Genomic DNA, 121,340 nt, shown 5'->3' on the forward strand with positions numbered 1-121,340 from the left:
CAAGAGCTCCCCATCTTTCTGCTCATTGTGCAGTTGCTTTGTAGCCATCAAGGGAAATAGAAACCATGTTGCCCTCATCGCCTTTAGTTCTATCCTCCAGTCCTCTGTTTTCTTCCATCTCTTAGTCTCCTCCTCCCTCTCATTATATTTATGGGAGATGAAGGAAGGAGAACTAGAAGCAGCTGAACAAGTATTTCTTCATCTCAGCAAAAAGAGAACAGGAGTTATAGGAAGAAACAGAGATGGGGAAAGGAAAACAGTAGAAATAGAAAAAAAATAAAGCTGGAAAACTGAGAAAGTAAAAGAAGGAATAGAAAAATTATTTTTTTATTATTTTTTATAATATAAGTTGTTTTAATTTCAGTCTAATCCCAAAGAAGTGAAATGAACTGGAAATTTTGAAGCATGGAACTGGGCAGGTAATAACGAAATCGAAAGGGAAGGCATGGAGACTGAATATAAGCCTCTCTCATAAGCTTTTACTGGGGTGCTTACACCGGTTGCTTATACTATAACAAAACATTTGCAGAAACATCAATAGGAATCACCACATGTGTTTGTGAGGTTCTGCCCTGTCCCTCAGCAGAGCAACAGAAGGCATACTGCTGCAGATCTACGGTAGTAAACAAATCCTGTTTTGTCTTGTTTTTAGAACAGCTTCTGAATGATTAGATGAGGAACAACAGTGCTGCGGGGAAAAGAGGGAGGGGTGGACCTTTTACTTTTCACAATTAGATGTGAGCTGTTGAAAGCTGCTTTCATGGATGAATGCATAGAGAACTAAAGATGTCTGGCAACTGATTTGTTTGATTAGTTTATTGTGTACCATAATTTTAACTCTTACTTACAGGCCTATCGCAGAAGTTGGACTTCATGGTTGTTTGAATTCTCTGCCAAAACTGCTTAGAACCTCAGAAGTCTGAAGAGGACCTCAAGTAGGGCACAGACAACGCTAGTGGGGCAGGACTAACTGAGCTAATCAGAAAATACCAATCTGTGCACTTCAGAGTTACATAGGGTCTGATTTTCAGGCTGCTTAGCATCTGAGGATTCCAGCGGGAGTCCTGAGTGCTCAGCTGTTGTGAAAATCAGGCCTATAGAGTTTAGCGGGTTCGGGGATGATTTCTTCATCATCCCACTGTTCTGACTGGCTTCTTGTGGTGCAACTATGACATCAAGTGGGGAAACTCGTGAATTACAGCAGTATTTTATACATTGAATGACCTGCTGTTGAGCCTCAAACTACAATCTGAAGGATAAAATCCTGAAAGAGAAAATATCTTTCTCTGGAAAGGTTCTGTGCTGTAGTGAATGGCTTACGACTAAGACCCTTGTTCTGTTCTCCTCTTGACTTCTGAAATACTAAAGGTGTTTTTAGGTGTCTCTTCTCACTAAGAAGAAAAAGACTTGCTCTTTGGAAAGTGTTGACAACAGCATCTCAGTGATTAATACTTACTCAAAATTCTCACTTCCATGAAAGGAATTGCTTTTGGTTTTGTTCTGTGACTCCCTGATCTCTTGGGATGTCTTAAGGCTTCCTAACATGCTTAACTTTCTACGAAATCCCAGTCATTTTAGTAGCTTCCCTCAGCTCTGTATTTGTGTCCCTTGCCCCTGTGTTTGGCACAGGCCTGGAGTGGGATAAATTATCTGAGGCTTAAACTGGATTAGATGTTTATGACATACATAATTGGAAGCACAGACAAAAAGAAGTAATACAGAAAGGACCATATAACCTCATAGAACTGAGGACACACACCTGTCTTTTATCATTTCATTTTGCAGCCAGAAGGTCTGGGATTCCAGCCACTGCTAGGTGACCACATACCTGCTGCTTCCGAAAACATTTTCTTTTTTCACCTCCAGCACCTCATCAGGAGACTGAGGGGATTTTCTTTCAGATGTGTGCTTTGATACTTTAATCCCTGTCTCATCATCAGCCCAGCACTAATTGTTTCAATACGCTTTACAAGGAGTTATACCTGACGTCAATCAAGAAAACAAATTTCATGCAGAGAACCAGGACATGCTTTAGTGGAGGACACAGGCCCCTCGCTGCTCTCCAGGCAGGGGCTGGGAGTCGGCTGCCCCCTGTATAGGTACAAGCTAGAGCCGCCTGGCAGCAGCTCCCCGGGGCGGCTGCAGACACAAATCCTCATGAGGTTTTTAAAACTGGCTTAATAAGACCCCACCGACGCTGAAGTGCCCTGACTGCACGTACTCATTGGATGATGCCAGCGACGACGCGTTTCTTTATATCACTGCATGTCTTTTACAGTTTTTGAAGCGCTGCGGTGTGAAATAACCCGCACCGGCTCGGTTTTTTCCTCAGTACCAGCACCGCCCGCCCGCCACCGCTGCCGCCGCCTCAGCGACCACCTCCCGCCAACGGCTCGGGACACGACGCTACGTGACGTCACGCCCCGCGCGGCGGGCCCGCCCTCTCCCGCGCTCGGGGCCGCCCTCTGGCCGCTGGGGCTCGTCCCGCCCCCGCCCTGCCTTGCCTTGAGTTCTGTTGCCCGCTTACCCCCGCCCCGCCTGCCGGCTTCTCCAATTGGAAGAGGGAGGCGTTGACCGACACGCCTGTCGCCCAATGAAATGCAGCATTAGCGGGGCGGGAGAGCCGGGCGGGCGCCTCCCTCGGCAGGCGGTGGCGGCGCTCCCTGGTTGAGGGGGCCGGGGGCTCCTCGTTCCCCCGCCCCACTGCGCCTCAGCGGTACCGGAGGCGGCCGCTGGCTGAACCCGGGCCGAGAGCTCGGGAGCGTCTTCCCGCCGCTCGCCGACCCCCCGGCGCCCCCTCGGCGCTCGAAGAGGAGCGGGGTGGCGGTGCCCCCTCCCCGGGCAGGGCCTGCGAGCCGCGCCCCGCCGCCGCCGCCACCCCTCCCCCCGGCCGGCTGGCCGCCCCCGGCCGCACCCCTCCTCCCCTCCCTCCGTAGCGTCGCTCAGCCGAGCCGGGAGAAGGGGAATGGGCGGTCCCGGCCCTTAGCCCCCGGCTGCGGCTGGTGCTCCTCCTCCTCCCGGGTCCCAGCGTCTCGGTGGCCTCCGCCCGATGCTGGCGGAGCTGGCTGGGGTCTCCGCGGCGTTGTGAGCGCTCCTGCCGTCCCGCAGCCGCCATGTCCGGCGTGGTGCGCACCCTGAGCCGCTGCCTGCTGCCGGCCGAGGCCACGGGCCGCGCCGGGGAGCAGCCGCGGCGGGAGGGCAAGGAGCGGAGCCGCGATGCGGAGCGGGAGGCGCGGCGGCGGAGCCGGGAGATCGACGCGATGCTGGCCCGGGAGCGGCGGGCCGTGCGCCGCCTGGTCAAGATCCTGTTGCTGGGCGCCGGTGAGAGCGGCAAGTCCACTTTCCTCAAGCAGATGCGGATCATCCACGGCCGCGAGTTCGACCAGAAGGCGCTGCTGGAGTTCCGGGCCACCATCTACGAGAACATCCTCAAGGTGAGGGGCGGTCGGGGGCCCGGGCCGGGAGTGGGGGGGAGCGGCGGTTACAGTCGCCTTCGCCCGCAGCAGCCGGGGCGGCCGGGGATGGAGGCCGGCGCCGACATAGCCCGCAGTTGTGGGAGTTTGGGCCGTGCCCAAAATCGCCGTCGGAAAAGGATGTGAGCTCGGCCGGGGCGGCGGCGGCCGCTCCCCCGGGCTTTCTGCGCCGCGCCTTGGATGCGCCGGCCGGTCGGGGCAGGGGGTTCCGCGGGGCAGGTGTTCGGGAAGGCGTGTACCTTTTGTGCGACAGCCTGGCGGGCCGCGGGAGGCCAGGCTCCCTGCCGTTCCAGCGCTGGCCGTCAGAAGGCCTGGCTGAAAAAAAAAAAGCTCAAAGGAAACTTCCCTGCGAAGGCGATTGAGAAGAGCTTTGTGGAAACTCAGAGGAAAGAGGATATAGGTGTGGCCTTCGTTCTGGAAAAAAAACATTACGAGAGCATCCTCAAAGTCGGAATGGGAGAAACTTCAAATTTGGAAGATACGCAGAGGGATTTCCTTGCCTCGGCCGTGTGCCTTTGATATAGGATGAGAAATTAATCTTCTTACAGATGTTGTGACTGCAAGTGGTTGTTACTTGTACATCTTTAGAAATGGAGGGGCATAGGCCCTTAGAGTTGAGTAGTGTGGGATGTTACCAAGAATAGCGCTGAAATGGTAATAACTTTGGTTTAGTGCCTTTGTAAGAAGTTTTTGTTGAATCTGTGTGCAGGCTTTATAGTGCTGGTAGTGTATTTCTCTAGTGATGGGAGAATCTAAAGGCTACTGGTAGAGCTCACAGTGCCTTTGGCCTACAGACAGTTAAAGAAAATCAGCCTTGACAAAAACTGTTTCTTTCTGGGAAAGAAGCTTTGATGCCCTGTGCAGGTAGAAGTGATTGTATTTCAGAAAATACCTGAAGATGCATAAAAAGCTTGCTTAAGAATATATATCTCTTCGTTTTCGTAATCGTGCTCTAAAAACCTGCTAGTTTCCCACCTATATTTTCCTGTAGGAATGTCTCTGTTCTTACGTGGGTGTGAATTTGTGAGGCGCCGTGAGATTTCATAGAAAATTAAAGGAAATGGAACTGCAAGTTAAGAATAACAAGTTACCTCTGAAATTTTAGATTTGTTTTTAAATAAAAGCTCTACATGCACTTTGTGCATATGCACGCTGTGTGCGTGCATACGGTGACCCTTGTCATTGGCTTGCAAGAATGCCAGTGTATCATGATGAGCTTTTGCTTCTGTTAGTGAACAGGAAAATTGTTGGCTAATTTTCTTTTTTTTCATCCATTTTCAGGTTTGCAGCATCCCATTTAACTGCAAGAAAGTTGAAGCTCAGAAACTTACCTTTCATTGTAGTTATGCAAGCAAAGAGAGTGTTACAAGTGGCTTTGCTTTTCTTGTTTTTTAAATATCTATACATCTAGAAATAAGAAGTCTTATTGTAGAGGTCTTAATGCTTATTTTAGTACTCTAGTGATTTATTTGTTACTGCTACTGATTTAAATAGTAGCAGAGGCTTTTAAGTAAGCAGTTTGTGAAAAAGGAAAAAAATCTGAGACTCCTCTTTAAGTTGTCTAAGCAATACTAGTTGTAGTAAAATGTTGTGATATTTTTATGTATGCAGCAGGTGTAAAACTTGTAGCAGTAGGACTTTAGTGTGCTTTGGAAAGGAAAGTGTCTCCATCTTGTAGTAGGGGAGGCTGAGTTATGCACTTGAAACACTTGTCTGCTGGATGGCTTTGGGCACATTTGTAGAACTTAGAGTGGAATCCAGGTCCTCAAGGTAGCAGTCAGTTCTGACTTCAAGACTGGTAGTTAACAACACTTCTTGGACTGTTGTCAGTTGAACACCTTTTTAAGCCTCCTAAACTAAAATTTGGAAGTATTTTTCAAATGAGTTAACATGGTTCAACAGATAGCCCTTTTGTCCTTGCAGATCATGTTTTGGGAGTGTTAGGTTAGGCTGCCCTTCTAGGTACTTGGACAGCATATGTGAGACTCTTCCTTCTTTTATTCCTCCGGATCGCAGAGATGGCTCTAGCATATAAGAATACAATTTACTGTTCACCTGTAGGTTTTGGGGAATGGCTTGAGAGTGGTTGCTGTGGGAAGAGTAGGCAGAAGGAGGGAAAGCAAACGAAGGGAACTAAATGAGTTTTCTGGTGGGAAGGAGGTCCGAGACTGGAGTGTAGGGAGAAGGCAGTAGATATTCTGTTTGCATGTTACTCATCTGAAAGAAACCTGATAACACCATGATACTCTGCCATAATCATCAGGAAGATGAAATCAAATACCAAGATAGAACTACAGGGCTTTCAAAACACAATGTTTCAGGTAAATTTATTTTGCTTCTTTAATGACGTAAATTGTCAAGTGAACCTTACTGCTGTTCTTTGTATAATAAAGTGTTTAGACTACAGGTGCTTTTTGCTTTTCAGGAAGTTCAGACTAGAGTGATCACCCATTAAGACTAAGTGGAGCAGAGATCACCATGCACATAACTTACAAGAAAAGATGAATAGGATGAATTTTTATAATAACGATATGTGGACATTGTGAAGTGATAATGATCCTATTGAATAGCATATAAATCTGTTTGACGTCGTAAAGTACAGCTGCAGCAACCTTAGCCCCTTTTACACACAGTTCTCAGCATGGTCAAACAATGGTTCTGTTAAGCTTCTACATCACTGAGATCTGAGTTAGAAATGCAGTGTAAATCTCTGGGATTAAATGGTCAATTTTCGTTTTCCAGCCATGACTAAACTTCGCTCTGCAGGAGGAGGTTTCCTACTCTCTCAATAGTGCTTGATATTTCTGAAGTACTTATTGCAGTAGTATTTAGGCAGTCTATACAGCTTACGGAGAAAGAACAAACAGATTCAGATAACAGAACCTGAAACCTCTTTGAAAATAACAGTGCTAAGTATGAATTAATGTTACTGTCAGCTTCCACTTTGAGTTTTCAGCTTCTCGTGTTTCTAATATCTTCTCAATGCTGAGTTCTTTCCTCACTCTGTTCTCTCCATTTCTCACCCCCACTTAGGGGAAATCCTGGTTAGAAACAAAATGCTGGAACGAAATAAATCTATGATACAGAATTTACTTTTCCATTTAGTACAGGTGATGGTTCAGGGCCTTGCTAGCTTTTTCTGGCATTTGTGGGACGGTCTTCAAATACATTAGTTTTGCTTTGGTTTAAGGTAAATAGTCATCGGTTAACTAGGGTTTTGCTTGTTAATCGAGGCTAAGTTTCAAAGTAACTTTTTGGAACTTCTTGGTGATTGAATTGAAAAGCAGTAGTGTTAATGTTCTGGTATGAGTACACAGGCTTCACGACTTTAGCACACCCACCTGGAAAAGGAAAGTGGATAGGACAGGGCTAGCTGCTGCAGCATGAATTTTAAGGTGACTCTTGGGATATACAGAGAAACTTGGAAAACTTCTGTGTACCTTGTTTCAAATCTAAGAAATGGCTGGTAGTGTTACATGAGCATTTTGATGCCTTCAAACTGTAGCTGAATGAATCTTGTTAATACCTTCCAAAACAGATTGGTTGGTCTTGCTACTCTACTTGCTTCCTTTGATAACAGTTAAAAGAGCTTAGATGCTTGATGAATTGTGGCTCTGATGTTCCTTGTCTAAATTTTTGTTGTTGTTGTTTCAACTATGAGAATACCATGGCTGCTTGAAAAAACCCAGTTTAGCTGCATAAGAAAATAACTAATGTACAAGCACCAGAGTTGTACTTGCACCAGCTTGTTTGGGAGATTTCAATCTGAAGAGAGGAAAAAATTGTCTTTTAAAAGCCTGAAGTATAATCTAATGAGTTTTTTGGTAATGTTAGTTTCTATGTTGAAAATTAGAAGGCCAGCTCAAGGTTTCAATACATCTGTGAGTGTTTTCTTGCGTGTGGCCTGAATTGTGATGGTTGACTAAGGAATTGAAAAGCCTGGAATTGCGAGGGAAAGGACAACTCAGGAAATGATGTGTAACTTCGTTTGTGGGCTCTAAGTGGGGGAAAAAAACCAAAGATTTTGGACATGAAAACTCCCTGAGGATATATCTTTTGGACTTTTGAGTGCAGTTGCAATACCCTTGAGCATATCCAAGAGCATTTCTCCTTGATGAGTTAAATATGAGTGACAGTGAAGTGGGCAAAATGAGTAGCCTGTGCTGAAGTCCCATTTTAAGAACAACTTCGGACTTCTGCAACCAATACTAAGCCTAGACTGCTGCTGCTTCGTTGTTACAGGTACTCTGTATACCCTGAAGGGGCTTATGTTGTGTTTATGGTCTCTGACTGTAAGGTAGTTGTATCCTGTATCGTTGAAAAACAAAACAAGAAAACTCATCTGCAACTTGCAGGTTTGAGTCAGGTACAGATACAATCTCTGGGAAGTGGGAAAAAAGACTATTCCTCAGTTTAGCTAGGAGCTATGCTTTAAGTGATCAAATTACCTAGTCATTTATAGTGCAAGCATAATTCCTTTAGTAGCCTGCAGATGAAGGGGGAATACGTCTTTCCGTTATGTAAACTCTAGAACGCTAGTTACTCTTTAAATTGATTTGACTCTACATTTCCTTGGGTTTACAGGCAAATGAATTTGGTAACCCATTAGGAGGTGACGATAGTGGCACTTAATCTGTTACTTCAGAGTTGGGGTCTAGCTGTACTGGAGTAGTTGGTCCCAGGACAGTGTCAATCTTATTTCCGCTGGGACAGCTTCTTTTGAAAGGAATGACAAGGAGAATACTCTGTAGGAACTGTGGCTAATAAGGCGATTTTTCTGTTAAATTTAGCATACAAGTGCTAAAGTTCTGTGATAGAACTGGTATTTAAATCTGACTATCTTTGCTCTGTGCTTTTATCATGTAGTGGTTATTTTAATATGAAAAATTATGTTCACAAAATTACGTAGAAAAAAAAATGCCCTTATGAGTCTTCTTGATCTTCCTGTTACAGGTTTGTTTAACCAATGAAACTCTTACTGACTTGCAGTTGATAATTTTCTGTGTCTTAAATATAAATTCCATCAGTTCTGGTGGTCTCTTTGAATTTGGGGTGTCATCTGGTTGGACCAGGAGAGAGCAATCTGCCTTCATAGTGGTGGATAGTGGAAGAGGAGTAATGGTCAATAGTAAGTGATAAATATTCCCTGTTGTTCCAAAATGGAGCTCACAGTGTTCTTGTGATGTAGTCATTAGTATTGCAGAACAAGTTTTAGTCCCTGGAGACTGTAGACACATACTTTGATGTGTTCCAGACAAAAGTTTAGTCACTTGAGTGACTAAATTTGGGAGCTTACGTTATATTCAGTGAGTTGAAAATACATAGATTTTCATAATTAACCTGGAAACAGTATTGGCAAAAAAATTAGCGAGTTGTGCTACTAACTGTTTACAAGAAAACTTCAGAGCAAAGGCAAACTAGTACACATTGTTTGAAAAAGTATGTTCAATACAAATGAAAACAAGAGAAGAAGGAATTGGAGACTGTAGAGTTTCCAAATGAGTTTCCTTCACTTGCATGGGTTTTCTTCACCCTTGCGGGGGTCAGGTTGAAGGCCCCTCCCTCTCTACCCTTCCCTTCTGTCTGAGCAGGTCTGCTGGGTACTGTGGCAGTGTGTTTGTGAGGGCAGCGTGACAGGGTCTTGCAAAGCCTGGTGGGGGTACTTCTGGAACTGCAGATCCTGCTTCTGTTCTATTGAAAGCATGAACTAATCATGAACTAAATACTAGTGTGATGGTCTCAGGAAAGGGAGAAACCAAGTAATGTAATTCTGAAAGCATTAACTTGGAACTTTTTTCAAAGTCCAGCACCAGTTCTCACCTTTTAAGGGCATCATCTCTACTTTGTGCCTAGTTGCAAGTAAAGCTTGCAGTGACAGTATTTTTCTTCTGCTGCATTTGTCGTTTTGCTGGATTCAGTCAAAAACAAGGATTCTCTTCAGAGTTTCCAGGCAAGCAGACATTGCTGCTGCTCCCAGTTCAGAGATTCAGTGGCTAATCCAAATGTTTCTTAATGTTTGTGATCGTGTGGACTAAGTAAATGACACTTCCCCTTTGTTCCCATTTTTATTTGTATGTTGGGCTGGAAGGTAGGTCATCTTTAGTGCTTACCGTGCTCTCACCTGGGTGGTACTGGAATATGTGAATGGTGAAAATATGTACATAACTGGTGAGGCTTTCTGTTGCCTGACTGGGCGAACTGGTGCTGCTCCCACCCCTACCCTTGTGTCTATCTCACCTTACAGCAAGCTAATATAGGTGGTGGAAACCACTTTTCATATAAATTATTTTGGTGACGTTTGCTCACTGGATCACATTGTGGGCTCAGACAAATGACAAACCTATCAGACAAGAGATTGTGAATCTACACTACCAGGACAGATGCCCCTTTTGATGGTGCGTAATTGTTAGGCTGATTGCTCTGTAATTCGAAACCTTATCCTTAATGACATTGGGTTCTTGGCTGCTGCTTGGCAATAACATTCCAAGGACATAAATCAAATAAAAACACCATTAATGCTTTTACAATAGTGCGCTCTAAAAATCTGATCATCTTGCTATTAGTTTGTTAGTAGTAGGTCACCTTCTTTCCAGTGTTCCAAACCAATTCAAAAAAAGTGCTTACAGCTATATTTGCAAACACTGACAGCTTTATTTTTAAAAATTGTATTTGAGAATGTTGTCTTTAGAAGGTTCAGATATTTTCTAAAAATACATGTAGGTTACATTTTATCATCTTTCTTTACTTGCCAGTAGGCTTTACTGCTGAGAAGTCCAGTCCTATCAATGGGATTCAGGTTTTTCTTGTATTGGCACCAGTGATCATGGAGATGTAGTTTTTTGGTACAGCTGTACCAGTGTTCATATAGTTGCATCACATTGTACTGTTCCACTGGCTCAAAGGGTGCATTAGAAATATCTTGCTAAGATGAGAATGTTCCTTTTGGCATTAGCTCAGGTTTATATTGGTCTTGCGAATTGTGATCCCCAGGCTTTGCCAGTTGCTTGTCAACAACAATGAGTTAAAACACACGGTAGGAAACACATTTGAATCTTCCTGTTGCCTGCAGTGTGCATGTTAGTTTACAGCCATAGGAGAAGACAGTATTGTCTATTAGCTGTGACTTGGAGTCCCCTGATCAAGTATTCATCAGTGATCAGCGCTTCTCCCACAGCAATGATTTCCGTAAGTGATATGTGGATGCTGGAGATCTAGGGCTTTTGTATGAGGTTGCACAGTGTATTAGTGGTAAAAGCTTATAAAGTAGCTGCTACAGTATTTCATTTCTAACAGTTACTTTGTCATCTGTGATCTCATACTAGTAGTTCCTTAAAATTATTCTTTCTTCCAAGAAAATGCACCAGATACTTTTTCTATTTGTATACAAACTCTAGATAGTTTTACAAGTTCTCTCTAGGCACTTGGCTAGAATAATCAAAACTTCTGATCGCTTGACTGTTGATTTGCATATGGAAGAACCTGTCCTTGCTCCTGAATGAGTGCCCCCCAATCCATTGTGTGTGTGGTGCTTAACTGTGGTGAGTTCACTTGGCCTCTTGAGTTGGTCCATCTGGCGAAAGGTGTGAGATTTTAAGGATAACTAATATTTCAAGCACTGGAGTACGTGAATAATTTAAAACATGAATGATTTTTTTTGTTGTTGTTATGTAGTAGTGTAACTGCTGATGTAAGATATTCTTAAATCAAGCTGCTTTTTAAATACTACAACACTTTTTTTCATGTACTGGCAAGCATCACTGGCTTCAAGTGACAGTAGCTGGTCATAACCTTTCTAATAATTCTCACAAAATCATTTAATTATTACTTAAAAATACAAGACAGTCTGAATTTTTTTAAAAGCTAGAACACTTTCAAAAGTAAAGGAGAAAAAATATATTTGAGCCAGTCCCAGTAATGAGCATTTGTGCAAATGCTCATAAAACCTTCATCCTGCTGGTGAGTAGCAAACAGTCTGCTTAGTACCTAACAGCTGGGCTCTGTCAGGCCAAGGATTTAGCGCTTTGTCTCTGACAAAAAAAAAATAAAATCCCACAACCAAAAACGGGTACAAGAACAGGCAATGTGATACTTTGGTATACTCTTCCAGTTATTGGCAGCCTTTGGTTTCGGAAACTTCTTGAGCCAGGAGTTGCATCTGGAATGTAATCGAATAGTCCTCTTTGAACCTCTCTTCCACCAATTTGTCTTAGTTGCTTTTTGAGTCCATGCTTTATACTTTTGGCCAACATCTGACGTAAATGAGTTTGTCTGACTGGGGGTGTATAGGAAAACCCCTTCTTTTAGTTTAATCTTCTGTTTAATAACTGTGCTGCTATACCACTTGTACTTGTGTAGCAAGGGGCAAGGAAAGAATAGTCTTTTGTCTACTCGCTTTCTGCAAGTGGTTTGTAGTTTTGCATATTTTGGGTATATCGTTACTTTATTTCAAAACTGTGGACTTCTAGATCCATATAGTGTTTTCTTCTGTGTGACCTATGGTCTTTCATGAGTTAGATCACACATGACACACTTGTAATGCCTTTTTTTGTTCTACCCTATTTCCATTCAGGTTTTGTGCATGCTGGGGTTTTATACAGTGACTTGATTATGTTAAAAATTATTAGGAAAGGAATGGAACAGAGAACTTGCTATTTTTTCCTCCCTGACTGGTGCTTCCAGTATGCTGCTGTTTTGCCATCTTCTAATGCCTGACACTACTGTTATCTGTGGAATTTAATTCTTTTCCTCTTCACTTATTCTGGGTACTGCTTTGCTTGCAGCACAAAAGATTTAGATCTGTTGAAATAAATTTCTGAACAGTTCATATCAAAAGTTGTTGTCACAGGGTTTTTTTGTATATGCCAAATTTGAAAACGGAATGGTAATTGACAGTATTCAGTCTTCTGAATGAAAGAGTGAATTGACTTTTTTTTTTATGGTAGTAGAAAAGCTGTCATATCACTGTTGGGAAGGTTTCCTGTGAAATGAGCACCACAATTGAAAGTCTGGTGTTAACTTCATAGTTAGTGCTTGGGAGGGACTGTTGTACCTGTAATAAGACTTGTTTGCTGTTTTTTTTTCTTATTGGTAGCAGTGGTGTCTGTATCCAAGTTCAGTTTTGATAAATGTGCTTTATTAAATATATTGAACTATTCCATTCATTCTATAATAAATGGAAATTCTAGGAATTTTAATTAAATTTAACCTTCTAAATGAAATATTTACTTCAGGGCTTCAACAGTATGTATAAACTTGCAAGCAGATTTAACTATATAGATAGATAAAAGTGACTGTGGCGTCTCACATGATGGTCTTTTTGGAGCAAAGAGGTATGGAAAGTGTTCTGAATGTCTTTCTGGAAAGAGAAGACCTTTCCTGTGGTAATTTGTTCTGCAGGTTAGTCGGGCAAGGATTATCAAATGTTCGTTGTGGCTGCAAAAAATTGTGTAACCAGTAACTCTGAAATGCGAGAATAGCAAAACATGGGATCTAAATTTGGCAAGTTCTCTGCTTATCCTCATCTTTCTGACATCTGCTTGTAGCATTTATGGAACTGTTTGGCAGAGATGGAGAAATGTTAAGTTTAGATTCACTTTACTGGACATCTTGCTGAGTCACAAAAACTTTTAACTGCTAAGACTTGGGTGGAAGAAATGCTAGCTGTTTTGCTTTTACTCCTCATGTATATCGCAAATCTGGTGTGTTCTACAGATTCTGATTTTGAGAGGTGCTGTTCCTGTGGGTCTGTTTAGGACAGCATTCTTGCTAACCCCTTTCTTATTTTTTGTGTTCTTCATTCAGTGTTTAAAATTGACCTTCTGTGTGTGTCTATAGACGTCTGTTCTGTCAGTGCTAGCACCACTGGTCTCTACATTGGAACCTGCCACTCAGTCCCAGATCAAGCTCTGTATGTGATTTGGTGGCAACCATTTCTGTTTCTTACACGGTCAGAGGAAGGTGCTGATGCTACAAGCTGCCCATGAGCCTGCGGTAGTTAATGCACTCACATAGGGTCTGTGAGGCCAGAGTTTGGTTCCCTGTCTTGCCCCAGGGACATTCAAACTCTCATTTCCAAGGAGCAGCAGCCAGCATATAAGTGACTATTCTGGGACTGGAGCAGTCTCTGCACCCTTGATTGAAACTCTGTTCTGTGGGTTTCTCCGAACAATTGATGAAACTTTCCTTAAGAACTGTCTCTCGGGATCTTCCGTATCTTCACTGGCAGCAGGAAAAGGCAGAGCAACAATGTGGGGAAAGGCACCGAGGCTGAGGTCCCAGTGCCACTGTCTCTGAACTGGAATTGTGTGATCTTATGGTCCTTCCTTTTGAGATGCCCTGAAGGGACTGCGATAGCTGTGAGATGGGTAAGAGTTAAATCAGTCCGAAAGCTGTAAGGTAGAAAAGCCAAGCTGAGCAGCTGGGGGAGATGGTTGCAGGGAGCTGGAGCCCAAGCAGGTGAAAGGTCAGAGCTGGCCTCTGTGGGCTGGGAGCTCTGTCAGTCGCTGTGGGAAGATGGTGATCAACCTCTGACATACAGCACTGCTTAACCATTTCTGTTCATAAACACTTTGTCTCACTGAACAGAAACAAACCTGGTGCTAAATGCCTAGAAATAGCAGTGTCCCACTGGTCTGGGTTACCACAATGCTTTGGAGAAATCTCCAAAGTTCTCATCTGGGGGTAGGGGGGAGCTGACACTGCCTTTGAATGGCGGCCAGGATGGTGTTTTGTGCAAGTGATGGGTTTGCAAAAGTGCCTGAGGTTGTGAGACGTCGTGCGGGCATCTGCAGTTCAGAGGCAGAACCTTGTAAGTGTTTTTTTTTCCTCCATGCTTACATTTGTTAACACTGTTCAAATAATGCAGATCTAAAGACTTCTGTTAATAAAGGGATAAACTCTGTAACTAGGAATTACAGTTGGCTTTTGGTCTATGTGACAGTTACTAAATAGTTATGTCTGGAATTAAAAGCAGCAGTTTGTACAGCTATATTTAATTTTAGTCTTGTCATGGTATTGTGGAGATATATTCTCTACTTTATAAAAAGAAAGTAACAATCACTAGAGAATCATAAATATTTACATTTTTGGAAACTGCACTTCAGGAACGCTGTTGCATAGTGACAACAGCAATGCTTCACTTTGAGTTCCTCTTCTGCAGCACTCGCACGAAGTTGCCTCTCACTTCCCTCTCCAATCTTAATTTCCATTGAGAAAGTTACTGTTCTTGTGTGGTGCTGTTAAATGTCTGGAGAGGTGAAAGGTTCAAGTGTTAAGAAAACATATGTGCAGTCTTGATAGCTTAAAAGTATGCAAAAAAAAAATCGGTGCAATAATGTTAAGGTTCATGTGAATAGCTATGGAAACAGAACTTCAATTTTTCTTTTTTCTATTAATTAGCTTAAACTGTAAAACTAAAAGATCAACACAATGAGAAGTAGTTTAATATGTCCCACAGATTTTACTTGTGAATTAGATGATACTTGAAGATACTAAGCCACCATTAACAGGTCTATCCATAATTATAATGGTACTTACTCTTGGGAAATAACTATTGGCCAGTTGAAATTATTTAATATAGGTATAGTTAGATTCAAGACTGAGGTTTCAGAGTTACTTAATCTCATGTGTTTGGCTTGTTGCCTGTGAAATTAAGTTTCCATAAAACCTGCAAAATGTGAAATTAAGCAGTGTCAGTAATCCTGAGTTAAATTTGAGAACTAGTTGACTTTACTTCCAGATTTTTTTTCTAGATATTGAGTACCAAAACCTACTTGTCGTGACTTCTTAGCAAATGTGTGGCTAGTTCAAAAAGTAAGCTGATGCTGATGGAAAACAGCACCTGCTTTACTGAGCTTAATAGCTTGAAATCTATGCAGTGCCTTCAGTCCTCTTGCCGCTGGGCTTTCCTGCTGGAGGTAACCATCTGAATGGAAATGTCTCAATGGAAGATGCTCATGTACAGCAAATTTTCAAGGAATCTATAAAGTTGGATAGCTGTGTTGTATAGCAGCCATGTATATTGTGTCAAAATCGTGCTTTACAGCAACATGTTTTTCGGATCTTACTGGTTTGTTATTGCTATCTTTTTTACCTAAACATTTAACTAATTGGTGGATGCATAGAGCACTGAAAGTTACCAAGTTTCCTCAGTTCTGGATGCTCAATGTAATTTGCTTCACCAGAATATATTCTTTCAATAGTATTTTTTATTTTATTTTTTTAGGGTGGGGTTTTTTTGGTTTTTTTTTTTTAGTGCTCTTCTGATCTAATGCTTGAGAAAGCTAGTATGTTCTTTTTGGTATCTAAAACACAAAGGGAACAAAAAAGATGGAAGAATACGGGTTTCAGGCATGGTGTTACTTTTAAAACTACAACTATGAGGATCATACATTATTTCTCAGATACTTTTCGTACACATTTGATGTTTACTTTGATTATCTGTTGGTAGTAGTGCTTGTCACAACTAGCTGTTGCTGCAAGAATTTTTTTCCACCTGGAGAAATATATTATGGCTAAGCTGCTTACACAAGCAAGCTGTTTCTATCTTATTTCTGCTGGAGATGTTACAATAAACAATGTTTATGTTTCTTTCCTGTCTCAGCAGAATATTATATATAAAAAAACCAACCAAACAAACAAACCAACACACACACACACCCCAAAAAAAAAAAAGAAGCTTCAAGTACCTCTGAGTCCTTGTTCTTTTACCTTTTACATTTTAATCTTTTTATCACTGACTTTCTTATCTGAATCATTCTTTAGGGCTGCAGGGTTCTGGTTGATGCACGGGACAAACTGGGGATCCCTTGGCAGTACACCGAGAATGAGAAACATGGGATGTTTTTGATGGCTTTTGAAAACAAAGCTGGAATGCCCATAGAGCCTGCCACCTTCCAGCTCTATGTACCAGCACTGGGTGCGCTGTGGAGGGATTCAGGAATCAAGGAAGCCTTCAGCCGTCGGAGCGAGTATCAGCTGGTGAGTACATCCATCTTCATGGTGGGAGGAGAAAAAGTTCCCTGCTGTATAAATCTCTCCTCAGTTGAAAGATTGCTTGCTGCGTGCAAGATTTAGCTATCATAGGAGCCGTTTGTTGTTAACGCTGTAAATCTGAGCACTTCAGCAGCAGAAACAAGTGGTAATTGGAGCCAAACTTGAAAAACTACATGGCAGTAAGAGGGAGTGGAAAAGTGCTCGACTGGATAAACTGGAAGAGCAAGAGGAACCAAAAAAGGCAGGAATTGGTTGAACTAAAAATATTTTAGCAGCTCAGTAGGTCTGTTCATAGTAGGTCACTGATGAAGGCACACTTAATTTGTAACTTTCCAGTCCTGCCAGCTTGCACTATATTGATACTGGCAAACTATTCCTGCATGCTGATCTTTTGAAGTGAATGCAACACCCATTCCGGCTGCTGCTATTTGACTGTTTCTTTTCATCCTGACATCTGCAAGTGAAACTTGGATAAGCAACTGAAAGATGACAGTGAGCGTAAAAATGTGCTATCTTCCTTGCTTTCTTGTTATTACATTTTCGTGCTCTTGTGCCAAAATAGCTGCACTTCTTGTATGGGATATGTTTCTAACAGCTGTTCATAATCCACTCCTTTTTCTTCCTGTGTACAAAATGGAGATGTTTTCTTTCTCTTTTTTCTTCTCTGTTCAGTGAAAGAAGGTACTGATCCATGCAATCTAGTACCATGGTTAGTAGTTCTTGTAAAATGACATGGGAAGATTTCCTAATTGTTCTAATAATATGTTAAAATCACAGAGATACGTTTAATTATGCTTAAGTCTGCAGGTAGAAGTCTGTTTTGCGTGTTCTGCCCCCAAACTGCATTTAGCTTTTCTTAAAAAACAAAAACAAACTCAAAAAAAAAGTTAAAATTCTTCATGCCTGGATATGTTACCAGTGTTTAATTGGAGGAGTTAGGTAGATGATATATCTATATATATCTGATATACGGCTTTGTATAGTCTCCCTTAGAACCTTACAGAGGAATGTAATACAGCTGAAGGAAAACTAGAGAAATTCAGTAGTGAAATTCGCGTTTGCTTCCTCATGCTGCTCCTCTGTGTGGGTTTCCCAGTGTCTAATACTAGTTAAACTCATGTTGCAGCCCGTAGATGCTCATCTGTCTCCACTGTTAAGATGCCTATTTGAGTCTTTTTGTTGCATATCTTTGAAATCTGTCTCTGAAGTATCTTGAGACTGGTAAATGACTAAAGAATAAATAAAATGGCTAGGTAAAACTGTCACAGGATGGTTGTATAAATCTCATTTCCTTAGGCTAAAAATGTAACGGTTTCTGTGTTAACAGCACTGAGGATTGGGGGGTGAGGAGGGTGATATACAGGGGGGAGAGAAGACAGGTTAATTGTTCCATAATTCCTAGCATCTGTAGGCACAGACTAAGACTTCGCTGTTCTAAGCACTGTTCAAATGTGGAATAAAAAGATGGCTGAGGCCACAGGGAACTTGAATTTAACATGAGACAACTACTAAGAGAATCCAGTATAATAAGCAATAATTGCATCGACAGCCTGTTAAGAATTTTTTTTTAGTTCTGGGAAATGCTATGATCAAGCATTGGTCTTGTTTCTAGGTGGAGATTCAGATTGGGATTATGTGGGAGGTTCATTCCTGTACTGGTTAGCAATGAAATTGCATCAAATGGGGGAAAAAAGAAGTCCATCTTGAATAAATAGCATTCCAAGACTGGTAGACCTACCTCTGCATTCTCTGGCTCTGAGGATTAAACAGGAAATACCAAAAAATAAAAAAGCCCCACAAAAACCGAGCCCACAGGCACGCAAGTGATCCTTAATATGCTGTCATCTTCAGCATCATGGTGTATGTCTGTCATGCGTCTTTTTGGATGGCATTCATACAACCTGTTCAGATGTTACTGGGGCAACTGGAACTGCTGCAGTCACCAGAACTGTTAATAGTAGTGCAGCGATGCGGTGTGTTATATAAGTACTATGTAACTTGGTCCCAGTTCATCTCTATCTGTGGCACTAACAACTTGAAAATCCTGGGTGCTGTTATTTTACTGTGTAGGCTGCATTACCAGGAGTTTACGAAGTACCTCAATTACAAACAAAAAGCGCTTGCTGCATAGAAGTTTTTTTTAAATGTAGTAGATTGTTCTCAAGCATACAAATGCTACTTCTGGATTGATCACTAAAGAAATTATTAACACATTAACCTGAACAAGTTCAAGTTTCCATGCCTTGTTTCTAGGTTCAGCAGAAGTCTGATTCTCTGAGTACACAGGGATTAGCAGCAGTATAATTCCTTGGTTGTTTTTTTTAAAAAAAAAAAAAAGTTAAAAACTGCAAAACTTGAAAGAAAGCAGGTAGTTTAAGGAGCTGCCTTATTTATAATTGCATATGATATGTATAAACCCATACCTTCATTTAGTTTAAACCCTTGCTGGATATAGATTAATGTAAATAAATAGAAGCCAGATATAGCAGACTCTGAGAAAATAAATCTTTTCTGAACTGATTTTAACTAAGGCTAAAGAAAACCTCTGCATCAGCACTCCCTTTCTTACTAAGTCAGTCAGCTATTAAATGGAATATGCTTGGTTTGAATACAATTTATAATCATTATAATAGTTTTTAAATCATCGCCAAAACTTTGAAGCTTTACATTACTATGATCTTTCTGAATACTTCTCAACAGTGTTTGAAATAAATACAAGTGCTGAGCAAGGGGTTTTTTTGGTCACCCTAGTCTTACAGTCAACTGAACACCACCTCTTTTTTTATTATTGTTATTATTTTGGCTTCTAAGCTGTAAGATTATATTGGTCTGCTTTTGACCTCTGTATATTTCTCCAGGAAGTTGTGTGACTTTGTTTAAAAATAAAAAATGTTGGTTAACTAGAGCTGAAAATTGCAGTGTACAGGTGTCTTCCTATGGCCTGTAATGCTAAGCTTAATGATTGACTCAGCAGTAACAAACTTGCTGAAAGAAAATGGCTCTGACCATAACCCTATACAATCTGAAAGCTGCTTCTCGGGACCACGGAAGCTGCCTCTGGGCATTTGAGTGTTTTCTGCTTCATGTTCAGGGCCTAGAAGTGCTGGTTGTAAATCCCTGTCTGGGTCTTTGAGCATTTCAGAAGTGAGGGGGTGGATTCTACAATAGCAGGGTGCTTTTTTTCTTCACTGTCTTTCTTAAAGCAGACTAACCAATTTCACTTTCTTTTCACAAACATCAGCCTCTCTCTCTTCCCCTGCCCCAGCCTGTTCCCACCGACCCAAGTTCCTCTGTTACTTGTATGCAAGCCAAGTAGTTTGGGGACAAAAGCTTCATTGTATGTTGGTTACATTGTCACATCTCTGTCCTCAATTTTAACTACTAGAATAGGAATTCTTTTGTAATCAGTATGTGATTTTTCTCTCTTCTCCCTTGCCCTCATTATCCTACCCCATTTTTTGTCTTTATGTTAGAAAGGAATGCACTTACGTGTCTCAATGTCCTGTAACATTTGTTCTTTTGAGGTTGCCTGTGGTAGTTTGGGCAACTGGATGTTAATTCTTTGTTGCCAGCAGGTGGAGACAAATTCTATTTCGAATGGCTTCTTGGAGAAAGGACTCTCCAAGGGATTTCAAACATGATTTTGCTGAAAGGGTGGAAGCATCTTCAGTTCGAGCCTAATAACAAGGATTTGGGTATATTTGGTAATTCAGGTGCATGTATCTGCGAGCTTTTTTACATCTGTAAATGATGTTTCTTTTTATGTCACAAACCATGGAGACTAAGGCCAATGCAGGAATTGCTTTGGTCAGGTGCGTTCTGTTTTGTTGGGTGGTTTTGCCCTTCCCCCCCCCCCCTTTCCTCCCAGGTCTGTAGTGGGAGAATGCACCTTCACTTTTGTTTTAATGTGTCCAGAACAATCAAACTGAAGTGAGGTTAGATGGTACTTTGACTTCTTGCAACTTGGTGTGCTTCATGTTGTTGTGGGTGAAGATGGGACAAACAGGGCTTGTCAGGCAAGAAAATTACACTTTTGTCATGGTCAGAAAAGATATGTATTGTACACTAGCTCTGTTACAGAGTTTAGGCTAACTGAGCAGATCTGAGAAGTCTGTCATCTGGCTTCACCAATTCGTAAATCAAAATTGATGTTGTTTTATCAGGTTTTTTAAACATGCACAATGTTTTTTAGTTTTGTTTTTAAATCACTATCCTGACTAATCTTAGACAAAGCAGTATCTTTATTTGAATGATTCTTACTGCTTCCCTTCAAAATACCAAGTCTTTCTAGCCTGTAACTATGTATTTCAAGAACTCCTGAACTTCTCCTATGGTACAAATCATATTCTCATCTCTTCAGGATTGATGAGGCTATTTACTGTGAATTCCAAAGCCTATTCGCAGTTAAGGCAACTGTGGGAAGTTACTCACATGCAGCCAGAGTAGCTTCTGGCTTGTACTTACAGATACCCACCCTTCTTGATACAGAAAAGGGTATGGACATCCAAGGAGGCTGCAAAAGTCATCTGTTACAATGCAGTTATTCTTAATATGCAGAATATATTCATGATCCATCACTGGAGTATCAATTCAATTTTAATTATTATTGATGTTCACTACACTGTTGAAAGCATTTCTAATGTTGTAATAGTTCCTATTTAAAAAAAAAATTATCAGCATTAATGGGAAGTAGTGGTTCCTGAGAGGGAAATAAGGGGCCTGCAAATATAGGCAAAAAATTACTACTGTGTCCATAGCTATTTTTAGATCTGTGCACAGGGAATTGTATGGAACACTTCCATTAATACTTCAAATACTAAGAGCCTCTGAAGCCTTGGATGTGGGAAGACTCTGGAAAATGTTTTAAAGACCCTTTCTATCGATTCCCCAAGTCTCTAGGTGTTTTGAAGTGTGGGAGTTTGGGGGATATTTGTAATAGGACACGAGTCACTTGCCTATGAATTAACTATGTGTTTCTTTTCCTCTAAGCGGACACTTGAAATAAATTGCAGCGGTTAAATTATGCCTGCCGTAACAGATAGTGTTCTGGAAATGCTGCATGGTGAAGAGCCTGCTCCTTGCATTAGTATAGCTTGTTGCTACATTCTCTTTATGCAAGGAGCTGATGGCTTCAAAGCTGCATAGGCAGCTAGCTGTGTATTTTGGGCAGTATGGAGGTGAGGCACTAGTAATTTGCACCAATTCTTGATTCAGAGTGGACAAACTGTTGCTTAAATGTCTTTATTTTGGTATGGAAGCACTAGGTATGGCAGTAATGTACGATGATCAGGAGTCAGGCTATATATCAGCTGCTGTAGCATGTGGAGGTTATGTGGCAGGCTTTGTCTGCCTCTGGAAGTCAAATCTAGAAGAACTGAGAGGTCGGACAGCAGAGTACTGACTTGACATGAGAAGTAGGTGACTTCTGAAGTGGCATGTTAAATGAAAGCTACAAGAGTGGGCTCTGTTTTGTCAGAATTCTTCAGTGCATGTTTACTTAAGGATTCAAGAGATCCCTATTAAAAGTTTCCAACTGATTATTTTGTCTTTAGGATGCAAGGACAGAATAGAGTTAGCCTTAAAGGCATGTGTCTGTAAGCATTTTACTTTTCTTTCAGCATATAGGCTACAGCCCGAAATGCAGGAGTACTTGCACCTGGTACTGACGTCATGCACTTGCTAGTGCACTTCCTCTTGAGGAAATACTAAGTGTCAAATCGACTCCAGCTTATACAACTGGCCATAACACAAAAATGAGCTCTTCTTTTTGCAAACTACTGTTTGAATATGAGCTAACGCAAGGGACTATGAATGTTGCTTATTCTGTAAGGATGAGTTTGGGGTTTTTTGTTTCCCCCAGAGCTGTGAAACTTGCATATTTCATCAGTGAAATCTACTGGGACTTGACCAATGCTGTTGAGGTGTACAAGGGAAATAGCCACGTTGAGGTGTACAAGGGAAAGTGCCAGCAGAGGAAATCTTATTACCATTTAATGCACTAATTGAGGCTAGGTAGCAACTGTTTGCCAAGTTACTTTTGAGCTTTGCTTGGGTATTCCTAGTTTGCAGAACTCCTGTGAAACTAAATTACTGCTGGGGAAATCACGTGGATTTTTTTCTTTTCTAGATCTGGATGGGACATACCACTCTGACCCAGAGAATTTTTTAAAAACAATGGATTGACAGTAATACTACAAACCAGAAACACATGTTTGCTGTTGCTGAGTCTTCATATTTTTTAATTACACAGTGTTAGTGCTAAAGGTCAAGTACATCTGTATCTAACAATGTTAGATAATTATTTTCTTTGAAGCTAGTTTTGAAGCTGTGGATGGTAAATAGGCCTGTTTGAATTTAGCTATTACACTTAAAGAATGAGAGTGCTATTTGACCTGCCTGCCCTTACATTTGCCAGGTTGTTGTTATAAAAATAACTATTAGTGTGTTATAATATGATTTTGTTATGTTAGAATTCTGAAACAGTGGCTTAATCGGACATTAAATGTATGATTAACTTAAAAGATCATTAACTTGCAGACTATCTGTGCAGCTTGAATAATATCCTGCTCTGGACTCGTATAGCAGGGTGAGTTATGAAGATGTTTCTTTTTTAGTTAAATACCTAAGCAAGGTTTTATGCCAGTATTGCAGTAATTAAGTGCCTGAGGTTAAGATTTAAATTCTTAGTTCTTCATCTCAAGACCTCAGAAGTCTATGGTCAAGTTATGGAGTTTGCCTCATCTTTGTACAGAAAAAGTTAATTGCTTGTTTAAATATAATGCTGCAAAGCATTGTAGCTGGTCTGTAATAGGAAGGATTAGCAGTTGGAGTCCCTGGCTTCTAATCCTGTCTCTAAGACCAAATAGGAAAACTTTTTTCAGATCAAAGTGTCAAGTAAGAACTCTCAAAACAACAGTGACATTTTGTAAAAGGAGGTGAGACTCACTGAGTTACGGTTTAGGTTTTATTAAAAATTGAAAGGTAACATAAAGTATTCTAAAAATATATGCCTAAATGAGATATGTTAATGGGCCTGCTGCCACAAGAAGAACTGCTTGAGTAGCATGGTGTTTGGCTGTACCAGCACTAGTGTGTCTTGATAGTCACTGAGATTCAAGTTCAAGACTAAGCTGGAGCAGGAGGCAGAGTTAAGGATGCCTTCACAACATATTGTCTGTCACCTACACTAAGGAATCCTGCACTTGATAATCTCAGTTTTGCTTTAAGTGCCACCGAGCAAAAGGTGAGAAAAACTTGCTTTTAAGGTAGGTTGGATTCAAAGCCGTGTAGAGAATCGAAGGTCATAAATCATTTTACACTGCACGTAATTTTGAATTCTAGCAAAATCCACTTGCATGATGTATTTTCTCAATGACAGAAGCCATTCTCTCAAGCAGAACCATCCGTAGAAAGTTGTGTGATGGGTAAAATGGTTATTAGCTGTTATTAAATACTTTCTGCTATTGGAAAGAAATAACGAAGACCAGAAAGGTCATGAATTATGACCTTTTCAAAACAGTGCAAAATGGAAAAGTGTTAGAATAGCAATTTATTACAGTACCTACCTGAAGTCTCAACCAAGCATTAAAGCTGTCTGTGCTAAATGCTTTGTGGAAAAATAAAAGGATTCCTGCCATGAATTGCTACTGGCCTTAGGTTATGACAGAATGTAACAGCTGGATGAAATGTAGCCTGCATGGAATTGGGAGGATAAGTTGGAAAGTAATGAGCAGATCATACATAATAAATAAGAGGATAACAAGAAATTGATATGCCTACCATATGGGAACTGAGACAGATGCAGAATAAAAAGAGCTGTGCTACTGGCTCTTCTGGTAGTCTGTGTAGCACTCTACAGTTTTTCCTTTTTTTATTTAAACATCAAAAACTCCAGGCAAATTTAAAGTCTGTAAAACATGAAGTACTATAATGTACCTTATTAACACCCTGCTGTCTATGGATATCAAAAGGTTGAAATTCAGGCTTTGTGTGGTCCTACTTTTTAACTTTAGGTTCTTGGAGGTAGATTAAAAAGCCTTGTATTTTTATGGCACTGTGTAAGGCTGCCTGTAGGAACTTTTGCTTTTTGGCCCTTAGATGCCAATAAATCTTGACTGTATTTTTGGTGTGGTTAAGGTGAATGAGAGAAACAACTTCATAGATACAGCTCCCATGCTGAAAATTCATTACAAGAATTTGCATCTTGCCTAGTGATTTCCATTTTTTTGGTTGAAAGATTTCTTTCTACTCATGTGCATTTTATTAAGAACAAATATTTTTTTGTCTTCACCTCTTAGTAATTGAGCCCATCAGAGAACTGTCTGGGTGTCTCAACAGATCTATGGAATAAATACTGTAGTCATCTTTGCCTCTCTCTCTGTATGCCTGTAGTAGCGGTTATAGTTTGACGTTTTACCTTTCAGCAATAGCACTGAAACGCAAAATCTAATGTTCTTAGACTGGAAAAGCCCTTTTGGCTCCCAACTCTCGAGAATAAATGCCACCCTGCTTCTGGAAAGAAGCTTTAATTTTATTATGCATAAAATAATTAGAAAAAATACGCAGTATGTCTGTCTTTGCAGAATTGTTGTTCTAAGCCCTAATTAGTGCTACTCTAAATCTTGCAGGACTGTATTGAATATAAGGATTTGTTCAGAGCAAGTACAGCTGTAATTAATCTTTGCATTCCCATCAAGAAATGCTGGCACATGCTGTGAGAAACAAGGAAGGAAACTTTCAGTTCAGGCTGTCTGAGCCAGTACCCAACTGCAGCTAAAACCACTGGAGTAATCTCTTTATCCCTTTCTAGTGTGCAGGGAAGTTCTGAGCAGAGACAGATCCTACCCAGTGAGCAGCCTTTAGCTTTTGATTTTACTGTTTAACTTCATGTTCAGAAAGTTTCTAATGGATTTCAATAATTCAAGAGACTTCAAAATTGCCAACTGTATCTCCATGGAGATTCCTGGTGATGAGAATGTATTCTAGAAATTGGAGCAAGTTAACTACATTTAAAGGTATTTTTGTATGACTAAGGGAGTCTAACAAAGAGTTCCTACTGAAATTCGGTGGAAGCAAGGGAGAGCTCATATATTAAGTAATATGCATAGGGTAAAACTGTGGTAGCATGAGGACAACTTGTATTCTAGTTGCAACAAAATACCTGCAGTATGCAGAAATGTATATGTTAATACTTATCTGACTTAAAAGAAGCAAAGAACGTTGTTTTTAGTGGAAGGGGTCCACTTCCCAGCCTCGTTTCAACCCTTCGGTCTCAAAGATACAGCTGAAATGGAGACTTTTTATGTTTGTGTTACCATCATAAGGCTTTTTGAAGGTTTTGGTGTATTAAAGCTATATGTGCTACTTCAGGATTAAACAAGGACTGGCTTAGCTGTGTAGAAGAAAAGAGGGCTCCAGCTACTTGCTCTGTGCTATATTAGCAGTTTTCTGACTCTGTGGCTGGGTTTAGGAAATTGGGGGCAGGGAGAGACTGGGGTGGGACACACCACACTGCAAAAGAAGAGGTGAATGGTTTTGTTAAGCCGATCTCCCTGACATGGCTCACTCTGTGCTCAGAAAAGCAGTGCTGACAATGCACTTCAGAAAGTTCCAGTTTTAAAAGTCAGCCTTCTGCACCTCTGTTTGTATGTTCTCTGTAGTAATTCAGTGTGCTTTCATATAGGTACCAGACCTTGTCCTCTCCACGTAGAATTAGAACAGTGAGCAAGGGTGATCTCGGTGTCCTTCAAAATTCTCTAAAATACTCCCTTGAGGAATAACAGTAAGAGGCTAAGGCTTGGATTTTTCAAAGGGGCCACTGAATTTAATAGGATAATGGGTAATGAATGCTTTCAAGCTTTCCTGAATATCCTAGTTTACAGTAAGCTATGTATGATCAAGAACAAGTAACAAGCACAGATGAACAAGTAGGCAAAACATTCAAAACTAGGTCTGTTTTTATGAGATCTTACTGGCCTATCTGCTGGATTTTTATACTTAAACACAATTCACTGCCAGTGTGACAAGTTAAGAACAACTTCAAGCGTCTGTTCTCTTTAAGGAGCCTACGTTCTTTAGAGGACAGGACCTGGCAGAAAGCTGAAAAGAAAAATGCAGGTAGGATAGGTAATAGCTTGCCCAGTTGGCCAAGTTGTATTCTACTAGCCATCCAAATCTTGATCCTGTTGCAATGACTTATTGAAAAGATTGTCATCATATTTAACCTACTTTTCTTCTGCTGTCTCCCTGACAAGCCTGCTGTGACTTAAAACTTTGAGTGTTTTGCTCAATGTGTTGTGCAAGCAGAGAGCTTAAATTGGGCTGTGGTTCTGTGATAGAGTAATCACGGTGAGCAATAGGAAATGGTGGTTTAAGGAGTTCTGCTTTGCATTATGGTCTTGCTTATGTTGGCACAACTATTTTTTGGGGAGCTCTGCTGTAAATTGCAAATTTCATCTGAGGCAGAGTGCAACCCTATGACTGATTGTAGGCACAGCCAAGGTAGTGACGTGCTTGTGGTGCTGGTGAAGGAACAAGCAGCTGGCAATGCAAGTGATCACTTAGTGCTTGCCAAGGAACGATGGCAGTGTCTTTATCTTGCTGATTTTTCATCCAAGCAATGGTTCCTTACCTCCATAAATCTTTCCTGATGCGAAAATTAGATTCCTGTACCTTGAGGATGCTGTTTAGTTTTTGAAATGATTGTGTTCCAAGTTATTAGAGTGACTGAAGCGTTTGCATACTGTTCAAAGTGAAGGCTCCATTTCACAGGTATTGAGTGTAGAGGAGGAGGAGGTGAGCAGAGGGAGGGAAGAAACACAGTATTTTACTTCTGAGTTTATGTGAAATGATAGCTGTGCAGCAGCGGAGGTTTTCATAGATAGGTGACTTAAGGATGCATCTGAACATGATACTGTTACAGAAAATCTCTGGAGGTTCCACACTGCCACAAACCAACCAGCTGGTAATGGAACACTAATGGAAAGAGCAGAGCTGTTAGGCTCTCTCCTCAAAGCAGACGGTAAGGTTAGCTCAGTACTCTAGTGTTCCTTTTCCTGAACCTGCCCTAGCTGGGAAGGCTTTATCTTACGAAGGCAGCAGGCAGCATGGTCTGCACCTTCTCATTAGTTTGCAGCTGTGCTTAAAGCAGCTCTGTGGAGTAAACCTGTTTTGCTCTATTATTGACTCTAGTATTTGGGGGAGGGGAGGAAAACTTCTTGGAAACATCATGCAAGATTTTCTGTTTGAGAAAGTGGAAAACATGTTTCTCCGAGAAGTAATTTACTGACACCTTTCAAATGTCTCCTCTGTATACAACACAGATTCCTGCAGTTCAGACTGTGGCAGACTTGTGCTTCACTTGGCTTTACTCCCGAACAAACTGTTGGTGTTTGTCCTTAGAAGGTCTGCTCTCCACCCCACCCCCAAAGCCTCTTAATTTGACTTGCTTTCCTTGATACTCACTTAATTCTACTTTGGAAAACTCAGTAAAATCTCAAACTGAAAAAATAGTGGGTTATTGATGGAACTCTTTCCCATTTAATTCCATCTCTGAATTATGCATATTTAAGACTTTGATCCATCTAGTTTCAGTTTGGTCAGAGTACAGTACTGGATCAGTAGTGATGTTAGATGTGGCCAGGAGGCAGAAGAACGACCCTACTACGTACTGTTTTTCTGTTGTCTTTCTGCCAGTCCAGCACATGCATTCTAGGTTGCAAGGAGGTCAGATGGCTGTCCGCGTGGCTGGACTGTTTCCCTCTCTGCAGCTCAGTAGGATGTGAGTGGGGCTTTAATAAGGAATATTTTTTTAATATTTTTTTTTTACAGGCTGGTCTGCTCCAGAGCTTGTAGAAGTTCGTTAAACCCACTTCGGTTTCCACTGTGGCTTGATTAATTTACATGTGTAGATGAAGCCTTAAGAATAGAATCCAAGTCACTTATTTCAAATCACTTATTTCATCTTTAGATTTGTTTTCAGATGCTTATAGTGCTTAATTTATAAATTATAAAACAGTTGCACATGAGGGTGATTAAAAATAAAACTTTCCATTTGATACAAGACTTCAGCATTACTTGTGGGCTTATTTTCCTCCATGGTAAGTCATTTCTAATAAGCCTGAGCTTTAAGATAATAGCTTTATAAAGATTGAGGACCGTGTCAAAGGACTTGGCTGTAGGTGTATATGAAAATAGGATGGAGTTGCACATAAATACTGCTACTGTTCATGCAGTTACCAATCCCATCTCACCTTGTGAGTCTTCAATCGGGGATGTTTGATCCTTTAGCGAATCAATACCTGAACAAGCTTTAACTTTCAGCTTAGGTAAATCCATTCCAATTTTGGTTTTGTAAGTGAAAGTAACGATGTGAGTTGTGTGATGGAATGGATTGAAATGAAAAACGCAGGAAAAGAATCTTGAATGTTTTGAAAGAGAACAAATTCTGCAAAGGAATAAAAAGAAGTGTAGGTTACTTGAAATCTTCACGCTAAAGTGTCAATAGCGCTAAGGTTTAAGTGCAAATTTGGAAGACCTTCCCCTTGTCATGCTTAAACAACCTTCAGTAGGGGTGAGAGTATTTGGAATAATTGATTTGTTGTGACTGGATGTGAATAAATAAAAATTGTTTTGAGATAATGACTAAATCAGATCACAGAGAAAACTTGACTTGATTGTGAGTGGAAACTGAAGTGATTTCAGATCACCAAAGGTTGTTTGAGGTTCATTGTCACTCATGTGCTGGACTCAGCATGTGGTGTTGCCACTGGCAGTGAAGCAGAAGAGATGAGGTCACTTCTTCGGTGAAACCCTCTCTCACAGACCCCAAGTGCAGCTGTACTCAACCAATGAAATAAATGCTTTTGGCATATGACATGAGACAGCTCGATCACTAGTGATCCAGCGGATTTACAGGTGCATGTAAAGGTCAGACTTTGTAGCAGGCAATACCAATCTCTGTGTAAGTGGGCGAACATGAGATGTGAGTGGCTTCTCAGTGCTGAGAGCAACCTAGTATACATGATGAAATTCCACTGATTTGAGAATTTAAAAGCTGACAGAAATGGTGCACTTCATAGTTCAAAGTTGGTCAGTCTCTTAGAATTAATAAAGCCCAAGCTGTTATTAAAAAAGGAGTGAGTTTTTTCTAGGGCAAGTGTGTTTTGAAAATCAGACTGGAAACTGGCTTGAGTCACTCAGACTTGCAAGCCTTGTGTTCTGTGTAGTGAGCCTGCTGAGTACTGAGGTAATGGGCATGGTGAAAATCTTCAGACTAATGTAAGCAAGGTTGAATTTTTTCTTTTTCTGCTCCCTACTACCCATACACTTGGTTTTATAGGAATCAAACTGTTAGTTGCACTCGTGTGCTATTTAAGACTTAACTGGCTTTTCACCTTAGTGTGATTTCCACCTAAAACCTAGCTTTCAAATACCGAGCAGCTTTCTGAATCTTGCAAGACCATCATTATAGTCTGCTCACGTCTAGAAATTTCTTGGTTGTGTAGATAGACAAAATGAGAAATACTTTTTTGAAAGAATTTTTTAACTAAGTGTGGGGGATAAATGATACTTTCCAATTCTTACAGTCACCTTTTAGCAGCATACATAGAGAAATTTAAGTAAGACGTGTCAGAGCTGATGTCTCCACACAAAGTGGAGCGTTAGGACGCTGCACCAAAGCATTTGTTGCAGAAGTGGAGTAGGAAGCATGGTTCTGTGAGATACTCAAGGTTATGCCTATTGTAAATGCATTGAAGTTACTTAGCTTTCCAGCTGGCCACCTGCCATGGAAAAGTCCGAGCTCAACATTCTCTCATGTCTGGTGTTAGCTGTTTTTTCAGCCCACAGGATCTAAGACACTTGTTTCCCATCCCTTGATCTGATAAGATTTGAAAGGGAAACTCACTGGTAAACTTGTGATTCAGTCTTGATCAGATAGTCAGCACTGCTGACTAGATTGATTCATAAAGTAAAGTTTGTTTGGTTTGGGTTTTTTTGTCAATGTCTATTCTAGTTCTGCAGATGTCTTCTGTAAACAAAGCAAGTTTCAGGTTTGCATACTGAGCTGCTGAAAACAAAGCATGGGACTAGGGTCACATAATAAAGTGATTGTGCACTGGTCCTGGTGACTTGTAAAGACATCCAGTTGCTTCTAAATTCTGATGTGTTAGTTCGAAGTGCCCATTTTTTCATGGCAGCTGCCCACTGAGAATAAATGGGATAATTTGTTAGCAATTGGCCAGAATCTTGGATCCATCCTTCCATTTACAGCTTGGAACTTTCTTTTAACAGTGGCAAGACTGCTGCTTTCAGTTGCCTTCTCTTGTGCTGCGTTTTAGCTGACTGTGCTTGGAATGAGAAGTTGAGCTGGCATGCGTTCTTTCGACTTCACAGAGAACCTCCGGTATTTGAGATGAAAGGGTTCTGGCAGCAATTTTAGACAATGTATTTGCTTAGACAGTTGGCAGGGAAACAGGAAGGAATCCTTTCGTGGGATGCTTATGACTAGGTCTGTCGTCGACTCGTGTCAGGATGGGTGTGTGAGCTGGGCACACTGCTGATGTTGGATACAGTAATCAGACTTTTTTTATTGATTCTTCCACATGAATTGAGTATATATCTCCTTGCATCTACCTGAATCTTGCTAGCTGCTAGTCAGTGAGGGCTAGGAAATGCTAAATCACTGTAGCTAATGTGGAAGTCTATCTGGTTAAGGATTTTTATTAATTTTTTTAAGCAAAAGCTATAATTTAACCCTTTTGTATTGCACTGTGCATCTTTGTTTTGTTTGTGGCCAGTACTGTTTTCTCTGCTGTTTGCACTTGCTTTTCTTCCAGTTACTGCAAATCTGTGAAGCAAGAATAGCAGTGATGAAGACAGAGTAAGTAGGAGTAAAATCAAAACAGCAGAAATTCTTGTTAATGTTTCTTGAAGCTTACAGTGTGGGATGAGCCTGCCTTAGTCTTTGAACAGAAAATTCCTTTCCTCCTTGAGGCACTGTTGCTAGTGTACATATTTGAGACAAATGGACCGACTTGTTAACATAGCATCAAGTCATTTCTCATCTACATCCTGTTGATGTAGAAACACCTAGAATTTCAGGGAAAAAATGTAACTTTTCTTTTTCCTTGCAACTTTCCTTTTTTTTTTTTTTCCTTTCTTTGGGAATGTGTTGCTATATTTAATTGCTGGGAAAAGCTATCACATGTAGGCGTTGCCCTTCACCACAAGAACTCTACTCCTGTTAAGAGAGTTTCTTAGCTGTAAGGCTAGTATTTCATTCTGTCACGGGGATCCACAAATTTTATCACTGATGTGGGAGCTCAGATTAGCCTAGACCTTTTAGGAAAAATTAAATAAATATTTATCACTTATATTTTTATCTGTGTGCTGTAAAGCATACAGTTTGGCTGGTGTGTCATGTAGGATGAGTTTATAGAAAGCCATCCTGACTTGGACAAACAGGTTTTTGCATTGCCTGTTTATACTGAGCTTAGAAATAATGAATTTTTATAATATTTTTGAACTTTAACATCTGATACCTACTCTGTGTGACTGGGCAGTAGAAAGAAGAGGTAGTTTTTAGAAGAAGCTTAGAACTAAATGATACTTTTTTGTAGTTGGTATGTTTGTAGGGTACAGATAGCAGCAACTTGGATAAGCACTGGAGTTGCTGGATGGGAGCCAGTAGCTCAGTCTGTTGTTAAGGAGGAAGTTAAATAACACTAGAGAGATTTGATAGTTAGAATTCTGTATGGCTTAAACACAGAGAAGTGGTTAGTCTCTGCCTTGAAGCTGGTGACTGAATGAAAAATGTTTGTCTTGAGTCAATAAATTTTAGTGCCCAGACAGGATGTGGAATATCTGTAGAACAGAATTATGGTGTAGAACGGGCATCAGCATTTCGGGACAATTTAGGTTACTTCAGCATCCTTCTGAGTGAATTCCTAACAAGCACAGACTTGCTTATCTCCTTGTGAAATAATACTTCATTCATGAGCTGTCACAAAGAAGAGAACACGCTTTTGGCTGTAGTAAATCCATGTCCTGTTACCAGTGAGGCTGAATAGAAGTGCAGATTTGGAAGTAATCTGTTAGAAGAGCCTGCAGGCTTGGAGAGGTGGTGTTTGTTTATGGTTGCCCCTCATGAGAATTTTAACCCTGGGACTTCAGAGTTTGTAAAGGACTGCTATTCTCCTTGGACAAAAACCAGGGTGAGGGACACAGAGCTGGGTCGGCATGCTCACTTCCAAAGGATGCATGTGTTATGGTGACAGGATGTTAACCTGCTTGTTGTATCCAGTAGGTCTCACTAAGGAAAGCATTTCCTCTTTGCTGGTGAGGTTTTGGGTTCTAATCTCATTTTTAATCTCAACACCCAAAAACTTGCCTGATCTAATGTCTCCAACATTCTCAAATGCTAGTCTCCTGGATATTTTATACTATTTCTGTGCTTGTAACCTTGCTTTTCCCTTGGGCCTCTGGTTTGAATATCTTGCTTTTATGAAACATCTGAAATGGTAACATTCAAACCTCTTACAGTCAACAGGTGATTGACATCCCAGGAAACTTGAAAGAAATGAGATCTCAGTAGTTGTCTGAAAAACAATGATTTCACTTGCAAGTTAGCGTTAGTGTTGCATTCTGTCATTACGTTATCTCTGGCAGTCCTAATGGACTGGTACCTTATATAAAGGCCTGCTTTGGATAAAATTGGGTATGAATGCTTTGAGTCCATCCCACTCATGTATCTGAGATCTCAGAGGGTAAAGGCTGGGAAATTCCCACATTTCTTTCATGGGGTCTCCTGGATTTTCTCTGAGTTTCTTAGCCCTGGTGCTGAATGTTGTAGAAGTCCTGAATGGAAAGTAGGATACAAACACTGCTGTTCATCTGTTCACGTCACTGTTGCTTTCACCTTGCAGATTCAGCTGCAGTTTGTGGTAGGTAGTTACAGCATCCGTTCCTCCACATGTTTTGCTGTATTTGTGGGAATCTTGTTAGATTTGTTACATGCTTCCTTAAAGTATAACATTTCCTTCCTGTGTGGTTTAATTCATCATCTGAAACAAGCCAAGACTGATAGGTCTACCTTAAATTGTGCACTCTAAATTTAGCAGCTAGAGACAGAATGATCAGGAAGGGCTGAATTAATGTTATGTCAAAAAGGCCTTGGGACAAGGAAAGGAAAAAAGCCAATTTGGAACAGAGGGTCCCCTTTCAAGTCTTTTAGTTCAGAGCAGAATTTAGAGGGACTGCTTTTCAGAAGGAAAAGTTTGAAATGAGCCTGTCTTTGAGGGAACTGCACAATAGGATGTTTCACTGTCATTTATGATTTGACCAACTGTCACTTTGAATAACTGTCTGAGGGTTAAAGTGACAAGTTGATAAATTCTAGCCTTGCGGAACATTTCTTATTACTGAGTTTCTGTGGATATTTTAAAGCAATCTACATACAATCTGTTGTGCATTATTTTCATGAAATGAATATTGCTTGGGAACTCTGCCCGAGTGTTTTCTGCTTGCTTTTTGCAACAAGGCTATCAATGGCAAAGGAAGTGATGCCAAATTTGTTACAATATTCCTGTGTGGAGATTTCTTATGTGCTATGAACCTAGCCTGAAGGGACAGAGACATTAAATTCAATTAGCTATTTTTATGGTGACTTATTTGGAGCTAATGTTAAGATGACATTCATATAGTACAAAATATATAGAATAAAAACTTCTTAATTTTGTGGGTTTTGCCCCTTGAGAATGCTGTGTTCAAAATAATCTGTCATGTAAAAGAAGAGTTTTAGAGCACTATTTTGGGAAGCAAGAGTATATGTTCACATGTTACTTTTCCTTCCTTTCTCTTCCACTAGTGAGTTTTTAAGCAAATTGTGCTGTTTTCTCTGTCTTCACCAAACTTTATACTGCAGATAAGGCAGTTTAAAAAAAAATCTAAAAAAATAATCTAGCAGTGTTGCTGCATTGTGGAACTTGTGGGCTCATTTTAGACCTTCTGCTTGTGTTTCTTGATTCTCCCAGTTCCCAGATGTGCAGTGACTCATCCTAATGAACAATGGGAACAGCATCTCTTATTCCTTCACTTGGTCCCAGTTGGCAAAACTGTTACTCAGAGGATATGTATTGCAGAGGGAGGAGAGATTAGCAGTGAGAGAATGAGTCATCCAACCGTTTGTGGTAACTCTGGTGTGATGAACAAGAAGTTAAGGAAGACTAATGGTCTATACTATGTTCTGGTGTACTAAAAAGGAGTAGCTGAATTGTGTAAAATTCATAACTCGGAGGTCACTCTTCACTCCCCCACCACTGTCCTGGAAAACATGGGCATGGATGGAAGACAGCATTTCGACATCTTGATTTATTAGCATGGAGGGTGGAAAAAAAAATGATGGTCATCTCAGGCTTTGTTGATACAACTTTCAAATGTGAAATATACTAATAGACTGTTAGTTAAAAATAAAAAATAATGTCAGTACAGACATGCTTCACTGACATACTTTTGCTGTGACTGTGACAGAGTGGAGCTTTGTATCCAAGTACTGTGATGGTTGGAATGAAACAATGTCCTTCAGACCTTAAGAATATTATTTATTAATCTTGTTAAAATATTTTTTTAAATGGAAATAGTGTACTAACAGGGAAATAGAAGATTTGAGTCTATTTAAATCTGAAAATACAGAAGCTCAACAATCTTCTGTGTATATAGTTGATCTGAGGAAGTTTTTTGAGCTACCACAGTTTTTCTTGACACACCAGTCTGTAAAAGATTGACACATCTGACCTGGACCTTTTTTATTTAAGTGAACACACCATGATGTGATTATCTTTAGATATTTAAATATAGTATAAATAACTTTGGCTTTCATTTCTATTTTGCTGCTTGCAAGCATAGTTCAAAATAGATTGCAATGTACAAAATAAGTGGTTTAATTTTTTTTTCACTAGAACTATTAAAATAGTGCCATTGAAGTTGTCAGTCTGCATGAAGATATTTTTGGTATCTGATGAATCAATTGCAAATACTTGCTGCCACTTCCATAGGAAGTCTTGCTAGTGAAGCAGAAATAACTGGCTAAAATCTGGAAAAGGAGAGCATGTGAAGTACTAAGCCAGCTTCTGAATATAGTTGAATGCTAAATGACATTGGAGAAACGTTAAGAACTTGCTTTGAAAATGCCACAGCACTTCATTTATGGCCAGTGTCTTCAAGAGAAAAAATAGTTCAGCATGAGAGGGGCAAGCTAATACTTTTTGATAATAATTCGCCTTCAATAGAAAACCTACCTTGATGGACAATTAATAAACTCTTTGCATGTGTGTATTTTTATATGCATACATATATATATACACACACAAATATGTATATTTGTTTGTATGTGTGTATAATACCCAAAGCATGAGCTAGCTTTGCATAAATAATTATTTATCAATGGAATTCAAAATTGCAGTCAAGTGCAGCTTGATATAAAGCTAAATAAATTTGACTTCTAGATCTAATTAATATTGCTATTTATCTACCCTGGATGACAAGGAAAAAATCAAAAGATGAAGTAGTGTTCAGTTAATACAATTGTTCTGATTAAAAATACTAATACAAAACAGTCCTAACACCTGGAGTTTCCATATTTTCCTTATTTAAATACATTACAAGTTATTCATCAGGTCAGTTGGTGCTGTCTGCAGCTGTTCTGTGCTGCCTGCTCTATGAACTGAAATACCCTACAAGTCTCCCAGAAGCAACCAAGTTTTCTATGAATCGGAGTAAGTTGTAGAGCAAGGTTACTTGAAGTCTTTTGGAACAGGAACTGAATCCGCACTTCACTTCCATGGGTCATAACACAGGATCAGGGAATGATTGGTAAAGTAGGGGAGGTTGAGCACGTGGTGTGGGTTTGGGTTGGTTTATGGGTTTGGGGATTTTCTTGGGTTTGGGGTTTTTTTTTTTTTCTCCTCCCTTCAGTTTTGTGTGCTTTAATGATTTGAGCTTTTCTTAACTTCAGACTCTCTGGAGCTTGTTGGGGATTTGTTGTTTTGACTGGAAACAGATATTCTGACTTAAGTACTGGATGTCTTTGAATTCTGTGCTAGAGGAGAATATTCAGACATCTTCAGATCTGTCAGACCATGCATATGGTGTTCACACCTGTTCCAGCAACCTGACTTGATTACCCAGCTATCCAAGTGTTTTGCAATTGCTGCTTAAAATTTCCCGGAATTATTTGGCACAATTGCAGTGTTCTGAAGAGCTGTATAAGAAACTAGAGAAGTCTAGTCTCCCTAAATCACTCCAGAAATGAATGTATATTTTTTTAATTAATCGGGTTATTTTCTAACCTTCTTATAAATGCGCAAAATGTTAAACTAATTGATGCGTGGGGCAGGAAACGGGAGGTAGAAGCTGTAAATCAGGTAAACCCACTGTGTGTTCCAGCAGTTTACATCTGTACAGCTGTTTCCTGCTCTCAGCGTGGGAGGGTGTATGGACAAGGCAAGGACACGTAAAGCAGCTGGTTAGAAAATAGGAACAAGTTGTATCAGAGACAGCCAGTTTGCAGCATCATTGTACATCTAAAGGCATTGTGTAGGACAAAACACAATAGGTGGCGAATGGTTTTTTGTAGCTTCAGGAACCTTTTCTTTTTGTGTTCTTCCATCTCCTAAATATGACTAATGCTGTACAGGAAGACCTTTTGTCTTATTCATGTGGTCTGCGATATCTCTTCTGATCCAACAGAGTGCCAAAAAATACAGGAAATTACTTTCACCTTATGAAAATTCATGATTGTAAGGAAGTTCTTAGAGCAATTGTTCTTTGGATACCTCCCCCCCACCCCCCAAAAGCAATTTTTTCTGCTAGCAATCCACTGTAAATCTTCTGCAGTACATGGTTGGTTTTTGCAAATTGTTCTTTCTCCTTTAAGAAAAGACACTTCCAGTTTAAAATGTTAAGGAATAATAAACTACAGCTCCTTTTTGTCTATACCTTATGCTGAAAGTATGTACTTGTACAGTACACTGAATCCTCAGACCTCCAGTCTGATTTTTCAGAGTGAACTGTTGTGTTGCCATCTGTTCACAGTTGCACTGGAGGAGAATAATTCTATTCTGCTGTCTCAAGCCTATGGTGTAGAGGAGAACATATGGTTTAAGAATTTATATTGCTGTTGAAATCTGAGATGGTATTTTGGGAGTGTTCTCATTCTGAATTAGTGACTTGGTGAAGGTACCTACTGTCAGCTTGGTCATTACTGACACAGCCCTGATCTGTGATGTATGTAATGTCTTTTGATGCCTAATATTATTAAAAGACAGCAAGATTTACCATTTTACCGTTCTTATGACATGGATACAACTGCAAAACACATGTCCTAAACAACAAGGAACACTTTCTTACTGAACAGATCATCTTAATCTGAAGAAAGGGAAGTGTTTGAAGGAGAATGGACTTCTGCCAAAGATAGTTTTACTCCAGAAGTAAAGTTTGCATCTATGTGGAAACAGTTTTATTACTTCTAAAAAGTATGTGCAGGGCTGCTTCTGTCCACAAGTGTGAAGTGGCACTTGATTTGAGTGTGATACATGGGGAAGCTGGGAAGCTTGTTTAAAAAAAAAAAAAAAAAAAAAAAAGCAAACACAAAAAAACCCAAACAAACACCACAATGGAAACCCTCACAAAACTTCCCTTGCCCATTTTCAGAACATGAATAAATTTTCTTTCTAAACATTGCCTATGTTCTTCTCAATATAACTGCTGAAGGATTTTGCATGAAATTAGCAAATCCATTATTATAACTCTTGAGCCTAAAAGGGAAACAATCTCTAGAAGAGAAAGTCCTTCAGAACGTTCCTTTCCTTTCTTTGACAAACAAGTCTAGCTTAAATTATCACAAATTGTGGATGACTTAAATCTTTCCTTTTTCTAAAGATATGCCAACCAGTCTAGGATATGGTCTTGCTCATTGTTACAAATTTTGAACAAAATACGTTGGTTTCTTACAAATGTGCTTAATTTTTGCTCCCACCCAGTGTCAGTTAATGGTGTTTGTCATACAAAGGGAAAAAGCCTAATTCTTTAAACCAAAGGACTGACTTCAGTAATACTTCCCTTTTATTGTAAAGATTTACTAGATAATTTGAGCATTTATTCAGATCTCTAATCAACTTTGATTTTTCTAGAACTAAGACAGAATTGCTTTTAGAAGAAATACTACCTTACCTACATGTCAGTAGTATATTATGGCAGCTCTACTTCATGATCAGCAGTTTACGTGAATTAGGCTATATTGTACTTCTGCTGTTCCAGCTCCTGAAGCGTATCGGGATGTTGTCCAAGCTTCTACCTGGGATACTGCTCTGTTAGACCTCAGTGCATGTTGGAAAATGAAAAGGTGATACAGTTCAGTTGGATTTGCTGTCCTAGAAACAAGCTTAGTTCCCATCTCTTTCCTTTTCCACAGGGTGAATCGGTGAAATACTTCCTGGATAACCTGGATCGGATTGGTCAGCTGGTAAGACATACCTTTTGCTTTCTGAACCAAAAGAGCTGAAAAAGATAATAGAAGCCTGGATGTGCTATAATTAATGCTTTTTAGTTTGTGAGGGTTTTATTAAATAATAATGTATTAATAACTTCAGTGTTCTCTCTCTAGAAGTAGTAAATAGAAAGAGTAAAAAACCTGAAGCTTAGTATTTGCTTAATCTTTTTTGACAAGATAACAAATACTGTTTATGGAAGTTGTATGCATGCACACTTTTTTTTTTTTACCTGTCCTTTTACACAGTCTCTGGATATCATTCACTTTCTGTGATGATCTGATGGTTGGTGCTACTTAAAGGGAGCAGAATGAAGCCTTACCAAATTAAAAAAAAAAAAAAAATCACTAGCACCTGTGAGATTCAAAATCTGTAATGAAAACATCCTTCAGGAGATCCAAAGAGTAGCAGTGATAAGCTTCTGAAGAGCAAATTTTCCTACAGTGGTAGGGTAGGCTGGGCCAGAACCTGTGATAGAACATGTTGCTGTTCCCACTGGTCATGGAGTGTGAACCCAGAAGAATTATTTCCACTAAAGTTTGCAATACATCCTTTGTAAGAGTAATGAACTATGAAAAACTACATTTCAAAAAAAAGGAGAAAAAAATAAAAAAAAAACAAACCAAAAAAAACCACCACTTTTAGGGATGACTTGGTGATCTGCTTTACTGAACGCTACCTAAATGGTGATAACAGTGTAGCTAAGAATTTCATAGTGGAAAAAATACACTTCAGCCTGAAAATGAGGCTTGAAAGGTAAAAATGTGAACAAGTGCATTAGTCCTATATTTTTATTCTCATATGTCTCAGGATCTTCTGTAGCTGTTTATCAGTGTGCTCAGATAAATGGTCAACAGTTCATTATTCTCAAGTTGAGTATTCGTTTTTCACTTGATGATTAAAAAAATCATGGTTCCTATTGATTTCTCCTGTTACTTTAATACTGGCATTAGCCAGCATTTTGAAGGACTTTTGTTGACACTTTTCTTCTTTCTTTTACAGAATTATTTCCCCAGCAAACAAGATATTTTGCTGGCTAGAAAAGCCACAAAGGGGATAGTAGAGCATGATTTCATCATTAAAAAAATACCTTTCAAGATGGTGGATGTAGGTGGACAGAGATCTCAGCGTCAAAAGTGGTTCCAGTGCTTTGATGGAATAACTTCAATTTTGTTTATGGTCTCCTCCAGTGAATATGATCAGGTTCTCATGGAAGACAGGCGCACAAATAGACTTGTGGAGTCCATGAATATCTTTGAGACAATAGTCAATAACAAGCTTTTCTTTAATGTTTCCATTATTCTATTCCTCAACAAGATGGATCTTCTTGTAGAGAAGGTAAAGACTGTCAGCATTAAGAAGTATTTCTCGGACTTCAAAGGTGACCCTCACAGGCTAGAAGATGTTCAACGTTATCTGGTGCAGTGCTTTGACAGAAAGAGGAGAAACCGTAGTAAGCCGCTCTTCCATCACTTCACCACTGCCATAGACACTGAAAACATTCGCTTTGTGTTTCATGCTGTGAAGGACACGATCCTTCAAGAGAATCTGAAGGATATTATGTTGCAGTGAAGGAGAGCAGCCCATGTTCTGTTAAAATTTGCTGGAGGGTTAGATCAAAGTTTTTATTCTTTCTTTATGGCCCTTGCATGTGGTGTAGGACCCATGCTAATTACTTGGCTCAGGAATGCTGTAAACTAGCCAGTCCAAACAGAGGAGCTATAGGCCGAAGGAGTCAAATGTTGATGTTAGCTACTGAATCATTTGGACTAGAAACACTACTGAAACATGGCCGTTGTAGGTTCCGTACCTAGTTTGGAATGCTGAATAACACAACCACCTTCTGCCTTCTTAGAAAAAAGAAATCTCTGACAACCCATGTATGGAAGATGCGTTGTTTTAAATGAATGTGCTCATTTTTCAGAGATGCTAGTTATGCAAACTGCCTTTTTTTTGTAGTTTGGAGGTGCTGAATCAATCAAACAAATCTAAATGTAATGAGATTGGCAGCTGCATTGGAGAACATTAGTGGAAGTTCCAGTCTTAACCCTTAGGGATATACCCAGATCTTGTGTGCATGTTCAGCTTTGCCAATGGTCTGGAATCCACTTATCAAGGTTGATGCACAGCTCTTGTCTGAAAGTTTTGCATGAGTCTCCTGAGGCAAAAGTCTAAAACTGTATAAGGAAACCCATGTTGGAGTAAACTGGATGGGAAGTTTGGGCCTCACTGATACAGAGAAGGGTTTATTTTGCACTATGTGTGAAGGGTATTACATCATGGGGAAACGGATTTCCTTGGTGAAGCAGCTTGTGCTAGAGCACCTGACCATCTATCTGCACAGTGGGTGCTCAAGTGAGATGTACTTCATGGAAATCCAGCACTGTTCTCACACCCACAGTTGGCAGTGTTTGTGAAGGTTCAGTATCTTGCGTGACAGGGCTTTATCTACATTCAAAAGTTTGAAAGCTGATTAAACTCTTAAGCAAAGGTTTGGTAGTACAGCAGCTGCTTGATTAGTTCCCAACAGCTGACCTTATAGGAAGACTGAACACCCTAGAGATCCCAGTTTTACAGCTGCACTGATGTATTTGGACAGCAAGACCTTGCTGTAAAATTAGCCTTTAATCTGTGTCTTAATGGGATCTTTAGCCTATAGTAATGCACATGTAATTCTGAGTACACTCAAGTTTGGAGTTGCCCATTTTGGGCAATGGTTTGTGTGTAAAATTGCAAGAGGCTATAAATAATGTTGATATGAACTGTTAATTTCCTAGCTCTCTCAATCTGTGCAACTAACTGTCAGGTGCCTTTTTTGTGTACAGATATATCGGATCTTTACTTCTACAGTGGGGTACATGGACAAACTGAAGATCTGCCTTTTATATCAACATTGTAGTGCTCTCCATTAGGTAATTTTCAAACATAGTTTACTGTTTACTGCAATTTTTGTCATAGACTTTTATCCAAGAATAAAACCTGAAGGGCTGTTAGTACCCGTAGAAGGTCAGCAGATTCCCTGGAGTTCATATCCCCTTTGAGCCTGTAATGGCATGTCAAAACAAGCAACATTTTACTTCAGCTGGTAATCCCATGGGAAATGTGGTCAAAAAAAGTCCTGTTCCGTTGTCCTTTCATGTTAATTTGGATAAAATCTGGAATCTTTCTTCCCCTCTGAAGCTTGCAGATGTTCATATCGGTATTTTTGGGTAGTTTGCTAATGTAGCAGTCTCTTGGCTTTCTTGTGCAGGCTTCAGAGTGGGAAAGATGTGGCTATTTCAGTGCCGTGTAGCGCGCACAGTGTCAAGGTAAGAAGCAACTGAAAATTTGCAGATGGGAAAATCTAGCTTAAATTTGAGCAAACTTAATCAGGAATTAGCTTCTTTGTAACAAGTCTTATTTTTGCCAGGACCAACTCTGTCGTTTAAATATTTATTCATTTTTAACCTTGAAGGGGGAAAATGTTATGTGACTAATATTCAGATGGGGGGAAACTCTTCAGACTATTACATTTGAAAAGGTAAATGTTTCAACACAGTAACGCGAACAAGTTTACTCATCACGTAAAGTGCGTTCCTGTAAGCTAGTCCGTTTGTTTGGCTGAGGACTAAAGACTGTATTCAAAGCTTTGAAGTATTCTTGGGGAGCTAGGTAGTAGTTTCCACTTCACAGAAGACACTAGGAAGGAAGAAGCAGTTGTGGGCTGATCTGACTTCTAGGTTGACTTGACTTTTCCTAGTTTGCTGTGAGCCTTATTCTTTCACTAGATTTTCTAGATGGGCTAGTATTATGCTTGTTTTCTCAAATGAGTTAAACATTCCCTTTCAACTGTATTTCTTTCTCAAGAATTACCTCAGTTTTATGTCTGAATCTACTGTAGTTTTACCTGGGAGGCATAGCATGGAATTTCCTGTTCTCTTTTTCTCTTCATGCTCATCCATGGTTTTGTATCCTTAGTAACCTCACGGATTTAAAGCTCTGAGCAGACTTAATAATGCAACTTATATTTTAAGTAACTTAAAATCTGCACCTGAAAACGAAACAGAATGAGATATCTCATATTGAGCTCTTCAAGCATATAACTTTTTTTTATATGATATGGTAGTTTTGCACACGAAATCAGAGGTTTAGGGAAGCAGTTTGCTCACCTCAGGCCCATTATTGCCTTTCTTCTTTCTATTGATAAAATGGGCCTAAACACAATGCTGTAATCTGCGGATGGAAATCAGTAGTTTGGCTCTGTGTTCCATCAAACTTTGATAGTGATGGTTCACACCAGGAACCCAAGATCAGGAACAACTTCTTGCAAAAGTCAAGCACTTCTCAAGTTTGCAAAGAATCTGGCCCATGAGTAAAAAGGACTTAAGTGGCAGCTTTCTCTGCAAAATACACTTCACTTCTTGCCACAGCTGAGGGGGATTTTGTTTATTTGTTTTGTCAAGGTATATTGTTGTATAATAAAGCCAGAAAATCTTATGGTAAATCAGTTAATTACTAAGCAGAATTTAGGTAGATTAGGTTGTACAAACATCTCAGGATAGGCTTGGTCAGTTGCTTAGTCCTTCCACAAGAAACAAACAGATAATTTTATTTTAAGTGACATCCTGGAGAACTTTGCAGGTAAACACAGCTGGAGATAACATTTTCTTCTTCTTCTTCTTCTTCTTCATAGGCTTATTGTTCATTTGGCTAGTCAGGAAATGGGTCACAGGCAGGATGATAATCAGATGGAGACCTTGAATAACTACTTTTTTTAAAAAAGAAAAAAAAGGCAGCCTTTTGTTGTCCCTCCTCTGACACCCACAGGTCAATGACTAGTGATGGGGTGTTGCAAACAGGTTGTCTCTCCCAAGGACAAAGAGAGGAAGCGCTTGCAAGAGAGACTTATGTAATCTTGCAGTTCCATTTAAGTAGAAAACCTAAATGGGAGTCCTTTATCAAATGCTGCTTTGTATTTGTTGTCCTCAAAACAGGCTTTAAGCTAATATAGCATATCAGTCAGTACCATTCCTTCAGATTGCAGTGATGTCATTCTCTGAATAATTTTTAGATGGCATTACAAAGTGACAGATGAATTAGAATTAAAAAGGAAGAATAGTTTTCTAAGTGACATATTTATAGGGAGTTGTCACTTTGAAGGAATTAAATAGTTCTTAATGTTGAAAATTAATTAATATCCATTATGGAAAGTAAATTACTGGCCCCTCAGCTCTACACTACAACTCAAAGATGCTTCCAGTTTGATAAAAACACTTGATCTTACTTTATTTAATATGTCAGCATAGATTATTTGACTTATTAACTTGATAACATATTCATTTTTAAGAAATACTGCTGTGTAAAGCCTAGAACCGGGCATGTTACAAGCATGAAGAAGCTCCTGAAGATGACTGTTCACAGGCTTTCTGAGCCAACTAAAGCCTGAACCTCAGCCAAGCAGACAGAGTGGAGAAGCTAATGGCAAAAAAAGTGTAGTGAAATGGAGCAGGAAGAGCTCATCTGTGTATGGCACAGCAGAAAAAAGTGTAATTCCACTAGGATAGCTATAGTAGGGTTTTTTGTATGAAAGGTGGCACATTTAAAAAGTGTGTCCTGTCCTGTTCGTGTGTGATCCCCCCGCCTTCATTCCCATGTCCCCATGCCCCTGGGTATTCACCAGTCCTGGTTACTGTAATCTGCAAAGAATAGTAGAGTTAAAGAAATTAAAAGAATAGACATGGAACCACTGAAGAAACTAGCAGCTTTTGTTAGTGACAGGCAACTACCTTCCAGAGAATATAACTTTAGAAAACAAGCCCTTTGCTGCCTTTAGATGGCTGTCTGTGGATATTAACTTCGTATTTTAGAGTATTTTCTAAGTATGTACCTCTTTAGTTCTCCTGGAAAAAAATGATTCTGCTGCATGGAACTACAGGATTTCTGTAAAAGGCCCTTCTGATTTTCAAGTAGGGAGTTTTGATGCCTGACTTAGCTTTGCTTGTGTCATCTAATTTTCAGGAGTACTTACGGGTTCATAGGCAGTTTGGTGCATGCCAGCTTGAGACACAAACACAATATGCAGTAACACCTCCATACAGCGCAGCTTGTCATGTAAGCCAAACACTGATCTCTCATGACGAGAACTACGTTGATTTTTATAAGTTTAATAGTAGCTTCTTTTCTATATCATTTTTCTAGTATAAAATCACATGGTGTAGTCAGGGGTTTTAATATAGCACTGTTAACTCTTTACCTCAGTACACTCTAATTCTGTAACACAAAGTGGTGGGTAGGGTGTTTCAGTAGCAACTATAAAACATCTGTGCCTACTTCAGTAAAAGAGTCTTTAACAGATTTCTAGGGAGCATGCATTACGGATCAGGAAGGCTGGCATGGTCTGGACCAGACTTGGCCTGAATTAATATTAACTCCACACACTTCTGGGTGAGGACTGTCTAGCCTAGTGGGGAAGTAATTGCCAAGACAATACAAGACCTAGTGCTTTTTAGTATTACCTGTTTTGTCATTAGCTGGGGTGATCTCCGCTTTGTGCTGTGAAGTGGGCACTTCTTTGTTTTAACACTATTCTTTTTTTACATAGATGGAAGTGAGTAAAGCCAGGATATTTAGAGCTGAAACCGCTGCTCTACTCACCAGGTGATGCTATCTCTGCTCATCTTGGTGGTTGGATGGTTTAGCTTGATTCTTGACATTTTTATCTTTTTCTAATGGCATTTGGAAAGCAGTGTTGAAGTTAATCTATGTGTCGATATGCTTGTTTTGTTAATGGGTGGGGAGTATGGAGGTACTAGATTGTCAGTGCTAGTGGTTCTGTGCCTGGCTTGATGAACTGTATCACAGCCCAGCTCTTGGCATATGTCTGAAGGTCATACATTCTGTCCAATGTGAAAATATTCACAGTTGGAGAGGAAATAAAGAGCAGTGCTGACTTCCAAGGTGGGCATTCTGGTAAAAAAGCCAAAGTATGTTGGAAGGGAGCAGAAGAGGAGAGCTATTTTCTTGACAGATCCCAAAAGCTGATGGTGCTTGAAGACTGACTTTATTGAAGTGAAATGCCATCTGTGTTGACCCCAAAAGCTCTGAGTGACTCCAGAGAGCTATTGGCTGTGAATTAACAGCAGCAGGCTGGCAAGGCTGCCCATGCTGCAGCTGCACACCCTTCCGCTGTAAATCTCTCTTCATCTGTTCATAACTGGGTGCTAAAACTCAATTTCTGCTAAATTACAGTATGCAAATCTCTGGCCAGACAGTGCATTTTACTCCTTTCTAACAACTACCTAAACTTTCTTCAAGATACCAGAGTGTGAGAAGTATCCCAGGGGAACGGCTAGGTAGGAGACTGTTTCCATTATTTGAATAAACACTGCAACAGATGGAGAGTAAAAATTGTTGATAAGTAAGACCTGAGAGAGCATCTTATGAGGGAAGGAATAGATTTTTGGATAACACTGACTGCTTCTCTGCTAGTACTTCCTGTCAATCTCTTGTGCTGAGCTTATGTGCAGGTGGTTGGGCACAAAAGTTGAGAAAAGATGGCAGGGAGAAGGGGAATGTGGAAGAGAAATGATCTTTTGGTAGCTCATGAGACTTGGAAAGCATGGTTGGTGGATTGAGGTTTGAAAACCTGTTCAAGCTCCCATTTGTATTGAAGCCATTAACTCTCTTATGATGAGATAATGTGTGTTCTTCCGGTGTACAGGTTTTGTTATCTCAAATGTGTAATGAGCCTGAATTGATGGTACAAGCTAAAAAGTATTTCCGGAGACTCCACTTAACAAAATAGCTAGTATTTATTGCTCTTGTGATGAATTGTCTTGTTTATGGATGAATATGTATGAAAGCAAACTGAAAACACAAAGTTATTTCATGACACAATCATGTAGCTAGGAAGCCAATTAATGTTATCTTTTATTCTGCAATTTACTTGCTCTCTGGTGCCTATGCATTGTAACACACATACTATGCAATATCATTCTCTTTTTTTTTAAACGAGTTCACTGCACTGGGTAAGGAAGGCCTGAGTTTAGCCTTAATTTTCTAACAATTCACAGGAAAGTACTTTAAAAACCGTGACAAACTAAAAGAAGGTTAAAAAATGCATAAAGTAAAAGCACAGTTCCAGACTGCTCACGTAAGTGTCTTTCTAGCACCAAACAGCATCCATGATAGAAGCAGCTACTTGCTGTAATAGTTTCAATTTATGAAAACTGTGTACTAGATAAAATTATATTGTGATGTGTAAAAAGTGTATTTTACAGCTTTGGTGACTTAGTTTACTGTTTTGTATATATGAATTTTATAAATCTATTAAAACTTGACTTGTTATACTGTTCTTCTTGGGTTTTATCTTTCAACAGAGTCTAGAGTGACCTTTTTTGCTTTATTAAAGAATTTTCTGCAAGAGACCCGCTTTTTGAATAAATTACAGCATGGACTGCATGAAATTTCAGCTGCCATGCAATAAAATCTTGTTCTGTAATCTTTATGTATCTCCCACCTTTCCAGTTCTGGTCTGAATCATTCTTCCCAAGTCTGTCCAGGAATTGAAGGCTGGTGGAACATTAACCTGTATAAAACTTCCAGTTCAGTCGTCTGTAGCATTTCCATAGCTGACTTAGGCATTGGAACTAATGGGAAGTGGAAGGGGAGACACAGCTAGAGTTTGTGCTTATGTATTTTAAGCTTAGCAAGAATTTTTTAATGATTAATATTAAATAAATATTAAATAGTTAACCCTGTTGAGTTGGCAACACCTGTTAGAGATTCCTCTTTGCTGTATAGCATGTGATAACAGCCATGGGAACTATACTTGCTTCTTTCCAGTGCTGGTCCCCTCTGCTGGACTCACTTGTGTGCTGTGGTATCTTCTACAGCGGCGTAGAACCACTGACCTTTGGAGAGGCATCGGTATCCCTGTCTTACGGCATCGCCATCCTGGCATCAACTAATTGTGCCAGAACTTAAACTCCAGTTCTTAGGAATCTCATTAACCTTTTCTCGCTTGTACTTCAAAAGGTCACATCTGGCAGATTTTTGTGGCAAACCTTAATTGTTTCTTGTGTGAACTAGTAACGGCTAATCAATTACATTGGCAGGTACACAGTCTGAAACACTTCGTGGAGCATTGTTTGTCCTTTTTACTAATCATTGGAAATGTTAGGTCCTCTGCTACATCAAGCTTTCAGGAATGGCTGACTTTTGGTTTTGGGATGGGTTTTTTTTTTTCCCCCCAGAGGTGCTGAGCACTTTCAAGTAACAATGCATATTGTCAGTGTTTGGCATCTCTGAAAATGAGGGCAGATGAATTGAAAATTCAGTATGTACTAATAGGAGGTTTCCAGGTGTGATCAGGTACTTTCTAATCTGAGAAAGTCAAGGCAACAGCAGCAGCTCCAAGTGATCTCTTTGGTCAGCTCTGTGAAAGCAACTGTTAGCCCTTTCCTGAGCCAAATTATTCCAGTGAATTACAGAGCTACAAGATAACATACAGAAAAAGTTTAATAGGTTTCTCACTGGAGCAAGAAACAGCTCTTTCTGGCAATATCTGCTGGAGCACATTGGTGTTGAAAACAAGGGCCATGCCAGGTGGTTGAGACGCTTTACCAGCAGGCAGCAAAGGAGGGGTTATTTCAAGTTGTCAGTTCTGCCTGCTCTAAAGCTGGCTGGAGTTTGGTTGGTTTGTATTGAAGTTCTGTGGTATCTGAATTGCTGAATCTCCAAAGACTTAATCAAAATAAGAAATGTGTTGTCACTGGAGTGCCTGCCTGAGCTCAGTCCTTCCCTAGTCAGCAGTTGTGAGCAGGCACTTAAACAGCACCAGTTTCAGTGGGATTTAAGTTTTTGTTTGGGACACACGGAAGGAGGCTTGAATCAGGGTATCTTAGTGACACCATTTTTCCATACTTGCCAATATTTCTGTATCTCAAACTATCTCACTTCATACAGCAAAGATGTCCCTTTCATAATTCAGCTGCAGAGATGTTGCCCCGTAAGAGCAGAGGCTGAGGCGGTTGGCTCTGCAGGTAGGTTTGTCTTTTCAGTGCTGAAGAATGCTTGTACCCCAGGGACAGCCTAAACTCAATATATTAACTTTGGATTCTCTTCCCTAGGTCAGCATGGCTACCTGTTACTAGAGTGTGTCTTCTGTAATTTCAGTAATTCAGCACTCTGAAGGTAAAAGGGAAAAAACCATGACTAGTTCCCCAGGGAGAGGCTTCTCTAAAGTACAACATTGGCAGGGCATAACTTGTATTTTTGCTAAAGTGTACAAGGCATAAGGTTTGGGGTGCTTATAGTAACATTTAAATGTTCATTACAGCTCTTTGAGGAGAGAAATTAAATCTTGTGGTTTCTAGCTCCAGTCTGGTATCTCATTATCTTGTACAGACCATGGAGGAAGTTTACTCAGTTACTAGCAAATATTAATCAAATTTCTTGCCGCTCTCCCCAAGACTGACTGGCATCTTGGGAATCTGCATGGTCTTAGGGGAGGAAGAGTTATTAGGAAGAGTATGTAGGGATTTTTACAAAAAGTATCTTTCCTTTTAAAGCCTCCATTTAGCCCAGCAGAAACAGACTTCAGTTAAAAGTATTGGGTTTTAGGGGAGGGAAGTGGTGCTATCCACTCTTAAATTGGAAAGTGCTGGATACTGGTAGATAAATGTCTGTGGAAGACACTGGTTTATCCTCTCCCACCTTAGCTAGTTGTGGGCAATTTCACCCCTAACTAGCAAAGAGTGGGGGGCTATTTGAGGGGATTTTGTTTGTTTTTTGCTTCCCTGGACAGTTGTGTTGTACCCCCAGTCCCTTCAATTACAGCAACTTCTTGTTTTAAGTGTAGGAGTGGAATGTTCTGTTTATTCTTGGGAGAAGATATTTGTCTCTATGAGCTCGTAAAGCTATTAAAAGACTGTGTTTTCTGCTCTGTTCAGGATTATAGACTTGTAGAAGTCTCTTCAAAATAAGTATCCTTGAGCTTGAGGCAGAAAGGGTATGACTGGATTTACTTTGATAGTGGAAGATGTTCCAAGTAGCCACGGGATGGTGTGGTTTGGGGGTTGTTCTGAGCCAGATGAGTCTAGTGCGAATCTGTGTTGTCCCATTGCCTTAGGGGTTGTTACATGGGAGACAGCAGCTTCAGGAAGGAGTTGCCTGGTTCTGCTGGAGGATCTCCGAAGGCAGGTCATGGGCAGGGTTCAATTCTAGATCATCTGCCTGTCATAACAAGGCACCCACAGGTCATGAGCCAGAGAAACGAAAGCACTGCCTTCCCAGGGCTGCGGGGCCGGGGCGGGGGGGTATTTGTAACTGGGTCTCAGCTGCAGACCAGCAGCATTACCTGCTCCTGGTGAGGAACAGCGCTGTGTCCGCAGCTGCCAGCCAGAGCCCCGATGCCATGCCGCAGCAGCCTACTGGTACCATTGCCCTTTGGGACTTGCCTCCTTTCCCGTCTGGGTGCCCAGTTCCTTTCACTGCCTGTCTTCCCGCAGGAGGCTCAGCAAACTGTGGCTGATGTACTGCACAGTGAACACCTAGGTTCTCCTGCCTGCTGCCTACTACGCACTGGAACTCTGTTCCTGGACCATTTGTAACCAACTCCGATCTTGGCTGCTGAGTTGCAAGTAACTTCTGGGGGGTGCATTTATATATAGAGTACCCTACTACTTGCAGATGGTTGATCATGCAGCTTGACCTTCTAAAATGACTCCCAAGTATCTCATCTGTATTTGTTTCACAGCTTGGCAGCTCATTAGCTGAAAGTTACGCTCCTGTTCCCATACCTTTCCAAGTTACCTCCCTGGAAACCTGCTGCTTAAAATGCAGGAAATCTTATTTAGGGGTTTACCTGCAATTTGGTTTACTCCTAATGCCCATCAGCTGTTTTCTGCCCCTCTACAACTCTGATACATGCAGAGAAGAGTAGGAATTGCACCTTTGTGCTTTAGTCCTGGTTATCACCTTAATTTTCTGTGTAACCTTGGCCAGTCACTTTATTCCTCTGTGACGCAGGTTGCCTCCTTACTCCTTAGACTTTGTGATCTTAAGTACTTTCAGACCCTGGGATAAAATGTTGCACTGCGCTGTAATGTACAGCAGTAGTGCTGGAAACCTTTGCTGAGGTGAAGAGTAGCTAGCTCCACGGAAGTGTTCTTGCATGAACAAAAACCTGTGGGGTAATAGTGCATGGATCTTCTCTCCTCCAGCTGCTCAAGAACTTTAAAAGTGTATTCAGCTACTTTCTGCCTTTCACTGCAAAGTTGCATATTGCCTGTGGACCCTGCTGAGCTGCCTATGCGAGTAGGTGAAGCTGCGAGTTACCGTGCTCATTTACTTCTTACTTGGAGCACTTCTGGACAAGCTGAGCTGGTAAGTGGTGGTTCTGTCAGTGATGCTGTCAAAAATGCCCATTATTGGTAAGCAACAGCTCTCCGGCAGAAATTCATGCTTTCACAACAGAGCGTACGTGAGTCAAGCATCACATAGGGAGGTTCCCCATCGCTGACTTCTGCCAGAAGTTGAGTGTGTTTCTGTGCCACCCCTTTTCTCTGTTGTCTTTGGATTTGTTGTGATAGAAGGCTGCCCATTTCCCTTAGGCAGTATTGTCATCCAGAGTTTATGGCCCCTTTCTGGAAAGTTCCTAAAGTTCAGCATAATTGTTCAGTACAGAAGCAAGAGCGAACAAGGCTGGACAACATGTAATCTCTTGCTTAAAATAGTAAATCTGTTAAGGCAACAACAGAGCAAGTATGGGGCAGTACATGGATTTGTAATTCAAGCAGGATTAGTTTGGAAAATTTCTGCTGCTGGGAAGAATGTCTTGGATGAGAACCCCACCGCCTTTGAGGCTGCCAGGAGAGGGCGGCAGCAGCGGCTCCGCCGCACAGCGCCTGCGCCCAGGCCAGGCGCGCAGCCTGGAAAAAATGTTTCCAGGAATTGCCGTCATCAGTCCCGAAGCCAGAACTCCCTTTTTCTCCCCTTATGAATCATGCGGATGTGAAGTCAGTTGTGTTTCTCAAATCCAGTTGAATTTACTACGAGATCATCTGTTCTGCTCACCTGCACGTGTAAATCTCAAGCTTTTCTCAAACGTCTTCCCCTGATCTTCTCCCTTCCCGCCCCAAAAATGCATTGCAGGGTTACTGCGTGGTTAGATCCTCTCTCCTCCCAGCTGAACTGGACCCAGTCCTGCCTGCTGATATTTTTGGATGGGAGAAAACCAAAGCACGGCCACGTAGCTGTGAGCCACCGAGTGCGTTATCAGTGCTGAGGTCTGAGTGAACTGGGGATGGAGAGAGCCTTCCCCCAGCCTGCTGCTCTTACAGAGCTCAAACCCATTGCCCTCTTGAGCTCCGGCTATAAATAGCCAGAGAGGAACAGCATGCCCCAGCACTGGGGAGACGGGCTCTGCAGCTCCTGGAGCCAGCACGGCACCGGTTCCTGGTGAGTGGGTGGCTTAGGGAACAGAGAAGAGGGAGAGGACCAGGGTTTTAAGTTCTCAAGGCAGAAAGAGAATAATGCATGTGTAATTCCCCCCTTTCAGTTAATAGTCAATGAGTGTGTGAATGTTTTCAAAGGGTTTTCTCTCCTGTGCCAGTCTACAGAGGATGTGAGATGTTACAGCTCGTGGCTCCAAGCCTGGCTTTGAACTGAAGCACCTCAGGAGATCCCCTCGAGTGTCCGCCAAAAGACAGTCATCACGCTAACGCTGTTCTTTATGGCAGAGGAGCTGCCAGGGATCTTTCTGCTTTACTCGCTGACTCTGTGCCTGCTGTCTCCCCCACTACTCCTAGTGTGTCTGTCAGCCTCAGTTGCCCTCCTGCCCTCAGCAGAACCTCCAGCTGATGGGGCAGCCACCAGAATGGAGATGAACATTTGGTATGGGGGGAGAGGAGAGGGAAGAGTATCATCTGTGCTTCAGGCTGAAATGCTGAGCAGCGGGGAGCTCTGCGCAGGGGAGAGCTGCCCTGGTTTAATGTACATCTGTGCATTCAGATGACCCAAGCTTCTATGTGAACATATTTAGCTTCTCTGTGAACGTGTCTAGTGTTTAGCAGGGACCTCTTCCCAGCTGACTTTAGACCGAATGAACTGTGGCAAGAAAATACAAGCGCCTACATAGGACTTGGTGTGGGTTTGGAGTAGCACTGCCTTTTAGACCAGCACAGGAAAAAGCCTCAGAGAAGAACTGATCACATCAAAAATAATCTAGCAATCTCAGAAAAAGAAACACCTTTTATTCCTGTGGGCAGTTGTGGTGAGAAAGGTCAGAAGCAGAGCAGTAATGTAACCAAAGCTATGGGAGCAAAGCTGGCCCAACCCAAGGCAGACCCCAGCCTAGTTTTCCTCCCACCGCCAGCGATGAGGGGATGATTCCCCTTTGGACAGTTTTCTGGAACTCAGTTTCCTCCGCAAGGAGGAAAATTTGTCTCCGAGAACTTTCCGTAGCCCGGTGTTGTCCCTAGCGAAGGGTAGGGCCTTCCTCATAGCGGGCAGTTGTCCTGTAAACATTTCCCACTTAGCCAGGGCATCCACGGTCTGGTCTACTTGAGCCAGCTCCTCCTCGGAGACGTTCCTCTCTAGGGCAGCGATGCACATCTCCAGCCACAGCTCGTAATCTTTAATGGCATCTGTGCACTTGGGGGGCCCGGTGAGCTGGGGCTGTCTGTGCGCCTCGGCCGGCAAACACAAGCGCTCGTCCTGTTCCAGCTCCTGGCCGAGGGACAGGGCCTGGCTGCAAGCGTCTGGCGTCAGCGGCTCGGACAAGGAGGTCACCGCCTCAGAGTCGTTCTCGCAGCACATCCCAGAGTCTGAGCTGAAGGGAAGGATGTCCTCCGAGGTGGACAGGTCTGCTGACTCCTGTCTTGGCCATGTGGACAACACCGTCTGTGTCCAAGCATAGAGCTTCTGCGATGAGAGGCAAAAAAGGTTTGTTTTAGAGAGTGAGAGAAAGCAGGTACACCTTTCCCAATGTTTGTCTTGGGTGCCTCAGCTACAGATGCTATGGTCCTCTCTCCAGCATATGGATTCAGACAGCTCATGGCTACCTTGTGGAGCAGGGGCTTTCTCTTGTCCTGTGTTTTTGGAGTCTGTGTCTGTGGCAGAGCTGCCTGCAGTCATATGTGGGCTGTATCTGCCCTGTTCTTGAGGATGGCAGGAGAAAACAGCACAAACCCTCTCCCTGCTGTGTGGGTGTGATCTCCATGAGAGCCAAACTAGTGCCTCTCTGGAGGAAGCTGTGTCATTGTAAAGGCTCCTGAGATAGCAGTGAAGAATTTTGTTTCATAGTGGTGTTAACTCCTGGGGTAACGTGCATTTTATTCCTAAGAATAGCTCTTACCCTCTCGAGATGAAATGCACAAGTGGGAAGGCTGGGCTCCAGGAAAGAATTCATGAAAGGAAAATGTCTGAGACAATTTCCTTTTTAAATATTAAGTGCTACCATGTAACAGATTGCTTCTGGCACATTTATTCCTTATGCTTTGGGGAATGAATCGCAATGCTCCAGTCATCCCTGGATAAAAGGTGATCTCCTTGTCTGCCTTGTTGGCACGTGTTGGGGGGGTGTCTGGGGGGGGGGGTGTTTGGTGTGTTTTTCAGCTTTTTCACACCCTTGTGGCCTATTTCTTTCTTTTTACTTTTTGCAGCTCCTAGCTGATACCTTTGCAAAGCCCTGCGGTTGCTTTAGGAAACGGCAGTGACAGAGCATGAACCTGCGATGTGGCTGCGCTGGGTCCGTGCGTGGGGTGAGCTGTGCCTTGGAGCAGCGGGCACGTCTCCAGCCCCACGGCCCCACCAAGCTCCATTCTGCCGCTGCTCCTTCCCCCTTCCCTCCCCTACTGCTCTCTCTTCAGGCAAGTGACAGAAAGGATAAAGAGCTCAAATTGAGTGGGTGGGAGAAATCGGCCCTGCTTCTCATTTCAGTCTGCTCGTGAAGCCTCAGGGAAGAATTTCATACAAGAATAAAATGGACTCTTTCAGCTAAGTTAATCCACCCTGCCCCCTTCCTCTGAGGCAAGAAAAAATGTAAAGGGACAATTTTTTCCTGCCTCATCCCACCTCCAGTAGCCCTCCCCTCCCTGTTTAAAAAACAAAGGCGGCACCAGAAGCTGCAATAGGAGCTGGGCTAGGGAAGGGGACAGCAAAGCTATTTGAAAGCTGCAACCAGCCCATGATATTATGTCTCTTAAAATTCCCAGGAGCAGTGAAACTGGGAAGGAATCACAACTGCTACTTAACCCAGTTCCCGAGAAGAGAAAAAGCTGTGGAGGTAAGGATGTGCAAACAGTACATTTGGATTAGGTAAGGTGAAAGGAGGGGATGAGCAACTCAAGATCACTACCAAAGCCCCAAGATCTTTCCTGTCTGTCATCCTTTGAGTGGTTTATTGATTTGAATTTGGGAAGGGTTTGCAGGGCTACAGCCTCTTTTTGTGTTCCCCTAATTAACTAGAAATGAATTAATCCCTTCATGGGTTTGGATTACCTGCAGGCAAGAGCATTTGAAGTGGATGCTCAACCCCAGGTAAGTCACTAAGAATGAAACCTGTTGTCTGACCCATCAAAAGGCTCCAGGTTTGGCACTGGAAGTTTTTCAACCCCCTCTGCCGTGGCAGCGCTGTCATCCCCAGCAGCAAGGCAGCCACACTGCGCCCGAGAGCACACGCTGCGATTAACACCATGGTGAGGGTGTAGCTAACCCAGCCTCTCCGAGCAGCTCGAGCACGGTTTTCTTCTGCAATGTGGCCGCTGCACACTGACCCAGGTGCCATGTGCAGAACAGCCTGGGATGCTGCAGAAGCAGCAGGTGGAAATGTTGGCTGTGGTGGGGAAACACCATGAGAATGGGTTTGCTTTCAGTTTTCAAGATGACTCACTCTGGAATAAGCAAATGTGATGAAAAAATAGAGTGTTTCTGACTGCAACTCAGATAAATAAACTGAGGGGCTCTTCCTCCTGTGTAAGGACTGGTTTCCTGTCCCACATGCTCTTCTGCACATCACCGTGTCTCAGGCGCAGACATCAGCAGCGTTACCTGCTCCTGGCGAGGAACAGCTTTATGTCTGGCATTTCCTGTGTTTATGATGAGCGTCTGGGGCCGTTATGTGGCAGGTGGGGATCCAGGCTAGTTTTCCAAAGGGAAATGTGACTTCAGATTTGGGCTTGGCCAGCCACGACCTCTCAAAACATGCTTAACAAGTAACTTTGCTCTCTGACATTGTCTCCAAATGCTTTATGCTCTCTTCTGTCAGGTTCCTTAACTATTTAATTCATCTCTGGCATTTATATTTCCTCTCAGTGCTATAGCAAAGCCTCTTAAAGAGATTATCACAACTCTTTTATACCAGCTTGTACTATATCTAGATGAGCTTTTCCTTGTCAGGGAAGCAGATGTGCTATTTGGCAAGTGTATCCTTTCTTAAGGTTTGTGTTCACTGTCACCAGGGGATGCTAAGCCAATTACAGTATTTGCTGCAGGTGTAAAGGCAAAAATGTTTCTAGAAAAGCTTAATGCTGATGGCAGTTCTCTTCTAGAAAGAAATAGGGGGATGCTAACAGGCTGGGTGTTTAAATAAACCAGATTTTATTCCTCTGGTAGCCTGGGCAATTTTAGCACCTCTTAGAAGCAGGGACCAAACAGCCATGGAGTCAGAGGCAGGTCTAACACTGCCGCAGACACACAGGCAAGCAGCAAAACCACACAAATTTGAGTTCCCCCAAGTCCTTTGCCATGTTTCCGTGTGTCTGATTCCAAGCTGAATGAAACTAGAGGCATCCCCATTCTCATTCTGCACATATCTTGTTACAAATATAACCCACAGACTTTAAAATAGGCAGCTATGGAAAATCCTGTCTCTGAACATGATGTGTGTCAGACAGAAATTATAATCAGGGAAAAGACAGAGTGCCAAGTGAGAACGATGACATTATTTCTGTTCTACCAGCCGTTTGGCTACCAAATCCTGCTTTTTAGACAGCAGAGGTAGAAAACCCTTTCTAGAGCTAAGGGCACCTTAGCACTATTTTTGGTGTTGTCTAAATGTGGTGCTAGCAGTTTTACAGATGGGAGAGAAGAGAAAAAAGATGAGTCTGGGACCCTCCACTTATTAGAGGGTAATAATCTGGGATCTTTTCTCATACTTTTAAACAGAGGAACTGCAGCAAAGTATGCACTTAGTATTTTCTCCCTGTCACTAGCAGCCCCTGAGAGCCAGAAAACTGTGGTGGCACAGATGTGGGAATGGCTGTGCTCGCTGCCGCTCTGGCTTGAAACCTGCCTGCCCTCCCCACTTCATTGTCAGGAGCAGCAAAACGTGGCCGGACTGCTGCGCCATCCCTTGTTGTGAACAGCCAAAAGCCCTAGAGCTGACATGAAGTGCTACGTTAGTCACGGACTGTGTGTACAGCACCCACCCCTGTGAGGTGTAACCTTGCTTTCTCAGCACCTTGCACTGCAAGCATCTGCATTTGACGCGCCCATGTAACAAACGCTGTGGTTTGGAGTGAGCCGCTCTTCTCCCTGCTATGTCCCCCGGCCCCAGGGAGGGCTGGCAGGTCTGTCTCTCACCCTGTAGCGCTCAACGAGTTTGAAGCCCACAACATGCTGCAGTTTCCGAAGGCAGATGGGACATGGCTCCAGAGGCCGCAGCAGGGCTTCGTCCAGGCTCAGCGCGCCCTGCATGATGCACTGCAGCCAGCGGCAGGTCCCCAGCCCCATCAGGTGGCAGATCTCGTGGCAGGTCACCTTTCAGGAAAGCAAGAATCACAGCAGTGCATGGTCATTCCTGCTTCCACTGCCCCCTCTTCTTCCTTCTCTGCTGTTCCAGCTCCCCTGCTCCCCAGCAGTCTATAACTGACTTGTTGCTCAGCCCTGCCAGTGCTCCAGCCCAGGCTTTCCCAAGATGAAAGGAGAACGTGGCTCCCCTCTTCCCAGGTAACCCAATGTCCGCATTTGTATGGTGGTGGAGGAGGAAGCGTGGATGTGTTGTTTAGAAGCAGCTGTGGGAAGACCCTGTAGATAACAAGTCCACAGCAGTAGGGGGTGTGTGTGTGTCTGTGTCTCTGTGTTTTAAGTCCCTCTGGGGTCTGAAAAGAGCAGCACAATCCGTGTGAGAAATCTGTAAGAAGCTATTGGCAATAATAGATCTGTGTCCTACCAGAGCAGACGCTCTTGATATTTGTGCCAAAGCAAAATCCAAGCTGGAGTCAGCTGGCCAAGCGTGACTGCTTTGGGAATTGGCAGCCATGAAAAGACTGAGAATGGAGGATTCCCCCCCCTCCTCCCATTGCCACCTAACATCACCTGAAATTGCTACAGGAAGAGACCTCACACTAGAAAAACCTGAGCAGATACCAGGGGATGCAGGGAGAAATGGCATCAAAGGTGTTGGTGCAGCTGCTCTGCCCAGGCCAGCTTTAGGAGAAACACTGGAAGCAGAGCTGACACGGGGGCACAGGGGAGATCCTGGCACCAGGGAGGACAGCACTCGTGAAGAGGATGTGTTGGAGATGAATGGGGTTTAAGGGCATCTGTATATAATGTACGTGCAAACTCTGAGGTATTTTTCTCATCCATCCATGTAAGCAGGTCTGGCAAGCGATCCTCTGCCCTTACGGATACCAGCGTCTGAGGAAGACACAGTCACCCCTCCCCAGCCATCCATTAGTTAACACACAGCACTGCTAGATGTTCTGATTAACCTCCATATACCCTACCGGCTATCAGATCCTACTGCACATGCATCGCCTGACAAATGAGAGCCTGGGAGCTGGGCAGTCTTTGTCTCAGGGTTGCTCCGTGACGTAAGGTAAGTCCTGTAGCCTCGCTATACAGCTGATGCTACGGTTTGCTCCAGCAGCAAGGGGAGTAAGAGCTGTCTGTGTGGTGCACTGAAATACCAGCTCTTTAGGACTGCTTTAAGTGTGTGGACCTGGCTGTGATTGTCTGCATCTTCTGGGAGCAGAGCCTCATGCCTGTTTCACTGGGCTGAGACACGGATTATGCCTGGGCCTGAAATATTTAACCCTACATGGCAAGAACTACGGGGTGCAGGAGATTGCTGGTCCTACCTTACAGCATTGGACCATCTCTTGGGCGCTGAACGGCAGTGTCCGCTCTCTGCTTTCCTTGCTGACTTCGCACAACCGTTCCTTCTGCGTGAGTGGGTTCAAGCTGCTGCAGCCAGCCTGGGGGAAATCCCCAGAAAATCTGGCAAAGCTGCAGACTCCCACTTCTGTGAAAAGAGGTGCATACAAGTTAGGCATCAGCTCTCTTACAACTGTCTCTCACCTTAGGCAGCATGACAAGAAAGCTGATGTAGCACAGCCCCATCGAGCACACAGGCTGTGATAAGACCCACTTCCCAAAAGGTCTGTAGCACCTCAGTTACCTTTGTCCAGGTCAGGAGCCCTGACTCCCCTAATTTTAAATTGGGAAAACCTAGTTCCTCTCCTCAGGAAGTGAATAAAATGTTAAGGATAAGATTTGGCTATTCCAGTCTCCCAGGGAAGGCTTTTGGGTACAGTGCTGCCTTATTCACATGCTGTGCTAGGAGATCATGGGACACCAACCCTACCTTGTCCTGGCAGGAATTTGCTGAATGTGAAGCTCCAGGTCTCACATGGGTAAAGGTCCAGCAGAGTGAGTCCAAGGACACACAGGGCATCCATGGGCTTGTTGTTCTTCAAGAAATTCAGGACCCCATCTGGACAAATACAAGAGAGATGTTGATTAAAATGAAGCACCCCTGGAAGGCATGCAAGAGACAGAATTGTGGGGAGGAGCATGTAATCCAAGCCACAGGTGGGCAGAGCTGCTGGATTCAGCATCTTGGATGGAGAATCACGGCTGTGTAGCCCGACCGTTCAAATAAGAGTACACACAGACCTGACTTTGGAAGTGGGGCTGAGCACAGAGTTAAAACAAAGCAGAGCTAAGGGCAGAGATGTAGGTGAATTCTGTACTAACCCCTGGAAATAAGCACCTAGAAGTAGAAGAATTCCCCTACAGGCATTTCAGACCTGAGCCAGAGCAGCCGCATAGCTGCAGCCTTGGGTCTGTGCCGAGCACGTGCTGCCTGTGGTACCTGCAAACAGCTTGTCCCAGATGGATGTTCGTGCAGCGTGAGTTTGGCAGCTGACAAACCCATTTCCCTGGGGAGCTGCATGACACTTGAACCCAATTTCCTAACATGAAAGGCCGGCGAGTTCCCCACCTGTGCCAGCCAGCCAGTAATTTACTTTGGCTCTGGACAAGAGATGGGAGAAGGCAGACTACACCAAATAAACAGTGCCTTCCCGCGGAGCTGGGCCGATCGCTTTGCAGAGCTGGACCTAAACTAACAGCACTGAAAAATACAAACAGCAGAGGAAAAGGTGATGAAAGTCACTTTGTTTTTTTATTCCTGTTTCCAGCCTCAGCGCTCTGGGTTTTCCATGGGAACAGGATTTCTCCCTTTTCACTCCCTTCCTCATCCCCTCCCTGCTCAGGCAATGAAGGGCTATTTCAGACGTTTCCGAAGGGAGGGCTCGTGCCCTCCTGCCAAGCTGGTGTCTCTACAGGCTCCCCATCCCAGGTCCTTACCTGCATGAAGCTGCACCCTGTCTGAGTCCCGGCTGTGGCGATAGCAGCAGTGAATGGAAGAGATGGGGATGGAGGGAAGGCACTTCACACGGAGTCCCAGGAAGAAAGACTCAACACAGCTCTGAAGGGAATCCAGCAGCGAGAGCCCAGCAGGCCCATCGATTAAGTCTGAGAAGAGAAGCTCTGTTATCAGTTCCTTAAAGCCAGGGTGAACCCGAAGGTCTGAAGGGGTTCTGTGGGGTTGGCCACAGCAACTGGGGAGGAGGAAGCCTGGTTCATTCTGAAATTAATTGCTTACTCTGGGATGTGGCAGGCATCTCTAAATGGTTATACACAGATATGGAGGAGAGGAGGGGGCTCTTTCTGAGAGCCAGCTCGAGGCATTAGCATGCTGTGTCGTTAGCAGAGCAGTGTGCTAGGAAGGTTGTCTCCTCTTTAAGTCATGCAGAAAGATTAATGTGGGAAAGGGTGGCTGTTTTTAATGAACCGTTTTTAATGAACAGCTCTTGAAATGCTGTTTTAGCCAGCATTGTTTTACATATATTGTTTTATATGTATGCACACATATATTCACAGCAAGCCTCACCCAGGAGCACACATACCATTTACAAGGCAGGTCTACTGATGGTTGTCATCGTGGCTTGTGACTCTAGACTGGGGGCACATCAGAGCCTTTGGTATTACATTTATTTTTGCTACAGCAATTGCATTTTGCAGGTTAGTCATAAGAAGAGCATGTTAATAGCATTCAGCACCACCCACCTCCCTCCTGCATCTTTCCAGGTGGCTCAGTGAAGATGCCCACATTACCTATAGGTTGCAGGTAAATATGCTTCCGATAGAAGTTCTGCTTCCTCCTTAGCATGGCGTGATAGAATGTCTCAAAGTCCTCAGGGGCATCGGGGTGGCTGAGGAGCCAGTCAAAAGCTGTCCGGATGAGCAGTGTGCAGAAGAGCGTTCTCTGCGGGTTGTAGGCTTCCGAGAGGAACAGCTTCTCCGCCCTGGAGAAAGCTTTGGCATAGAGCTCCTGCAGGGCTGGGTTGGTGGAGATCAGCGCGTCCTTCAGAGCCCGGGGCCCGAAGCTGAATTCCTGAGCGTGTTTGCACTGCAGCATCGTGGAGGGACCCGCCAGCTGTGGCACTGCCTGCAGGAGGGGATACTACGATGGGTGCGTGGCCTCACGAGGGGCCTGGAAACCTTCTCACGCTTTGCTTTCAAAGGAGTTTGCCCCAAGATCCCAGCTGCAAGGTTTGATTGGGAGCTTATAAATGCTGTACGTAGTGCTGGTCAGGAGCCCTATGCATTTACGCGAGAGTAGCTGGTATAGGGTGCTCTACGTCTGCACGTATGTCACTGGTTTATGGACAATGTACCAGTAGATGGTGCTCAAGAATGCATAGCCCCATTATTGCTACCAGATGTCTGTATTAAATCAAATAAATAGTGAGATTTTTTTTGTTGTTATTGTTCTACCCTGAAGTCCCAAGAACACAGGAAATACCTCGGTGTGTTGTGCAACTGGCTGCACTGGCCCTCATGATGCTGAAAGGTGGGGTGCGCCTGCTTGCTTGGGCTAAAACACACTCCCTGGGGCTCTTGAAGGCATAGGTCCATGGCAGGAAAGAAGAGGTAGATCTTGGCTTTTATTTATCTATCAGTAGCCTAAACTTCTGACTTCCCTGACACCAGTGAAAGCAGCTGTTCGCTGTTGACAACTTCCTCTTAACAGCTTTTAATCCTCACTCTTAGGTACTGAGCTGGGCCCTCTGCCAGCTCACAGTGCTGTTGTCAGGCTGCAAGATGTGGGAGGGTTCGCCCAGCCTGATCTACAGGTGGGACTTGGTGGGTGACACTGGGGTTTGCTGGTGCTGCCCCTCTAGCAAGATGTGCACGGGCCTGCTGCCATCATGTCACCTCGTGAATAACTTCATGTCAACCATGTTAGCATCAAGAGCGCCAGTAATGATGTGAAGTGGTAAATAAAGAGCAAATGAAATCCTGCAGCAGGAAGAAATTAATTTGGCGCATCCCAGAAATACCCTCTCCAGGGTTCTTTCTCAGGCCAGCGTTTTCCAAAGCTGCATAAGTCAAGCACCTATTTCCCACTGCAGTGTATGCACTTACGGAGGTTCCAGTAGACCTCTTGGGAAAAGGGAGAAAAAAGAGGAAACAAAGTACAACCCCTATGGCTAACCCACATCTGGATTTCCCCAAAGATTCTTTTTTTGTAAGGAGACCATGCCAAGTCAAACTGGGAGCATTTTGAAGCAGTCCTTTGGACAAAGTTGCCTACCACAGGTAAGTGCTCCACCTGTGTACGGCAGAATGACGAATACACGGGTTTATAAAAGCACAGGGTTTCTAGCAATAAGTATGAACTTCTGTTAGGCAAGTTAATGCTAACTTAAAAGAAACCAGACAAGCTTTCAAGCTTTCTGGGTGGATAAATGTATCAGCTGCTGACCATCACCATTCTAACATCATCATTCAATCACAGAAAAAAAAAAAGAAAAAGAAAAAAAAAAAAGAGGTAAAATATTTTGAGGAGGAACTGGTTAAGTCTATAATTTAAGTTTCTCTGCAGCCTGGCTCTGGCAGGTAAGTGCCATTCAGTGGCCCTTGAGGGCAGCAGTATAACAAGAAAATTCAATATTTAAAGAATAGTACCAACATGAGCCAAAAGCTTTCCTCAGTTTACGCAGAGAAGGCTCTGGTAGTTTCACCCTAGGAGGAAGGTGGCAGCCCATTAAATTAACACTGGATTTCTTTACATCCAACCCTTGGGGAGCTGTATGTATGTATAAGCTGGCCTTACAAAAGACTGGGGTTTTCTGAGCTTTTTTGGCACTAAGGGTGTATAGCCTAGGAGAGGGAGCGGGTAAGCAGCTTTATTTTTGCAAGCTCTGTATTGCGCTAGCATTAAAGGCTGACAGCAGATGGCATGGTGGGCTCTGGAGTGGTACAAGGGCCCTCATCCAATGAAAGTTTAGAAATAAAATCTGTGATGCTTTCTCGGCCACCTCTTCTTATTGCCCAAAACATGTCCAGATTGCTTCAGCTGGTTTTTACAGGCAGCAACAAGAGTTCGTGTGAAATTGTTCTGCATTTTGTCACCCACATCTCTACGCTTCTGACTGGATTACAGATTTGGCAGGATGAACCGAGAGTCCAACCCCGCCAGGTCATCAGGCGTTTTGCCTTGGGCTGGGGTGAAGATTTGGGTTTTCCTAGGGCTAACGTTTCACTTGTTCTGCACAAACTGGAAATACAAACATAGTTTTTCTGGTCGCATGCAGAACGTTCACTAGGAAACAATTAGCAATATTAAAATCATGGTCCTGCAGGATGTGGTCCTGCGAGGTACTGACTGCCTGTTGCTCCCAGGGAAATCAAGGAGAGACTTTGCACTTGGTCCAGGCTGAGAGTGAGCTCGTCAAAGAAGGTTTCTGGGAAGCCTGAGCCACTTTCCTTTGTGCTTCCTGGCAATAAATGGAGTGTGGGTCTGGGGGAGGAGGAGCTGGTTAGAAAATGAATGGATTTTTCTCTTCTAAATGGGAAGCAGCACAGAGTGGATGTATGCAACAGCAAATACAATGAGCACACAGTATTTGGGCATGTGTTCCCCCAGGCTCTCGCATGGAATATGGTGTGAACCCAAAGCTATGGGATATACATTGTTTCCCAAGGCTTCCTAAAAAGGGACATTCACCCTGCTCCAGACAGTCCCATCTGTAACCATGGGTGTTTTGTGATGTCCGCTGTGCCCAAGGATGTCCATGATTACCCTTTAGCCGTCTGAAAGCTGAAGCACAGGAATTCACTTGCGACGCCCAGTCTGGAGCGCCGCGTGCCTCCTCCTCCTGGCGGGTCTGGTTTGGCTTCCAACAGAACAGCAGCAGCCCTTTACGCTCCTCAAATCCAACACAATTACTTCTCTTCAACAAGCTTTTCTAAAATACTTGACTGGAGAAAATTCATGCTTCAGAAAAATTTTATGAACAGCTCTAGCAGTTTAAAAAAGAGGCCGTTTTACAACATTAACTATCATAGATGTTATTTGTGTTTGATCTACTCTACGAATATAGAGTTTCATTAACTGAAGTAGTGCAAAAGGGCTTTGTAATTTTTGGCTTTTGTGTTGAGGGTGCCTTGTGTAACTCCCTGATGCAGTGCTCCATGGGGCAATGGCACTTGAGCGTTGATATCTTTTTTTCCCTTGGTTTTTAAGATGCTGAGGTGGTAGGGAAGTGGAAGCACCAATGCATCCTTCTGCCCTTCAGGTATATAGGAAGGAGACGACATGTCTTTAAAGTAAAAAGTGGTTAATTTGGCCTCTTGTTTAATGACAAGCCATAGGACTTGACTAGCAGGTCCTGAGGAGGAGAAAGTAAATATTTTTATTTAAAAGGCCAATAACCTGTTGTTTCACCTGAGGAAATGCTTTAAGGAAAATAATAATGTAAAGATCTGCTGCAGCTGGACACACTCACCACATCCACTCATGTGTCATTCTCTACTTTTACCATTAGAAAAAACCATCCTATTCCTAAACTGCATTTTGTCATTCCACCTTGCAGCCATCTGCTAACCTTGTAATTCTTCCAAACCCAGGACGACCCGTATTGGATCATATGAAGGAGCGATACCCATCCGTGAAGCGTGAAACATGAGCTTGTGCCCTCCTGACGCCTGCAGGGTCCCTAACAGGGGGCCAGCCTGCGCGGGGAATCCTAATCCAGTTTATGGAGGCTTCCCTCTCATTTCTCTTATTCATATCTTTCATATTATCCATCACCACATCCGTGCAGTGCAATGGAGACACCCATAGCCCAAAGGTTTTGGCACTTGGCCCCTTGTCCATGGCTGGGACAGCCTTTTCCAGCAGTGGGGTTGTAGGAACCCAGCTGTGGCTTCTCTGCTTGTGGCGTGTGATGTGAGGCAGGAGCTCCGAGGACAACACGGGCCATAACTCTGGCTTTTGGTAACATACAAAGGTTTCAGATCAGACTGGACATATTACACAAATCTTTTTACTATGGAATTTGATGCATTTTTTTTCTCATGGTGGGTGTTTTCACCAGAAATGCCCCCAAAACCCAGTCTCAGCACATGAAAGTTGAGCAGTCAGTATATTCCCTTTCTCACAGTAACCTGTAAATGTGCTTTATATGCAATTGAGGTTACTCATAAATTATTCTCTTTGCAAATCAGGCACCTATAAATTATTCTCTGTAATTGAAAATTACCTATGAATTATTCTTTTTGTAATTTTCAGATATGTCATTTATTCTTTATTATATTGACATTGCTTTCTTGGATAGATATGTCTGGGGCTGACAGTAACAGTGTCATTCTCAAAAGCCAAGGCAGTAGGTATCACACAGTGCAAGTTCATTTGGGATATTTCAACAAGATAGAAATGGGCTTGTGTGCAGAAAATCCATGTTGTACAGGTCCAAAGAAAGGCACTCACTACATAATGGATTTGTTTGGTATTATATGGAATTTGGCCCTTGCGTTGAACAGATTGTATTTATATATATATATTAAGCTGGTTATTCTAAAGTTGTTTATTTTATAAGTCAACTTGTAAGTAATTTCTAACTCTGACTCTCTCAAAGCATACACGCACTGCAGGCTGCAGATGCACAGGAGGAGACTCATTCTGTTTCCTTCCCCCCTCAGCCCTTGTGCAGTATTTAGAGGCAGAGTCACTTAACTGGGCTCTTTGGATGTCAGAGGGACATTAGCAGAGTCTCTTAAAAGTGATTAATTGCCCAAGTTAGGTGCTGTACCGTAAACAAGCAGCGATAGTGCAGAAAATTCATATCCAGTCAACAGACATGAAGAGCCCAGAGCAAACATAACAAGCGTTAACTAATTATCAACACATGCCCTAGTTGCTTAATAGCTCTTTTCCTGAGATTTGCAGTTGGTGCCTGCTCCTGCTACTCTAGGAGCAGTCTCTCCTTGCCAGTATCACGCAGATGACAGCCCGAAAGCAATTTTCTCAATTTATTCGTTGACATGTATAGAAAGAGATTTTTCCTGACTGAGAAGCTGAACTCCCAGTGGGTAAAAAAGTCCAGTGGGATGGGACAGAGGGAGGACACAGAAGTGTGAGGGCATTTAATTCTGGTCCAAAGAAAATTCTCACTAGTGCAGCTCCTTCCTCGAGGACCCCAACACAGCCCCCTGCACAGAGCCAGGCTTTGCCTGCTGGAGAAGCCCAGCTGCTGGGCTCAGAGCAAACCTCTTTCGCCAGGGTCAGACCTGAAATGTGGCAACGCTCAGGGGCTGGGGGGGCACTTCAAGATGCTCTGCGCTTCTCAGAATCGATCTCTTCTGCTCACAGAGAAAATACACCCTGGCCCTGATCATCCCCATGCTTGGACCCACAAGGAGCCATAGCATCTTCTGTTCACTGTGCATTAAATGGCCACAAAACAGAGTCAGACCTGTGTCTGTGCCAGACTATAAAGTTAGATAAAACCTTTTGGCCCCGTGCACTGCCAAGTCCCGGTAACAGTTGTGTGTAATGTCTGTAGAACATGTTTGTGACTCAAAACCAGATGGTTTTTGAGGTCCCTCTCAAAAAGAATCATTCCTGGTGCTGTGGAAACCTTCAGGGGTCCACACATGCGCTTACTGGGAGGAGAATCTACCCGTCATGTCGGAATGTTAGTGCCACAAGGCTCAGTCCTGGAAGTTTGCCCTCACACAAATCTTCCTCACTAATTTACTTGGACTGTTGGACAAGTCAGATGTACAACTTGTATGCAGAAAAGTTTGCAGGATTAAAGACTAGATTTATAAATGTCATTAAATACTTAAGCTGGAGACAGATGCTTCTATCTGTTCTTGTTTAAGTATGTTTAAGTGTTCTTAAGTGTTTAAGAACACCTACACATCCACTTTCCCCTTAGTTTTGTTTTGCATTAAAGCCTGCTTTCTGCCATATACTTTTCTTCATTTGAATATGTATTAAGGGCATACATTATCCCTAGTTTCAGTCTTCTGTTCTCAGGATGTTATTTATTCTGTGCTCATACATAACACTACCTTTTCCTTAGTGCCGTCTATTTGAGGCTCTCTAAGCGTCATACAAACATTCATGAGCTCCTCTGTGCTACGCTCCAGGAAGTAAGCTGACAGTATATGATATATGCTTTTCCCCTCCTCTCCCATTTATGCATCATTTTCAGTGTTTTCTGTGTTCAGTTTAGTCTGGTTAAAGTCTCTGCGGTGCTTCCCCCGTGCATATGTGTGGCGATCGGCTGGCTGCGTTCTTCTTCCCTTACTCTGACACGAAACAAACCTCTACAATCTACTAGCCGGTTGCTGCGCATTTAGTAGCCAAAGACCCAAAAGGACGGAGCAACACCCACCAGGGCTGTACAACAAACCCCACACTGCAGAGATACCCGTGCTCTCCTCATTCACAGCTCCGGGCACTTTGCTCTTTATCGTAGTTGTCTAGACAGGCTAAATGGTTTCTGCGAGACAAGCCCAGCATTCGCCAGGAAAGAAGCTGCGTTTTCCATACAGATGAACCCCCGAACAGGTATGGCTGTGGTAGGTACTCCCTGGAGCACAGAAGTGGTTCATCAGGCGGTGTAAATGCCCTGTTATGCTGTGCCTCCTCCCAAGGCATCAAGTGCTTGTTAGGTGGTACTGCCAGGTGGGGATGTTTATGTGCATTTTATAGCCGAGGAGGAGGGGGTCGGGGGTCCAGGGTAGTGCTGTGGCCACAAAGGCAGCATGGCTCGGGGGGGACAGCAACAGACCCCAACCCCAAGATCCTTCAGTGGCCAAGCGGTGCCCTGGCCACCAGCCAGCTGTGCCAGCCCGGAGGGTTGCTGGGGGAGAGGCATGTTCTGGAAACGCTGCAGGAACGGGTCCCGCGCCTGGGACACCCGGGCCCCCCGGGCCCGCTGGTTTGGAGAAGGGGCAGATGCTGCTGCCCCCCGCGGCGGGTGGCTGCTGCGTGGGGAAGGACCACGGCCCCCAGCACCCCGGCACGGCGCATCGGGCACGGCGCCGGCACCCCAGACCCCCGGGAGGCTGCACCAGGGAGGGACCCGGCACTCCAGGAGAGCGGTCCGAGCGCGGCCCCCCGCCCCCCGCCGGGGGATGCCCCGGGCTCGGACCCCCGCCCCCGGCGACGGTGCAGCCCTACGCGTGACCCGCCACCCGCCGGGGGAGGACGCCCCGAGCGCGGCCCCCATCACCCGGGCAGCGCTGCCCATCACCCGCGGAGATGCCCTGAGCCTGCGCTGCCCCGCCGGGGGGGCTCCCGCCGTCCCCCGCCGCCGGCCGCCCCCCTCCCCTCCCCGCCGCGCCGGGCTGTGCCCTCCCGCCGAGGGGGGCGGCCCCGCGCCCCCAGCCCCCGGGGAGCGGGGCAGGACTCACCGCCCGCCGGGCCGGGGCTGCGGAGCCGGGGAGGTGCGGCAGGGCCGGGGCACCCGGCGCGGGGCTGGCGAGGCGGAGCGGAGCCCGGCAGCGGCGGCAGGAGGAGAAGGAGGAGGAGGAGGAGGAGGAGGAAGAAAAAGGGGGAGCAAAGGGGGGGGCTCAGCCCCTCCGACGGGAGCCGCCTCCCGCCGATGCGCGGGGCAACCGCCGGGGGCGCCCTGGGGGGGGCGGGGGCGGCTCCGCAGGCTGGGGGGGGGGGGGGGGAGGTGTCCGGGGAGGGTCGCAGGCTGGTGACAGTGGCAGATCCCGCCCGGCTGGCTGGAGCCTGGGAGAGCGGCGAGAGCCGTCAGACCCGGCGGGGGGCGGCGCGGTGCCGACCGAGCCCGGGGCTGGGCGAGGTGACAGCACCCGGCGGCCACCGGCCCCGTCGTCTCTGCTCGCCACCAGCAATCGCGACGGGTGGGTGCCTGGGGACCACAGCGCTGGTTACATACTGTGATGCCGGCGACCGATGCCATCTCCTCCATGGGAGCCGCGTCTGCATTTGCCTTGATGCTTCATTCATCTCTCCCACATGACCTGGATGCGTCTCTGTGTCCCATGATGTCCTTTAATTTGGGAACATTATCTGCTCTCGGAAAGGTTAATCATGTTAAAGGAGTGCATCTCCGTTTCTCATCTCTTCATTCATTCCAGCTTTCGTGTTTTGATCCCTTCAGTGCTTTGATCCCTCAGTTCTGCCATCCCTAGATGGAAGGAACCAGGAATACCCTGGCTGGGACCCAAGCATGTCCCTAAGTGACATAAACTGAAATTAGGAAAAAATATATAGTTTACAGCCTCAGGAGCTGTAGTGGTCCTGGCAGCCCCCGTGCTGTCCCCACACCCAGCACAGCCGAGTGCCTTGCAAGGGCCAGCAGAAATGTCCTGCCGGAGCCAAGGTGGCCACAGATGCCCACCTGCAGTGGGGTCAGTGAGCACCAGGACAAGACCCTCGCTGTGTGCCGCAGCCTGCCGCCCCCAAGACCTGCATCACTCTTAAGGCACTGACAGCATCGCTGGGGAAAAATTGCCCTAATTTGCTGCTGTCATCGTCGGGCCAAGAGGTGAAGCAGCAGCTTATCCCAGAAGCATCGGCTGCTCGTGAAGCCCCTTTGTGGGAAACTTTCCTGAGGGTCAGGTGGGGGGAGGGCAAGAGGGAGTCCGAAGCCTTGCAATGGCATCATCCTCCACTTTGGCTGCTACCCCAAGTGCAAGAGATGCCCTCTGTGCAGTTTTAACTGGTTGCTGCTTGTAATTAGAGTTTATTTGCATTAATTAACTTAAATTAGCTATTTGCAAGTTGCTCATAGTACACCATCAACATGTTCAGAACCACACAAGCCTCAGAGAGCTGGCTCCTGCCTGGAGGAAGCCTTGAGCTAAAACCAGACAAAAATACTGTCCCAATACAGCGTGATCCAAAATGCTTTTTTTTTTCCTAAGAAACCTATTGCACTTAAACTTAATAATTAATATTTGGCTTAGTGGCCAGACCACTGACTGACCAGCAAGGTAAAGAGGACTGGTGTTGCTATTAAATGCACTCATAATGATGCATTTATCGATGCGTTTATCCTGGGCATACCCAGGAGGAGCTGGGCAGGAGGTTACAGTGAGGGTGATGGAGACCAGGGGCAGAGCCAGTGATGAGGAAACACGCACACAGTCACTCTTTGACTTTTTAGGAGGCTAGTGGTTTTATGAAGAGACGATCAGTACGATGGGAGGGGAAAAGGGAGAAGGAGGTGGTCAAAAATAGGGTGAGAAGACAGCCAGGAGTTGGAGAGGGCAGATGTGAGTGAATCAGAGGGGCTAAGGCTGGGGAGGGAGTGGAAGAGCCCCGGGATGGCTGCCCTCCGCTTTAGCTCAGCTGTGATTAAAGCTGGTCACAGCAGAGACGTGGTGCTTGCCACAAGCGGCCTTTATCTGCAGTGAGCAGCAGCAATCATTATGCTGCTTCTGAACTCAATTGGTTATGCCAAGCTGCGTTTCCCAGAGAGGCCACGATCCATTGCCTCCGTGTAGAAGGATGTAAAATAGAGGCGCGTGTCTGGGGTAGGTGACTGCAGGAAACTTCATGGAGCAGCACGTCCTCAGGGGGAAGCAGAACGGAAACATTCCCAAAGTGATGCCTAAGACTGGATTTTAAGCAACTGTGGTTGTTTTAGCTGAAGAAAATTGTATAGCGATACATAAACAGCTCCACAAGGAAACCAGGCAGGTACCCAAGAGCTGTTTAAGCCAGAGAGAAGAGACATGGCCCAAGCCCACAGCTGCAGGTTGAAGCCAGACACATTGAAATGAGGAAATAGGTGTTAACTTTTTAAGAATGAAGTTGATTAGCTGCTAGAACAAATTACTGGGGAGAGGGAAAGTCTTTCCACATGGTAGTGTTTTCTAATCAAAGTAAGATGCCTTTCCCCAGATGGGCTTCAGCCAAGCACGTGTTCCTGGGTTCAGCAGAGCGGGGGTGGGATGCAATGCAGAAGTCTCTGCTCTGAGGAGGTAAGGTGACTGTGTGGTCCCACCTGGCCTTTGGGAAACGAAGACTCTGCTCTTGGTGTAAGTTTCTAAATCCGTCCTGGATAGCTGTGGTGATGCTGTACCGGGCTGTTCCCTTTGAACAGCAAGCTGAGCCAAGGTGGCCAGGGGGTTGCTGAGACCCAGCCTGTCGGGGGTGGGGGGGTTGGTGCAGACCTGTGTTGGGCCTCTCTGTGTTTGTCACTGATGTTTGTTTGCTGATGTGAGGCTGCTGGGTGCCTGGCTGGAGGTAGGTGACCCCCAGGCAGCATCAGTCAGTGTCCCTAGGCTGATGGTGAGTGAGCTCTGTGCTGGCAGCCGGGGCCTCTTTGGTTCTGCTGCTGACCTGCGGTGTGACTGGGGCAAATAATTTTGCTTCTGACTCCCAGTTGCATTTTCCAACTTTGCTTGCCCTTTCAGTTTGACCAGGGTTTTTGCGGGGGCTCGCTCCTGGTGGGGTTATGCTCTGAATATCAGTGCAGTTATTTTTCAGAAAGCAAACTGCTCACTGCAGGTGCAAAATATTCCCCTGTTATTGGAGTTCTGGCTATTCAAATGTCAGGGTGTTATTTCTGCACCTTTGTAAACACGAGGCAGTGTTGTAGAAGGGACCAAGATGCCACTTAATTTGAGTTTGTGCTGCCATCACAAAGCATAAATGCACAGGAGCAAAGTTTCTTAAAGTTTGGGTATTTATAGCAGTCTGGAGAAAGCCCTGTGTGTTGGGCTCTTGTTGTCTCTCTGCTGGTCAGCCACAAAGCACTGACCCCTGTTTGGGCAGCAGTGCAGAGCTACGAGCAGCCACTTTGCTGTTGGTCCTAATGCAGTTACATTAGTCTCATCTTTGGACTGTGCTGTGCAAAAGGAGGGGAATTAGGGAATGCACACACAAAAAAATATAAGGATTTAGTCTCATGATACCACTTCTATGAAAACGAGGTGGCTACAATATTTGCTGGGAGTAACGGGCACAGAAACCAAGAGGTGAGATCTGCGACATATTAATGGCAATGGAAAGGAAGAGGAGAAACAGGACTGACTGGTTTGCAGTGGAGATTGAGAGTTACCCTCTGGGAGTTACTGGGAGGGTGCAGCGTGGGCCTGTCTGGGGACAGGTTTGCTCCCTCTGCAAGCTGAAGATGTGGTGGCATGTTTCAGGTAGGCAGAGGGTCTGAAGAGGAATTATTAAAGGGGATGAGGAATTATTAAAGCAGAATTTCACCTTGAACAGGTGAGTCTGAGGAACCACATCCGACAGGACTGCAGGAGCTTTGTGCTTCCTCACCGAAATCCGTTGTTTTGGCTCTCTGCGTACACAGAGGGTGTGAAAGGGACTAGAAATGCTCCTTGTCTCTTCTACTTGATACCCTAAAAATGCTGCGTATTGTGCTGGTGCCCTGGAAAGGCCCCCCCCCTCGCCCAGCTGCCACCCTGGACGCTGCCCAGGCCACCCCCGCCTGCGTGCCAGGACGTGCCCTGGGATGCTGCCCTGTGCCCTGTCCATCACCCTTCCCCAGAGAGCCCTATGGATGAACCTCCTGGAGGCATCAGTGAACAGCGGTGGGCGGGTGGTGCTCCAATTTCCCCAGGATTCACCCAAGGAAATCCAAGTGAAGCAGCTCAGATCGGCAGCAGTGGACAGCTTCCCTCCCTCAGCTGGAGGCGGTGGGAGAGGAGAGCAGCAGGCACCTTCTGGTAGGTGATGGAGTGGAGACATCAGCATCCCTAAAGCGGTGCTCGTGCTCCATCTGGAAACACACCGGACCAGCCCAATTGCCCCTCTCTGCTGTGTCCTGGCACAGTCCAGGCTGTGTTGGCAGGCTTGGGGAGGAACATTAATGAAAACAAGTGTTCGGCGGGGGTTCCTGTAGTGCCACAGACTTTAAGAAACAAAACGAGCCCAGCCCTTCTTTGGTTAGCAAGCCAGTCTGCTGCCACCAGCTGATGCTGGAGGAAAAGATAAGAGAGGGAGAAAGGGAGCAGCTATGGAGCGAAGATGAAAACACTGGGCAGAACATCTGCGGGGGAATGAAAGGGAGCCATTTATTTGCAAATAAGTTCCTAGATCGTGCTTCCATGTGCGTCCTGGGCCGCTTCTAATACTAGGGGTTTATTCAGAGTGAGACTTTTTACTGGTGTTAAAGGCTTTGGAGAAGAGGCTGTCAGCCCACAGAGCTAGGCAGTAGCTGGTGGTCCAAATCTGTCTCATGCCAGTCTAAGGAAAATTTGTTTTATCCCAAGCTGTGCCCATATGGAGGGTCGTTTTCCCTTTTTACCACTGATTTCATGTTTGAAGTCTCTCTGTAGGAAGTCAGTGTGGATGCTCCATGATTCATTCCCATGAGGAAGCGTGATTTCAGGCCCCCATATGGTCGCAGAGGCAGAAGAGGGGGCAGATATATATTTTTACAGCAAAGAGAATGCAACTTTGGTGTACAAATTTGGCCTGATGTAGAAGATCTGGGCAATGTACAAAGTGTTTCTTAATTTTTTGTTTGTTTTGTTTTCGTGCTCACTTCCTCTTGGCTCCTGATTAGGCTTTAGGAGCAATGAGGCTGCTGCCTGAGCAATCCATCCCAGGATTTAAACCCAGCCTGATATCTGCTCTGTGTGTTCCCTGGGATTCAGCAGGGTCCACCTATTGAGGCCAGCAGAAATAGCATCTCGCTTCCTGGTTTCAGAGGAGGTGTTAAGTAGGACATAGTTAAATTTGGGATTATTAGTAAGAGAAGAAGGACAGCTATTTCTTTTTAAATGCTTTGGTTTGACAATAGATCTTTGGGCAGAGAACTGCAAAGTGCTGCCTTTTGTAGAGGGCTCAAGGATGAGATGTCTGCAGTAAGGGAACTGTCTCTGATGCAATGACTTATTGGGCAGAAGTAGATAGTTGGGAGCGTTTCAAGTTTTGATACGTGTAGCCCTGCCTGGCACCCAGCCCTGCAGCATCTCAGCCCAAGGAGTATCTTGCCGATATCAGTGACCACTATAGGGCTGGGTCACATCCTGCATCCTGGTCTACAGGAATCCGGGGATCAGTGTGTGACAGGGCAGGTGGAAGGGTTCTTCTTGGTGGCATCTGCATTTTAAGGTTTATCAGAGTTTTCCCTAAGACAGAGACACAGAGACATCACGTTTCACATGGGCAATGATCTTCTCGGAGCTGTAGAAAGATGTGCTCCGCACAGCAGAACGGAAGGCTGTGAACGAGAGGCGAAGCCCCGCAATGAGCTGTCTGCATAATTAAAAAGCTGCAGTGAGATGGAATAGGAGATGGAGAGGAGCGATAGTTGGAGGCAAAGAGAAACAGAAGTGCTTTCAAGTATTTCGCTGCAGAGATGACTGGAGAATTTGCCAGGGGCCTGATACTCTCCTTGCGCTGTCCTCACCAGGTGACTGTGCAGCCTGGTGGGCACCGGCGTGACCCAGCAACCTCCAAATGCTGACACAGGTGTGAGCCCTAAACCCAGCTCAGGTGTAAGGCATGGAGAGTCACAGAGCTGCAGAGTTCTAAGTCAGAGCTAATATCTGTGTCTTGTTGGAGTGATGCATGGCTGTGACTTTTTTGACACTTTTTTTGGCTTTTTTTTTTTTTTTTTTTTTTTTTTTTTGCTCATGGGTAGCCTACAGCCTGCGCTGCTCTGGGCTAGGTGATGCTCTGGGCTAGGTGATGCTCTGCTTGCACCCAGTGATTCTGCGAAGGTGGCAAAAGGCCAAGTGCTGTCACTGGAAACCAGCTGCAAATTAATACATGGTGTGTGATTAATGTGCTTTTTAAGTACATTCATGTCCTGTCGCACTGGCTGTGGCTCTTGTGTCACATTTGGTGTTCTCAGAACATTTATTAGCCTTACAGATCCCTTGATTATTGCTTTCTCCTTATAATTAAGCTATGAAACTCAGCATGGCGCAGCTTATGCGGTATTAATTCATGGCTGGCGTATTCTGCCTGTGCCCTAGGATAAGGCTAAACGCTGGCAGCTGGATTGCTGTCGGCACAGTTGCTATTCTGAAATTCTTTAATATGATTAAAAAAATCACATTCTGCCTGCATACAGGCAGCTCAGGGCTCACCGCTGCCACAGACAGTAGCGAGATGGGGTCTGAGTTCCCTGGGAGCAGGATCTGCCCCTAGCAGCGCTGTGAGATGGGGTGTCCTCCTGCCCCCGGCGCTGGCTGATGCTCTCGGTCAGTGCTGTCAGCTCTGCTAACGCATCTCCACGTGCTCCCTATTCGCCCTTCTCAGGGTGTGCCTGTGAAAATGTGAGTCTTGTTAGCCAGTTCTGTTTCACCCCTTTTTCTCCTGGCTTTTCTTCATAAGAGGTTTAAGCTGAATCCGGATTTCCTGCAGCTCCGCATCCACTTTGTGTCGGCAGCAGCTGCGGTGGCGGTTTGAAGGGTTTTCCCATGGCTGGGCGCTCCTGCCCCCGGTACAACAGTTCCACAGTTTGTGTGGCCATGCGGTGAGCTGTGCAGGGAACTAAAATATTGTAACCTGTGGCTGGCTTAGTTTTTTATCCCCCCTCCCCGTTCCCTTCTTGGGAATTAGTTGTAGGAGTGTGCTGAAGGAATGGGAGCTCAGTGCTACTGGGAGGGAAGTCACTGGAGTGCCCCAGCGGCTGCTGGCCCAGGGGTAAGGGCTGGAATGCAGAGTTGATGAAATCTGCTGGGCTGGGTGTGGGGCCGCTTGCTGTCTGCATCGGGAGAGCCCAGGCAGCTCTGCAGCCGCTCCCTTGGGATGCAGAGCGGGCAGTAAGGGGCCCTGGTGGCTCTGCCCTCTGGTCTCTACATCTGCTGGAAGTCCTACCAGACTTCAGCTGCAGGGACAAAGTGCTGGGGTGCTAGCTAGTGAAGAACACAAGTGTTGGTGTCCCTCATCTGCTCTGGACACGAGGGAAAGAGCCTGGAAGCCGTAGGAGCTGGGGCACGGGATGCCTCGGTTCTGCGTGGACCGCAGATGCTGTAACGTGGTGGCAGCTCTGCGCGGCAGCCCGTGCCCCGGTTATACACGTGTGCACGCTGCTTGCGTTATCGATTGTGACTAATCAAACCGTTTCTGTACAGACCTGAATGCTGATCGTCTCAAAGCTTCTGTTTCACAAACAGTGCCAAAACCTACGTGCAGGATGTAAAGCCGTAGTGCAGAAACTCTTTGAGCTCAGATGTTTCCATGGAGATGGATCTTTGATCTTGCTGTAATAAATAAAGGGTGGAGAAGATGCTCCCAAACTAGGGAGGAAGGCAAGGCTGATCCCTGTGGGGCAGAAGCTCTCAACAGGAATTAGGGTGACAGGAGATATTTCTTTTTTTTTTTTTTTTTCTTTTTTTTTCTTTTTTTTTTTCTCTCCTCTGTGATGCCCGGTCTGTAGTAACAGTGAGGTTGAGCTGTCTGCCCGCCAGCACTGCGGCGTATGCAGTGTATGTGCCTTTCATCCAGCCAGCCAGACGGTGTGCTACACCTTTGAGCTGGCTTGTTTAATGCTGCTGAAAAGTCAGACCTTTGTCTGCATGGCAACATCCACCCTGTGCTGCGGGATTCAGAGAGCAGCGACACAGGGGTTTAATACTGGTATGAGACATGCTCGTCTTCTCGGCTGTGGCCAAGCAATCTGAGGAATAAGAACAGCTAGGGAAAGTGCAGTGTTTATATAATCAAGGGATCTGTAAGGCTAATAAATGTTCTGAGAGCACCAAATGTTCAAATGACCACCCAGCCCTACAGTGTTCACTGTCATCAGCATGATACTCCTTGGGCTGAGATGCTGCAGAACTGGGTGCCAGGCAGGGCTGCACGCATCAATATAATAAAAATATGATAAAATATAGAGGGGGGGGGTGGAAATCACATTTTACACTGGCACAATGTGCAAAAATAGAAGTGTTTAGGATGCTGACATGGAGACAGTGACCAAAGGCAACAGTCAAGCTGGCTTTATCCACGTGGATGAGCTTTGACTGCGCTGGCAACTCCTGTGTTGTCAGAGCTGTCGGCCAGCGCAGGGCTGTTACTCCTGGCACTGGAAACCGAGGCTTCTGTGGATGGAGCCGAAAAAGAATTCATTAGGAAAGGGCATAATTAGCTTCAGTAGTCGCTGAGAACTGCGGCTTAATGTGGTCACAGGCACTCTGGCGGGATGTGTCACGCCACGATGCGCTGCGTCAGCAGCCGAAGCTGGTCCCTCGTGTTGGGGTGCCTGGATGTGCCCGTGCAGCTCTTGTGAGCACGCTATGGCCAGTGTGTCTGCCAAGCTGTGCACGCCTGTTTGTGCTTTTCTTGCTCTATCTGGCAGCCGGGTGGTGGCTGTTCCTGGTCACTTCTGATCTGCTCGCAGGACGCTGACAGATCTGTCCCATCGTTTCCGCTACCAGCATGGCATCAAACATTTTTTTCTGCAGCGTGTGAGAGCACACGGGGTGAGCAAGCTATTGTATACAGCCTGTTGCAATGCTCTTTTCCCCCCCCCCCCCCCTTTTCTTAAAAATGTATCTTCCTCAGATGCATCAAGCTGCCAGTTGTGCTAATTAGGGTCTCTCTGCGTTGGGGGTTTGCAGTGCTCCTCCCAGGCAAAGTGATGCTTAAGTACCTGTTACGGTCCTCCCACCCAGTCTCATTGCTGTTTTCACTGGAGCAAGTGACCCTTCGTGCCTTGCTGGATCCCAGACTCTTTAACAACTCAACCATCGCTTTATGTAATATTAAAGATACTGTATTTATAAGGATGTATGTTGTTTGCAGCTCTGAAAAAGTGAACATCTTTCCTCGATATCTCTGGTGTTGAACACAGCCCGCTGGTTCACTGTAGAAGCTGACAGGGGAAGTTTTGTTGATTTTTGTTTTTTCAAACGACCCTTACGGAAACTACCGCCTGTTTTTCAGAAATGGACTGTTTAGCCGAGAAAGCTGTGTTGTTGTTTATACACGACTTCACTGGGAAGAAAATATGTTTAAAGAGCAAGCGATATTATAGATACCTTTAATCAAACTCACTTCTAGTGGTTTCAGTGGAGGCTGTAGCTTTGTTTTTGCGAGCCTTTTTGTCAGAACCTAAAGCATAAAATATTCTGACAGGTCAAAGTTAAGGTTATTAGACAGTAAGGAAAAGTGTTTTTATCGTCAGCTACATGGACAAGACAGGATTGCTGTGCAGCTGTGGCTGTTGGTCCCCTGGCTGTGACAAGCCTGTGCAGATGCTGTCACTTAGCAACCATTGCCATTTGTATTTTAACTGCAGCTTTTTGGATGTTGGCACATAAGGAACGTTGTAATCATGAGATCAGTCCCATCAAAGGTGTTTGGTTTTGAGGGCAATGGGCTCCAGGGCTCACCTGTGCTCCTGCCCAGCCTATACAAGGGTTAAATCAGAATTATTTCAGGTCCGATGGCTAATGCGGCTTAATAAGGGTTTATTTTGGAACTGGCTTGGGTGGACTAGGCCGTGTTTCAAGAGGGACAGCCTGGCTTCGCCATCTGCCAGACCTGGTTCTGCCGCTCCTTCCTGCTGGTCACAGCTCAGCCCAGGAGCTGGTCTGAGGCCAAAGCTCTGGGCGCGGTGGTGGGGGACACACACCAGCCAGGCAAACCTGGATGTCCCTACAGACAGCAGTGCGAGCCGAGCCCCCTGCCCCCTTCAACTGACCCAGCCTGAAAGCTCAGGGAACATGGGGTCAATGGAGATGGGAAACACGAGGACCAAGAGATAATGAAATGGGAGAAGTGAAGATCTGAAGGTGTATCTAGCGATTAAGGGCAATCCCCACCTGTCTCGCCCTGGAGAGGGGCTGCCCTGCCATGGTTCGAGCCCTAACGCCCTACAGGAGCTGGTTCAGGCTGTAATTTTACTTTACACCTGATCTGGTCTCATTGGGCTGTGTCCCCCAGAGGGGCGGGGGCACCTCTGTCCCAGGCAGCAGCTTCCTGCCCTTGCACTGAGTTTAACAACCCTGCAACTGCCGAACAAGCTTGGTTTGGGTGGGTTGCTTTGGGAGGCAGCCATGGGAAAGGCGCCCTCGCAGCTGTTACATGTTTACAGTAAATAAGCACATTAAGCTGCTGTGCTCTAAGCAGAGACTTGACATTGATATTACAGATAGAAATGCTGGTTTTAATTTCTTTTTGCTTTAACTGGAACAGTTGTGTAATTGCACCTGTAGCATTGCAAGGACTTTTGATGTGGACTACTTGTTTCCCCTTCCATCTGAGGATGTGTTACGTGTACCCATGATGTGTGTTTGCAGGTACTCAAAATGCTGTGCATCACCAGCTTTGTTCCACCTTGTTCAGGCAGACACACAGCTTCTTTGAAAGCAAGCCCTTCCACTTCCCTGTGTGCTGGCGTGCCGGGCTAGAGACAAGATCTGTCCTGTCTGTGGAGAAGTGCGTCTGACGCGAGCTGAGGTCTGGCAGGGTTAAAGTGGTGCTTTATTTGTCAGCAGGGGACAAAACCCGCTGCTCTGAAGGGAAATGACACAGACTACAGAGGTGCTGCCACTGATCTGTTTTTCCATTGTAAATTGCTGAGAACTTCTGCAGTGAAGCTGGTTGATGAGTTTTCTCTTTAACACACTGTGGTTTTTAGAAACCTTGATGAGTACGTATTGAAAGGTAGAGCAAATTTTATTAGAGGAGGACAAAAGAAATTGCAAAGGTGTGTGCAAGTTGATTTGTAATCACAGATCACATATATCTAAGCTAAACCAACAGTCTTAGACATTTGTGGCCCATTTTTGACTAAGTTGTGCAATTAGTATAATTAGACAAAGAATACTCTTTGGATTTTTAATGTCCAGTGTATTAAAACAGAGAATTAACAGCTGTTCTTTTGGCAGCTTTTATAAGGCAGTTGCTGGTGTTGGGCTGAGCCAAAGATGCCGATTGCCCCGTGTCTGAGTCCGAGCAGTTACAGGATAAATCCTTTCTTCAGAGCTTTGTTGAAAGCAACTCCAGGAATTTCATACCTGGTACAGATCAGGCAACAGGACTTACGCTGCCCCTGTGCACATGAAGAGCCAAAACGAGCTTTGTAACCTTCTTCTTTCACAGTACCAGCTATCAGAGAGACAAATTTTTCTAACGTGATGTTCTGCATTGATACCACTTGTATTGCCGCTCCTGCTCTCCACAACCATGTTAAAGTAAATGACAGTCCTGTGTGCCAGTGACTCTTGCGTTTAGCAAGGCCCATGTCTGGCTGCAGCTGAAATCAGCTGGGGTGTGTGTGGAAAAACTCTCACCTGCAGAAGTGGACACAGCTACAGCGCTGATGGCATGGAAGAGCTATTTCCAAGAAATCCATCCCAAAAAGGCAGCTTCAGACTTTCTCTGTGCCCATAACAGCAGCCAGAGAGCCGCATCCTTGGAGTCCTCGGTGCGTTACAGGAGCGAGCTGGGTGTGTAGTTCAGGGAGGGACCACTGCTGTCACGTTGCAAAGTGGTAAGGAGCAATAGCGCTTGTTGAAATGAATGCTCCAGATGTATGTGGGGGTAACTAGACTGCTTCTCAGGACTGTCTCCTCAAGCGTTAATCCTTCCCCCTAGGTGCACCAAGACCACAGCTCCTTGGCAAGACATATCACATGGTGTAAATTCATCACGTGGTGTAAATTAATCACATGGCAGAAAGCTGTGTGGCAGGGATAAGCATCTTGTGGAGATACAAACTGGTAGGCAAGAAATGGGTTGCAAAGAAGTTCGCAGTGTAAGTAAGTGGGGCAGCACTTGTGAGAGTTCTCAAGTGTGCAAAGATGGGCATCCTAGAGAGGGTATCCCAGCATGATATATGATTCACATTAGTAGCTGCCGGTGAGTGTTTACAAATTTGGTAGCTAAACTTTCAGCTCACAAATCCCACTGTCATCATCCTCTGTAGAAAGTATCGCAGGGTTTTTAGCTTGCTTTCATCTCTTTAGTTTGCTTTCATCTCTCTTAACATCTCTAGTACCTGGCATTTGTTCCTCACACTGCTCAGATATTCATGACCTTTCATGTTTCTCCCAATTATCAAGTGTGGGACGTCAGTGCAAGCATCTTGGTGTTAATAAGACTCTACTGTAAGTAGAGCAGCAGAGAAAACAAAGTAAGGCAATGCAGAGAGCTCAGAAGAGAGAAGTATAGAATCAGCACTGAGTCACCTAATTGCTGGAGGCGGGTACCTGTTTTTAATGAAAGATAAAAGGACTTAGCTCCCTTTCTAAAGATAAGGAGCCCTCCCAGCTTGTTGTACCTTTGGGTTTTAGTGTACAAGCATCCTGTGTATAAACAAGACTTCGGACTGCAATTAGGCAAATGGTATAAACTTAACAATGTCACCATCACCCCAGTAGTTTAAAAAGAAAAAAAAATGCATTAAAAATTAATAGGTCTGGGAGTCGAGAGACCTTGGTAATAAGCAGTGAGTTTCCCTTCTGTAACAAGTCACTTTTTCAATTTGCTGGTATTTGATTAATTCCTTGGCGTCTCCTAAACTGCACAACTCTGAAATCGCAAGAATTCTAGCGCTGATCAGGAGGCACATGTTTACTCAGCAACTGGCTGTCTCCTTTCCTGGAATATATCTGACCTATTGTTAACACACAGTGCTAGTTTTGGAACTATAATCCCTCCACCAGACAGAACTACTAAAACTCCATGAACAATGCACACTTTAAAAGCAAAGCCCTTCTCTCTCACTAACCCTTTCAATATCTGAGAAAAATGCAGCGGCAGGAAAGGGCCTGATTTCTAATATCTTCTGTCTTTTGCCAGGTGTGGACCCTGCTCTACCCAGGTAGAACTGTGTATCAGAAGCAGAGCTACTTTCTCCGAATAACAGCTGCTGGTGCAACACCCAGGGGCTCTGTCATACATAAAGCTGTGCACAGAGGGATAGGTAAGCGCGCTGACTTCATTAAAAGGTATAGAGCACATCTTCAACCTCAGCAGTAAGATATTCAAACTACATCCCACCCCATTGTACTGCTGCAGGGATAATATTGAAGGAGCAGACAGTAGTTCTCCCACTGTGTTAGATACTATAGCCTCCATTAGCCTAAAATGAGGGTGGTGCTCCTGCCCCTATGTAGGCTGCACGAGGATAAAGGATACTCCGTTAACACCTCAGTGCTGGAAAGGAATACAGTGTGGTTTGACCTACTGATAAAGGTAGGTTTTGGGTGGGTTTTTTCCCTCCTAGGTTTCAGAAAGCTTCTTAGCATGTGACAAGACATTTGAGTAAGTTGCAAGCTACAGTATTCCTCGAGTTTCTAAAAAAATTGTATTCTCAGAAAGCAGTGTTGCCATTCGCACTATAGCTGCTGTTTTCTCATTGTTTACCCAAGCTAAGCACAGATCTATTGGATCACGGAAAAGCTGCAGGTGTCAGTTTCTCTTACTAGTTAGAAGCTATCCTAGTCCTTCCTTTAGGAATGGAGAATTGAAGCTGTTGAAAAATTCAACAAAAGGGACTTGCTTTTGGCTTCAATTAAAAACAAAGTCAGCTTTTTAGTGTCACTACTGAGATCAAACAAGTATGTTATCTATAGAAGACAGGTTGTAATGTTAAGGATGATCAGGTTTTGACTCCTTCAATGCCACCTTCTGCTCTAGACCTCAAAATGCAACAGGGAACCCGAGAACTCAGGTTTTATAATGGAGATATGGACAAGGTCAAAACAAGTGTCCTTTAATACCAGTTTTCTTTAGTTTTAGCTACTCTAGCTCTAAAAGGAGCATGCAACAACTTGCTTTCAGTCACTGTTTTGCTTTTTAAAAATGTTTCCTTATGTAGGGATGGTTTGGTGCTTTCTTAAAAGTCAAAGGACTTAAAAAAAGAACAAATGCATTTCTTAATGTGTTTATTTAGAAAACCAGGAAGTTTATTGGAGACTACACTTTTTAACAAAAAAATTATCAGTATTAAACCAAAATTTTCTAACCCATTTAACAGCTAACAGAACCATCCTTTTCTCTGTTAAGCGTAGATTTTTTTATCCTCTCTCAAGAAAGACTTATGACTGGTAGCAAAAATCTCTCCAGAAGAAAACTGCTTAAGCACTGCTCCCTCAGAGTAAAAGATGGCTTCAGTAACAGTCAGCTTCATTCTCTTCTACGGCCCCCGCAGTAGCGAGGATGTCCTGCAAGAGGGACTCGGGGCTTTTCTCCACATAGTCACTACTTTTACTTAGCTCATAACATAGCTCTATGAAGTCTATTGTACCCAAAGCTAGCATCATGCTCTCTGGATCTTGAAAATCCACCCCATTACCACCATCTGTGGGGAAGTTCTGGGCCAGAGAACCCTGCTTTAGTGTCCTCTCTAACCAGGCAATGCCATGTTCTACAGGTGACTCTTCAGTCCCTTGTGAATCCTGCAGGGTACTAATCGGATAGAAACTGTTACTTAAGCCAAGCAGTATATTGCAGGCTCTCTGACCTACTGGTTTGTCGCAGTCACACAAAGACCGAAACAAAAAGCTGAACAGTTTTGCTCGGCAAAATATCTGCAGCGACTCGTTCTGATGAATGGAACTAGTGACTGCAGATGAGACAGGAGCATATGGGCATTTAGGAAGGCTAAGCTGGCAAATTGTCTGAGTACAGAAAACTTGAACCAGTTCCAAGCCACCAAGTCTGACCTCCCAGTCTAAGTCATGCTCCACCGTTTGGACTACTCTAGAGACAAACTGCTCTGTATCTTCCAGCTGACCTGTGCAGCCTTGTCTCAGCCACTTGGTGAAGATGCTGATCACAGCCCTCCTAGGAAAGCCCTCTGGATCCGTTGACAAAATTTCTTGAAGCTTTGCTACAGTGTTCTAAATGTAAAAAGAGAAAGCACAATGAGGGGAGGAATGTGCAAAGAAACAACAGCAGAACTAAAAAAAAACCTAGTCTGCTCATTACTGGCTGCAAAATCTGCCTGCCTGAGGCTGCAGATAACTTGTGAAGAAAGTTATTAGTACAGCAGTACACTTGATGTGTAGTTCTGCCTGATCCTGCAGTGGGCTACATAAAGTTGTCATACCTCTTTATTATACTGATTCCCTTCAGCAGGTGACTCCGGAGCGAAGTAAGTAATGAAGGCCAAGTGTCCCACAGCAGTGACAGCACTTGCTCGCACATAGCTTTCTGGATCCTCAAGGAGACTTTCTGTAAGTCTGGGCACCTCCGAAGACAGGAGAGACTGCCTGAACTCATCCTGGTCTGCATACAAGACAGCAATCCAGAGAAGCAAGTTTTTATTCTCTCAGAGCTTGAAGCTGTTTCCAATGCAAACAGTTCTTTGCGTCATACGAGGATGTGCACTGACTGCAGGGACAGCTGCCAGTGAGCTGAGCCACTACAGAGTCCAGGCATCTGCTCATAAGAGCACAGATACTCTGTGTCAGGTTCCCCATTTTCCAGCAGCTTGGTGACTTTCAGTCAAGCCCTGCTAGATACTGGAACTTGGAAAAATCCATTTACGGTTGTTATAGCAGCAAGAAAAAACTTTCTCTGGGCAAGCAGAGGCATAGTCTTCCCTTCTTGTTGTCAAGGCATATGGCAAAAAATAAGAATGCAAGCGCAGCACTGAGAGGGGCTGCAGGATAAACTGCTAATGCAGCTGAGTCTGCTGGATACTTCCTTTGTGACCTGGGGACAACAGCAGTCGACAACAACCCGCCCTCTCTTCCAACATCGCAGAGCTACTGTAGGAGAACTAACATTGCCTTAGTGCTACCTGCTGCAAAGCCTGAGCTACCAGCGAAGTGGAAAATCAGTAACTAATCCGAAGCACGCAAAGCAGATCTAGGCTTTTTAGCCTCCTAAATCCCAGCCCCCAGCCTGAGGAGTGAAACCAAACAGATTCTACTGCAGAGCAAACTGAAAAAAGGGGAAGTATTATCTGCCATTAAGCACTGTCACCTGACTTGACATACAAGTCTCAACACCTCTCAGTTTAACTCACCAAAACTGCCATTAAGGTGGGCACAGCGATCTGAGCTCAACAGAAAAATAGGATAGGCTTACTGATCTTTTTGTCAGATTTTGATTGTGATCTAAGAGTAAAAGTCTTGACACTTCCTTCTTTTCATAGCCTTCCAGTTACAGGTCAGATGCCTCACCAGCCTTTCATAACGTTAAAATAAATACTCCTATCTGAACCGTTACATCTATGCACCTACCTCTCAAGTGTTTAATCAGGACAGTGAGGAACTCCAGAGAAGAATCTCTTACTTCCCAGCAAGGACTGCACAAACGCTTCTGCAGCACCAGAAACACATCTGTAAAAGCCAAGCGACAAATGTGAACGGACATGAGAAGCCACATGCCTTAGTGCAGCAATCGTTGCACAACTTCCACATAACTTCAGCTGACCCAATCCCTTTTGCTGCTGCTGTGTGTTTCTCACAGGGTTCTTCAAAGCACTATTTGGGCAGCTAAACCTAAATTCACCATAATTGCAAACAAATGAATACTAAGTGCTTTGAGCAGGAAAGGCAGACAAGAGCAGACTTCATATATGCTGCTGTTTGTCTCAACTCGAACAGCTTTCTTACCTTCCAAAATCTTCTCAGTTTGTTGCTGCTGACTGTTGGAGCAGGACAGCTCCTGCAAGCGCACCAACCACTTGGATGTAGCTTGAAATGTTTTCTTTAGAACCTGAAGCAACATCAAGCAGATTTACTTTACTACAAGAGGCCACATTGTTGCCTTTATGCTAAATACAATTCGGTTTAGTCTCAATCTTACAGAGAAATTCTCAATTTAAACAAATGCATATGCTTCTCTACTAAGAAGCAAGCTACAAATAGCTGCTGCTTATATAACATTCCTAACAAACACCTGGAAAATGCCTTTTGATTTATATATAACTTTTGATTTGCATTTGTCAGTGTCATTTGAACAAAACAAAGCAATAAAATATATCCCTTTACCGCAAAGAATTCAATACTTCAAGGCCATGTTGAGTATGTTTGCGATACTCTCAGATGGGACAGCTCCTGTCTTTTCAAGAACACTTGATGTATTGCTCAGTTACTCGCTCATTAGCATTTTAGCAATTTCCTGCAAGCCACCCAGAATCAAGACAACTCTCCTACATATCCTAATAGAAACTGTGCTAAGAAACAATTATAGTCAGACAGTTTCTCAGAACTACGTCCCACTGGGGCAAGCTGGTAGACTTTGATGTCTCCTTAGTTCTATACTCACAGTAGGGCTGGTGTTCGGACTCTCCAGGTATGCCAGAAGGACATCAAATAGATTTTCGATGAGCATGTCACAGCCTGAAATGTGGAAAACAAAACTGAATGAACAATACTGAGAGAAGCAGCAGCTGAATCACAATTCAACTACTGAAATACAGAAAGACATAGGATGGTAAAACTGGGTTTGGTTTTGTACAGTCTTCAGAGTAAAGGAAAACCATCCAATTTCTCACAACCACTAAAACCTTTTTAATCACAGTATTACCTGCCCTAGCTCATCAACAGAAATTAAGGCTAGCCAAGACAGTAGGAAGAATTGGAAAAATGAGCAAGTTTCAGAAATGGAAATGGTAGTCTTCGTTCTGAACAATCGGTGAAGAGGAACAAAAAATTCCGTGACTACAGAATAGTCAAGTATTTTTAGAATTTAAAAAAAAAAATAAAGTGCGAAGATTAACTCACTTCTTTGCTCAGAGAGTGCTGCTAGGACATCAAGAGCTGACCTCTGTACTCTGAAGCAATTGATCAAGATTCGGCTTATCGTGCTTCCCAGAGGGGAAGCTGGTCTCAGGAAGCCATTACAGAATTGTAATATTGTCATGAGAGAGCGTAGCAAAGATGTACAGGGTAAATCCACTGGCAAACAAATCTAATGGGAGGGGAGAAAGGGAAAAAAATAAGAAAAAAGTTTGCAGCTAAAGTCTCAAGTGTGTATACAGAGCAGGAGTTTTTAGTCAGGAGGCAGCAAAAATTGTAATTTCTAGTGTGTTCTTAAGGTATCAAAATGCTAATAACTACAAAAAAATTATATTCCCCTCTCCCCAAAACCCCTGCACAGATGGAATATGAGATTCTTCTCACTGCTTGGGAAAGCAGTTCAATTTATGTTTTTTCACTGGATCAGTAATTGCAGTAGAAGTAACGTATGGTAACAAAGCTCGTGAAGACGGACTTAAAATTAAGTGCGCTCCCTCTTTACAAGCCTCAGTATTCCTCTGTTTTCCTATTTGGAGTCTAAGCTCTCACTGTCAAGGTCTCTCCACATTCTGTTAAGCTGTACTGCAAAAGTTTGTAACAAATTTTAACACTGTGTTTCAAGGACCGATTTGATCCCTGGCTTTTTTTCCTTCTCTCAGCATTACCAGAGACAGCAGCTCCTCCAGATGAGCGAGGGTCTGACACAGGACAGTAGCACAAGTTGACTTGGAGGACAGAAGACTTTCAACAGCGATGGGATCACTAACAGACTCATCCAGCAGACCTAGAGGAGCAAAGGAGGGAAGAGTTTGGGTTGTTAGTGCATACAAAGGGCTGTGATTTTTAAAGTTAATCAAGACATTTAAGTGGTGTAGTATGAATATCCCCACAAATGCAACTGTTAGTAGGGTGCTGTACTTCACCGCAAACACTGCTGCTGTCCTTGACTTCTACTCTTCCTCCTCCAGTTTTGTCTGCACCAGACGCTTAAAAGCACTGGCAGGCAGACTAACCTCTAATTTTTCTATCACAACTGTACCTGCATATTCCAGAGGCTGGGAGGCTGCTCTCAAAATACAGTCCATTGGCTGAAGTAGAACAGTCAGTGCCTGAATCTTCACATCTTGGGGGCTTCAAGGAGGAAACAGGCAGTTACCAAAACAAGAACACTTTAACTCCTTCCCAAACATCTGCCCCCAAATGCTGAGCAGAATAATGTTTTTCACGCAGGCTCTTAAACAAGCCAGCAATGAAAGTATTATCATGATTCAAGTCATCTTTGAAGCTTCCCTGGCTAACTGACAGCAGAGAAGAAATGGCTGTGGAATTTAGAACCAGCCTTATCAAGCTATGTAAATGAGAACAGGATTCTGTGTAAGAAGGGGGTTTAGGGAGAGGCATTTCTTTTCAACAAAACCTTATGTCTTAAGACACAGGTGTTACTTATCCTGTAAACCTGTATCTGTATGTGCTGTATTCATCTGATTATTTCTTGATGATTTTCCACTACCTTAAGGGAGGTTATGGAGAAGATGCAGGCAGACTTCTCAGAGAGGCACAAGACAATCTTACATTGCAATAGGGTAGATTCCAACTGGATATACAGAAAACACTTTTCATAGTGAAATGGAACTGGTTAAGCACTGGAACAGGTTGCCCAGAGAAGCTGTGGAATCCTCCTCCTTGGGGGTATCTGCAACTTCTTGGGGATATCTGCAACCTGAATGGTGAAGGCCCTGAGCAACTTGATCTATCTTTGAAGTTAGTCCTGCACTCAGAAAGAGGTTGAATTAGATCACTTCTATAGGTTCCTTCTAACCTAAGTTCTTCCACAACTGCTGACGGTCTCCAGATGCACGCTTCTGTTGGACAGCAGTGAAAGTTCTTACACTAGTCAGTGGGTTTGTGACAGAGAAAACTTAACAGAGGTTACTGAATTTGACACGCAGTCAAAAAAAAAAATCTTAGCCAACCTCAGCAGTATAAAATTAAAGGAATATGCTATTTCTTCCTAAAATCGACTGGCTGAAGGTAAGATGCAAGTGTGTACAATGAAAGATTATATTGGCTCATTTAATTTCTCTGTGAAACTTCATTATTCTTACTACCAGTGTCTGAAGTTTGTTAGCTACTGTCATGGTTCTTGCCAACCAGTCTTACATATTAAGGAACGTAGTGGAAAATGCACAGGAACAAACAGTTCTTGGAAAGACACCAGAGATACTAGCACAGAAACATTTGTAGAGTGCAGAAATTTCATTGCAGTAAGTCCTACCATTTGTAGAGCTTCAGAAGTCCCACTGCCAAAGGGCCCACTTGTACTGGGGTTAAGCGCTCCAGAGCAGAAGTCACTAACGCCCAAAAACTGCCTTCGGTGTCACAAAACAAAGGGGACCTGAGAAGAAAGCAGTTTAAGTCATGCGTCTTATTAGATGGTGGAAAACAGGTATATCTCATCACTGGATCCAAGGTCCCAGAAGGTCTTTACCATGCCACGTTAAGCAAAAGATTCGCCAGCATGTGCTGTGCTTGAACAGTCTCTTCTGTTAAAAGGGATTCTATTTTCTCTGCCATGCCTAACCAAAGCGCTACAGTCCACGGAGCAGTACATCTGCCAAACAAAGTAGTTAACAGTTTTAATGACTGCTCGATGTGAGAGGCAGAGCTGGACTGAAGAGAATCTTCTATACGCTTTATAATCATTCGGGCACATGCTGGCCAGTCACAGTCCTTTGTACTGAGAGGTGTAGCCGTTTCAGGCTCTACAGAGAGGGTGAGCATGTCCACCAGAAGCTGACTGGCAGCTGAAGCCACAAACAGGCTGGGATCCCCTTGCAGAGTGAAGATCACATCTATGCCTCCTGTGTGAAAACAAAACAAGTCACTGGAGGGAAAAACAACCACCTTCCTATCGTCACGTGGAGCCTTGTTGCACTCCAACCATTTATTACTCTAATTCAAGTACCACACAGCTTTAAATGGTGTTGGTGGGGATTTTTATAGTTTATTTTGTAGTCTCTACAGCATTTCGAAGTCAGCCAGTTCTTAACAACACAAGCAAACAAAAGAAGAAAGTAAAATTGTTTTCAGATCTCCAGGTGGTTTAATAACTCACGAAGAGGACTTCAAAATAACATTAGTAATTTTGGGAGAGTTGACAGCACACTCGCTGTGTGTTTACGGAAGGAGCCTGTACCATCTCCAGACACAACCAGTAGGAAAGACATGAACAGCAGCAGCGCTACTCTTCCGTTGCATGGACAACAGCACATGCTGCGTGTTAATACCAATCCAGTCTTTTAGGCCGCTCTGTACATGGGATCTAAAGTTGGTGTTAACAGCAGAACTCAGATTACTGCATAACAACAATGGGACTGCAAATGTGTGCAAGTATTAAGAGACACACGAGCCCCGTGTTAGTCTTTCTACACAAAAATCATACTGAAATGTACCTTTTAGTAAGAGTTACAAATAAGAATACAGAAGGCTTTTCTGTTTTTCAGAACACTTTTATCATGTGATTTGTAAGACGTACCTCTTTCCCCTCTAAAAAGGGCACCATCTTCAGTGTTTGGGGAAAAAAATAATTAAAAAAACCTAAATGCACAACTAATTTAAGAAAAACCCCACCATCTTTCAATGACTTCAGTATTTTTGACAAATTACTTATTTTTATCTTAAATAAATGAAAACTCCCATCTCTCTCACCTGATATCTCAGCAACAGACTGGAAAAGACACAGAGGATTTGGGGAGTTACCAGCCCGAGAAGTACTCACCACCATTGCAGAGGAAGTGGAGGGCAGGGTGGTGATCCATCATGCTGCGCACACCCTCCACCCAACCACTACGCACAGATGCATCTTCCCACGCTGCGCTGCTCAGAGGCCCATTCCTGCCAAAGAGCCTGAGCAACAGATTCTCCTGCTGAGGCCAGAGGAGAACACACAGAGGAAACAGTAAGCAAAGGGGCTCAAGGGGACTAGAGAGGCTGCTCTGTCATCCAAGTCAAGCGTATCAATACTGTAGTAAAACCTTCTCTTGCTAAAAGTATCACTAAAATAGAAAATTTTCAGAATCCCATGCTTAAACTCAACATACGTTTCTTTCATGAACTAGGCAACAGAAATGTTCAAATTAAAATTGCTTGTTTTTAAGGTGCTAGGGACAACTTAGGTATGTATCAGTCCTATTAAGCCTGCTTTATGCAGTTGTCTGCATCTCTTTCCTGAAGGAAGCCTTTTGGGTTTTGAGTTTTGTATTGTAAATGTATTCTATTGCAGAAAACAGGGCTTTAAAAAGCTCCAGCGTTTTTGCAGGAATCAGGTGTTTCCCATCAACCTACTATGGAAGGAAAACTACATGTGTTAGTACAGTTTAAATCTACAGGATCTGTCCAGGGCTACAATATTTTGCAATGCCTACTGTGAGAGAGTGTTATCCCATTTTGAGCTGAAAATGAGCAGCACTACCTATTAGCATTCATAGTGCTACTGTGGCAAGACAGAAGCAAGAAGACAGCATCTTTACATGAGAAAATGAAAAACAATGGTACGATTGTAAGTCCTCATTATTGTATCACCATCTGCTGCATAGTTTGATATATGCCGTTAAGTTTTATAAGCAGAATACGTACACTTTCAGGTGTCCCCCGTACAGAAGGGGGAAACAGACACCTGGCAGCAGGTACCTGGGTAGCCGACTCACCTGCAGGTGTTGGAAGCAGGTTTCAGAAGAGGCAAGTATCCCAGCCAAGCGCAGGGTAAAGGAGAGGATGCTCGGGCTGGGCTCTGGCAGTGCCAGTACCGAGGTGATGAACTCTGTCAGGCAGGGGTTGTCCTGCAACAGCTGCATGGTGGGATCTAGCGAGCGGGTGTCGCCCGAGAAGAGGCCAGAAAACAGAGGGTCACTGCCAGGCCTTCTGCCCTCTCTGAGGGCCTTGCCTGAGCTGAGCGTAACCCCTCACAACCGCCAAGGGCGAACCGGGGATCAACCGAAGCCCAAGCCCAGGTACAGGCCTCAGGTACCGAACAGGTTTTCAGGGGTCACCGAGGACACAGCACCTGAGGGAGGCTTCCCCCGGGGTGCCGCCCCCCCTGCCAAGGTCCTGCCGGCCATCAGCGGCCAGGGCGGGGAGGGGGGGCGCCTGCAGGCCGCGGGCACTCACCTAACGCCTTCAGCTCCCGGAACCAGTCGAGCAGCTTCTCCAGGCTGGTGTCGTCGGAGCCGGGCTGCCGGGGGTCGGCCAGGGCGGCGCAGACGCGCGGCAGCAGCCGGGAGCACTCGCGGGTCATGGCCAAGGGGCAGCGGCAACTCCACTCCATGACCGGCTGCAGCGACATGACCACTGCGCCCCTACCGGGGCGGCCCGCTGCCGGTCTCGGCCGCAAAGCGAGTGTCGCAAAGCTGGGGGCGTGGCCAAGGGGACAGGTCAAAGGGCGCAGGGGCGCTGGCGGGTGCGGGGCGTTTCGCGGCTGCTCTGGGGGCAGCGCCCGTGAGGGGCCGTGCCCTGCCGGGGCTGTCTCTGCGCTGCCGGGCAGAAGCTGTGGGCGGGGTGGCGGAGCGAGGCCGGCCCTCCCAGGGGCTGCCCACCCGTCGGGCCGCTTGGTGGCAGCCGCGTCGTGCAGCGAGGCCTCGGCCCGCCCGGCTCCGCCCGTAGGCGGTGGCGCGGCGCCCTCCCCCCCCCGGCCGTTCTGCGCATGCGTGGCCGCCTCCGCCCGCCGGGTGGCGCTGCCGCTCGCTCCGCAACCGCGCGGCTGGTTGCCATGGTTTCCGCAGCCCGGAAGTGCCGCGCGGGGCGGGCCGGCACAGCCCAGGCCGCCCCCTGCCCGGAGCCGGGCGCCATGGCCCCCGGGGGCCCCCGCCGCCCTGCCGAGCGCTGAGGCCTTCCCGCCATGGCCCGGGGGGCCGGCGAGGTGGCCGCGGAGGGGGAGCTGGTAAGGAGGGGGCGACGGGGAGGAGAAGGAGGAGGCCCTGGACCCGGCCTGGGAAACGCTGCCGCCTGCCCGCGGGGCCGGGGCGAAGCCTGGCGAGGAGCGGGAGGAGGATGGCTCCGTCTGCACTGACCCGCGGGGCGCTGGGTCCTGCTCGTGTCTCCCCGGCTGGCCGGTAGCACAGCGGGGCTGTTGCCGCTCACCTCCCCCGCCCTCGGCAGCCGGAGGGAGGTTTTGGGGCCCTTTGCTGGCAGCCACCCTGTTCCCTTGTTGTCTGTCGTAGGTGGCTCTTGTTGGGCCTCTTGCGCAAGAGCAAAGGGACTGTGAAGGTTTCTAAGGACAGCAGTGTTTTTCTTACTGCACATTTATGTCATGGTGAATGTTTTCTTGTTTACCATCTCCTGTTGAGCTGGGCACCTTCCATGTTTTCTGATTCCTGATGCGATAGCTGCAGTTATATAGGGAGATCTCCCAGAGTGATCAAAAGGCCTTAAAATAACAAAGGTAATCAGTGTGCTGCAAAGAAGATTGCCTCAGGAAATTAAAAACTATATGGCATGGTGTCTGAGAGGTATACCTGCTTGCTCTCACACAAAACACAGCACAGAAAGCCGTTTTACCTGCTCTGTTGTCAATCCCAGCTCCTGTTATGTCAGCTAGGGTTCTCAAAAATACTACACACATACAGACGCACACACCCCTTACAGACATAGATCAGCATCTGCCCAAAGCAAGAATGGTTAAACACCATGGAGTCAGCAGCAAGTGAAAATGTTCTTCATGCAAGGGCAGTTTACATTCAGATAATTGGAAAGCAAAGTGGAAATTTTCCTTCTACTGTGGATAGGCTTACGTGTGAACTGACAAGTTTCCCCACTTCTCAATCTGAGGAAAAATGAACCACCTTTGGTTCCTTGGTTTGGGGTTTTTCCTCAGCCTGATCACTCCTCGGGTCGCGTTTACTGGACATTCCCATAGCATAGGAAGGGTAGGAACAGCTGAGTGAGGAAGGGACAGGTGGGTGAGTTGCTGCTTAACTCTTGCTGGTGGAGAAATTCGTGCCGAATCAGCATCGTGGAAGATGGGGCACCTGAAGCTTCAGGTATTGTAGTGCTGCGCACTGAAGTGCGTAAGTGACTTGAATCTGAAGTGACTTGCACTGGAACATACAGAATGTTTGTGTTAAAGCAAATGATGCTGTTGTTTTGCAGTACTGGTGACATACTTACCATTTGAATTTATTGCAACTTTGTTGTGATAGTAAAAGGATATAAGATCTTTTGGATGTGTATTCTAACCAATTATTTGGTAGCGAATGTCATTGTTAATGTCTCTATTTCCTAGGGAGATGACAGCCTGTCTGCAATAACCTGTGGATCAGATACAGAAATGGTGAGATTTAGTAATGGCGCACTGTGGAGGAATGCCTTGAAAGGCCTCTCAGCATGTTCTTACACATACCACATCCTTGTAACTCCTGGTCGGTAAGACGCCCTTCAGAGAGGAAAGCTAACAACGTTATTGCGACGTAGTTTGATTCAAAAACTTCCTAAACCTAATGTAATTCTGACTTCTGAATTCTCAGCACTGGGGGCTGCAAATGGTGATTGGCTTCATTTTGCTGTTCTACCAAGTTACGGGCCCAAGTAATCCTTCTACAGAGTTTTAATGGAATTGAATAAGGCTTTCCTTTAGTGAAATGGTTCTGCAGATCAGCCTCTACTCTGTGATCATCTTGAATTTGCTGCTACTCGTATTTAATACTGATGGGGAAGGTCTTAGTGTTCCGAGCATGAACAGACTGCTTTGTAGCATAAAACTTCAATAGACACCACATTAATTCTGGTGACCGTTGCTGTGGTCAAATCTGCATGTAGGGAATGCTGCTGGTTTTCTTTTCTACACTGAAGATTTTATGTTATTAGAACAAATGATCTTCATACAAAATGGAGATTGAAGGCAATTTTGAAATTATATGCTGAAATCCTTGAAGAGTATTTTAAATACATTAAAAATTCTTTTTCTCTTCCAGAAGTTAAAGAAGAAAATTTTTCATAAGCCTCCAAAGTCACCAAGTAAGTGTTCCAAAATTTTTTCTTCTGCTTCCGTTATTGCAGAACAAGACAGATTTGTGGGATGTAGAAACTGGAAGATTTACTTGAAAGAACATCTTATTATTCTCTTTAGAGTTATTCACTGATATATGCAGAGCATGCCTATCTGAGATTTGTTCTGTAACCTCTGAAGTGAGACTTTTATAGGCTAAATATATGAAGTTTATTATAGATGTAATTCTTGAATCTCCAGCATAAACTATTTTCTTCTTGTGTTATCCCTTCTACTGGCAACCATTCTGAATTTCTTTTTCTCTTTGTCTCTTTGGAGAAATGATGATACTTGCTGGGTAGAAAGAATCTAGAATTACTGGAGTTACCTACCATCCAGTAGATATCTGTATTTGTAGAATAAGCAGTTTTCGGTTTCATTTGTTGGGTGGGGGTTTTTGTGCTTTTTGTTACGTGACCTTAGAAGTACAATGTTATTATTAGATCTGTAGTTTTAATGTGAGGTTTTGTCCTTTTTTTCTGGGGTTTGTTTCTTACTGTACTTCTCCATTTATCTTGCTTTTTATACTTCCAGTGAATATTTCAAAGATGGCATTTACCTCAAAGTGTTGCTGATTGTTGTTACTTTGTTTTGTTTCTAATAAATCAAATGATGCTGTACCTAAAAATATTGGTTTAGGTTGAGGAAGAGGCATACTTTTCTAATAGGTGTACATCTATCTTTCTTTTCCTAAAATCCCTTTGCTTGCCTAAATCATGGAATTTAAACTAACTGTTGAATCTCAACTATTTTGTTTGTGACATCAGTTCGCACTGTATATACTTCTCGTGGTAATTTGAAGACTGACTAGTGAGCCCATATAGTGCATATCTATATTAATAATTTGAAGTGGAACTGATGTCAGTATTTGACCCTGACTGCCATACCTGAAGCAGTAATGTGGGGGGCTCCCCAGCAGTTGTATCAGACCGATTCTGTTCTTCAGTTACTACAAGAAAATTGCTGGTGGATTAGTAACAACAGAGTTACTTCTGTTTTAGCCAGACATATTTTTCTCAGTGATAGGACGTTTGTGTATACATTCATTGAAGGGTCAATTTAATGTATGAATTCAGACACTCGGGTATCTTAAGGATGCCTGTCCAAACTGTAGGTGTAAATATTTCTACATGTGTTGAGTCATATTACTGTCGTTATGCCTCTTTCTAAGCCTTTTCATTTTTTGGAACTGAATTTTTGCTTTGTTGTGATTTTTTGTTGTTGTTTTTAGGTGAATGTCCCATTGCTCTGTATGAGCCATTTGTAGTATATAGTTAAATTCTGGTTTTGTAAGAAATAGGACTGTGTCTAGGAACCTTGAAGCACAAGACAGAAAATTTTTGTGACCTTGAGCTTTTTAAGGCAACACTGAGATATTTTCTTTTGTCGTAGAGTCTCCATACAGCTCTAGCATACAATGGTATCCTAAAAAATCTGCAGTTTGTCGGTCTCTTCAGGGAACAGACAGTGCACGTCTTGAGAGTGCAGCTGTAAAAAACCCAAGGAAGATGTGGTTGGGATCACTGAAACAAGGTATTAGTATAGAAACTTTATCTGCATATATAGATAAAATTCAGCTTAACATATAAACTCTTAAAAAATAGATTGTATTTGACTATAGGCTACATAGGAAGTCATTTCACTGTTGTTTATTTGGGTGGTTGGAATTATCTGATCTTGAGCATTGGAGTTTATACAGGGAATAATTAACAGCATCTGGAGCTTTCTATGTTGCATTTGCTCAGAATAAATCCACGAAGTTAATTCACAATTATCCCTGATTTTTGCAGTTTTTTTTCCATTTTTGTTGGCAGGAATGAGCCATCCTCTGAAATCAGATGTTGACATGGGGCATATGCGAACTAACATTTCTAGTAGCACTCCAGAATACTTGAAAGAAGCTCTAGGAATGAAGAAGCCAAAACATTCTCGTTCTTCTAGTAATGGTAAATTATGCAATAGTGTGGAAGATAAAAGTTAATGATCTTTTTTCTGTGTAAAAACACACATTGCTGAGGATCTTAGCTTTAGTAACCGAAGAGCCATTTAAGTTTAGCCGGTATTAAAATATATATGTCAAAATGTGATTCATGAGGTACTTTTTGAGATTTCTAAATTGGATAAGACAGGGATTTCCAAATTTTTTTTAGCAATGAATCACTATTAGCTTTCAGAACTTTTTGCAAATTGCCATGCATTTGCAGCTGAAAACATTGCAAATATAATACGGTTCAATGGGCCAGCTGTAGACAATTTATTGTGACTTTGCAAAACATAGTTTAGGAACCATTGATAGAAACCATCTGCGTGCCTGAAATTCTATGTAATTGGCTTCTTTTGCTTCTCTAGAAAGTGTTTTATCATGTGCTTGTGATATTAAAATCAATAGAGTTTTACGAGAAGAGCAAAATTTAAAACTTTTATCCTGCTTTTCTTAAAGGAGAACTGTAAACTTAAAAATCCTACTTCCATATAAAATGACAACTGTACTGTTACTGGTAATACACATTTTCTGGCAACTTTAAAAGGTAGTAGACTTTTACATGTTAAGCATAAAGAGAAAAATGTGTTCTGGACATCTTTTAGAGATATTTTTATAAATAATTGATTTGTTGAGATGAGAGAACTGCAGTCTTCTGTGGAGTATATCTTTCTTGGGATGACTATTTTAATAGAGATAAGAGAAATCTGCTGAAAATCTGGCAGAAGATTCATACAGCAACATTTCCATTTCACGTTCATTTCTAAAATTCATTTCCTTGCTGATTTTTCTTCTGAAGAGAAAAAAGAGTGTAGTTTCAGTTTGGTGCTGTTCTAGGTATTTTCCTTTAACTATAGAGGTTCTGGTTAGTTAAAAATACCTCTTTTGGGATCTGCTTATGTTATGTACCTTTTTGTGTAGGCTATATTCCTGGAACTCCTGACTACAAGGAAAAAGAAGATATGTATGATGAAATTATAGAACTGAAAAAGGTACAGTCTCTCTGAAACTTACATAGAAAGTCATAGCATCGCTTCAGCCAACTGTAGATGTCCAGGCCTTATTGGTTCAGAATACTTCGGTTTCTGCATTTGTAAGGCTAAACTAAACTTGTGTCTAAGGCAATTTCATTGTTCTTATGGTGTGATAGATACTTCTGAGTACTGGATGTGGAAGCCTTGAAGTATACCCAGTCCTGAACCCCAGCCATGGCCCTAGCTGGACACTGGAAAGGTTCATTGTATTTGGTTTCTTGTCCCCATCTCCTTTATTTTATTTTTTCCCCTCCGCTTCCTGGCTGTTACCCATCACATTTTAACAATTTGTCAGTTAAGTTTAGTGCAGTGTATGAAAGATGAAGACTGGGCATGTGGAACACTAGGGATACCTATAGACAAATGTCTTTGCTGTTGTAGATCATTTGTATAAGGTTGCCTTTCTGTTAAACCTTTTCCTTTTATCTTTGCCCTGTCACCTCTCTTATCTGTGAGCCCTGGTCTGGTGTGATGGTCTCTCTTCTGTTTATTTTCTTTTTTTCCTTTCACTTCATCCTCACCATCGTAATTGGATTGTTATTGACATCAAAATGTGTTTCACGTCTTTCTGTTTCTGAAATGTGCTTACAATTTTTTCTTCCCTCTTTTAGACAATACAAGCTCAGAAAAATGAGCGAGATCGAATGAAAACTAAGCTCCGTCGACTAGAAGAAGAGAATAATCGAAAGGATAAACAGATTGAACAACTGTTGGATCCTTCCAAGGTGACTGTTTCTTAGGGGATACCTGTGGGGCAAAAGAGTGCTGAGCAGAGTGACCCTCTTCTTGTCTCCCTAGATTTCAGGAGTCTGTAGCGTGTTGGCCTCTAGGAATGATGAGCTTGATTTCTGGTTTTGTGTATCTCTGCTCAGTTCAAAGGGAGATCATGCCATACTGTGCAGATAAATTTATTTAGCAAAGATACTTTTGATTTCTGAAGGTAAAATTAAATGCTGTCGGTTTAGGGGCCTGCTTTCTGAATATTTTTCAGGAAAGTAGAAGGGAGTTGACCTCTTGCATGGTGACCAATGCATGTAGTCCTGAGACCTGAACTAGGAAGACAAAGATGAGCCTTATTGTCAGATCCACAAGGCTGAGAAGCATTAAGGCTCGTAGTTAGAAGACCTGAATTTCACTGAATTCCTTGTGCCTGTCACTTTCTGTGTACAGATGTACATCTTGGAAGAAGTGTGCTAATATAAAACAACAATAGGCATTCCAAACCTAAGCTGTTGGACTGTGAAATGACTGGAGTTGATTAGGTTAGGAAATTCTGTGGAAAGAGCTGGAAGTAAAATAAAGTAGCAAGATTGGTCACTATCTGTCTTACCTTGCAGGGCTCTGAGCTGGCACGAACTTTGTCAGAAAAGACTTCTAATGGATGGGTAATAGTTTCTTCATTACCTTTTTGCTTTCACTTCTCGTTTTTTCCTCTTGCCAAGCTGAAACACTACTGATTAACAACATTTTAGTAAGAAAGAATAAGCAATTAGGGAATCATGTAACCATTACCTTTATAGTCAGATAAGAAACCAGTAACAAAGATCTGGAATTATTATTTCAGGGAGCCACCTTTGTCATTGTCTTGTATCTGTTTAGGGAGCATTCTCCCTATTATTTAACGGATTTAATTTAGCAGGGTAATGGGGAAGAGTTGTTTTTATTTAATGATTGTGTATAAATATTATGAAGTTGGCTGTGTTACCACAGATACAAGCTAGGGATCTGATTTCATTAGTGTTCTCTTCATCGCAGGGTAGCAGACATGCATATGATTTACTAAGTACTGTAGTACGTAGGAATAAGTATATCTGATTATTTACAACTTATAAAGACAGGGCAAGACTATGGAGAAATAGAATTTCTGTGAAGAGATGGATTATTCTAGGACTCATGAGCTCTTTTTTCTTTCTGTAGGTGGTTAGTGGACTAAAGCAGAAGATTCTCAAGCTCGAACAACAGTGCAAGGAGAAAGACAACACTATTAAGTATGACTTTGGTGGAGGTAGAGGCTTGTATTGGATGAGATAATAAAGGGAATTTGAAATACGTGTTATTTTTCATCTGTTCTTTAAGTTTTAACGAACCCTGAGAACATACTGGCAATTATAAACCATTCATCCTGAAATTGTAAACCAAAAGGTATTGCAGCATCTTTGCTGGTCTGACTGGGTTTTATTTTGAATTATTCTATTTTCAGCAAATTCCAGGCAGACATGAAGACCACTAATTTGGAAGAAATGAGGACAGCTATGGAAACCTACTATGAAGAGGTATGTCTGGCAGATCCTTCAATGTGCATACAGGAGAGGAAGTTGTTCAGTTGTCAAAGTATTAATGGAATGTTTTAGGTAGCTTTTGTAGAGCTTAGCTGCTCTACAGTTGGAATCAGATTTTCATAGATATTCTCATAGCTCCAGGTACATGTACTGAAAAACCTTTCTTCTTCAATAAGTTGAGTGTGTTAACCAAAAAGGGGAAATCAGTGTACCTCCGTACGTGTACTATCTAGATTAAAGTCAATATAACAGCAGCCAGATTTTCAGCAATGGCATCATTGCCTCTGCTGCTACCTGAAGTTCTGATTTTCACTTAATGGAAAAATGTGTTGCAGTAGCAGTGTCAGCTTCCACAGCTAGCTCCTTAATGTAAACTACATTTCATGTTTCACAGGTCCATCGTCTCCAACTCCTCCTGGCAAAGTCTGAGACTATGAGGAAAAAGTATGTTTAAATTTTTTGAGGCACTGTTTACATATATGTGTTTGATGTATCACTCATGTACTACTTTAACTGATGGAAAACTACTACGTGGGAAGAGTTTGTTTTCTTATTTAGGTTGCTGGATTTGCTTTTTGGTACTGCTTTGGTTGGCTTCACAGTTTTGGGATATGTCTTAGTCACACTTCTTTTTCATGTAGATAGATCATTTTGTGGATGTGGAAAAAATATTAGAGCTATTTAAAGAGGACATGAAAGCTCTGAAAATTTGTCTCCATTACATAAAATCCATCTTCCCCCATAATCACACCTATTCTGACATCAGTGGTGATTGAAGCAAACTACTAGATATTGACATTTTACTCTTGAGTCAGTTCCGCATCTTGCTCTGGGGTGTATGCTGCAAAGAAGGTATTTTGGTGTAAACATTATTTTCCTGTGGTACAGGGAGGCAACCTGCACATCAGGGTAGCTTTTGTGAGATCTCCATGAGTGGTACTAGTAAGACGCTGGCAGAGAAGCTTGTACTAGTGCTTGTCACTAATGTGTGGGTGTCTACATGGTGGTAAGGGTAAAGAGTCTATAGAGGAAATAAAAATCAAAGCACAAAGACAAAGCTCCAATAAGAGAGAAAATCAAAAGCATCTATGCAAGTGAGTGTTATTTGAGCTGAGAAGAGGCTAATAGAATCTTGTTGGATAGGAAAATGTAACCACACCACTTAAAAATATGCCTGCCCTCCTAGTGTTAAGTACAGGCAGCTGTACTTTTTTGTGTGTAATTATTTAGATTGACAGAAAGACGTGAGAACTTTTTATGGGTCTTTATATATACTGCTTGTGATTCCCTAACCCACTGTCTTGTGGGTTGAAAACTACAATTTGTTTTGTCACTGTTTTAAAAAAAAAATATCTGTTAGCTCAGGCATGCAGTGGCTAGCCTCTTGAGGCTGTAAGCCATCACACCTGATTTATTTACAGGTGAAAATAAGTCATCAGGTCTCTTTCTTGTCCTCATCTATTCATAGCTTCAAAAAGCAGTGGTCAGGGCAGTCTCTTTCTATTATCTGACTCAGTCTCTACTTGAGAGGCTGAGCACAGAAATAATAAATGATGTTGAAGGTCAGGACTCTGGCACATAGAGTTGTACAATAGTGTTTCTTTCATGATACTTGTCTACGTTATTTCTGGCTGAAGTGAATGGCATTTAGCTCCTTTTTTTCAGCATTAATTCTGAGACACGATTATTTATGTGTGAAGCTGTAGTATCCAATTGAAGCTAGAAACTAGGCAACCTTTCATATCCTCAGAATGATCTGCAGTTCTTTCATTTACGTTTTGATGAGCCTAAAATAATGACACTCCATGATATGGTTATGATTTCTATAATTTCTGTCACTTCCCATTTTTGGTTGTCTGTTGTGCTTTGTTTTTTGCTTTTTTCCCTGCCCCCCCCTCCTGCTGGGACAGCTGTATGAATAGTCATCTGTGATATATGGACAGCCTTATTTATTTGTTTTTATGGCTTCATTTCCTTTTAATCTCCAAAAGGTAGATTTGATTCAGCTTTTCACTCTGATTTGTTGATTTTAGACTGTCTCTCCCTTTACCTTGTAATTATTCCAGTGGATGGGGTGTAAGATTCCTTCACAAATTGTTCTGTGATTACTATTGGCAGTAGCATTTGTCAAAAAGTAGGTCCATCAGTTCCTTCAGACCTTTGTTTCCAGAAGTAAGTTTCTAAGAATTTTCTCATACCATAAAGAACAAGTATTTCATCTCACTAGAAATCTGTTTTGTGAACCAGCTTTACAACTTAGCGCATCTGGAAGCTGAAATTTCTTCCCCTTTTTATAAGAAAAAATAAAAAGGCAAAATCACTGTAATATATTTAAAACAGTTTTAACACGTAGCAGGCTTTCCCTTTTCTGATGCCTTTAATTCCCATCACATCAATGTTAGCTGTATTCTTCAAATCTGTTCAAAAATGTCTCTGATTGAAACATCTCAAATGAAGAAAGAAATTTCTCTGGGGTTTACTTTCGCAGGAATAGTTTCTTTTACTTATTAGAGCAGCATTCACAGTTATCTGAAAATATGCATGTGTGTTGGATTTGTTTGAAAGTGGTTCCATCTATGTATAGCCCTCTCTCCCAGTCTCAATCTGTTTAAGTGAAAGAAGGCAATTCAGAACACGCAGGTTCGCTTTCTGTACTGAGCAGTTTTCTGGAGAAGTCTCCCAATTGGCTGAAGGTAAGTGTTTTTAAATCAGTGGTCAATAGAGCTCTGATAAAGCCTTATAAGGTTGGTTAACAAAACAAATAGAAAACCACATAAGTAAAACTCATACAAGGACCCTTGTTTGTGTGTTAATGAAACAGAGTGGGGGAGGAAGTAAAAATAATAAACTTTCACAGTTGCAAAGTATCATTTTTCTTTGATGCAAATTAAAACAATTGTTAAAGTGTTGAGCAAGATGGTCTTTGCGTGTTTTTACCTAAAAGAATAGGTAATTCTCAAGTGCAAAAATGTTGAGAAGTGCTTTTGGGGGGAGCTGAGATAGTTAGCCAGCTGACTAGAATAGTAAGGCTGTTGAGCTCTCTTCAATGCTGCTGCTTTGTTCTCTGCTTTTAAGTTAACTTTCTGGTTTTGACCCTGTTTCCAAGTACAGAGGGTAGAGATACCCAAAACCAACTAAAGGCACTGAATGCTGCTGTCCTGAGATTATCTAGGAATGTCAAGGAATTGCAAGATGAGAATCAGAGGCTGAAAGAAGATCTTGGTCATGTACTGAGCAGTTCTCCTCCTTCCAATAAAACAAGAAGTACGTGCTGAAAAGTTGGTGAGCGTGGGGCAAGGGTTTTAGCTACATTTGAAAGATTGTTTTGAGAGCAGGACCCTACAATAGTAGAAATAAGGGAGTTATTACAAAGGTGAAGATTCAGGAGGGGCAAACAAGAAGTTTCTACAGGAGTCTCTGACTTCTGGATGTGCTGCTCCAGTCAGACCTGAGTTTTTTTTGAATATTATCCCTGAGAATTCTGGACTGGAATCACTTGAAGATTTTAATGTTTCACTGGAAAACTGTTTTTCAGTTGTTGAAAATTGATGAATGTGAATGATTTATATTGATTTGAGTTAATTGGTGTGGAAGTCGAATATTTTAAGACCATTCTCATTTTTTCATTGCTGCATATTTAAAGTTGGGGTTCAGAGCTCTTTAGATGGTCTTTCTATATGGACAGAAGTTTCAAAAAGCAAGAACAATGTTGACTCACTGATTAGTTTCATGTTTAAAGCTTTGTTGTTGTATTTAGATTACAGTGAGTGGAGCAGACAGAGGCTGGTGAGGCGGATTTCAGAACTAGAAAAAGTAAGTGATCATAATCCTTGGGCCATCTTCCCCGTCTTGAAGCAGAAAATGCAGAACCATGGGCTTGTGCTCATGGCATGTAGTCTTTCAATATGTCGGTGTTGTGCATTCTGGCTCGTACATGTAAACTGATGTCTGTACCATGTACCTTTCCTCCCTTTTTTCTTTTCTTATATTTGTTGCATATAGATGCATGTTTTAGAATCAACTTTCATTTGATCTTTTCTCATGGCCTAAATAAAATAATTTTATGCTAGATTTGATTTTCTTCTTTTTTCTTTTGTATTTTTTTGTGTAAATTTATCCTGTTTAGAAAATACATGCCATGGAGAATGCCAGGGTGTCATCAGCAGATAGTGAGTCATCACAGGTACTTGCCATGTCATCTTCGCCTTCTGTAGACCTGGATCATCCAGCCTCTCAACGGTTAGACCATGCTGAGGAATGTCATCATCTCCAAGGGCTAGTGAAGAAACTGAAGAGTGATAGGAAGGCACTTCAAAACCTCCTGCTCAGTAAAGAGTAAGTGTGACTTTTGTCTGAGATGATGTTCTTTTGTAGGTGTGGATTATTTAATTTTTTCTTGTCATGTTACAAAAGAAAAGTCCTTCCTGTTTTCAGCAAGAAAACTAATTTTGATTGTCTCCTCAGCTTTTATTTCAAAAAACCTCTTCTAGTCCTACTAGGCGTTGTAAAATTACATTGCAGAAAAAAAGTCAGTGAGAGGATGAAAAATGAGTTGCTTGTTTTTAACACATTTCTCAAGGCATGGGGTTTTTTTGCCAGCCACACTGAAAACCCTTTGAAGGGTTGTATGTCATGTTATGCAGCACTTCTTGGAAGTATTTTGCTGAAAAAAAATCTGTCTGGTCTATCACTTTCTCTTTTTAAGCCTGCCTTCTGCCATATGAGGCACTGTGACTTCTTTTCTCCCCCGTAAGCAATTGATTTGCAGTTTGTGTTGCTTGGACTTGTTTGGTGGGTCAGTGCATAAGGGCAGACAGGTTAATCTGATCATGAGCAGAGATGTGCACACAGCTATGTATTGTTGATAAGACACTGTCTCCAGTGTCAACTGTGAGCAGAAATGTGTAGTGAGAGCATGTGAAGAGGCCTTTTGCTTCTGAACAGTGTATGTTTGCATTTTGTTTGATTTAAAAGGAAAACCTAAACATTTAGTTACTTTACAAATTTAAGAAAACCTATTTTCTTCAGATGTTTAAACAAAAAATAACTACTATGTTGGAAGTGTAAATGTGTTGAGTATTGCTTAGATTTCTTTGTACCTTTTGTAGATCAGATATCAAGCAGTTACTGCAGGCAAAGGTTGAACTGGAGCTGGAGCTACAGAAGTGGCAGAGTAAGATGGAAGAAAACAGTACAGAAGAGCAGACTTTCAGGTGTCAAGTTTTGTATTAGTAAATCCTTTCTGAACAAAGAAAATACCTGTTAGATTCTCTTTTGAACTGTATCGAAGTCCATAGGAGTTCATCTGAACTGCAGGAAGGTGGAAATTCATATAAGTAGAACTGTTTTGGAGGGATAGAATAAGTTACTAGGGGAAGAATTCTATAGAGTGCTTTTAGAGGAAGTGGAAGACTAAGTAGTATAGTAAAAATAAGAATTAAATTATAATAAAAGCTGCTAAGATAAATGGAAAAAGAAAGCTGCCATGTTGGGTTCAGACTTTTTTTTTCTCTTTCTGAGAAAAAACTGTAGTATCTTTACCTTACCTTAGCCTATGCTTCTAGACCATTGCCGATATGTCATTCCATTTACTTCATGTACGCTGTATAACTTTATAATAATCCTGTGCACGTGTGGCAAAAAACCTGATTTCATTATTACTTTGTAAGAAAGGACTTTGGCAAATATGAAACTGTAGCAGATCTAGATGCATTATTAATAGCATCAAGGGTACCATTGTAACCTTGTGACTTTAATTTTAATGTCAGGCTGTGCTATCAAAACTTTAGAATTGATGTTACGTGTCTGTTACTAGGAGAATATGTAGCATATTACCGTGAGCAGTTTCACACTTTGGCCTTAAAAAAGGCAAAGCAACCAATTCTTATGAAATGGGTTAGTATTTTCAAAGTGAGAACAACAGAAGACTTCTAGCTATAAATATGTTTGCTTTTCCAACCACAGTGAGGAGATCCAGAACTTGACTCAGAAGGTAGGGAAACTGGAGTCACAATTGGAGGAAGAGAAGAGACAAATGGCAGAAGAGGCAATGGAAAAGCTTAATAAGGTACAGACACATGGGGTTTTATGTGGTGGTGGGTTTCTAACTGATATATAGCAAGTTGAGCTGATAGTCCAAGTAGCTGCTAGTTGTGTCTTTTCAGAGAGGCTCTGTAATCAGTTGGGGTTTTATCCGTGAAATATGACTGCACTTGATATCTTTGCAGTCTTCCATCCCTCTGCCAAATGTTATAACTGGCCAGTAGAGATGAATAGGCACTGACAGACATGCTTTCAGATGCAGTGTGGTTATGTTAATCTCATTTCCCAAAAAACTAGTTGAAAACTATTACTGGGTATTTTGATCATTTGTACTTGAAAATAAATAGGCTCTGAAATACAGGTAGTAAAAAATATGAATAAAAATGTCGATTAGCTGGAGAGGGTGCTGGGTTTTGATATACCGTACAATTCTTTAGATTATTTTTTTTGTGTGTGTGTGTTATAGGCTGATGGATGCTAGATGATGTTTTGAATACCAAATAACTTGAGCCTTTAAAAACAGCCAACAAACAGCTCCTTCTTTCCTCTGCAGACTATATATATTCTTGGCCAGTAACCACCCATTTATTGAAATGTTCCCATTATTTGTAATTATCACTAAGTTCCTACCAATTTTTCATTTTAATAGTAGGTTGTCATTTTTAATATAACATGATCCATTTGCTAAACTTAAGCCTGTAACTCATTTTTTTTAGGTTATAAATAACTCCTTTTCACAGAATCAAGAGTTTTTTTCAGAGTCTGTGAAATCTCTTGTTCCTCTACTTATAATTTTACACCAACAAATTAAATTTTTCTTCTAAAATTGCAGTTAACTTTTATTTGGCAAGTGAGGTATGACAATTAGTATGACATTAGGGACCAAAAGGATCAGATCGTGAGAGGTAGAATATGCAACCACACCTCAGAAGAAATAACTGGAAGAAAATCTTGTTTTATTCTTGGTTTCTGCTCCCCCCCCCGCTTCCTCAAGATAGAAGAGTAGAGTTATGGCAGTTTACACAAGCTCTCAGTCTTGTTGGTGTCATATGATGGCCAACTCATCAGTAAGCTTAAACAGATGATCCTGGGACCACACTTGCCAGGATGAGACAGTAGCGAGCTCCCTGGCTAATTAGTACGAAGAATTTCAAAATAGATATCCTGACATTTGTTCTCAGTCTGTTGATAACATATGAACCATTTCTGATCAACAAAGCAGTGGGTTCCACTGTTGGAGCTCTTACTGCTTTAGCAATGCATAGAAAAATAGGAGTATGTGTAAATGAAAACCTTCCATTTCCATGCTCTGCCAACAGCTAAAATGGGGACAGGAATGTGTTTCACTGTAACAGTCATCTAGATGAGTTTGAACATGAGCAGTATTTAGAACTAAGAGTTTTCTTTAACTTCCTTCTGCCCTGCAGGCAAGATTAACATTTAACAACTCTGGTGGTGATTTTTTCTGAGTCATTTGTAACCTGTTTCCCTCACAGAACTCTAACTTTAGTGTCTTTAGTGTACTAACTTAAAGATTCTTCTTTGTAGTCTTCGCTACCCTGCACATTTAAAGGCAGAGAAGATCACAGGAAGGAACAAGCAGCCAAAATCATCCAGAGACACTGGAAGATGTACCGAAACAAGGTGAAATTCTCCTACCGGGGAACAGTGAGGACATCCCCCTCTGAATCTTACTCTTGTTCTAGCATCAACTAGGCTCCAGGAACTGCAGCAGTGCTTCCCAGTATGATTCCTTACCACCATCTTCTCTTCCGCTGCTTTTTACAAGTTTTCCCCACTGCTTCCTAGAATCCTATTGTTTCTTTTAACTTTGCTCCCTAGAATCCTGCTCTTTCTTTTTTGAGATAGCCAGTTTCTGAATGGAGGGGTCTAGATAAGAAGGGAAAATAAGTAAGCATAGCAGTGCTTGAAGCAATACTGCTGCTGTTGCCTCTTGGAGTATGACTGAGAAGTTAAACTCCCCTTGAAGAAATCTTCCAGGCAATACAGGAAGTTTCGTATATTAAGTTACACTCAACTAGAACAAAATGATCTAGAGAAAAAGTGTTAACCTTACATTTTGTTCTATGGGCAACAACATAATGCTGCTTTTTCCAGGTGTATGACATTCAATGTGAGGTTAGCCTTATAATTGCTTCTTGGGAAACTAAAGACAAAAGAACTATCCACACATCTTTTAAAGATTAAAAGCTTTTTTTCCTTAGGTTTGTTGTTTGAGTTTTCGGGGGAGGTGGGACAGGTATTTTCTATGTGTTTTAATTGTTGGGAAAAATTTGGAAAAATCTTTATTAGATAAAATGTGTATGTATCTGTGGCATTCGCTTAGGCATTTTTCATTTCAGAAAGAAGCTGCTGCTCTGGATGAGGTGAGTATGTTTGTTTTACTGTTTTGTTGGTTGTCAGACAATTTGTATCAAAGCACAAATGAATAATACTTTTATTTTTAAAGAAGTTCTATTGTAATATGAACTGTTGTCCCAAGATCATGTTTGTTCTTCAGACTGGATCATGACCTTCCTTCTGACATCCTGGTTTTGTTTGATATATCTTGTTCAAAGTGTTCTCCTTTTGGTCTCAAATTTTCTGTCCTTGATACCTTGCTTCTGAAAATTTTGCACAAAATTTGATACCAACAGACAGGAAAGATTTTCTAAATTAGGTAATTCTAATAATGCTTTCATTTTCACTACAAGAAGGATTTGAAGGAGGAATTTAAAGCTTTTGCTAAGAAGAAATGTCCCTGAATATTATGAAGAAATTGACAATTTTTTCAAAGTCGCTTTTTCATGTGTTTTGCACAAAGGTTATGATTAAACAGCATCTTACAATTGTTTCTTCCAGAATATTAAAAATCCTACTTTCAGAAATCAGAAAAAATTCCAACCATGTGATGCAAACATGCTGTTTTACTTCTAGATGCTTTTTGTTGATCTAAACCAAAAAGTAAAATCTCTAAAAGGAAAGACATGTTCAGTGTAATCACCACAATGGTCTGCCAGACTTGGCTTGATATCTGATTGCACCAGAGCATCACAGAGCCTGCTGAGCAGCCAGAATCTAATCTGGGAATGGGAGCATGTTGCTCTGTTTGTGAAATAAAGCTAGTGTTGGCATCTAGAACTTAACTGCGTTTGATAGGATCAATCATGAACACCTCCCATACTGAATTTAAATCATGGAGGTGTATGTCTATGGGTTGTCATAGGCTGGGGATTCTCTAGATTGCAGCAGAGTTCCTGTGAAGTAATGGGGACATGTGTGTATCCTTTAAATGTAAGAAAATGTCAACACATCAAAGAGTTTTTATTGCACAGGGAAAAGTTATTTTCCCCATTACCTCTTCCCTCTTGGACTCTTGCTTTAATTTATAACTGCTATCTTTCAAAGGAGCTAACATCTACTTATTTCTTTCCATGCTAGGCAGTTGTTATGCTTCAGGCAGCTTTCAGAGGACATTTAGCTCGACAGAAACTGTTACTGACTAATAGGATGCATGATGCAAAATCTCACAACGAGGTAACTGTTGGGGCAAATGGGTATCCAGGCATCCCATTATATTTAGTTTATGGTGTAAAGTACAGTACTTCCAGACTTAATTCTCTGAATCACCCAGTGATGTTTTAATGCACTGGTTGGCAGCACCACCGTAATTCCAGAGAGGCACTGAGCTCATTCCGTAGTCTCCCTTTCAATCTTCTTTATTTCACAGTTTTTCTTGGAAGTAAAGCTATAACTTCTGCATTATGGACTGTAACTAGGTCTCCTCTTTGTTTTTTCTGGTTATCATCAGCTAATAACATACCCTTTAACTTTTAATTTGGAGTGCTATTGAAAACTGTACTTGCTCTGAAGTGTTCCCTGCTGTATGATTGTAGTGATAGATAAAACTTTGTCATTGAAGTTCAGAAACAAGAATTTAGAAAGCATTGTTGATTGGAGTGACAAGTAAAGGAGTCTTGCATGTGGCATGCTCAACCAAAGACTTGTTGTGTCCTCTGTCATGTCAAGCTCTCTCCAGATTTTTCAGTTCTGAATATGAAAAAAATTCCTTAACAGTTAAACATTTAGTTTCTGTAAATTATTTGCCAACTTATATGAACATCCTTTAGACTTTTAGCAGGCTAAAGATAATTCAGAATCCTCCATCCAGTTTGTCCATCTGGTTGCACTTTACATGCGCTTTTACTTAGTAAACTGGCCCAATGTAGTAGGACTGAATACTTTTGCTTGATACAAGCAGAAGATATATCCATTATGAAGGTTGCCTTAGCTCCTCTGACTTCAAAAAAATGTCTTCCTGGAAAATAAATGAACTTTCCTTGCAGGTGTCTGCTCTTTCATTAATTGAATACAGGTGCTTCAGAGCTTGTGTGATGATCAGATTTGCATTTCTTGCTGCATTTCCTTCTTATAGAACCTTAAAGACTGCAGACCAAAAGATGGGAATATTTACTTTACTACCACTTCCATGATCAGGAGTAAGATTGCAAGATCTTCTCTCAGGCTTCTGTGCAATCTGTAAAAGGTCAGCTTTCTTTAATTTGATTGCTTTGCAGAACTCCTGCATGTCTTCCATGTCAAACTCCTTGAGCTTGTCTTCTGATTGCAAGGAGAAAGATGAAATTGTGACGTTGATCCAGTCCATTTTCAGGGCTCACTTATCACGTACAGTACTGCTTGAGGAGAGGTAAGTGAGGAATGGGTATTTGTGCAACATGCAGTAGCAAAATTGTTTTTATTGCAGGAGAGGAGTCGTCTTTTTTTAATAGAATTTTAGTGTGGGTTGCTTGGCAGAGAAAACCAAGGCCATTGCTCCAACAATGGCAAGGGAGAGCTTGCTTGTGAGAAAATTCAGAGTGTGTGCAACTGAAAGGGTTTCTTGCTTTGGCAGTAGTCTTCTCATATCCTGTTGCATGCTCTTTTCCATAGTAATGAGGAAAAGTAAAGTAAAAGTAAAGTAAAATAATTACTCTTCAGAGGAAAAAGAAATTACAGTTGCTATCAAACTGATTGTTAGTACCTTCACTTACATTAAGTGAATCTGAAGACCTGACATGGTGAAGTTAAGGGTTGTGTGGAGAAAGAACAGGGAAGGGCTGGAATACCATCTAGTGACTTAGCTCAGGAAACAAGCTTAGTTTACTTATTTAGGTTTTATGGTGACTCTGTCTTGAAAAATACTTCCTTTGTCTCTAAGGTTTACTGCTCTAAAAGTTTTTAGTATTGGCTGCCATGGTTACAAGAAGAGTTACATCTCACTTTAACATACTAGTTCACTTCTGCAAGGGATAGGCTTTTGTCTCTTGGAGGCTAGCAACACAAGAAACTTTTCAGCATGCCCTCTGAAGACAACTGCAATTACTGTTCTGTGCCTCATGCAATGCAGTATTTTTTGCAGGTCCTCTGTGTCCAGTGCACCAAGTGAAAAAACAGATTCTGCAGTTTACTTTGCAGAGAAGAAACCAGTCTCAGCAGCACTCCAGAGACCTCCTTCAATCTTCACATCATCTGTTCCTGGTAATCTCATTTCCCTCTATGTTCAAAAGTACGTGTGTTTTGAGTGGGTGCACACACAATTTTATAGAGAACATCTGCACGTGCACACACGTGCAAATGCATACTTGGACTCTGCGTGTCTTTTAATTTGTTGACTTGTTGCTTATACTGGCAAGTGCAGTCCCTTACATAAAAAATAAAAGCTTTAACAGTATCAGTCCCAGCTTCCTCACAGTGCTTTGCCTTTTTGTCACAACTGTGGTTTGGAAGTTCTCTCTCTGGGGTGTGAGTCGTAACTGTTCAAGGAACATGGTGTTCCCCTGTATTGCCTCTCTACTTCCTTTTCAGTCCCCCCAGCCCTGTAGCTGATGTAGTATGGTACTTTCCACTATGTTTTGGGACCAAAGCCATAGACAAGCTGTGAATGTTTTCACCATCCTGACTTAGTTTCTGAAGGGGGCAGACATCTGGTAAAAAGAGCCATGTGTATTTAGTCACATTTTTTTCAGCAGTCTTCAGTTGGTGCAGTAAGAGAAAAAACAAAGTCCTGGACAGCGTGGCCAACTAGTACTGCTCTAATACAAACTGGGAAAATAATATCTGTCTTTTTTGATGGCTCTTATGCCATTTGGTTTCCTTCTTGACTCCTTCATTGCTGTTTGTGAGAAGGTGGGAGTTAAAAGTCAAAGAGGCTTTTAAGAGGATGTTTTGACTTTCCTACTCAGTACTTGTAACAGTGCTGAAAATAAGACAACCTTAGACATGCACCTTCAAAGGAGTTAAAACCAAACTGAAAAAAGTTAGTTCTATCTAGAGTGGGGTACTTAAGGCTTTTATGGACCAGATGGAGAAAAGAGAGCAACTTTGAGGGTGATCTGAGAAACACTGATTTGGGTTTTTTGTTACTGAAAAGCTGACAGTCTCTGCAGACTTGCTCAGAAACAGAGCATGCTGTAAGCAGCTGAGGCTGTTTCTCAAAGATACGAGATGAGGAATAAGCCAGACTTGCAGGGATTGCAAATGCAGAGGTTGCCCTTCGGTGAAGGAAAAAACTTTACTGTAGTCCATATTTAGAGGTGTATCCTAATTTGTGAAGGAGTAGGTAGTACTTGCTTCTGAAAGTGTTTAGAGTTATGAGTGATTTTAATTATGTCAAGTTACAGTATTCAGAAAAAATGCTGCAGCATCCTTTTTTGCCTGGGCTGTACTGCAGTAGTCATTATTGGCATGCTTAGTCTAAACCCAGAGTAAATCAGTTGACAAATTCTACCCAAACAGAATCTCTTTAAAAAACAACAACCAACCAACCAAAAACCAACAAAACTTTGTGCTTCTGAAGAAGGGCTTCTAAGACACAGAGAAGTGTGTAAGATGAATCTAGTCTAATAAATGCTGTAGTATGAATACTAATAGAGCAGAGTCACTGTCCAGCTATGAAGTCTCCAAAACTAATGTTTATTGCAGATTATGATGACAAAGGAGTGAAGAAGTTCTGGAAGAATTTATACCAGAGGGGGTATAGAGAGGAGATCATAAGTATTCAAACTTTCTTTCTTGCAGTCCCTTTTCTGGTGAGCATCACAAAGCAGAGATTGAGAACAAAGCAGGTTTTACTTGCTGATCTTTACAAATATGGGAGATGTTTTCAAAATCTGGGATGAGGATAGGTTGTATGTAGTTAGCTTGAAGAGGCATACCAGATATGTACTTCTCTAACTGCACAACTGCCTAAAAGACTGTCTTGCACTATGTAGCTCTGTGAAGTCTTAGCTCCTGGTGCACTGGAGGGTTCAACCAAACCCTCCCAAAAGACAAATTGGGAAAAGGCTACTAAAGGAAGGAGAGTGTTCTGGTGTAAATGCCACCTCCATGAAGAAATATGACCCCTCAGTAATCAGTTTGGTTATAGCAGGTTGTTTGCTGTTTGAATTCATGTAGCTTAAACAGGTTAAAGTTAACTAAAAGTCCAACATCTGTCACTTCTAGCTCAGGACTGATGTAAAAATCCACAAGCAAAATTGGGTTTTGATGTAATGTATTTCACTGGTCATCCTGCAGCTTGGAAAGTACATGAGACAAGGAGCTTGTTTAACAGCTGAGTGATTTAAAGCCATCAAATTCCTTTAGCTTTAAATCATGCAGCTGTTGAACAAGCTCTTGCTTCATTTGTCCCAAGTCCAAACCTGCATTTCATGACCTCTAGATCTTGCACTTTAAGTGAAAGTATATATTGCAGTAAGTCATTTAATTTCCCTAGCCTTTTGGCATTATTTTGAGAGGAATGGAAAAGATGGAAATGTATTTTAAAAGAACCTTATGTATCTGCTAGAATAAATGTATATAATCCTGGTCAAGCATTTGCAGACTTTTAATTCATTGTTTGCTGCAGGTTAGATATATCTGTGTTTTCTAATTTAAAAAAATTATGAAAAAATAGCAAAAGTTATGTGGCATTCAATGTTGCTTTGCTTGTCTTCAGAATGTGGACAGTACTTGAGACTTGTACAGCCATTTCTACTGCTTCCCCATGACATGGAACAGTTAATAACGATTCAGTCTGTGAAACTTAGCATTTTGTTTGTTTCTGTCAGGTGTGACAGGAAGGAAGAATATGTTCTGTACATGCACAGCAGTCTTGAAGAAGAGCAGCATTTCTCTCTACATATCACTAGCCACTCCGGATACAACTGTTAATTTGAGGCTTTTTTGAAATTGTAATGAATTTACATACAACTCTTAACTCTAATCAGTGCTTACCCCTTCACAAGCACAAAGAGAAAGTCACTGAAATATATTAAACTGAAGATGAGGACAAGAAAGTCTCAGACATCAAGAGCAGTATATAATCAAGAATGATTTGGACAATATTAAACTATTTCATATATAGTATCTGGTTGTTGTTGAAGTTGCATCTTCTAGTTAAACTTGCCTGCTTCTGGAAGTTCTCTTTACTCATCCTTATTACCAGTACTACTGGCACATAATTCTTCCGGAAAAACTCCTATGTTATTTGCTGACTGCAGGGAAGAATTTCACTTAGCTGGAAAGTCACGTGTTTCTTTGCTTCTGTAGGTTGAAGCCAATGTAATGGCCTCCCTACATTCCTCCTTTCCGTTCACAGGCTCTCTCTCTGTCACTCTTTTCCTATTTTTGGGCTGGTTGCTCTCCCCTTTCTTTACTCCACATTCCAGTTGCTGTGTATGCGTCCTCTTCCATACTAGGAGACTTTTTCTCTGTGTCAGGAACCTCTTGTCTCACCATGACCTGTGGCCTGTCTATTGTTCTCCCCAGGTAACAGTCTCTGCGTGCCTTCCATGTTTCCTTCCATTTCAGTGTTAAAATCTCAGTGTATGGCTTCTTGTCTGTTTCTTCTTCCTCCCACAGGTTATCTTGATTTGTTTTCTTCTCTGGGAGATAGTCTTTTCAGAGAACTTGTATGTGAAACTGAAAAGTAAGTGGAGCTGAGGGGAGAATATTGTGCTAGGAGGTATTAATAGCTGAGGGGAGGATATTGTTCTGGAAGGTATTAATAGCTGTCGTCACTTCGTTCATAGATCTCTTGGAGAGGGGATATAAGCTGCTGGTTCCTGCTCATCAGATGTTAGGGGCCTTATATGTATCCATTTTATCCCTCTGATTTTCCAGTGTTTACTGGAATCATTATAGTTCTATCTGTTCATGCCCTGAACATTTCTTCAAATGTTGGAATTGATGAGATGCATAGAATGACACACCGAGAAACACAGCAAAGAAGCAAGAGAAAGAAATGAAAAAAAACCCAACAAAAAAACCCCAACCTAAGCCCAAAAACATGGTGTGGTCACCATTTTTTATTGTCATTAAGGTAGTACAGCATGTGAATATTATTTCTGGTATCTTATAAGGATGAAAAGACCTTCACTGAGAGCTTCCCTTTTTTTCTATTTCCCTTTGCTATCTATATCTGACTGAAGTTCTCATTGTGACCTTTCTGCTTATCTTAAGCTTTCTTGGGTCAATTTTTCCTTTTCTGGCCATCTAATAAATATTTATTTTTATGACCTGAGATGGCTTCAGTATCAAATTGCTTTATTTCGTGGTGTGTAACCACTTGCAAAGATTTAAAGACAATAAGACGAATCATGCGTGATCACTATGGCAATACTTGCCATGCGTGCTGTTTCATTAAAGAGGAAGAGGAATAGTTATATGTAGAAAAATATAGATCAGAGTTAATCATAACTGTAGGTGATTCTGGAAACTTAATGGCTCAGAGTATATTACGCTTCCCATAAGGGTTTGTTTTTATCAATGTTGTTTATTGATGACCTTGTTTCCTTTGTAATTATTTCAGCCAGGTCCTGTGAGAAGCAATCGCAGCCTACTCCCTCTCTGTCTGCAGATGAAGCTCACTCAGATGATTCAGATGATATCGTTATTGTCTCTCCGTTGTTGCAGATGAGGAAAACCTACACTCACTTCTAAGTTTTGGTAACAGGCTCTGGTGATCTTGAATTATTAGATTTACAAACAAAACTATTTGTACCAAGATAAAGCATATCAAAGATGAAAAAAGGGAGGAATATCAACCCCTTTTAATGACAGGTGTCATTATTTCAGCCATAAATGAGTAATTGTTTGATATGTCATCTCAGCAGAATTTATGGCTGAAAGACACTGACTGACTGTTAACCTTATCCTCCTGGTACACAGAGAGTTTGGATTTAAAAACTAAACCAAAACACTTTAATGTTTTCACAGTGAGGATTATAAATTCAGCTGCCAAATTTAAATGAAAGCAGTAAAGCCTTGAACTATTTCATGTCAAGCAAAGTTTTGTTTCAGGTAGACTAAAACAATTTGTCTAATCAGAAAGTGGTTAAAGACATGGCTCCAATTTCCAGCCTGTGTACTTGAAGGGGAACAGCTTGTATTTGTTACTGGATCCTCTCTACTTAAAAATTTTTACTGTGTTATATTTTAATATCTGTTTTGTTTATTTTTGTATTGAACACAGTCTGTGCAGACCTTCTAAAGGCTTTTAGAAAGCCATTTCTTGGTCATAAGGCAATTCTAGGCCTACTGTATCAGCAGGGTTTTCTTATTTATTGCGTTTTCCAAGCGTGCTTGCTATGGTATGTATAGTACTATTTTGTATTTGAAATGTCTGATCACATAATCAGTTTTTTGTATTTGTCAGAGAAAGAGTGTAAATAGCAGGAGTGTTCTGTGAAGGATACCCTAGTGACTGCTGCTTCTCCTTACCTGTCACAAATATGAGTGGATTATGCAGGGTGATCTGTAATATATGGCAATATTTGACGTAGGAGATATGTTGCTTTGTGTCCCGTTTTAGTTTACATCACTTGACTGTCTGAAACTTTCACCTAACTAGACTGCTCGTACACTGAACACTATGGGGTTTTAAGTCTAATGCTGATCTCTCTTCTCAGTACTACCGTCGCGAGTGCGTACATGATAGTACATCCTGCAAGCACGCAGTAAGCCCCATCACAGCCTGGGAGAGGGATACAGCCTAGGGGTACCTGTCATAAGGTAAATACTAGGCCAACTGCTGGAAAGCACGGGCACTACCTGCTGTATTCTGAGAGGTATGGATTAGGGTAAGCGTAATATCCAAAACCTAACCCGTGCAGTTAGGTTTAGGAGCAGAAGTGGTAGGTTGGGTTATAATAGAAATAAAGACTGCATCCAGAAATTACACCATCTGACAATATCATTGTCCACAGAAGAACCAAAACCATAATGGGATGTGGAGAATATGATCAGAGGGGTCTTCCCAGATCTCTTATGTAGACTGTATATAACTGGATAGTTCCTACTAATCTGCCTACATCTTTCATGGGCATTAAAATGTTTGGGATTTTTTTTCCTTTTTAAGCCAAACTAGATAAATTATATAACATATACTGGAAGGAGAACTTAATTTTACAAACACACAGTGAAGTTTTTGTGGAGACCCTAATGGTTTCTTTGTCATCAAAGAGTAATAAAGCCTTGTAAACAGAAAGCACACTTAAATATAAGATTTTTATCACCTTTTCCCTCTTCTCTTAAATTAAAAATCAGTCACCAGTGTTTTGCTGAATACTAATAAGTCAGAGCTGTCTCAGTTCTTTGATTTCAATGAAGCACTATCTGAGGCTTATCAGAGTTTATGCCAGTACTTGCAGCCAAAGAGGAAACTGGATGGCTGCAGCACAATGCAGCTGATTTCATTTAATCCCATCAGTGGAAATGCTGCCTGTGCTATTTCCAAAGGCAGTTTTGGGAGCTCTCCGTACCCAAAGCAGTCTGAAGAATGTCATTTACACTCCCGATGGGTAAATTTTTCCTGCTTGTACTTTGGTCACATGACTGTCATCTGCAATAAGAATAAAAAAAATATAGAAAATAAAAGAATAAAAGGGGTAGAATCCTCTTGGCAGAAGCTGAGATCTGTTTCCCTCCCATTCTAGAGGGCATGTTATGAAAAAGAGTAATTTTGCTAAATAGAAGCAGAGCTATACAGAGTTGTTTATGTATAATATTTCAGGTCTGTAACTGTGACTGTCGTGGATACCTACAGAGAGAGTGACTAGAGCTGAGGACTCTGACACATTAAGGGCAGGGTATGTAGTGTGTCAGGACTACATACTAATGATATAAAATACCTACCTGGCTCTTACTCTATAGGGAAACACTTGGACAGCAAATATAATGAAGATGGCTTTCTTTTACTTTACTGTGCTGTAATAACCAATATGAAAGTATTAGGAAGTAGATACAGAGCAGAAAGACTTGCATTTTAACTGAGTGTATGACTGGCTTTAGTGCTGTCAGCAGAGAGGTTCTGGGATGAAGGGGAGATAGTATCTTAGTGTGACCCAAAGGCACAGATGGCAATCAGCGTGAAAAGAAGCAAACATTTTCTGGCATGAATGAAAATGTGTCTAGAGCTTCCTAAATGTGAGTCTGCTGTCTCCTAGCTATCAAAAACCCGATACTTAACTTGAGCCAGGCTTCAAACTCATATCTTAGTTTGAAAAATAACTATGTGCTTGCTCACTATGCATCAGAAGTTTGGTGTGGTACAGTAGAAAGAGAAACCTGCACAGTATTGGTAGCCTTTAATGTTGTTTCATTATATACTGTACTGGAATGTGTTGAAAGGGGTAGCAATTGACACTAGAATTCATTCTGTGGTTATCTATCTGAATGCCAGCACCTGTAAATCTGGGAAGAAGTGTGGAACAATGAAGGAAGAAAAAATTAATTTTGGAATAATTGGCATTATTCCTTAAGAGGAATAACTGAGGACATTAAAAATCACTGTGGCTTAAACATGTCAAGATGGGCCCAATACAAACATACTCTGTTTCTAAAAACCACATCTTCTGTAGAAAGCACTGGTAACCTTGTGGGGGCGTCAAGGTCTTGAATTAAAATTAAACTCCACTGTAACCTATGTAATCTAACAGCACGCTTTCAGTTCTACTGGTATGGGATAATGTTGCCTACTTTAAAACCTTTTGCAATTTACAGTAGTGTTTAGTTAGAGATCGAGTGTCAATATAGAGATCTGACTTTCATGGGATCTTATCTCTCTTGATCTCTTTTTGCCCTGAAGTGCCTATGCCTGTAAATCTTTACTGAGGCATTAAGACCTGAAAACTGTATTGTTTTCTGTCTAGCTATAGAAATAATCCCTGCACAGGCAACTTTTAATATAGTTGAAATGGAAAAGGATTAATTCTGGCATATGAGAGCACCATTATTTTTTATGGTCTTTTTAATATTTAGAACTGCACAAGTCTTTTATGTAATTTATTTGGGGATCTTTCAAAAGCTAAAACAATTGCAATGTGTTTTCCTCCTGATTGTTGAACTTCCAAATAAAGGTTGTCAATTAATTGTTCATGCATTTCTGCTGCAGTTGCTGTCTTTGCATTGCTCCTCTGGCCTCTGCTGCGTGTTCCCGTTTTCACTTTGCACCTAGGTTGACCTTTTATCTCTGACTGTTCCTGAGCCAACAGTAACAAGATAACTCTGAAACATGTAAGAAGTGAAATTTCTTCTTTGGTGCTTGACCAAAGCCTAGTGATGGCTTTGTGTTCAGTCTTGCCTTCTAGTGTTTTATTCAGAAAAGCAATCCTGTTAAGTAGTTCTAGAACTAAAAATCATGCTATTGCCTCAAACATGCCTGGTTTTGTGCAGAGTACAGCATGTTTCGTTCATGCCTTTTCATTTGTTGTTGTGTTGCTTTCTTGTTGGTTGTACCAGTTGCACTGACCAGTTACCAAACCAGTGAAATCTAGATAAAAGATTGAAAAGAAATCATTGTGGTGACCATTCACAATAGTCTGCCAGAGAAGAATGTGCCTAATTAAGTTATTGATGCATGCTTCTCAGAAACCTATTGTAGGAGGGATGCAAAAGAGATAACCAGTGTTTGAACTTGCTACAGCCACAGAGCTGGCTCCCTGTGCTACGGTTTGGTGGTGCCATAGGCACGAAGAGAGAACTGGGTGAAATTGGTCTGCAGTCAGTGGTGGGGAGAATAGAGTCTACAGGGTTCTGAAGACTGTCCAGTTTATTTATGCTGTATCCCCTTACTTTGGTTATTGTTGCTGTTAATGAAGCTGTGGTGAAAGAACTAGGATCTATGCATTCCTTTCCACATCCCCTGAAAAAAGCCTTTAGGGACTCCCAGGAAAAACAAGCCTTATGCTGCTTTATGAAGATAGAAGACCCTACTAACTGCTGTGAAGACATGGGAATTCTGTTGTCCTTGTTGTAGAACTAAAATGGTTATAAGAGTACAAGATGAAACAAAGAATCAGTGTTTGATGAATATATTATCTAAATTTCACTTTTTGTTCTTTCCTCTCTGCTGTACTGATATATACTCTGGATTTCTAAGCAGAAATGTCAGTTTTAAATCTTAAGCACAGGAGGTAAGCCATGTGTTATGAATGGAAAAGTTTTTATATGATTTCTTGGAGCAGACTAGTCTTGAATTCAGTTGAAAGTAATTAAGTGTTCAAACTAGTTGTATTAAGCTGTACTTTGGCTTCATCTGAAGTAGGAATACCCTTGACTCTTGCAAGCTTTGCAGCATCTGTTTGTATTTGTCAGCTAACTAATTGCTTTCCCAATATGAATTTTTAAGGGGGAAGAGGGGGAGTTTCATTCAATGGGCATCGTTAAGACCTGCAAAGAGTGAAATAGCCATGTTAGGCTCTAGGTTATTACAGGAGGATTTTCAGGC

General features: G+C 42.7%; 4 protein-coding genes across 13 annotated transcripts; 2 read left to right on the plus strand and 2 right to left on the minus strand.

Moving 5' to 3' along the window:
• Positions 1-2,936: 2,936 nt before the first annotated feature.
• Positions 2,937-47,342, plus strand: GNA12 (G protein subunit alpha 12). Its single transcript, XM_055709901.1, has 4 exons — positions 2,937-3,434; positions 16,236-16,451; positions 38,935-38,985; positions 40,013-47,342. Exons 1-4 carry the CDS (start codon positions 3,114-3,116, stop codon positions 40,580-40,582), a joined length of 1,158 nt encoding a protein of 385 aa, XP_055565876.1. The 5' UTR covers positions 2,937-3,113; the 3' UTR covers positions 40,583-47,342.
• Positions 47,343-53,272: 5,930 nt separating this feature from the next.
• AMZ1 (archaelysin family metallopeptidase 1) lies at positions 53,273-69,088 on the minus strand. 2 transcript variants are annotated; one of them, XM_055709914.1, is made up of 7 exons: positions 69,002-69,088; positions 61,400-61,733; positions 60,590-60,757; positions 59,583-59,711; positions 59,077-59,240; positions 57,575-57,751; positions 53,273-53,914 (listed from the first exon to the last, which is right to left on the minus strand). In XM_055709914.1, the coding sequence occupies exons 2-7, from the start codon at positions 61,701-61,703 to the stop codon at positions 53,345-53,347; spliced, it is 1,512 nt and encodes a 503-aa protein (XP_055565889.1). In that variant the 5' UTR covers positions 61,704-61,733; positions 69,002-69,088; the 3' UTR covers positions 53,273-53,344. The 2 variants fall into 2 exon arrangements, with proteins under 2 accessions (XP_055565889.1, XP_055565890.1); XM_055709915.1 differs by lacking the exons at positions 53,273-53,914; positions 59,077-59,240; positions 69,002-69,088 and having other exon boundaries at positions 57,363-57,751; positions 61,400-61,972.
• Positions 69,089-83,372: 14,284 nt separating this feature from the next.
• Positions 83,373-92,589, minus strand: BRAT1 (BRCA1 associated ATM activator 1). Its single transcript, XM_055709902.1, has 13 exons — positions 92,366-92,589; positions 91,906-92,060; positions 90,978-91,125; positions 89,688-90,060; positions 89,475-89,594; positions 88,239-88,330; positions 87,865-87,983; positions 87,185-87,371; positions 86,727-86,800; positions 86,072-86,174; positions 85,697-85,795; positions 84,556-84,734; positions 83,373-84,346 (listed from the first exon to the last, which is right to left on the minus strand). The coding sequence occupies exons 1-13, from the start codon at positions 92,538-92,540 to the stop codon at positions 83,615-83,617; spliced, it is 2,556 nt and encodes an 851-aa protein (XP_055565877.1). The 5' UTR covers positions 92,541-92,589; the 3' UTR covers positions 83,373-83,614.
• A 314-nt stretch (positions 92,590-92,903) lies between these two features.
• IQCE (IQ motif containing E) lies at positions 92,904-119,987 on the plus strand. 9 transcript variants are annotated; one of them, XM_055709904.1, is made up of 24 exons: positions 92,904-93,134; positions 94,476-94,523; positions 95,164-95,206; positions 96,630-96,770; positions 97,028-97,183; positions 98,140-98,210; positions 98,864-98,977; positions 99,590-99,637; positions 100,170-100,240; positions 100,453-100,525; positions 100,926-100,975; positions 103,638-103,795; positions 104,289-104,344; positions 104,658-104,866; positions 105,640-105,744; positions 106,496-106,598; positions 108,122-108,217; positions 108,937-108,960; positions 110,015-110,110; positions 111,151-111,281; positions 111,993-112,111; positions 113,555-113,661; positions 116,424-116,560; positions 117,523-119,987. In XM_055709904.1, exons 1-23 carry the CDS (start codon positions 93,093-93,095, stop codon positions 116,529-116,531), a joined length of 2,169 nt encoding a protein of 722 aa, XP_055565879.1. In that variant the 5' UTR covers positions 92,904-93,092; the 3' UTR covers positions 116,532-116,560; positions 117,523-119,987. The 9 variants fall into 9 exon arrangements, 8 of the variants coding, with proteins under 8 accessions (XP_055565879.1, XP_055565878.1, XP_055565884.1 ...); XR_008732176.1 differs by lacking the exon at positions 113,555-113,661 and adding an exon at positions 115,475-115,541 and having other exon boundaries at positions 92,908-93,134; XM_055709903.1 differs by having other exon boundaries at positions 92,905-93,134; positions 116,424-119,987.
• Positions 119,988-121,340: the final 1,353 nt, after the last annotated feature.

Source organism: Falco cherrug, chromosome 4 (genome assembly GCF_023634085.1).
Source record: "Falco cherrug isolate bFalChe1 chromosome 4, bFalChe1.pri, whole genome shotgun sequence".
Classification (NCBI taxonomy): domain Eukaryota; kingdom Metazoa; phylum Chordata; class Aves; order Falconiformes; family Falconidae; genus Falco; species Falco cherrug.

Bases quoted from the DNA above. Each gene is read 5' to 3' on its own strand.
- GNA12 (XM_055709901.1), top strand. From the start codon at position 3,114: ATGTCCGGCGTGGTGCGCACCCTGAGCCGCTGCCTGCTGCCGGCCGAG. The intron at 3,435-16,235 runs GTGAGGGGCGGT...ATCATTCTTTAG, and splicing joins TCTACGAGAACATCCTCAAG to GGCTGCAGGGTTCTGGTTGA. The intron at 38,986-40,012 runs GTAAGACATACC...TTTCTTTTACAG, and splicing joins TGGATCGGATTGGTCAGCTG to AATTATTTCCCCAGCAAACA.
- AMZ1 (XM_055709914.1), bottom strand. From the start codon at position 61,703: ATGCTGCAGTGCAAACACGCTCAGGAATTCAGCTTCGGGCCCCGGGCT. The intron at 60,758-61,399 runs GTAATGTGGGCA...TTCTCTTCTCAG, and splicing joins TATTTACCTGCAACCTATAG to ACTTAATCGATGGGCCTGCT. The intron at 57,752-59,076 runs GTAGGACCAGCA...CTTTCCTGAAAG, and splicing joins AGATGGTCCAATGCTGTAAG to GTGACCTGCCACGAGATCTG.
- BRAT1 (XM_055709902.1), bottom strand. From the start codon at position 92,540: ATGTCGCTGCAGCCGGTCATGGAGTGGAGTTGCCGCTGCCCCTTGGCC. The intron at 88,331-89,474 runs GTAGGACTTACT...TCCTCCTTGAAG, and splicing joins CTTCTGAAGCTCTACAAATG to CCCCCAAGATGTGAAGATTC. The intron at 86,801-87,184 runs GTGAGTTAATCT...TCCACATTTCAG, and splicing joins AGCACTCTCTGAGCAAAGAA to GCTGTGACATGCTCATCGAA.
- IQCE (XM_055709904.1), top strand. From the start codon at position 93,093: ATGGCCCGGGGGGCCGGCGAGGTGGCCGCGGAGGGGGAGCTG. The intron at 99,638-100,169 runs GTAATAGTTTCT...TTCTTTCTGTAG, and splicing joins AAAAGACTTCTAATGGATGG to GTGGTTAGTGGACTAAAGCA. The intron at 111,282-111,992 runs GTAAGTGAGGAA...TATTTTTTGCAG, and splicing joins ACAGTACTGCTTGAGGAGAG to GTCCTCTGTGTCCAGTGCAC.